The sequence below is a fragment of the Struthio camelus genome, chromosome 5 (assembly GCF_040807025.1).
Source record: "Struthio camelus isolate bStrCam1 chromosome 5, bStrCam1.hap1, whole genome shotgun sequence".
Classification (NCBI taxonomy): domain Eukaryota; kingdom Metazoa; phylum Chordata; class Aves; order Struthioniformes; family Struthionidae; genus Struthio; species Struthio camelus.
In genome coordinates, this window is record NC_090946.1 from 42,299,000 (window position 1) to 42,407,119 (window position 108,120).

A 108,120-nucleotide genomic window follows, 5' to 3' on the forward strand; every position below is an offset into this window, starting at 1 on the left:
TACAAAGAGTTATTAACAAGCCAAGATAAGGATGACAATACATAGCACTTATGCGTGGATACCTGTGAGCTTGTAGTCTAAGATTCAGAAATCAGAGGAAATAATAGCAGGTAAATGTAAGGTGGAGCAAAACAGCAGCTCTATAGCAGTCCAATCAACAGCCAAAAGGACTGCAGACAAAATAACTTTGAAAGACTTCCACTTCAATCACATTTTTTCTTTTTTCCTTTTCTTGTTGGGGAAGGAGGTTACTAGCTTTTAGATATTTCCCCACATTTACTTCTATATTTATCAGTTTGAATGTAATTTTATTCTACTTTCAGAACCCTTTCACAAACACAGAACTTGATCACAGAAGCAAAAAAAAAAAAGTAAATCAAAGCAAATATTGATTCCTCTCAAATGCTACTATCTAGATGTTCTAAACATGATTCAGTGTCATTAAACTATGATATAAAAATGATGCCAACTTTTTTCATTTCCTAGCAGAAAACTGTGCAACTGTAGATTAGCAGGTGAATAGCCACTTCCACAGATCCAGTTACTAACATGCCCAGATGTCTCAGATATAAAACGACTAATTGAGAACTGCTGGAGGTAATGCTATGTTGTGACAGTTCACACACTGTCTTTCCCTTCTACACATGAGGAAAACGCATAATTAAAAAGAGTCAGCTCTGATCTTACAACTTTTCACTGAAAGTTCAAAACCATTCTGCCTGGTGAGAGGTCTTCAGCATCATATTAACATTCTTTCAACCCTATTTTCTTTCTGAAGCACTCCTGCCTGAAACTAAGTCCTCCCACAATGTGCAGTAAGAAATAAGCATTACCAGCCTCAATAAAGGGGAAAACCAAGTAAAATTCTGTGGACAGAATTTTACAGAAAACCTGACTAAATAACGCAAAGGTCCTTGCTAAACTGTAATGAAGCCAAGGAGTAATGTCTTTCTCTCTTAGGAAAAAGCCTGAAGAATTACTGCTCTAAGCTTCAGTCAGTAAATCATTATGCAGAAGAGGTGACTACAAACTCCTTGGCCTCTCACAATGCGTTTGTAATTCAGAAGCCTTTAATGTTATGAGTAAGAAGAGAAGGACAAGCATGCTATGCAGAGTTTTGTATGCTACAGAGTATAAGGCAGTACGTACATGACTCTGGACGCCAAGCATCTTTGGGTTAGGAAACTACACTCACCACCCCCGATTAAACACCTCTGATTAAAGAGATGTTCCTGAAATGACACAGAGTAACAATATTCCTGTTGGTGTTGCTTCTGGGAAAAAAGACCCTGAACTGGACAACCAACCTTGGCTATTTGTCCCAAAACAGAAAACCTGACTTGGAAGTGGATAAACCCAGACTGTTCTGTTAGCTTCTGTAGTGGCTGAACTGATGGCTCCTGAGCCATCTCCCTTGGGGATGTTTGGTTCAATAATGAAGGGCTCCAGTAGCATCCAGACCTTGGAAGATGATGTTTGCCTACAGGAAAAAAAAAATCCTTTAACTGAACACCACTGAAGACAGCCTGGTTAAAGTGAGGAAGGAGAAAGGGGTGGCTGGCACCCCAAAAGACAGCTGAGAAGCAAATACTTCTTGAATACCTCAAGGAAAGAAAAAAGCTGGACCATCCTCCAGCCCTCTATCACCTTTCTTGCTCCAAGGGAACTCTTAGACGTTGTTGGAGTTTCCTCCACAGTTAGCGCTGGACAGCATCAAGCTGGAGGGAGCCCCAGTCTTAGACACTGACTGTAAAGTGCCCCTGATATAGGAGGACCTAGCAGTAGGTCCTAGCAGCAGGAACCCAGGACCACAGAACATCTAAAACATACAGGAAAGTGAGTATGAGTAACCCTGTTATTAAGGTGACCCAAAACACAGTAGTGGTGTCTGAGAAACTACCATTTCTGGCTCCACTCAGGTTGTCTGAAATTTAGGATGTATCATAAATTCTGATAAGGACATTCAAAAAAAAGGACCAAGCTGCAGGATCCTTGAAGAACTGTTTCCCTTTTCTAAGGAACACGTTTTCTGACCAGCCTGAAGCTGCTAAGACCAGAAAGGAACATATGCTTACTACAAAAAAGTCCAGAGGCTAATTCAAGCAGAGCATCTAACAGGATAAAATCCTGACAAAAAAGTCCCTAACTAGGAGCAACAGTCAAAAACTGAAACTGAACCACAGTACACAAGTGAGCCCACAGACTTGTCAAAGCTGATGCAATACTCAGATCTCTGCAATTACGGGACTCACTCTGACAAACACGATGACAGCCTGACAGGCAATAAGAATTCAGTGATGACACCCATTTTGACAGTTCAGTTATCTTATTTTGAGCTCAGTGGTGACTTTTCAGATAAAACAGCTGACAAGCTTTTAGAAGGTAAGGGTGAAACTGTCTACGCTCCTTGTGGGGAAATTTGTGGAGAGAAAGGACTCGTCTATAGCTATTGCCTACTTACTTTAGGCCAGGCTATGCAAAGAGGTGAGGGATCCCTGTGAGTATCATCCTGGCTGGCATCCAGCAAATTCTCAGCTGCCAGCTCCTGCTTATCTTTTCATAATGTTTCTGTAGCCTGTGACGAAAAAGAGAGCTAAAAGCAACTTCTTAGCCACCTCTAGTTCTGGAAAAGCTTATCTGTGGTTCTCTAGCAACTTGCCTACAAGGAATAATTCACACCAGATACAGAAGCCACACTTCCAACTCTTCTGGACTTTTCTTGACCTTTACTGTGTTTAAGTAGATTCTCTTCTCCCTTCCTATCTGAAAAAACAGCTCCAGAACACCTGATTTTTTTTGAACGTTAATATTTTAACGTTAATATTTTTGATAATATCTGAAGAACTGTCCAAAGGGGAGGTGGATTTACTTATAAGTTTCTCATTAGCTGGAGAGGAAGAAATGTAATACATTTCTTCTACAATACATCTACACTGTTATATGTCCATGTTAGTTTATCCACATCAGTGCTTTGGTGGACAAGACTTTTGCTTCTTGGGAATGAAATACAATTGTTTCCTGAGCTACAAACTGGTCTCCTGTACAACTTGCAGAGGTGTACTGCCTTTTACTTATGCTTTCTTCACCAAGTCCCCTTTATCTATCGGATATGTGCACACATCATTTAGTACATTCCGAGGAAATGCTTTGGGCATTTCTTCTGCTACTCTTTGGCAACTGCATTGACTTTGGAGTGCTGTTATGTTTTGTGCTATGCTATGTAAATCAGCTTTTTCTCCAAAGCCGCTGCACTTCAATGTATTCAGCAAACGAGTAGTTAGACTGTGGCAATCACATCGTCTTAACTTGTACTAACTTACCTAGCAGCTATATTTTGCATTATATGGTTATTCAACAGCTACTACGACGCTGTGAAAAGACTATTGGTATCTTATTCATTTTCTTTAGTGTGCTTCTGTCTGTGCAATTACAATATATCTTGCAATACCCCCTCACATGCTATTTTTTTCAGTAATATTTAAATTCCCTACACTGAACAAGTTCCAGAATTATTGAAGCAGAATTGCATTTCATACAGGCAACTGCAGCACACACACATGCAGCATGAGACACAACACAGTTAACTATGAGCAGAAATGGCAACGGTGCTTTAAAACAAATACATTAGTTTAATTTAATTAATAAGAATAGACGTCACTGAAGAACCAAAGTCCGCCATCCATACATCCCCGTCATCTAACATGACAAAAGTCTGAAATATTCACTATCCTTGATAAGACATGACAATTCATGACAAAAAAGCAACTGGGAAACAGAACATTTTTAAAGGTAGAATTTCATTTAATTCTGGTTATTAAAACCAAATAAAACAATTTTAATTGATACTGTATGATCACCACCTTCTGCATCTGAAGAGGGCTTCATGAATTGGCTACCAAGGGTCCCAGCGAAATGACACAATATTTTGCAGATGAAAGAAAACTAGCCACCAAGACAATAAGAGATCGCAATGAGGGAGTTAAAATTATTTTCTTATCATGCACAGCTGAATATTTGCATTTTGTGCATCACAATGAGATGTGGTTTAATAACATAAGATTAGTTCATTTAATATTGAAATTACTGATCAAAAATCAACTGCTCACTAAATTGAATCATATGACTTTAAAGTGAATACTTCAAGCTGTCTTCACTGAGAAGGCTGCTTTGTTAGAAAGAGATGGCACCCACCAAGAACACTGGAGTAGCTAATGCATTTGATATATTATTCTGGCCTGTGACGATAAACACTTAGTAAGACAGAGAAAAATGCTATTCAAGCAGAGAGGACTGTGGCTGTGACACTGGCTGGCTCTGAGCTTGTTTCTTCCGTGCCACTGCTGCGCGCAAGGCCTGAAGAATCATGTTCTCGTTATTCATGATGTTGTAATTAGTCAGCTTCAGGAGCTTGTTGAAATCTTCTGCTTTCAGTGAGACCTCCCTAGTTGAATACGGAGAGCAGAAACTGGAGATATCAACCTTGCCCTGGTCCATTTCCGCAGCGTTGCGTGACATGCCTAACGAAAGAAAGAGGCAGTAAATTTCACTGCTGAGGTGTTTGTACAGTCCCAGGGAATTATTGTACCCTGACAGACTATGCCAAGAATAGAGAGATCACAAATGGGATTGCTATGAAGATATGTGCTATATTTTGATCTCTGAAAATCGACTTCTGAGCAAGCCAAAAAAAAAAAAAAAGGTGGCATTAAAAGAGATTCCACTGAAATTAACATCTTCTACTGTCAGTCACGGCATGTCATTCTGTGAGTGTTCACAGACGCTTTAAGTCTTCCCCTGCAGATTTATGAGCAGTACCTATACTGCTCATAAACTCGTATGCAACAATGGCAAAAAGAATAAAGAGAAGTGTAGGAAGAAGGAAGCAGAACATTAGTAGCTTTGGAAATTATCATAAAAACAAAAGCAGTTTCTCATCCAGTGAAAATATTGGTCCAAAGGACGGTATTTATGAAGTCCTTAGTTAACATACTATTGCTTTGATTTCTCAGGATATACAACCAACACAATGGACAGCCCAAGTACAAAGCACAGCAGCCTTCTACAGAGCCATTCTATATTATAAAGGTAATTTGCCTGAGGTCTAATTATGTTATAAAAATATGAAATTACATTATAAAAATATGAAAAATAAACATTGTGCTACATCATAAAGTGAACTTCTGGAGATCTCAAGAAGAAATTAGTTCCTACTCCTCTACTTGAGGAATACATTTCTTCTTTCACCGAATTGTACCAAGCCTGGTAGATAAAATTATACACCAGATGAACTGATTTTGCAAATAGTTTGTGTCATCCTGTTTTGCAATGTATTTACTAGTAGGAACAAGCAACTAAAGGAAAAAATATGTGTTGGGATTAAAAAAAACACTCAGAGTAGAAAAAGTTCATTGGGTCAACAGAAGAGCTGAATACTGCTAACTTACCAGGTGCTACAAATCTTTGGAAGGTGTCATTCACCAATGGGAAATAAAGCAGTATAGGAGCTCCTGGGGTCTCTGCATCATCAAACACGTAGCACTCCTTTAGATTCTTCTTCTCATCTTCCTGCAGCACAACTTTGGGAAATGGCAATCCCTGCTTGGAAAAGTATCTACAAGCCTGTTCCAGAGGCTGGGTCATGGCCAAACGGGAGTAACATAAGAAATGAAAAAGATACAAAGATGAAGCTGCTTCTGAATTTATGCTAAGTTGCACAAAATAGTCTGTAGTGCCGAAAAGCAGACAAGAAGGTAAGCAACTGTAGCCCCAAGTAGAAGTCCAAATGTGTGTTTTTATGCAGTGATATTTGAGTTGAATACCACTTCCAAAGTCTAACAACTATAACAAAATCAGATTTCTGTAAACATAGCAAATGTATTTGATCTCTTGCTATGAACCCACTATAAAAGGAGGGAGCTTTTGTTTATTCATTTTTTGAATAAAAAGGAAGGACTTCTTCACTCAAAAGTTTGTTTCTAAACAATCAAGAAACGACATACACAAACAGAAAGACAAATGAATTTTTTTATGTTTAAAGAAAATGCATGTTGAAGTCAGCAACTGAATCACAGTCAACATTTTTGTAGCTATGTTTGTGCTTTAAAATCCTACATGAATTTTTAATAGAAGTTGCAGCTCAACCGTAACTTCACTCTGCTATTCTATAGTTCACTAGTGCAGCACAGTGGTCCAATCGTTCCACTTATGGCTATTTCAAAAATAGTTTGAGAAAAGTACAGATATTTTCCCCTCTGGGAATGTCCCTTCTTCTTCTAAGGCTTGGAAGCAGCCTTAAGCACCTTTACTAAGCTCTGCTAATAAAGTTTTACAGACACCTGCTTAAACGCTAAAGAAAGCACAGTCTTTAGTAAACAAAGACAATTTTGAGTGCTCTCACCGAGATTTGTGATCCACCAGTGTAATTTAAGTGTATAATGACATCCACTTTCCTCTCTGGTCTCATAAGTGGTGGGCAGCTGGTTTCAAAGAAGAAAGCTGCATCTACCAACTCCAGGTGCTCTGAGTTGCCTCTCAGGTCATTAGGGGAAGTGTCTAGCAAGGTGTCTAAAAAAGCAAAAGACGTGGAATTATTAGCAAATTGCAGAAAGATATCTGTCAAGTTAGAAAGCAAAAGGAAGGTGAACTTTCCTCCCATGCAGGATTTTCTTTTTGCTTGATGATATAGTGCTTTATTTTACAGCTCACCTTCGCCTTATAAGAGTATGGTTTTCCACAGTATGACACCTTGGTGTGTAAAAGGAAGGCCAAGGCCCTCTCTCTCCTATACTGCTGAGACCTAAATTTCATATAGCTATGAAAGAGGATCATTGGACCACAACTCTACAGTCACAGTCCAGTCTCTGTCTCTCTTTACCCAAAGCAATGCCTGGTCATAACTCCTCCAACACTATCGGCTTCCTCCACCACCAGCTCCTGTCACTTTTCCCCTAGCCAGGTCACAAAGGCAATCCTTCAGCCTCTCCACTCAGTTTTTTGTCTGACTTTCCAAACCTATGAACTACATTAAAACTGAGGCAGCTTTTCCGTGCATACGGAGCCCCATCTCAGTATTTTTCATCCCAATAAGGACCAAAAATTAACCAAACAACTGCATTATTGAAAGACACAAGGTGTTCTTTCACTCTCCCTCACCTCCCTTCTCAACAATTATTAATAAGTAACCATAAAACTTGTTAAATTCTCTTCAAGACTTGTAAATCTCCTCCACTAAATTGCAGTCCTTAGGTCTGGACTGCTGCAACGAGTAAGCAGAAGCACTATACCTTTCCATTTAGAGAACTGCTCATGCTGGACGTACTCGTTGTGCATCTGGAAGCCCCTCAGGAAATTGTGATATTTCGACACGGCAGGGCGATCCGTTAGAATATCCCGGAGAGCTGTGGAAAGGCCACTTGCAGGAGTGTACATGCATGTTGCCATCTCATACGGTTTCTCAGGCAAGTCTGGTTGTTCCTCTAAAAATATACGGCATAAATTACGTGCAGTTAAATTACCATCATGATTAAGAGGAGGCTAGGCACAAAAAGGAGGCCAGGTGCTAAGAGGAGAAAGGGTCGTCTTCTCTGCCAGGAGTAATCATATATTTAAAACCCTCAGCCATCACTTCTTTAAGGGCTGAATCTAAAACTTGCCGAATAGCAGCAGTAGGCAGCAAATGGCTTTTGATCCAGGGCTACAATAATTTTTGAAATAAAAAGTGAGAATAAACCAAAACGGTACTGCTGCAATGTTTGCTCCTCTTGATTAACAAATTATAATATGACAGATTAGTTTATCTCTCTTGGTCCAAGCAGACTGCGGACTATCTGCAGGTCAGGTTCACAGAATAATTTATTGCCTCTATAGATCACTTCTGGATGTTCTTCTGGACCCATAAGAATATTTTTTTCCATCTCCACATAGCAGGAAAGACAAAGCATTTGAAGGAGGAGTCTTCGTAGCTAAATGTCTGGTCACCATTGTAGTATAGTATTTAACTATGTTTAACTACATAGCATACAAACACTATATCCAAAGTCAAGTGAAAAAGGAATTAAGTGTCAAAGGTGTTATCCCATTTTTTTAAATATCTGTGTTTCCGCAATGCATTCTCTTTTCCTATGGCCTACAGTGAGTTCCAGTGAATTCCTTGACAAAATATAAACTCTGTTTATGTTAATATAAGTGCGTGTATACATATATATATATATATATATATATATGCTATATTAATACAATATAAACTTTGTTTTCTACAGCCCTGATTTGCCATATCTGACTGAAGGATCTTTTTTCTCATGAAACAAAATCATTTGTTTCATGAGACATGGGTCCACATTAAACAAATATTAGGCAAACAAAAAGCAGGAAAAATTGCTGTACTTATATATTTGAGCGGGTTAATGCTTTTGGAATTTTGTTTAGGTTAAATTTGAAACTCAAAGCCTATATTGAAAAGAAAAAGTTAAATGTGTTAGGTAGAAAAGAAATATTTTGACTTTTAAAAAACAGTTTGTTCAATTTGGTTTGGGTTTTGGCCAGCTCTGTTCAACATAGATGTGCAAATTTTTTATATAAACCTGAACATAATTTTTTTGTTACAAAAAAGATATTCCACAGATATGTCACCTAAGTGTGCTCATCATCAGATCACTCATGTTGCTTGAATTTTAACATGAAGGTGCTGTTGGTCAGGATATTTGCAGGGAATAATCTTTCTATGTAGCTTCCTTTCTCTTTTGGTGTAATAAAGCTCAATCCCGCTGACTTCCTTGGACCTCTACTAAGTCTTTCAGTTCAAACAGACTTTTGAGGGAGTTATGCACTATGCAGGGGGGAATATAAATTGGAAAAAGAAATTCTCAAACTCCCCTCTGTGCTAACAAGTAGAGGTGATGAGAGGCTTTAACAGGAGCTCTGCTTTCCGAGCCTTTAGGCACAACACTTTGGAGTCTGCTTCATGCATATCCAACCCCATCACCTTTCCATCAAGGTCTATCTGATTATGCCTAAACTTGTAATAAGAATCTCACTAATGCTGGTGTCAGATTAAACAAAGTAATTGCTATTCAGAAAAATTGACACATTTGATTTTCCTAGTGCCTCCCCTATCCCAAGACTGAGAGCATGAGACTGACAGAAAAACTCAGAAAATGAGAAGTGTGTGTGTAGTTAACAAATCACAGGGGCCTGGAGGAGGGAGGCCATAAGTCAAAGGGTACTTCAGATTTACCTATTTCAGTCACTTTGTCTTGTGTCCATCTGTGCCAGAAATCCTCTGAATTGTCAGCTGCATGCCAGGCGTCCAAGAGGTTTTTGGAGAAGATACTACTCCACATTCCTAAAAAGTGGGACAAGTGTAATAAGAAGTACTGAGGTAAACATAAGCAAGCGCTTTACCTAAGAACCGCCTTTTGCTCCTTCCCCAGCTCTTTTTTTTTAGCTTTTTTCACATTTTTCTCCAATGTTGGCATATGCCCAGACATTTATTTCAGTGGTAGAGTTGGTTCAGAATGAATCTATTTCAGAAGAAATTTCAAATTATTTTCCCTTCCAACATCTGGAACAATGTACTTTTTTTGCACAAATACTACATTGTCGTTTTCTCATTTTCATCTCCTTTTTCCTTCCATAGAGCAATAATTTCAGACGACTCTTTCTCTGATCCTCTCTTCTTTGTCTCATGTATTTCTTCTCAGTATTTTCCTCACCTTCTGCAAAGTCTTACAGATTTCCAACTTGCAAAATGTTTTGCAAGCTAAGGGAAATAGCAATGCTTTAAAGGCACTTCTGAAGGTATGCAATAACTTGCAATTTTAGTTTCATTTTATCATAGTTCAAATTAGAAAACCATTTAGCTAACTGGGGAGATTAGCGAGTCTCAGAAGACATGCTGAATTTTCGCTGACTGAGATACTGAACCATTTCTGACATGATTCTGTACTTCTGCTGTCACATGCAGAACAGCAGCTTGCTAGGGACTAATTTCCAGAGTCATTGCGTTTGTATTAAATATTTGTCATTTCCTCAGGCTAGTGAGTCACCTTGCATGAAGCAGATCCGGGATTCGGGGAGCTTCTTCATCAGGCGGCCCATGAAGAACTCGCTGCCAAAATCCTCTGCCCGAATGAAGGCGCCGTATTTCAGGAAGCCCACCTCATATGGGGTGAACTCCACCCACTCTGCCAACACATTCATAAAGTTAGCTCCAGCACCCAAGAAGACATGCTGCTAAAAACGGTAAAGTAAATAGACATTGAATAAACCTTTCAGGCTTCAACTTTTGCAGGCAAGCTGATTTAGCACATACCCTAAGCGAACCCTACCGACAAAGTCACCTCTCAGACCCAGTTGACAATTTAACCAGCTGTCACACTTTTTCCGAGTTGGCGAAAGAACAATTTAGAGGCTAGGGTAAAATTTAAATTCAGATTCCTTTTTAGCTAGGAAGTTAAAAGCCTTTGTCATGGCAAGTGAACTCCAATGCAGTTTAGCTTCCAGCAATGGAACTAACAGCTGTTAGTTGACCATGAAAAACATACGCTGAGTGAACTTAACAAAGCTTTAGTGAACTGGTTTCTTCAAGGACTTTGAGGATTGCCCTTCTGTCACAGCACCACGGATCTATGGTGTGTTTAGTCTGAAGTTACTGTCTAAACATCCAGACTTACGTATCAGATGATCTCATGAAAAAAAGGCTAACAAAATAGTAAACTATTGCTATCTATTCTATGGCACCCAGCTATTGTTTATATCTCTGCCTTATTTCCTGCCTTGGAGTGAGAGTTTAGAGCAATCCTCCTTTATTTATAGAATATGTACTCAGCTGTATCTCCTTAGACATGAACTCAGCTCTCTTCCTGGAACTGAAACATTACCTCTAAAATCTTTGGTAGCAATTTTGTCCTTGACATTGAGAGCAAGGTAGATGGGCAGTGGGTTCTGGCCCTGATTCACTGCCTGTCGTTGATCGGAAAGTCTGTGGTGGCATTTCTGGATTTGGAAAAAAAATGATTAAATGATAATCAGTTCCATAAACACATCAGCTTACCATAGCATTTGAATGTGGGCTGTCATTTATCTGAATTTCCACCTAGATTTATTTCCATATGCTTGACTAACGGAAGGCAAGAAAATCATGGAAACAGGAATAATTCTTGTTAAGATAATCAGCCTATTATTTACATGCAGTATAAGACACCCGTAATGAGATGCTTCATATGCTATCCTAGCTTGGCATTGCTAACTGTTAGTTTAAAAAAAAAAAAAAAAAAAAAGGACAGAACTTGCTAATTCTACTAATTCTGCTATTATCATGTACTACTAATTTCATCTTTTTAAAATAAGAGTTCTTCAAGGCACCACTTCTAGTCAATAATTTTTTTCAAGTCAGTATTGAAAGTTAACACTCACAGAAGAAAAATCCTCAAGCTATCCAATACTAACAGCTTATACATGAAATGGATATTTTGAGTGCACTTCAGCCAAATAAAATTCCAGCAATTTTTTTCTAGGTAGCATTGAGGCCAGAAATACAGTGTGAAATATTATATGAAATGGGATCTTTTTTATTTTTCTATTTCACCTAGAAAAAAATGTATAAACTACATACACAGGATTTTAAAATAAATTAGTTTTTTCTCCAGCTACCACAAGTCTACTAATTTATGTGGAAAGTTTTGCTTGTGTCATTTCAACAAAATTAGCAAAAACAAGAAGTCCTGAGAGATCAAATCCTAAAAAGTTGAACGATACCTTCAAAATCACAGTTTCTGTAACTAAGATCTCTAAGGAGCTGTCGATCTATACGCTAGCAGACATCTATACACTAACTAGCATCACTAATTCACAAAGCGCAGCAATTGCATAGTGGGTACATCTGCAATACATTCAAAGGTATAACTGCAGTTTGTGTAAATATAGGTGAGGTAGCTATAAATCATGTACTGCAACAGTGGAGATGTAAAAACATGAGGCTTTAAAAAATGCGTAAGAATCTCAAAAACCTTGGACAACTACTGTGTTAACTTGCGTGTTGGTTGCCTTAAAGCTAGTCTGAGCTATATTATGTATTCAGTTACACTTTTGACTCCAGAGTAGACATACTCTGTGTCTCCCAGTTACTAAATGTAAATAAGTGGGTGTTCTTCTTACATGTCACCTACTGATTTCCCACCAATCATATGGAATTTCACTGTGCAAAAAAATTTACAACGGTATTATCCTGCTGCCTCTTCTTAGGATTTTAATGTCTCCTAGCGGCCACAAAGATCAGGTCACCAACTTTCTGAGAGCAAAGATGTATAGACATTACCCCATCATTTAACATGGCTTCAATCATAAGTCCCCAGAGATCAATGAAAGATGTCTTGTGTCCTGCTTGAGTCCTTTGGCTCAGCTCTTTGTAATAGTTCCTCAGACTTCTCATGCAAAAAGCACCCATCTTGCACTTGGCTGCTTGCTTCCGAGCTTCACTAATTATTTCTCCAAGATCCTTACGTGACCAGTCAGCATCTTCATACAATTTTGTCATGGTCCTGCAGGCAGGAAATAAAATGGGAAGGGAAAAGAAAAGAAGTTGTTTTTTTTTTTTTTTTGAAATTCAGAGGATATACTTTGCAGAGCTTTGGGTACTTTTTTTTTTTTAATCTTTAGATCACTCCTTTCCTTTGTGCTCACCTTGAGCAGAGATGCAAGTCTAAAGGCAATCAATTAAAATCACTTGGACCAAAGGCATGCAGCTCCACAAGCTGTTTTTGCTATTTCTGTTCAAAAACCTAAAAGCTAATTTTGCGTGGGATTAAGGATTTTAACAGTTCCAATAAAGTGTCCTCATTTAATTAGGGATAAATTACTCTGGTCACACAGAATGTATGCACTTATTATGTGTCTTTCATGGCTGACCCTGGCATTTAAAGGCATCATACAGAAGCAGTAACTCAAGAGACTCCTTTTTCACTTGCCATGGTCTAAAATCCTAGCCAAAGCATGCGTTTTGCTTAATGCAGTAAGAATCACAAAACAGTATCAAAAAGTTGTGTGTGTGTATGTATATATATACACTCACACACACATATATCTATATGTGTGTGTGTATATACATGTAATGTATGCATATGAGTGGAGGACACAAACAAGAGTGTGAGCTTCTGGCTCCACGAAAGTGTTGAATTTCCGAGTGCACCTTCCTGCAGATAAAATCTTTACAAAATGACTACTCACCATGTTGTGCCAGATGAGCCACTGATGTATGAAACACAGTCCAGAACATGCAACTTTTGAAGACCCAAAATGCTCCCATACATGGCAGTGAGTGCTCTTATCCCACATCCTGCTGTTGTCACAGCCACTATAGGCACCTGTTCAACGCAAAAAGGGCAGAAAGCAGAGACTGAAAAGTGACATCAAGTCACATGCATGTCAAAAGAAGAAAACCATGCAGTAGAAAGATCCAGATGCCGGTAAAAGAAAGTACATAGAGTAGAGGAAAAGTAACATCGCTCTGTGAGTCATAAATAACCTAAGTTGCTTGTTATCCCTGTAGAATATAGTGAAAGATTTTGCCACTTCAGGAAGTATTTTGAAGAAAAATATGGCACATGCCAAACTCATTGGTTTGAAGTTCTTTCAAATGTTTCATCACCTGAAAGTGAAGCTGGAAACAGAGAATTTGCTCATGCAGACAGAACAGTGGCCTCTAAGGCTGAGATCACCGTGGCTGCAAACAGCATTTGGTAAAAGGAGCTGCTGACAGAGGACCTCGTTCCCCATTCAAATGGAGGGGGCTTACAGGGGGAGACCATGCCTGCTCTCATCTGCTGGCCCCAGGGAAAGGAGAGAGAAAAATCCCCTAACAGCGCCTTTCTCAGAGACCTCGTGCTCTTGCAGGTCTTCCTCCAGGTGAAGGACATTCTTCAGCGCAGCAGCAACCACCTTCTTCCGGTTTTGCAGGAAACTCTGCTCATCAGCGCACAGGTCAAACCCCAGGCGAGCATCTAGATTCCTTGGCCTGAAAAACAGACCCTGAGTCCTGAGACCAGGGCAAAAATATTCTGCATTATTACTTGCCGCAGTCAGCTCCAGCTGTGTGTGTGTGTCACAGACCGGTTCGTGGACAGTATAATGTAAAACATGAGAAAGAGCAACATCACAGACAGGCCTCTGTTAGCTGGAGTTACTGCTACCAAAACTGCAAGTGAGAATGCAGAGCAGAGCGTGAGATTGTCCCAGGGCTGTAACGATGTTTCTGCAACATACTTCTGGTATCATGGAATTAAAGATCCCAAATAAATGCAGGGTGAGATGCGTACTGGATTAATGTTTACTAAAATGAAGACATTTCAGGCAGTTTGTTTTGTTTGATCATATAACTGATCTTTCACATTTCAACAGTATCTACCATATATGCACATAACAGGATAACAACTGTCAGCAGGTGCTGCAATTGATTGAGATGACAGCTACCATGCCTTGGCTCCACCTTGTGTTGTATGGAAATGTAATTTCTGTGTGGACCAGTTCTCTCCATCTGTGGACATAATAGTGCACAGAACGTGAAATCTGCTTACTGAACTAACAGTTTGGAAACTGGGAGGAAAAGGGAACCATGACTAATTCCGCATCACAGAAGAAGAAGAACCTGGCTAACAAAAGCCTATAATCAAAAGATTAACTCATCCCAGTTTACAACTGAGCATGCACAGTCCCCTGCTGATTTCCCATGGGCTTTGTACGGGTGCAAACATCTCAATTATAAGACTAGGCCTTGTGAAAGTCTCACTTACCATTCATTTGCCTTTGCATGCAAGTCAAATGTCCTGTCCTGAAAATCACAATACAAACAGCATAAGCATCCTCAGCCTACTAGTCCCACATCTTCCTCCCCAATTCCAACCGTGGACTGAGTTTACTAGCTTAGCAACCAGCAACGCAGCTGCAGAATCTCACCCGCACTAATTTGGGTTATTACACATATAATGGGCTCCAGTGCGCTCTAAGTTGAGTAGAATTGGGCAATTCACCAAAGTCAAGTGGATTTAGGTCACCTAAACTTTTTGTTTATTTTGTTGATTGCTTAGTTTGCTTATCATTTTCTGGGAAGCGCATTGAAAGCTGGTGGTCTGAACTGTAGACATACGGATGTTTTCCATTGTATCTTCTGCTTCAGGTTCCCCCTTTGCAAATACTTAAATGTTATATTAATTAATGTTAGCTCACATACCGTATTGATGAGCAACATAGAAATGTCCTGAGGAGATTATTTAGTTTAAATTCAGAATAGGGTTTAACTGCACGCCTGGAACTACACACAGAATAAAAGGGAAAAAATGAAATATTGTATAGCTGCATTGGCAGAGAGTGTCATTCACACCCTACACTGCAGAATATGTCATGGCTGACTGGAGCTGAAGCACTGAAGTGTAAAAGTCATCGTATCGCACACAGAACTGAATGTGTTTTGGGCTGATTTTTATTGAGAAAGAGAGATTCTCACCTCTGCTACTGTTATTTTCTCTTGTATAGGAAGCGAGGTCAGAGCTAGAGTCACAGATTCACTCGTATCCCTTTCATTTTGACTTGATATAGACTGGAAAAAAAGTTTAAAAATTGTGGGGGAAGTTAATTGTTACATAAAAAGGGAGAAAAAGGTAAAAGCAGTCTCCCCTGCCTCACCTACATACATATACTTACTAATTCCCTGCAAACACACAGACTTATACCTACAGGTCTTAGAGGTCCCCACAGAAACACACAGCAAAGACGTTGCACGCACAGCAAATATCTGCATGTTAGCTCTGATCACATACCCTGCTGAGCTGTCTCCGTTGCGGCAGTGCCACATTTAATGTTGACTGATTATACTTGATATAGTGGAATCTGGCAGGAGAAGCAGGGCAAAGGCAGGAGCTCAGAGTATGGGTCTGGGTTCCTTCATAGGACCCATCCACAGTTAATGCAAATTTTCTTTCTGAAGAGATGACAGAACAAATATTGTCACACCCCCACTAACAATCTTTGCCACCTTACAGACTAATAATACTCAAAGACGCTGCATATTATTATGACCTGCTCTTCGTAGCTATAACAAAACTTTGACTAGATCCCCACCTAGTGAGTATCTGAACTCCACCTGTACTCACCGAATTCAGCAGGATTCAAGGTTATTCAGCGCAGACGGCAAGTAATTTATGCTCTGGGCTACAAAGGAGTTTCAGACTAAAATTCTTCAAAAAAAAGGTGGTTTACACGATACAAGTGTCCCTCCTTGGCTTGCACAGCAAAATAATGTACCATATCTTTTAAGTAATGATTTCATTTCGGTACCCAAATTATAGGATAAGTAAATAAATAGACTCACTTATCTGAGTCTCTGGGCTTCAGCTTTAGAGCTTTGGCATAGAAAATGCTGTGTAGTAACTGTTGCAATGAGTATAATATGCCTGCAGTACCACATACTCTGTTACTGCTGCCACCACTGCTCTATTCATTACATGACTATTTACAGCTGATAGTAATTTTTTGTTTTCCACAGCAGGCTTTTTTTTTTTCCATAGCAGGACACAGTTCTTTTTGGAATCCATAAAATATCCTCCCCTCACCATCTGTACCTTTATTTTAACATGTAATATTTTTTTCTGAAATAATTTCTAGCACTTTTAAAAATAATGTATAATGTTTTTCTGGCCCTCGCATAATAACTCCTAGGATATCTCTCTTCAGGGAATTGTAAAATAGTCCTCATATACAATGATACAAATCTGTGTTCGAAAACAAATATACTCTGTAAATCCACATACTTAACGATATAAATGTCAGCCTTCAAAAGGATTACCCCACTCAAACATTTTGGGCCCTAATCCACCAAATCATGGCAACTGAGTTGAAGCATCCATGCGCTTAAGCAGTTTGCTGGTTTGAGAACATGAGGAGATGCCAGCGTGTGATGTCTTGAAAATTGCATAGCAAACGCGCAGGTCAACAACTGCAGGCTGAACAAGTTTTGATGCACTGCTTAAAACATGCAACAAGGACTTTTGGCAATATGATGGGTCTCGTGTTTCACCTAGTGGCATGTTCTGTATTGTTATAGCTAAAGAGATTTTTTTACAGTTACATTGAGAAAAGAGGCTCAGTCTTCATCCTGCCTATTTTCTTTGTCTCTGAATCCAGAAACATCAAGAAATAACAAGGAATTTGCTCCAGTTAAGGGCTTAGAAAATTCCAATTTCATGTATAAATATTTTGGAAAGTTATAAGCACCTGACAAGATGTTATTATAGCAGAAAGTATTTTATATGGAAACCAGACATTCACCCCCCATTCTGCAATAATCATATTTTTGACCAGTTACAGTTCCCTCCTGAGTCCTTTGAATTCAGTGGGTGTTTCTCTTGCACTTAAAATAATTTTAAATCAGGGCCTTCAAAGGTAAAATGCTGAACATTTTGCTATAAAACGGCCTTCAGTCTTGCTCTATGAGTCAGTGAAATACTAACCTGGATGATCCTTCCTCAGCCTCCCACCGTTCACCTGCACTTCCAGACAGGAAACTTCACGGCACTGCAAGAGACAGCAGGGGAAAGGAGAGAAAGGCTTGCACCACCAGAAGCGCTATTTCTCAGCCAGAAATTTCCCTCTCCTCTCTCCAGGGAGAGCGCAGGAACTTTGCCCAGCCCGTTGCTGGGCGCAGCCCGGCCCAGCCACCAGCATGGGCACAAAAAACCAGAGTGTCCTTGGGCTTCCATGATAGGAATAACTGATTTTCTAGAGATGAGGAAAGAGGGGAAAGGATCTGCCTGCACCCAGTGGGGAGACCCGCCTGGAGAGGACCTGCTGAAGGAGCAGCCTGGCTGGAAGGGGTGTCCGTGGGGCAGGAAGGGTGCCTGCGGTGTAGCTCGCAGCACAGAGAAGGATCACAGGTCACCTTTCCCAAACCCAGCTCCTCCTGGCCCCGGCACCAGCAGGCAGCCTGGGGAAGCGCTGAGCGCTCAGGGCAGGTTATGCATGACTTTTCCAGCTGCAGCCTCTGCCAGCGTGAGTCACTGGAGGGACTGTGGGAGAGCCAGCACCAAGGTGGCTCACCAGTTACAGCCTGTCCCTCAGCTGGTGCCTTCGTGTCACGGTATGGAGCAATTGCCAGATACCTGCAATTCTAGCTACATCATAACCATGTCTATACAACAGGAAAAGGATTATGAAATACAAATTACCACTAAAACTCCATTAGTAGCAATGTTTTCAGGAAGGTCCGGACTAAAAGACAAAAACAAAAATAATCCGTTCACAGCTAGCACTTTCCTAATTTTTAACTCTTCTTTATTATTTCCTTAGCTTTATTTTTAAATGTCTTTGAACTGACAGCACAGGCAAACAGCATAAGACATTCTAGCTGAACACAGTCCAATTTGCCCCTCACAGGCCTGGACTCTGAACTTTAAACCTAGGCTGCTCTGTTTCTGGAGATCTGCTGAACAAAGCAGCTCCTCCCTATATCAAAAAGGATTGTTTTCTGACACACTTGAAACAAATTTACAAAGAGATGGCAGAATTACACTATTGCCGAGCATTGCTCAGATTCAGACCTAGGGGACTACAGCTTGAAAGTGGCAAATTCATCCAGCATGCCATTAATAAAAAAGGAAAAAATATTACCATTTACCTTAAAAATCAACAGCAGCACTAGGACTGATTTACGTGCCCATTCTCTCCGTTAACTGTGTGGTCAGCAGAGAAATACAGTAAAAAAAATTTTTAAATCTATTCCCACAAGTAAAACAAATTCAAAATATCATTTTCCCACATTTTTATGGTAAAGCAAATATCTGTGACCACACAGGAAGGAGCAAGAGGGGTTTCAAAACGTCTAAAAACTTCCTTCTGTGTAGGATGCCCAACATGGCCTGAAGAGTGGTAGCAACAGGAGACATTTCTACGCTTCAGTCAGTGCTGGTGCTTGTTTTTCAGTGTATCTGAATGCCCAGTATGGATATATACACACCATGCACTATCAACTGCTTTACTATTAAATGCCGTACACAAACATTCACTAAATGCCCAGGTTACCCCACTATTTCATTCAGAGTATTACAGTGTTAACTGGGGGCAGAAGTGTACATAGATGTTTTGTATCCGTAACATTTTGCTTCTGACTTATAATTTCTATCGATCACATATTTGACCTTTCTCACCTGCTTTCCATTGTGAATGCAACCTCTAGCTCCTCTTCTCCCTGGGAAAGAAAATAAATGAAGTCACTGCGCATTGATTTTCCTAGGAAGTTGTACCTTGCAGGGTGCAAGAATCTGTGTTGTTTATGGGCCTTCTATAAACTTGTATTCACCTCTTTGTACTGCATATGCAATGGATTTCATTTTCTTTAGGTTTATTCATGTTGTATCCATTATAGTAGCTAGCTGCTAGTTTAGACCTTGTAGGCCTCACGTAACGCATACTGCAGGGCTTGCTGGCAGTTGTTCTCCCCTTCTCCGGTCATAGGTTCATCTCTCACCATTTCACTAGTCATTCACTTGCCATTTCGCTTTCCCTTCCCCCTTCCACAAGCTCTCAGTGATTCCCATTAGTTTTAAGGATGAGCAAGACTAAATTCCTCTGGCATGTCCACATGACGCTTCCCCTCTCACTGCCCTTACCCACAACCTGTGCAAAAAGGCCTGGTGGCACATTAATATGATGGCATGTTTGGGCATATAAAGTCCAAGGTACACGCTCTTTGGTGTGGCAGAGCCCAAGCTTGCAGCCTCGTTGCGTGCATGGTCCTCATCTTCATCTTTTGCAGCTCCCTCCCTGAGGTTTTCAACCTATGCAGAGCTCAGTGCAGCTCTCCTTCCCCCACAGCAGAAGCTGTGTGCACCCTCACGTTATTTCATTGGCCCTGGTCTTCCTCACGGCAGTATGACACGTTCCTGCCTCTGCCACCTGCCAAGGGCATTGTCTATACCACTGCCCCCATTGCGCCCAGTTCTCCTTCTCTCCCCCACTACTTCTCCTGGCCTGTGTCTCTTTCCCTCTGATACCCCTCCTCAGAGCTTCAGACTTATCCTGATTCAGCACCATGCAGCGCCATTTCTTTCATAGCCACCACTCCTCAACCTCCTGCAGGTCCTTGCTCTATCACTTGTTCAATCATATTTTTCTCTTCAGATCTGGCTTTTTCACCACTACTGCACCGCTATTCCACCTGCTCTGTAGATCCCGTCCAGCATCAGAAAAGCTTCTCCGTTTACCCAGTTCCCTCTTTGTCTCTACCACTTCTAATCATCAGTTCAGCCCTTCATCTCTGGGAACTTTTCCCTCCCTAAGTTTCCCAGTCCTCTGAGTCTCTCCTTCTGCAGTGCCTTTCTCTCCATACCCAGCTGCCGCCTCCTTCCTAACACAAACTTTTTGCACTTGCCTCCAACACATTTCAGCTTCTAGATGATCTACCCATATATTGCCCCAGAACAAAGCTTTTCCCATTTTATCAGTAGGATATCTAAAGCATGCCCTGAAATGTTGGAAGTGACCAAACAGATCATTCCGAAATTTCACATTGCGGAGATTCAAAGAGAAATTGGTCATTTAGTTTCACTGCTTTGGAGAGAATCTTTAAAAATTAGTCCTTCCTCCTTTTTAATTTCGGAGATAGTATTTTTACTAACATACGGTGAGACTCTTCCATTTCTCTATATATGATCTCTAGAAAACCCTCCCTGTCTTGACGCTACTATTGTTTGTCAGTTCCAGTCCGTTATTTTAGTCAATTCAAGCTATTTTTTTTTGTTACCCTTCTAGGGAGAATAGTAAGGAAAATAAAGCACAGAGAAACAGTCTCTCCAAAAAAACAAATATCAAATCAAATAAGCACTCACACAAGTAAAGTAACTATTTGTATGTCTAAATATTTTTCCTTAAAACCTCAGATAAAATTGCTTCAACCATATGAAATCAAGAGCTCCTGAAAAACTCACTCAAGCAAATTGATTTTGCAGTATATGACTGCAGATCATTATTTTTATGTTAGTAGAAAATAATCCACAGCTCAGAACCACTTTCCGGTTGGAAAGGAATGTCTAAAACTGTTGAGGTAAACTCTTGACATTTTGACATCAAAAACAGCAACAAGGCTTATCTGTATCTGATATTATTGGCCAACTCTATCTATGGAAAGAGCATCCAAAATTTACTGTAGTGGTGCAAGCAATCCTGGGCATCAACCTCTGAAACTGATGGATATGCTCATGGGACTGAACAAACAGTAAGAAAGGCATGTATACCAGAGACCAAGAGGAAAGCTGAGATAACCACATTCTCACTTGACCACATCCTTTCAGCTATGTCTTTGATTTTTATCCACACCTGTGGATTCAGCTGGAAACATAGCTGAATATTTTCTCCGAGCTGGATTTTGGACACATCAAAGAAAACAGTAAGGAGATGGTCATCTTGCGTTACGTTGTCCTCATCACAGACTTTCAGCTCCAGAATGTTCTGGGAACAATCACCAAAAAAAAAAATAAAAGGTTTATAAAGGTTGTATAAGGTTTAACAAACATAAGATCCTACAGACAGCAGAGACGGTGTGAATATTTTGCAAGTGAATTCAGAAAGATCTGCAGAATGGAAGTGCCATATGTTACATTTGAGACTTAGTAAGAAAGGCTTACTCGTGGGCAGGGAAAGCAACATCTCAGTAGCCATCTGCAGCCCAATTGTCAGAAAGCACCTAGAGAGTGAACAGGGACGGGCAGCAGGAGAGCCACCATTCCTACCTTGACCTGGCTCTGAATGGTAAAGTGGAAGGTTTCATTCCATGTCGGGTTCTTGCTGTTCTGAATTGTCTTGGTGCGGAAATGCTGGACCGAAGCTGTTGGCAAGCTCAAGCTCACGTAGCAATCAGACTGGGTTACTGTTCAAGAGAAGGAAGGTGCGAAAGCAATGAACCAGTGAACCACATTCCGGTGTTGCACTGACTTAATTTTTAAGCTCTGCATGCAGGACAATGTGCAGAATGTAGTTCAGGATGCTAGATAAGGTGTTATCAAGTCAGTGATACACTCATTGTTTACAATGAATTACTCATTGTAAAAGCCAGGCAGTTTTCTCTCCTTGAGAACTACTTTCTTTTAAAGTAATGGAAAGAGTATGGAAAAATAATAAACATTCAAAATATGCAGTTACATTGCATTCCTTTTCAAAGAGATACTCAGTCAGCCTGTCTATCTGCATCAGGCTTCAAAGAGTTTAACACTGAAAAATCATCTGCACGCAAACATGCATGCGCACACACATTACAGTCCCACAGAGAACTTGTCCGCTTCCTTTAGGAACAGGGAACAGCAAACTTTAGCAACCGTGCCAGAGCCCCCTTCTTAACGTATTGGGCTTTCCACAGGTAGGCATGGAAATTCCTTAATGTTTCTACGGCTCTCTGGTTATAGGTCCTGTTTCTTCTACTTTTTGAGTATCCTTTCTTTTTTCTAGCACAACTGGCTTCCCATCCTAGTTTCAGCTAGAACTTGTTGCACTGATGGTTTCCGTGAAGTCACATTGCCATCACAGATGGCAGGTCTTCTGTCAAGGCACCTTTATGTCCATCTACTTTTTTCCTGTTCAGAAAGTTAAAGGAGGTAACACGCACACACCCACATGCACGCTGTAAAGCTCATGAACAAGATGAAAAGAAAAGATACTTCTGTGGAGAAGATGGATTATGTTTAATCCACTGTGAAGTGGATTAAAATGAGCATATGTAAGAAAGGCATCAAAATGTTGAACAGTTCAATGGTCTAACATTTACTTTGAGAAGGAGCTGTCCTGAGGGGGAGTTTTAGCCAGCAAAGCTGTATAAGTAACATTGCTTAATGTCACTATTTTCACCTCTATCTCTGTGCTTTGGTCCAAGAGAGCAATAATGACATTTGGCACACTTGATGTGCAAGTTTTGCAAGCTTGTCTGTGTTTCCCAGGACAGAGTGAGGTGATGGCTGTTTCTTTGCACGAGATTGCATTGCTTTCATTTTACTGTTTTAATCAGAGGTGCATTCAGGTCATAAAGTTCACTTGCAAATTTGAATGTGCCTAAGTGTTATGGAGGGCTGCTTTGGGATTTTCATTTTCCTTTCCCAGATTAAGAGGCCAGCTGTGAAGTTTGGCTTCCCACCTGAGCTCCACCGGAGATGAGGGATGTTCAGGACCAAGGCTTTAGGATGAAATAGTGGTTAGCAGAAAAGGGCAATGCTTAGATCATCAATGAGCACTTTCATGATGAGGTCAAAATAACCTGTCTGTGAATATTTTTTGTCGGTCATTAAGAAACAGAAGGTGAACATGAATCATAAGATTAACTAATCCATTGCACCCTACACTCAAAACTCGAGGATGATCACTGTACCAAACATAATCTGCTAGCTATGGATGAGTACCTATGGAAGTGCTAAAGACAGGAAGGAGGGTATTTTATCCGTAAATGACAATCACTCTATCAGCATTATATTTCCTGCATTTGTAAAGCCGTCTACTCGAGCGTTCCAGTCATTGCGTAACAAACACACCTTCAACTGACTGCACCTAGCCTTGTCCCACTCAGCTTTTCCTGTACATTTGAAGTCGTAAAATTTTACTGGTAAACCTGACTTTGAGAAATGTAGGATTATTGACCTGACCCTTTATTGCTCTCGGTTTGAAACTAAAGAGCTAACGAAGCCAATGTTTTTTTTTTTTTCTGACTCCCCTCAGACTTAAGTTATTTTTGTTTCTCCTGTATTTCTGAAAAAAAAAATAACTGTCTGTTGAAGGGAGTTGTGATACTTAGTATATAAAAGATACATAAACTATAAAAAATAACTAAACACATAGAAATCATTTGACTTTCCAGCAGCTCTAATAGCTTCCAAACTTGTATGTATATAGCAAAAGTCCCTAAGAACATCTTTCTTGACTATTGGAAACTCCAGATTGATATTAGCACAAATGGCTGTTAGCGCTTGTCCCCTCTAGGAGGAGGATCAGAAGATGATTGTGGAAAGACTCTCCTATCCTTTTTTTGAATAAGACTCTCCTATCCTTCTTTTGAATCTGTTTGTCAGTGATCCAAAGTTTATTTTATTCACGCTCCCCAAATACTAACATATACTTTATTTGCTCTGCTGTGGGGCTACATCTGTTGTGCAGAGCAAAGTACTGTTTCAGAAGTGCATCAATATTTTTCTGTGACTGAGCTTTGCTGTCTGTGTGATCATTGCCTGCTACTGTACTGTAGCTTACACATTTCAGAAATAACCACTTGTCAGAAAGGGAGTCAGAGCTCTGATCTCTCATTTTAGATCTCTGATTTTCTCCAGGTGACTTTTGACACAATCACTGCTCACATCTGTTTGATTTTTTCATTATGCTTTTTGTACTTCAGAGGTATCATCTGAAACCTCACTACCTCTTATTCATGAGGTTTTTCAAGGTTTTATGAGGGAGGCACTTTACAACACCCAAGAATCATTTTTACATTTCTCAGATACCTCAGTCTCACAGTTTACCCTATCAGCTCTAGGTACATGCAAACGTGAGGACTGGTACTCAGTAGCTGGTCACTCGTGCTGCACTATCACAGCAGGTATCAAGTGCCTCTTCTTGCATACGTACAAGGCTCCCATTACTAGTCAGGGACGTGTAAATCATCACTAGGCTGATATATTAGCCTAAAAAACATCCAACTACAGAAGCTGAAGAAGAGCAATTATGCTGAAATGTGATGTATAGAGAAGGACTTTACAACAGCAATCTATGTCACTCCCCTCAACCATGACATGTGAACAGCCATCCAACATGCCTGAAGTGTCAGCTGTGGTATCACCGTTGAGCAATATCCTGCCAAAAGCAGGTGTGTCAGCATGCGTTGGTGAGAGCATAGTCCCTTCATCCAGCTATTACACTAAGTTTCTAATTATCTTCCAGGATGGCAGCTGGACTGGATCTTAATTGTGTTTTACCATTAGAAAGCATTACAGCAATATGACCCATGCTAAAAAATACCATAGCTGCAGTACCACATAACATCCTAGACAACAGCAGAAACACAAGGTGTTCTGGCTTAAAGTAGAGACTTATGTGTCTTGTAGACAACTCAAATTCAACAGGGCTAAATCCACCTTTTTAATGCCTCACTACCTCCTTTTTTTTAATGCTAACAGACATGACCTAAGTATCCTTCTCCTCTTGGACAGCCTTTGGACACCTACATTGAGACTACTCCTGGTCGGTGCTGGGGAGTAGGTTTTTCATGACAGTCAAGATATCGTTTTTCTTACTGTGCTGAAAGGATCCAAACTAAGTATGTAGTCTCAAACACAGTTCTCTCAGACCATCTCCTGGACCATGTCACCTCCCACCTGGAACAGTCCCCTCATGAAATGTGGTGGTGGTGTTTTCCAGAGTGTAAACTGTTAGATAATTTAGATTATTGGAACTTATTTTTTATAAGAATGTGTGTTACATCTGTGAAAATAAACGTCTTCATTTTCAAAGCCCTTCACAGTGAGACTATCAGAGTTCATTTAGTTCTGGAAGACTCTGCCTCCAGGCAGCATATGACGCTAATCTCCATCACCTAATAGTTAAACTTCAAATAAAAACAAAATAAAACAAACAAACAAGCAAAAAAAACCTTTCAGACTTTCTCCAACCCTGCCTTCCACATTGGGTAGAGTGCCCTACTAGTATCCCTAAAGCAATATCACTGTCCTCGTTTACATCCCTCTTTAAAGCTGATTCCTGCTGAGATGTTTCTGAACAAGCCGACTTATATCTTTTTTCCGTTTTCTCCCTTGCCAGGCTTTATCAGTCCACATCCTTTTATTTTATGACTAGATTTCAAGCAGCACCTTGAACACTAGGGTTCTGATCCATGATTGCAACTGCTTAAATATCATGGTGAAGTAATAAATAACAATGAAACAATAACAACAGTGCGAGAACAAAAAACCGGACGAAGCTTGTGGGTTGCTGTAATAAGCATCATATTGGACAATAGTTCCTGACAAAATAATGTATTTCACTGACTACATTTCATTTCAACATCTCAAAGATCTTTCCATGTATTGAAGTCATACAGAGCAGAACTCCAATTTCAATGCCATAAAATATAGTTTTTAATAAATATATAAAATGTACTGTATAATGTTATAAAATACTGTATCCAAAATAATATGAACATAATCTGAAATTTAAAAAGTCCAAAACTTGGAAGTTCCCAAAATGAACCAGCCTAAGGAAAAATAGTCGTCTTTCCATAAGAATATACATTAAAAAAAAAACCCTCTTTTTTACTGAGCAAATATTGAAGAATATTTTTAACTATTTCCAGACCCATATGTTTTGAATGCATCGTTGTCATTCAAACAACTACTCTGAGTAGCAGTATAGTCTGGTGGAATACGTACCGGACTGGAAAGCAGAAACGCTTGAGTATTTGAATAACCTGTCCCTTTTCCTAAAAATTTTCTAGCATTAGCAAGGACAGCATCAAAACATAGGCAGTTCCCTTCAGAACAAAAATATTTTGCAGCAACGACAAAAAGCATTGATCTAGAGAAATGGGTGGGTAGGAAGTTTAGTGGGCTCGTTATCATTCAGATGGCTTAACTGGGCATGGTTATTCAGAAAGAAGTATCTAATGGCAGTATTTTTCATGCCTCTCTCAGCTCAGAGCACGTGTTAGTACCTTCAAATAAGTTTTAGCTGTAGCAGGAGATTTCTCTCCGGCTTATAAAGGAACTTCAAATCTCCCATTCACGCTTTAGAAGTCAGCAAGTGGGAAGGCACATATTGACTCCTCTTCTCCACACAGTCAACAAAGTATCTTGCTTCTCATTGACAAAAGTGGGAGCAAGAAACTCTTCCTCATATACATTTGGGCTCTAAAGAAGTTATAACAAAACTCAAAATAAATCACTGTAGAAAGGTCCATAAAAACCTTTTGTACAGCTACAGTCTTGCATCATTTTAACTGAAAAAAAAATTAATTTGGTTTTGCTCCTGTAGAAACGTTCTAGATTCAGGCCCTTTCTATTTGAATACATGAATAAACGTAAGACAACCAGCCGTATCCTCAAACTGGCGGTGACTGCCATTCATAGTTTTTTCTCTTGTACTTTACAGGTCACATCTTTTTGGAGTATTAATTGCTTTGAAGTTTATGGAGCTTTGGAGCATTGTGGTTTTACATAAATGTCAAGTTCTGGAGATTTTCTGAAAACAGCTAAGAATAAAAACAGCTAATAGCGTAAGTACTCAATTAAGCCTTAAAAGATGCATTTCCTAAGGCTGAATTAAGTTTCACAGTTCATGAGAAACTTCTAGCATCCAGTTCTGAGCTCACAGAAATTATTCTGTGACATTGCCAGGGATGCACAGAGTGGATATTACTGTAAGAAAGAACCATATAAAGTCCCTCAACTAACCTTCTCATTGCACCAATCCCTGAAAACAAATAGCCTTCCTTTGTTTCACGTTTTCTCAGGTAAATCGGAATGTACTTTATACTCATTCTGTGCAGAGATCTTTTGGACTAGAACTGGTGGCTGGACTTCAGAGTTACACTGGCAAAGATCTAAGAAAAATGATATCTTCTAACTATGCTACTTCATCTTCAGCATACCACAGTCATGCATCTTCTCTGTCTCTCTCTCACTCACTCTCTGCTTTTATAAATTTTCTGTAGTGTTTGTTAAATCCCAGTAGTTTCACAAGCATGTGGATGCTCTAGGAGTAAAGAAAAGATACTCACACAAGTCTGCTTTCCTGGCATTTTTCATCTGTATGATTTTTACAGTCAGCAAGTTGCATGGAGAGGGTTCCGTCTGTTGCATAACATACAAAATGCATGAGATTAACATGCAAGAAGAAAGAACAGAAGTATAATTGGTTATATTATTGGATTAAATGTTTCAATACTAATTATCTAACATATTTCTAGACTGAGGATCTTCCTTGTGCATCATCTTCTCCTTCATCCCTGAAGGTTTATAGCCAGGTATGGTCATAGGCTTAAAACATACTCTCAGTCACAGAAAAAAACTTCCAATGCTCTCCACTTTTCATTGTGAAGAAGTCTGTGGAAACCCTCAACTTGAGGTGTCTGACTGACTCTTAACAACTCAATCAGAGAAATACGTGACAGTGAGCCTTGCTGTGTTATTAAAAATAACTGGAGCTCATCTAGGTCTAGGTAAATTCAAAGGATGTCATATATATCTACCATATTTCACAACTAAGAGTAGACAATCTAGCAGGACAAGAATTAGTAACTATATTGTGATGTAATGATACAGCTCATCAGCTGCTCTATAGCCATATAACTCCACTGTCATGTCTGAGGTAGAGCAGAACTGGCTCATAGATAATGAGGACCTGAAAAATGTCTTTCTATGGCCTATCCAAAACTTCCCTAAAGCAGGGAATGAAAGCAACAAATCTGTAATTATTTCTCACAGAATAATTCAGCTCATCCAATATTCCCTTAGGCAGAGGTCACGTGGAAGTACCACTGGAAATCTTGGGAAGCCACCTAAATCTAGGAGGTTATCAAAAGACATTTAACAATCCTGCCAAGAAACTGGTTTGATTTTGTCATCCAACCTCACCCTAAACAAGGATCAGACAAACACGGTACTTAATCAAAAGTCTGGGGGCTGAGGGTGGAGCAGTATTTTCCCTAGGCAATTTTCATTCTAAGCAATAAAAAGAGTAAATCTGTATAACAATAGAACAAACATTCACAAGAGGAAGCTCTGGTATACTGCCTATAGAGCAGGGAATACCACTGCAACAAATCCATAGTTCTATATATTACGATGAGCACGTTTGGTGTCACCATTCATTCCCTCCTGCCCCCAAATCACCTCAGTTTCTAACAGAGCTCATCTTTAACAACTCACATGACACTCATTTTCTGGCTTTTCCTATTAGTTTCCCTATTAGAATTTCCCCACTGACATGAGTGATACCTTTTTATTTTCTGTCAGCAAGTTGCTTTGCTGAATCTAATTGGATGGAAGTGAAAGACAACAGCAATGTTTAACAAAATACTTTTTTTTTTTTGACGGGGAATTTTCGAAATATATTTGAACTACTGCAACATTAAAGTTCTCGTGTTCATCAGTCTGAAAATACAAAGCAGGCACAAAATCCAAGCAAAAGCCACCCCTTGCTATCAGCCCCATTGCTGAAGAAGAAATCTTCTCCGAGCTGAAGATAAAGGAATAACCAGGCTTCCCACATCATTCCTTCCACCACAAAGGCTGCAGACTGGCTGTCTACACACCTAACCTTACAGCCACTTTCCTTTCCTTTCCTTACCTGGCTCTTACTGTAAAACACCCCCATTGTGGTCTTCGCCGCATTCAAGCCAGGTGCAAAACGTGGCAGGAGGATGGGGACAGGAGCATCCACGAGGCAGCTCCTTGCTCTATAAGCTGTTGGGAGAGGCCCGGCAGGTGTGCTAGCACCTGACTCAGGGCCCGCCTCGCCCCGTGGCCAGCGCTTGCACAACACCCTCCTCCTCTTCCTCCTCGCTTGCTGGAAGGGGAGCGCTCCCCGCACACCCATGCTGGCGCCCGCACGCCCGGGCTGGCACAGTGCAGGAGGGTCTTCTTCACAGCTGTAGGTAGAGAGGCACACTGAGAAACAGAAGAGATCTTCTCTCCCCAGGTATGGGCATTTCTAAGCATCTCTGTTCCTTCTTCAGGAACACTTTTGCACACTGGAGGGCTGGTGAACTACAGCCCCTTGCGTGGCACAGACTGGCACCATGCAGAGTGCGTCTCACTGCTCGGCAGCGGGCAACCAGGCAATCTTTGGCCGAGGACATTCGAACAAACCAGTGTGCTTACAAAGGAATTTTTATATCTCTTCATAGCCTATAAGGGAGTAGATGGCTCTTGGCTTTCAGACTCTGAAACATAATTCTTCTCCCATCCTGACTTCCATGTTGCTCTCAGGCAGTAAGCTGTCTTGGCCAGGAAACAAGGTTTTTGTCTAGCAGAAAATATCAATGAAGATTTTCACATTTATTTTTGTACAGGAATGGAAATAAGACAAGCTCTTCAGCAGTTATTTTTACAGAAATAGAAGAGAAATAAATATACATTCTCTGTGCACTTGGTGGCCATGGAATCCCAGGGAGCCCTGTTACAGCTGCTTTGCTGTCTGATTCAGAGCAAGACTGGGGTCTGCACCCCAACATCCCGCATGAGTTCTCTGACTATCAAGGGACCTAGAAGTGGTAATGTATTTGCAATGTTTTTTCTCCTTGTGAAGAAGAAAACACATCTGGGACGTGAGATCAACTTCAAATGAAAGTGGTCTTTAAATATTTTTACAAATATTTCTTGTTTCAGCCAGGGAGCTTTTTCCAGGAAAAATATTGCATGAAACAATTTCCAAGCCACCTGTTCCACACTAAAGACTGTAAGACAGTTTCCACTGTAAAGGCAAAAGTTTTAAAATGTCATTCTTTTTCCACAAAAGTTTTTACTTTGTGCATCTAAAATAAGATGCTAAGTGAATGCTCTTCAAAAAAATGGATTTGGTTTTTTTTTTTGGGGGGGGGGGGAGGCATTATCTGAAATTACTGTTCATTATTCCATATGTTGCACTGGTATTTATAATGCCTCACTGTGCTGATCACTTCTAGTATCATGTGAGGTGGTCCATGCATCACTCATCTCACAAACTGAGTACTAGTCTATTCACAAGAGATAAACAAAATAAGAGAGCACTAGAAAAAGGCCATCATCCTCACTATTACAAATACTTAATTTTTGTAATTTTTTTTAATTTTTGTAATTTTTTAAAAATTTTTTGCATATGTAGTAGAAAATTGTGCTCATAAAATAGCCTAGTTTCACTTTGCAACAAAATAAGAGAATTAACAAAGGTAACTTCACAAACATGACATAATTTGAATTCATAAGATGTTTGGCACAGGAAGAAACTCTAATTTAAGAGCTGGACGCAATAAATATCATCCAGATAAACATTAAATAGATTAAGGATGGATAAGCAGTAGATCTCCAAAAGCAGCAGTCAAAGGAAGGTACCCTCAAAGGAAAATATTCCTAACGGGACTGCAAAAAGCTTAGCTGTAAATCTGTTGTGTGTTTTTTTTAATGATTTGAAAATAAAAAAATAGCTCCAGATGAACTTGTAGCTAATACAAGAATAATAATGAGGCAGATAGGACAGGATCACAGAGTAAGATAGGTTCATTCAGATCTTTTAACACAGAAATAATGGAAACATATTTATGTCTAAATACATGGCATACAGGCCAAATCCATACACTGGGAATTATCACTTGAAAAACAGTCTCAGCAGAAAAGTGGTTGAGCTTTCAATGTGAGCTTCTGACAGGAAGAGCTAATGCAGTCCGTGGTTGCATAAACGGAGATCTGAAGAGCAGGAGGATGTGATTCATCTCTTAAGGTTGATAGAAGATGGCTGTGTAAAGTTTCAGGGCCTTCTTTCAAATAATGGATATTGAAATACCAGGCAGGCTAAAGGATAGGACTGCAGAGTGATCTAAGGGTAGGGGAGAGAGACAGGTAGGTTTTGTGTTGGCCAGCAGGACACAGGGCAAACATACCCCACGGCTGACTTGGGAAAGAGCATAGCTACGTCGTATAGCAATTAGTCATGGTTAGAAGACAGGATAATTAGGTCTGATGAAAAACAGGGTTAATCAGGCTCAGACTGTGTCATGCAGTTCTCTGGCTGTTTTCTGTCCTGCTGCTACTTTTCTCCTGTAAGAGGACTGAGACAAATAGCTGCCATCCTGCTGTGTTTCATTTCCAGCAGAAAAGCCCAGAAACCATAAGAGTAAAAACAAAAATATCCCTGTGAGAGCGATCCAGTAAGGTAATTCTAGTGTTCTAGATCTGAAACACAATTACAACTGCCTCACGACAAGCAGGGCTAAGAGTTTAGATTTAAGCCTGCAATACTGTACCTTGAAACACGGTTAACACCACCATGCCCTTTCAAGCGTTTCAGTAGCATGAACACAATGAATATGCTCCCAGGTGAAAAACATGGTTCATGCCTTTTCTCCCACTACCTAAATTGCTCTGGGTGCACAATTAGCTGTTTTTTCCGAAGGACAGAAGTCTTTTTCTCCCACCTATTTCTTAGAACTTTGTTCCATATAAATAAATTGCTCACAAATCAATTATGATCAAGATCCTCCTGACCGCAACACCAATTCCACCCTGGTGACTCTGAAATGCTTAGCAACAGCATGAGCCTTTTATTATCAATAGTGAGATAATCCCCAGCATTTTCTGAGCTGCTATGAACAGTCTCTCCATGCAGCATAGCTCCACAGTGCAGGGTTGCTACTGTGAAAAAGTGAACTTCTGATGTAGTTCTTGTAGCACCATGGGAAGAGAGCCTTGGACAACTGTCTTCTCCCAGAGCATCTCTAAGATTTTTCACAATGAGGAACCTCTCAGGACAACCTGAGCAGCAAAAGACCATTTGTAGGATAGTGTTGAATAATTGTAAAGAATAGAGCTAAAAGGGAGCTCAAAAGGTCTTCTTGAGCTGTCAGATCCAATGCAAAGAGCTAGTAGCCACTTCCCATCTTCTGGAAAACAGGGAGAAATTGCAGGGCCATCTGTTCCAGAAGTGATTAAGACAGGTAAAGATGGGTGAAACGGGACAGTCAGCAGCAACTCCAGGAGAAAATGAAAGGAAGGGAACTTCGGCAGCATGACTACTGTTTAAGCTGAATATAGATCGTTCTGTGAACAGCGGAAAGGACTCCTTTGATGACATGAAACAAAGATCACTAAATTCAAGGGTATTTTTATGGATGGCGAAAACTTTACATGTTTTTACATCAATGGTGGTAACTTAAGAAAGAAATTTATCTTCAAAGCTTAGTAAAGAAGGCCAGCTGAATAAAAAAATTCACAGTAGACAGACAATCAAATCAGATAATAGCCTTCAGTGCATCAATACTTAAGGCAAGCAAGACCAACACAATGAATTAGCTATTTACCTGAGCGATGCCAGTTTAAGGGAATGCCATTCTGACAGACAGAAAAAGTATATAAATACTGTTTTGATTCACATTTTTAATGTGATACATATTTTATTAATATCTCAGACAACGCTATATTAACTTATAAGGAATATATATCAGTTGGTAAAGTAGCCAGGTAACAAAACTAAACTTTAATTTTCTGCTTTGAATTTAGGATTAAAAAAACAGTAAATTCCAATCTGTTCATTCTGAACAGCTGCTTAAGTGGCATGGAGTCCAGCAAGTCTTCATGGGATGCAATTTCTACTGTAAATAACACTGGCAAGCATCAAACACTTATCTCACTAGATAAGAGACAATCCAAGAAACATCACGTGGAGGGGTAAAGCAAGTGCACCACGGCTAGTACTTTTGCTGCTTCCTCCGTGCCACTGCCATGCGCAAAGCCCGAATAATCAAGTTTTCGTTGTTGAGGACATTGTAATCGGTCAATTTCACTAGTTTGTCAAAATTCTCTTCACTGAAGCACACCTCCCTTGTCGTAAATGGGGAGAGGATACTGGAGACATCAACGTTGCCTTCAGCCATCTCCTCTGGACTTCTTTCCACACCTGAGGGAAAAACCACAAGGAGGTTCATCTCTAAGATTTTATTGCAGCATGTGGTTCTTATCAGTCATTTAAGTAATTACAGGTAGAAAAGGGATATTTGGGAGAATGAGATGGTTTGTCAGAGGGATGTAAAAGTAGTCTAGGAGCACCATATTATTCAACTGATGGATACTCAAATGACTGTAAATGGCAACACTGCCCAGCAGCAGCAGTAATTGCTGACTGCTCCTTGGACAACATAATCTTTTGTTACCCAAGCTAGAAAAGGAGGAGCAAAAGGCACACAAGATACTAAGCAAGAGAGAAATTGAGAGCTTCTGGAGTTTTCATAGTTCAGACATACTGACACAGTGAGAGCAGTTATTTTTGTAAACGATGAGACTGATAATGCTGACATGACAAAGAAGGGCAGAGCTGACAGTGACACATTAGATGTGAAACGGAGGACACACTAAGCCAGTGACTTTTTATTAAAGTTGCTAGCCACAGATGACTCACCAGGAGCTTTGTATCTCTTAAAGGTGTCATTTACTAAGGGGAAAAAGAGCACAGTTGGAGCTTGCGAACTTTCAGCGTCTTCAAACACATAGCATTCCTTTAAGTTTTCCCTGTCTTCCTCGCTTATCTCAATCTTGGGAAATGGGATTCCTTGCCCTGAGATGTACTTTGCAATCTGATCCAGAGGCTGGATGAATAAATAAAAAAAGAACCAAAATTCAAAGACGACCCAGAGACTTGAATTTTCTAAACACCAGCAGTCAATACTAACATGGTTCGGATATTCCTCTGGGAACATCTGAAGTTTCATACGGTAATGGTCATAACACCATCAGACACTGCAGTTTTCTTAATTTCTGCATCGCTTTAGGCAAAAGAAGAAAGCACTTGGAGCTTGCAAAAGGAACCAAAAGCCACAGGACTGACTTTATAATTTCAATTAACAGGTTTTCTGTATGTTATTTTAGAAGGGAAAGGACAGTATATATACTGAAAGTATGGAGAAGGAACCAATCAGTCCAGATTACTCTGGGTTGTCTTGACTTCTTCATTATTTACCCTTTCCCAGTCTTTCTTTCCTCTGCATGGTTTGTGATTGTTTGATAATGACTCCCTATTTACAACATAACTTATTATCTATAGAAAAAAACCAAATTCATTAACAGCTCTATTTACTCTATACCTATGTTCATTTTTATATTATTCTCTTTAGATACATAGCATTAATCATAATACATTACTGATCAAGCCCTATATGAGCCAGTCCATTTCTCTAAGATTAGCATGAGATAAACAGGTCCAGAGATATACAGATTTTCCCATTTAACCTATTAAAGCATTGCCAGGACTTTCCATCATCTTTGTAGCTTCCTCAGTTCAAGGATAACCAAAATCAGTATCAGAGGTCCAGATAACACCTTAGTCAGCTATCTGAAAACTCTTAGGCCCACCACAGTGAAGACCTTGATGAGTTTAAAATGCCTATATCTCTCACTCTCTTCTAATGTCCTTCTTAGTTACTTTGAAATAAAAAGCATTTCATCATCATCTAATAACCTCAATAGACTATGCTGTTTTTCATAAGTACAGAATAGAAAAAACCATTAAGCAGGCTGTCAGGGGAGAAGGTGTTGCAGTAATATTGGCAACGCTTTCATTTTTATCTTAAAACAGACCAATGCCCTATCTAATATTTCTGTAATCACTGAATGACTTTGTAAAACTCTTCTTTATCATTCACCCTTTTGACAATTTGTCTTAGAACATCTAGTGTCAGACTCCTAGTTTAGGTAGAGGACTAGAAGGAAAGACACTTGTCATTAAGGAATGTAAGGCAGAATTTGTAACGCAGAGAGGCATGACCATTGTCAAATTCATGGTGGAAACCAGCAGACATTTGATTCTTCCCCTTTCAGTACTGGAAAGTTGTTTAAACTGACAAATTCTGGAGACCAAAAAACCATGGAAAAAAAAGATCTCAAAGATACCGTGGCTTTTCTTACCAATGTCTGTGACCCTCCACTGTAATTCAAATGCAGGATGACATCCACTTTCCTCTTAGATGTCAAGAGTGGTGGATAGCTGGTATTGATGAAAAAACCAGTATCAACCAAGGAGAGCGCATCATCTGCTGTTTCCATCAGTTTATTTGGGAAAGAGTCTAGCACTGTGTCTGAAACACAAATATTTCTTGTCATAACAAATAGAAGAGGAAATTGACTGTCTCTCTGCAGAAAGTTAAAGAGGGAAGAATAGAGAATTCTGCCCCTACATTTTCCCTGCCATCTGTTGACTCACTAGCAGCACTGACTTATAGCCATAACTGACCCACTACAGCTCTTTTGTTCCTTCCTTCCTGGACACCTCACGCAGCTTTGGCTCTAAAGGAGAGATCCCTTATGTCTCCCCAGGCTGAGGTCACCTTGGCCACTGAAATGCAGGCTACAGATGGCCAAATTCAATTTCACCCCCTTATGCCCCCCAAAAATTGAACAGGAGTCCAAATATGGCTTCTGCTGCTTCCGCCTAGGGAAGGGAGAAGTGGAGTTTCGGATATCATTTTTGTCTCTTCCTCCTTCCTGGAAATCCTAAATGAATTCCCAAACCTCCTCAAAATGTTTTGGAAAAACTTGTTGTATTACTGTGCCTTTCCACGTAGAAAATCCTTCACTCTCCAGGTACTTGCTGTGCATCTGGAAGCCCCTGAGAAAATTGGGATACTGTGCAATGGTTGGACGTCCTGTTAAGACATCTCGCAGAGCGGAAGACAGAGCACATGAAGGAGTGAGCAGACATGTGCCTACCTCATAAGGATTCATAGATAGAAAGGGTTCTTCCTCTGCAAGAAGGAAAAAAAACTTTCAAGTTTAGAACAGTTTTCTGAATGAATATTTTAAACAATGCAGTAGCTAATAAACTAAACTCTCACCCACTCTTGCCCCAAACGTAAATCAAACATAGTTACAAGCCTTTAAGGCCTATAAAATACAGAAGAGATGCATATTACACAATTAAATGACACACTACTCACAAGTGGCAAGCTTTCAGGTAATAAAACACTATCTCATATTCTAGGTTTGCCAAAAAGGTACCCACTTCTATTGTGAGGTGTGGCACAGGGGAGAGCTGAGTCCCAAAATATCTGTGAGGACTACATTGGCCCTTGATCAGGACACCTTCAGAAGACATGTGAATATCACCGAGCTGTAAACACGTAGCCAAGCTAGCAGGCCAGGCACTCCAGGCTTCCTGTACAATTAACGGCAACAGCGAGCTTTCTCCACAGACAGTTTTGCCTGCATGAGACAGCCTTCTTTCAGGAACAGACTTCCGCAAGAGCTATTTTCTCCATGGACTGTACTAGGGGCCAAGGAAGACTTCCTCCTAACCTAGGCACTTAAGACATGTTCCTAGTGCAATATTCTCTTCACCTCTCCACTGAAAATTGCTGGAGACTATTTTTCTCTACATACCCTTTAGAAAAGCACAAAGTTTTGCGGAAGAAGCAAAGTTGCTTCCAAATCAGGCAGAGACGTTTCTTAACTGATGTCTCTGCTTTGCTTTTCTCATCTCTCTCTGACCTAGAAAGCATCTCTTTAGGCATTAGACCTGTGCGTAGTTCCAAGAGAAGAAATGAAAGCAATAGATGCTGATGGTTTAAAAAAAAAAAAAAGTCTTCTTACCAATATCTTTTACTCTGTCTCTGGTCCATTTACTCCAGAAGTCCTCTGAATCAACAGCCAAATTCCACACATACATCGCATCTATGGAAAATATACTACTCCACATGCCTATAACATGAAAGAGTGCATACAAATTGATTGATGGAGTAAACTTGAAAGAATTTTAATTAATACATACCTTCAGTCTTTCCCCTTGGACACTTCCTTTCAATCTGGATAGATATCGCTGTGAGCATAGTTCCTGCATGTGTCCTCACTAATGCAGACTCACACCTGCTCAGCTTGTTTTCCCATGCCTTCCCAATGCTTTCCAACACACATCATGCGCTCACTAGCGCCAGCTGCTTCCTGGGTAGGCTAACATTCCCTCTAGATAATAGTCACCTTGCATGTAGCAGATCCGAGTCTCTGGGAGCCTCTTCACCAGCCTTCCCATAAAGAATTCACTTCCAAAATGTTCTGCACGAATAGATGCTCCATATTTCAGGAGACCAACTTCATAAGGAGTGAACTCCAGCCACTCTGCAGTGATAGCAGCAAGATCATCAAAAGGCGATTATGTTTTAACTATTGCTACAAAGAACAGCACTAGAGAACAGGGAAGAATCATAAGAAATACACTGTCTAGCTCATAATATGCTGCCAACCACCTATACCTGTATTAATATTGTTTGCAGTATTAATGAGTTGAAAGAACAGATTTTTCTTTTACATTAATGGAGGGTGGTCCCAGACTGTGAGGTCTACTGATAGAGCAATCTCTAGCAGAAAAGCTTTGGTCTGAATGAAACCATATGTGTTCCCTGCAGTTAGTCTTACCCAAAAGCATATCTTGTTCAGGTATGACTAGTGCCCTGTAGGGTAACAGTGACAAAGCACTTACTATTTACCTGGTATCATTTACTCTTGACTACTCATATTAAACAAACACTGCGAAAACTAACAGATGGTCATTTTCCTGCCACTAGACTCAAAAAGTAAAGTAATTATTCAAAATAGGACCACGTGGAATCATCATGAGAACTGGTTTTGTTAAAAGGTTTCTAATACTTTTTGTGACCAGGCTAAATTTTAAGCTTGGCATCTCTTGCACTACAAATACACTTTTGCTTATAACAATATTGAGAACTCAAGTTCTAAAGACTAAAGGTGTTTGCTTTTCTTTTTTTTTCCTTTTTTTTTTTTTTTAAAGTGTTATTCAGAATTCTTTGAAATGTGAAAAGGCTTTTCTCTGATTAAAATGAAAGTATCATTTAAGCTGATTACATACATTAAGTCTTAGTTCAGGCTTCTTAAATTATAAAGCTATGAAGAAATCTCAGTCATAACCATTACCTCTAAATGCCTGGGCACTATAGTTGGACTTGAGGTTGATGGCTACATAGATGGGCAATGGGTTCTGACCTTTATCCACTGCTTGCCGTTGATCCGAGAGTCTATGTTCATCTTTCTGGTTTTTAGAAAAGCAGTTAATGGAGTGAAGTGAAAAACAACTTGTACTTGAAATTATATAATGTGAATTATGAACTTTAGTCAAAAATATCTGTCATGGGATTTTCCAGACTTGCCACGTGTCCCATGAGCATCAGCTACCCTATAAGGGTTCTCAGGTTTCGAGACATGCAGAGAGGCTGACATGCAGAGGATGAATCTGCATTCATTGAGTAGAAAACATTATCCAGAAAGAAATGTGTGGCTGGATGAAAGGTAAGGTACTTTACTTGGCTGGAGCTCAAGGAACAGAGTTCCTCATATTTTAATATGCGCTCCAAGTATATGCAGATGCAAGAAAATATTGTATTACACATGGCAATTTAAAACTTCCTTGTATAAACATAAGCCAGAAGGAAACTATTTAAGTTATATTAAAAGTACCACTGTTTCTAACAATCTTTCTTAATCCTTGGTAACATATTCAGAGAATGGTCTTTCCTGCTACTTGACCCACCTTCATAGGCAAAGCCTATAACTAAGGCACTGTATAAATGCATATCTTCAATTATACTAGGGAAGTAAATTATTTAAGATTTTTAAGCACCTCTTCTAGTCAGAATATGTTTCAGAATATCTAATGTCTAAAGTGATTTGTTTACATTTCGACAGAACTTTTTCCTCAGGAATTTTTTTTTCTTTTTTAAGAAGCCAAAGTGCCATGGCTCCTTCAGTTCAAGGCCAACACCATTTTAAAGCAAGAGTAGTGTTTTAATAATGGATCAGAATATACAACATTTACTTGACCACTAAACTAGTTATTTGCATCAGTAGTCCTGAGTGTTATCCCAGGGTTTTTCTTCTCCTTTATAGTTCATCACTTTCTGGGGAAAAGGAGTAATATTTAGTACCTTATCATGTAGCATGGATTCAATGACAAGCCCCCACAAGTCTATGAAAGATGTGTTATGCCCTTCTTTAGTCCTCTCCATCAGGTCATTATAATAGTACTTCAGACAATCCAAAGAAAAACAGCAAATCTTCGATTTGGTTACTTGTTTGCGAGCTTCCTTGATTGCCTCCTCAAGATATTTTTGTGACCAGTTAGCATCTTCATATAAGTTTGCCATCGTCCTGAAGAAACATCAGAAGACAATAATGAAAGAGGGCTAATGTTGTGGTCTGGCCTCACAGAACTTTGTGCAACCTATTTGCTCTTTTCAGTTCACGTGGGGATTATGAACAAAAATTAAACACACCAGAAGTCCTCTCATTTCTAGAGCAAACAAAGCCTCTCGGGTTTTTTTTGGTTTTGATAATAAAAGTTTACGTGGGCTCAAACAAAAAAAAATCATATGAGAAAAAAATCCACACAAAGACACCACAAGTCATAACCAAGCCCATTTCTTGGAAGCTGGGGTGTATTCTAGGGAACAGTTTGCTCTAGTCTTGTATTTTTTCCCAGGCATCCATTACTGGCTACTGGTAGAGAGAGACAACTAGAGGGTGCTTGGGTCTTTGGCATGTCCTGGTTTGACCATTCTTGTTTGTCTCCTTGAAATCATAACAGAGACAGGTACGTTCAAATCTCCACATACATTCAGAGACTTTAGCAAATACTTAGACAAACCTGAGATTAAGGTTTGGACTGGCACATAATTCAGTGCAAAAACTGTCTTTGCTTTCAATCGGACATAGATTAGTAGTTTTGGTGATGTACCTTCTTATTGGTTTGGCTGTAAAAGCTTAGTATACTGCACTAAAGATCTGGCAACACATCTCCTATACTGTGGAGGAATGGAACTAGCTAGAATCTATAGGATTATATTTGAAATGTCTTTTAAATATTTAACAGCATCTGATGTATGCCCACCAAGAGAAAAGAGCAGCTGAAGATAAGCAACAATAGCCATAGTCTGTCTGAGACAGGTAACACAGCATCATTCTTTGGACTGTTTGCAACAGAGTTAATTCCACTAGTCCCAAATACGTCTTTTACCAGAAGAAGATGCACTCTACTACATCCAAAATGAAAGTGAGAATAACCAGAAAATGGCAGACATAAATTCTTCTTCCCATCTTTCTTCAATTTCCAGTCTAAAGACATATTCATTGCATTCAGTCTAAGGTATAATTGATAGAATATGAAAAGATTATAGGTAATTTACATGAAAACGTCAGGCACAAATTGTGTTAACATGGTGACAAAAGTAGCTGATGGACGTGATGATCAATCTCTTTGCATGTTTTGTTTCTTAGCTCTAGATGGACACAGAGAAGATCATTGGGAAAATGGAAATGCCTCTATTTAGGAAGGGCGATATAAACTGATGGTGCTGTACAAATAATCCACACTATCAAGCAAAGAGAACAAATATAAATCTTGTTCAGATCATTCTCACCACGTGGTTCCCGATAAACCACCAACGTAGGAAATGCAGTCCAATAGATTCAGTTTTTGCAGACCCAATAGGCTGCCATACATTGCTGTCAATGATCTTGTCCCTCCTCCAGTCGTCGTAATTGCCACCACTGGCACCTGTTCAACATAGCAAGGCAAAAAGCTAGTGAAAGCCATGCACATGTTAGAGACAAGCAATCTTTTTATTTTAGAAATCAGGTGAAAAGTTATAGGACCTGGTAGAAACAATAAGCAATGAAATGACTTTGTGGAAAAAGGATGTGATTGTTGCAGAAGGCTTCTATTACCACCACCTAATTGATGGGACAGTGAAGGCTTATATTTTATCCACAGAAAGGGGAGGGGGTGCTGTTTACTTAATATTTAATTGGAAATCAACCTCATTGCCCTGGAATTCTTCTCAAAGTGTATTATTAGAAGCCATCATAAAAAAATACAGGATTTATCATGCCAGAGTAGATTAGGAATCCATGATTCTGTCTCTAACAATGATTATTATTTCAGAGGAATGCACAACACCCTGTAATCAGACAAAGTGCACAATACCTTTGCCTTCCTGACTTCAGGATAGTAATTACTTTATGTCCTGAAGCACAGTCATTGATAAGGCTTTCTTTTTTTTCAAGTTTGAAGTATAATTGAAGAGACTATTCTTATCTTAATCTTTTCCAAATCTAGTACACCATTTGTTTCCTTAACATCTTGAGTTGCATGGCTGCATATATGCTGTGTGGAAAGGTATATCTATATCTAATACTTTTTAAGTATTGATTTCTAATTTCATCAAATGGTCTGCTGCTCATAAAGTCAACGAATAAAGCCATGAAGAAAATATTTTCCCCCTACCAACAAAATAAAATTTACAAAATTCTTCCTACCCTAAATTTGATAAGAAGCTAAAATCTAGGACTTTCTACAAAACAATAGGGGAAAAAGTCTAAATATCCTAATTAAAATACCTCTCTTGAATAATTTCAGAAAGTTTTTACTTTTTCTAACCTTTTTCAGTATCAGTTCAAATTCTAATTATACATTTAAACAGAGAAATAAAATGAGAGAAAAGCTATTTTTACAATTTTGAAATTAAAAAAAAGAATAAGAGATCCAGGATAAGTAGACTTTTTCAAAAAACAGTTTTGGTCTTAATACATGACCACAGACAACTATGTAAAAGCGTTCCTTCCAGCCTTTTCAAAAAACTAAATTTCAAATTCAAAGTATGAATTTTTAATATGTACTTTTAAATACAACGCACAGTACTATTCCTTATAGTTGCCTATTAAAGAGAATTCTTACTGTTGGTATGTTCTTACCTTCGTGGTCCTCAAAATCCAACTAGCCATAAGCAATCACAAAACTTGTGACTGAAATACACAGGCAGGAGTAGGGGGTCTACAGTGATAAAGCTACACTTTTAGTCAGCTGTTTCATCTGTGCGTCTCAATTATTCTATAAGATTCACTCGACAGTTTTATTCTAGTAGTCAGTCTTCCCAACACTACACCTTTCCACCGCAGAAACCACTTGAAGTGCTTTTATTGAGACGTTTGTGTGCAAACTTAACTACCTCAACTCAGAATCCCCTTACAAATGACATGACTGACTCCTTGCTTTCATTAACGAGGTAGGATACACTATTTCCCAGGCAGCATATTCCAGTTATTCCATGTGTGTCCACTATAAACTTTCTTCCTGAGACTCATATGAGGAATTTCAGGAATAAACAGAAATTGGCTAAACTGGGGCCCTGCTGAGGAAATACTGGGCCTCTGAAGGCAAGTCCTCCCTTCCCTGCTCTCCTGCATGGGCCAGCTACTGCTTCTCTTGCTCCTGTCTCGTTTCTCAGGGAGCTAGGCCTGCACCAGAACAGCAGGATTAATTAGGCTATTTATTTGTATTCATGTTTTCAGTTTGTGGACCAGGTCCCAATCACTGGAGAGGAGTTGTTGCAAGGGACTGTACAGCTTGCCTCATGGTCTTTCAGATCTTCCTCCAGCTGAAGAATCTTTTTCAGAGCAGCAGCAACGTATTTCTTCCTTTTTCGCAGGAAGTCCTGCTCTTCCCTGCACAGGCTATAACCCAAGCGCACATCTAGATCTCCTGAGCTGGAATAGACCATGGGACAAACAAACGCACATGCTATTTTACAGCTTATTTCAGGATACATAGGACAGTCGGTCAGTAAACTCCATAAGTAATCTGTAAAACAAGCTATTTCCAAGTGTGCCCACTGATCAAGGAAGAGAAGAAAAAGTAGTATTTCTATTACCAGCAAGGAGTAGCAGTAAAGATAGAGAAGTTTCCAAGGTCTTTTAGATTTCTTGTGAATATGGACACAAAGACAAGACATATAAGCCAGAGAAAGATCACCAAAAGGGGTAATCTCAGGGGTAATTTTTCAGTATCCTTTTCATTTTTCCATAACGACATCCTGGAAAATTCAAGTGATGCCACCAGGTTTTAAAATTCATGTTCTCAGTTCACTAACAATTTTAAAAAATGGAATCCCTGAGGAGCTGTGTGATCAGACTTGAACTATAGGACAAGCTCCACAGTATCACACCCTTGGTCAAACTTTGATGAAATTCTGCTAACTTCTGAGGCTTTGCAGAGGTATTTACTGTGCGGTGTTCTATTTGCATTGGTTTCTGATGCTCACTTCATTAGTCAGTTGTTTTGTTTATATTACAGCCCCAAACGTAGTAACACAGCAGTGTGTCAACATGTAAGAAGGAACGATTACACACAGAAGGGTCAAGGTTGGAAGGGACATCTGGAGATTGTCTAGTCCAACCTCTCTGCTCGGAGCAGGGTCTGCTAGAACAAGCAGCTCAGTGCCATATTCCATAAGGTTTTGAGTGCCCCCAAGGAGGTATTCTTCTGGGAAGAATTTTTAATCCACAGCCCGGATCTGGCTGGATACCCAGTATAAAGAAATTCAGGTGCTTCTTCACAGCTTCACCGATTCCTGATGCCTTTTACCTGTGTACTGAAGAGTTCTCTAGATAAGCATTTCCACGTTTCATCCTACTGACATATAAGAAAATTCACCATTTTTTCCACGTGGGGAATCATGCTGAGTTTTATCCCTTAAAAAATGTGAAGCACAGGCCAAAGATTTTGCAGAGAAAAGGTACAAAAAAACAAACAAAAGGAAATTCATGTTTGTGTGCCCTCAAAAATAAAAATATGCTTGTTACTGAGAAACTCATTCTCAAAATTGCCCAAATCTTCCAGGTCACATCACCCTCTGGTGGTTGTCAAGCCTATTCTGAATATTATTCTCATCACTATCTCACAAACACAAATGTTTCATAGGCTAATGCTGGTAACTTCTGTTTCTCCAGCAAATTTGCTGAATCATAGTTCAATTTTGAAAACAGAATAAGGTCATTTGATCGATCTTCTAAAAGTGAACAACTTTGTCTTAGTGACAGATGAAAAAAATGATGCTTAAAAGTCCCAAACAACACTTTCTCTTGCTCGCTCACTCTCTCTCTCTCTCTCTCTCTCTCTATATATATATATGTATTCTGTTAGTTTACATTTTTTCGTAGCTTTGCTATTGAGCTGATATTGAGCAAGCAGCTCTTTTTCCTATGCTCTGAATTTCACCTACACAGGCTACTCCTGGACCCTGAAAACCCATTTTTCTTCCCTTCCCTATTTCATCTGATAGCAACAATGCCATGAACCAAATGAAGTTGTCAGCTACACTAGTCAACACCCTTGTCTTCATTTTTACCTGCCAGTGGTGCTAGTGCAATTCTATTGCTATCATTGGTTTGGCAGAGGTGCAAGCGGTCAGATCTCAGTTCACATTTTGTTCAGTGAAACAGGAGAAGCGACAGAACCCAGGCTGCTCTACCCTTGCTGTGTTGACATTGCAAAGTCAAAGAAGGTTAGAGATTATCTCAGGCATTACACAGATCTCACTCTTAGCATAAAGAGGCAACAAAACTAATGTGTAAGTAGTGCCATTTTACTCACTTCTAAGGATAGTGATCATAAAACGGGCTAATTTACTCAGAAAAAAAGTCTCACAGGGTTCATAAACTCGTATTGAACTCCATGCACCTGCAACTGATTTGGACTTACCTTAGACATCTATCTGAGCACAAGATAAAGCATCCTCTCGAATTGTTTTTCTCTCTCCACTGACTGCAGAAAAAGCCTAGATAACTAGCTTACAATAATCCTGGACACTAGGACAAGAAGAGGCTATCTTACCATTTTCTTGCTGTCAAACACAAGTCAAAGGATTGATCCTAGAAATCAATAAAATAAAGTTAAATACCATCAGATTCTTAAACCTTCCTTCCAGCTCAAGCAAGGCTCATTCTGTAAGAGAGGAGGTTCTCAAATGATAATTCAAAGGGCTAAGGACATTTTTTTGGTACAATGAACCAAGTATCATTCCCCGCTCCGGAATCAAATTCTCCCTCACCTACAGAGCCTATCTGCTTAGGGAGTCAGTGAGCAAGGAGCCTGCACATTGTGCTAACTCGCAGCAGTCACACCTAGGAGGACCAGCAAGAACCTGATGAGTTATTTCATTCCAGAGAAAGAGTTACATACGAAAGCATACTTTTAATGCCAATATAGACAAGATGAGATATGAAATTAAGCTTGTGTTCCGGAATTTTTTCGAATTACTAGCCACTGTAGAATTACCCCAATATTTACGAAGAAATTTTGGTATGCATGTACTTATGTCAGTCATTTTTATTCCTTGAAACCACTTATTTGTAATGATTTTCAGATTATTGTAATGACTGTTAACATACGCTTCCTTAAAATTGAATACACCAGTGTTTTATTCCTTCAAAACATTTTCAATGAATGTTTCTATGATTTTATATGGTGATTTTGTTCATTCAATGGCTTTATTTCTAGCGGGACAAAATTAAGCATGATAACTGTTGGAAAACTATTTATTTAAAAGGGTTCACAGCACTCACCTCATGTACTGTTATTTTCTTCTGCAAAGGGAGCAAATTCAGAGGCAGAGAAAGGACTCCATTGTTCACTGTTTCATTTTTATCCATCAGCTGAAACAAAGTGGAAAGTGGTAGGGATATAGATGAACATGAAAGGTTTGTCATCTCCAGAACTTCTCCCATAAAGAGGATTAGTTCAGTTCATTGTTTAATTAATTTCTTCTGCTATTTTCTTTAAAGTTAACGATAACATACAAAAGAGGAACATACCTCTTTTGGCAGTATGATATCCAGTCTTGTCTGGTCGTTTATGACACAGTGAAATGCAATGATCCTAAGGCTGGGGTCAGAGTCCAATAAAATCTTCTGGCTTCCTTCATGGGATCCTTTCACTATGAATGTAAGTTCCTGATCTAAACAGAGATAGGGAAGAAAGAATTTTAACTGTTCCAAGCAAACACACGCAACTAATATGTAAAATCTACCTCTACTCTGCACACTTTTTGTCTAGTTTTCCTTATAATGTGGTGATTAAATAGACTTCGGGTGTCTAAAGTAGATCAAAATCTAATATAAAATATCTTGGTGGATCTGTATAAAAATAGTAATGCCTAGAAATCACATATTTTTGAAATAATGCAGAATGGTTATTTGGTAGGTGCTTTATATGAATAATAAAACCAAGATTTAGATTTAAAGGAGTGTCAGTTTAAATGAGTTTTGGATTATTCAAGTGGAACAGGAGATTGATTTATTTGATGCAAGTCTGCTCTGACACAGTCTTGTACATTTTAATGTGTCACATTTGCTACAATAGCCAAATGTTTCTAAACGAAAGTCAAGCAGACTGATGTGTGCCTTCTGTCACTACTGCTCAATAATAATCCTGTCACCAAAACTGAAACAACTGATTAACCCAAAGGCTGTGCTTCTTGCACAGAAAAGCCTTTATATTCACAGAGAGATCCTATGCTGTTTTTTCGCAACCTTAGGGGCAACTGGCATATAATTTTAGGTCGTTCATCTTTCCTGCCAAGTTACATTTCAGACCGAACCTTCCCATAACAGCACTCCATAATTGTATTTGCTTCAAAATGGTTCGTTTTCCATTCATGAATTATCTAGAAATAGTCATGATTTCTCAAGATTCACCCCATAAGCAGCTTTACAAAAGGTACTATTCATTCAAGTGAACTTTAAAAGGCTATTGAAAAGTTTCATATTTACTATGACTTCATTTTACAAGCAAAAGCCTGATTTGTCAGTGATTTGTAGTTTGTGCAGACATTTTCTTTTAAGCTCAAGAGCTTAAGTTTATAAGTTTATTATTTCTGCTCAAGCAACTCGAGGGAAAAAAAATCTTTTTCAGAATCTAATGTACAGAAACCTTGTATGTACTCAAGCCCAAATTAAGCATACAGGCTAAGATTTCTATATAGGATTGTAATTATAAGATAATTTTAAAAGATCCAAATTAATTAATTTCCATTCTGACCAAGCAAAACACAATGGTAACTAATATAATTTATTCCAAATTTTTAATTCTATTATATATAGCGTTATTTTTGCATAAATCTAAGATTCACCTGGGAAGCAAATACTTAAATAATTTAGACTTTTGACAGATAAAATCTTTCCGCAAGGTGGGGCATGGTGAAACTAGTATCATGGGACACAGCCAGGGTAACATGTACAACAGACTATTAATTTTTCAGCATCTGTTATAATGACTGAATTACAACACTAAAACAATAGGTTAATGAAGCAATAACCTCACTTGTGGCTTGCAGCTTCAGCTTCCCTGTATCCACTCTAACCTCCAAACAGGAAACTTCACGTGCCTGTAACAGGGAAAATAAACGACAGAAAAGAATAGTGTAAGTGTCACTGTGAGTGATTCATTCTGTTCTCAACCAGCCCCTCTAGTTCATCAATGAGTAACATTATTATCTATAGTTATCATCTCTTTAGGTGACATGAGGATAATACTGACATGGTATTTTTGCCAGGTTGGACAGTAAAGAGGAACCGCTCATGAGCTGCTTTAACTTGGAAGTGAGAGACAAATGAGATGATGAAGGTGAGACCTATTTAAAATAACAGGTATCTTGAGGTATGGGACTTTTTATGGGCATTGTATCACCTTCTTCATTAGTCCCTGCTAGTTCGGGGCATAACGTAAGAATAATTGGTAGGAAACTCAAACTTCTGGCAGAAAGTGGGGGCTCTGCATAGGGTAACGCTGACAACTGTATTGTTGCCTGCCTTTGACAGAAGGTGGCACTCCACAGGAGCGCTGGGAAACTGGTGATTCTTAATGCCAGTTACAGACCCTTCTTCTATGGCTGATAGAACAGGCTTTGGGACACAGCTTAAAGTTTCCACAGCTAAATATGTGAACATTTCATAGGAAAGATCATAACAAATGAACATTACCACAAGTACTCCGTTAGTAATGATGGCATCAGGATAGTCCACACTGAAAAATAAAATAGAAAATACAATATCATGGTTGGAATAACTCAGATAAATATTTAAACGTTACATATTTTTCCCCATCAATTTTGACATTTCCAACTTTAATATTTGTTCTCACTCACAAATGCTATAAGGCTGTTAGGAGGCAAAATTCTAGCAGATGGTCTGAGTGGCCCGTTTTTCCACACTTCTCTGTCACGATAGAATATGAAGCTGGGCTTTTTAGTGCTGTGGATTTCAGACTTGCTTTACTATACCGCGTAATGATTTCTCAAGTGTAACATACTGTGTTTGAGGAGAGCTGGAGACTATCTTAGGTGTTTTAAATATTTTCCATTTCCCATTTCACGGGAAGATCACAGAATCACAGAATCGTTTAGATTGGAAGGGACCTCTGGAGATCATCTAGTCCAACCTCCCTGCTCAAGCAGGGTCACCTAGAGCATATTGCCCAGGATCACATCCAGACGGGTTTTGAATATCTCCAGCGAAGGAGACTCCACCACCTCTCTGGGCAACCTGTTCCAATGCTCTGTCACCCTCACAGGGTGAGGGATCTACCACACACTACCAGATTTCAGTATAAACTCACAGGAAAATAATTTTGCAAAATTTTCTAATACAAAAATCCTCCCAAAATTCCAAACTTCATAAACAGTCCGAAGTTTAATTTCCAAATCAACATTCCCCTCTAAGATAACAAAAATTAACTGGCTAAACATAGCAAAGAACATGCAGGAAAAGGTTTCCAGTGACAAAGACGGCTAAGTAGCAGAAGCAGTTACCTAAGAATTTTGTAGGATCTTCTCTTTTTGAAAATGTATTAAAAATAAGTTCAAAGAACATCTATCAGGAAAGGGCAAAATATATTCAGTGTTCCTAATACCATTCAGGGAAATGGATTTAGTTATCATTCAAGGTTTTTTCCAGACCCAAAATTCTGCACTTATTTTTTATGGTCAAAAAGTTGTAGCATTACACATCACATGGAGTCACAGTACTCAAACACTTCATTAAAAACAGTTAAGAGGGAGCTGTTTGTCAACAGCATGGGTGGATATCAAAAGGTCTCAGTCTGCCTAGCCTGGTGAAAAGAAGGTAGAGAGACAGGCAAAGATATCTCTTCATGGAGGTAAATATCCAGGAGAGTGTGGTATTATCTGAGTTACTGGTAATGGCAAAGTATAAAGTTAGATGGGTAATGAGAAGATTCAAGGCATAACCTTCAAACAGAGTGGAAGAATACTACAGAATTTGCATCGGAGCACAAGCTCCTGGGAAAAGCAAGGATGATACAGGCATTGAACACTGATGGCTGAGGTGGTATCAGCCTTGCTGTTACTGCCCTAAGGAAGCCTGGCTGTCATCAGCTGTTGGCCACGCTCTGCACTGTGATCTGAACTCTCCTTACCCCGTGTCTCACAGCTTCCGCTGATTCAAGCACAGACCAGAAAGATTTCTTTTCTCCCCCCGGTGACATACGCACTTCTAAGAAGAGGGAAAGCATTCACCTTTCTTTGAAGCTTTGAAAATCAGCCACGGCTAGAGACACGAAGCTGAGCTCGGTGCAGAGGAGCCCTTACTCTTCAGATTGGCAGGGACCTTTGAATATTTTGCCTACTCCAATATTTTGGAGCACTGGATAAGGTCCACTTCTTAGGGTTAAGTGGAAATTTCCCTAGCAAACATCCTGATATTGCGTGGCCCACATTACATATACTAACACTCCTGTCCTCTTCTTGATGCCTATTGCAGTTTATGGTTTCTGGCCTTTTACATAGCAGGTCTCAGTCTTACTATGAGAATTTGCAGCCTACAGCAACGAAAGCCAGGAACAGAGATCCTGGGGATCTTTCCCTACTAAACATAGGTTGCACGGGTGCCTACGATTGTGGTGGACTCAGTGACCTAGAGGATCACTTCCCACCCTGTGCCTCTACAATACCTAATACAGATTGAACTCTCTTTTCTTCCTTGCTAGGTCAGTGTGCACCTTGTCTGGCTTATAACGAAACAGTCAATACTGTATAGAGGAAGTTATAGATACACAGATTCTCACATTACAGTAGAGTAGGCAAACGTGCTCTGTTCCAGAGCACTAGGGAGTCTAGATTTCTGCATACAAATCTATACATTTTAACTCTTTCACATCAGATCCAGCTCCCCCTTCTTTTAGTGGCTTTCACATAGCATAGGCTACTTTTCTGAGCTTTCTGATGACTTGATTCCTGTTCCAAGTTACACGGAGAGAAACATGGAGGATAGCGTACAATCTCTGCGGTCCAAATCAGACATAGAGACAGCTTACTCCCAGGTAATTTGTTTCTCACCTCCTGCAAGTGCCATTGTTTTATGAAAACAGAAGAGAATCACAGAAAGTCGCTGTCTCTCAACACTGAAAGAGAAATATTTTTGAAAAAAATAAAACTGTATTATCCTCAAAGAAGCTTTGGCTGTGTTCTTCCTTGACCTAAAACTTTTGCCTTAAGTACTCCTTCGGGCCATGTGATTTCCTGTCACAAATATAAACAATACACTTAGCCCCACACAGATCAAGCCTCAGCCCAGTAGGAGAGTTTCCTCAGCAGTGCCCAAACCAAACTACTAGTAGGGTCTGCTGCTCCCCCTAAACACAGGGGAAATTTTTCAAAAGAACACAGCAGAACTACAGAAAGAAAAAGATTTTTATTTTCTAAAAATGATGCTTTAGCCATATTTCAATAATTAACATTAAAATTTTATACAACTTTTTGTACATCTATTTACATTTCTGTTGTGGGCTTTGTTTTAAACAATTTCACATTTGAAAAAAGAAAAGGGAAGGGGATTTGAGATGAAAAGTTGTATGAGAATAGTCCTTCATTCTTCTGGGTAATATTTCAGATGAACCTCCTCAACCTGGGACATCTGAAAGACAGGAAGAGGCCAAAAAGATGATCAGCAGAGCCAGCAATACTCCGGCCCCCTCGAACCTCTCCAGCTCCCTTGCAAATTCAAAGTACCTTTTAGTTCATTAGAAGTCCCTTTGTGGCCCCTTAATATTAGGGCCTGCGGTTCAGTAAAAATCAGAGGGAAGAGGGATGTTGAGTGAGCGAAGCCACCTAGTCCAGCGGGATCCTGTCCCCTCAGCAGTTCGTAAAGGCTCGTTCTGTTGCTGTACACTACCAAGGGAAACACAAGGGAGAGAGCCCACATTACCTCTGAAAAAAGAAGATCACAAAATAACACAAAGAACACTAAAATATACAAATCAACAACCTGTGTACAACAGACTTACCTTTTCTGTCACTGCTGCTGCTCAAGGGCAGCAGCTCTCACGCCAGCTGGGTTCATGTTATGTGCCTATAAAACACTGGACAGGTGTTTGCAATCCCTTGGCTCAGTTGCTGGTGGAAAGGCACTTGGAGGAAGGAACGTGCCTTCCTCTCTGGGTTGTTAGGATCAAATATCGGGTTCTCAGAGCCTGCCACAGGTAGTGGCAGCAAGGATGTACATTTGTAGTTACCGCAGGCAACGGTGTAAGAGTGAGGCAAAACTAGGGAGGGTACTCATCTTGCAGTTGCGGAAAACAAACTACCAAAATGACAGTTTTCTTCCATTTTAAATCCAAGATAACTGGAATGAATGCAAGAACCAAATTTCATACAGCCCACTGGTGATTCAAAAGCAAATACTTATAACATACTTTGGTAAAAGTAACCTAAAACACAATCTTTGCCGTGAGGTCAACAGGCAAAGATACGAGTGTGACAAAACTACCACTGTAGGTGCAACCCAGGAAACTTTCTTGGCCTAGGGTTACATTTCGCATATGAAGTTATTCATCTGAAATGCTGAAAAGAAAGAACAAGCTGATAGAGTAAGTTTTCCAATTGGCAGTCAGTAAGACCTGGACTGAAGATGAGGAAGTAAAAGGCGGTAAACTGCTTTGGACAAAACGTCATGGAGATAATAATTACCTTCTCAGAGAAGCTGCCATGTTTACCTATAAAAAACATTCTGTTCTCATTGTTCCCATCACAGTATCGGACTTGTAGAAACTGTCCCACATGGTTAGCTGTGCTTCATGTTAGCACTGTGGTTGGCTCTCCCCCACTTAAAATTGTTTCTAATTTCTGTCAGCTCTTCTCCAACCCGGCAGTACCTTCAGGATAGGTTAATTTATTCAAATGGCTTATTTAAGAGTTATGGGAAGAGGAACTTAAACAGTCTTCTAATAGGTTCTCAGATCACCAAATATCTGGTGATTTCTTTCTAAAGAGATCTTTTCCTCAGCAGTTTTTCCCCAGGGCTTCATTGTGCCCCCGCTTTGGGTTTGGTTCAACAGCAGCTGAACCAATCTTAATAGGGAATCAGAGTCAGTAACATACTTCCATCTTTTCACAGTCCACATTTTTCTAATGTTCGCATTTTTTCTTAATTGAAATTCTCCATCTGGGTATCCCTGTCAATGTGAGAAGTAGCTAGCTCTTGTTCCAAAGTGGATATTATTTCCAACGCTCGTTTTTCTGGACCAGTGAGATTTCCTGTTTGGCCACTTGGGCCCTCCTCCCTTGCCAAAACCTGCTGGGCTTGTTCAGCTCAAGAGAGCTAGGGTTGGTACATAGCGTTCTGGTGACCCATCTCATCTACTTCAGTTCATGCTTTCAGACCTTTCCACAGCCCTCTAGCTTATCACAGGTAATGCACATCATGGTCTTAATTTTTGTCCTCAAACCCTTTGCTTTATTATTCCTTACGTCATGATTTCCTGTGTTGAGGGGGAAAAAAAACCCTCTTGATCTCCTACCAAAATCAGAGTCCATGAAAAGTTCTCCAGAAAACAATTTTTAATTAACTCAGCTGTGCTTGCACATTTATTCCGGACTTGGCTGATGGGCAGAACAGCACTAAGTCACACACGTATGCAAGAAATGCAAACGAGAGAGGAGGAGAAATGTTTATCCACTTTCCAACATGTAGACCATTTCCTTAGAGAAGAGTCTTCCCTTTTCTGCAACCTGTTGCAACCCTTAGAGTTACATTCCCTGGCCTGACTACCTTATGACACAGCAACGTCTTCCCTTTGTGCAGGGATTTCTATAGGCCACAAATATTACATTAGTCACTCAGGTACCATATTCTATGAATGAAAAAAAAAAAAAAAAAGGTTCACAAATGTTTTTGTTGTAGTTACTGACCAATTACTATGTTTCTGTCCTTCCTATTTGTACAGTCCCTATCATCACCTTCTGACCAGCAAAACTATTGTGCAGAATCTAAAGAAGTTGCTAAATATCTAACTTTACCAAGTGAACATGCCCCCAGTGAAATGGAACCTAGTTGCAAGGTCCAGCAGAAACATTTGACACAGAGCCACCATCTACATACCCTGAGACGGATTCCTCCCTTCATCTCTGTATACAAGCCTACCAGTGCATAACACTCAAGCCAGACAACCTGCCTAGACAGGTGCCTTCCTCAACAAGCAGGATTACTAAGAATATAATTCTAAGTACCAACTCCCTAAGCCATCCTCTAACTTGCAGAGGAAGAAAGACTGTAGACAGGCCATTTGGGACATCTACCAGAGCTCCACTCCCCACTTTGGAGGTACACTCTTAAGTTGTGAGGGGCACCATTTGTTCTGCTGATACAGAGCCTTCTGCCAGTTTTGATGCAGTAACCATCATAAATCCATTCATACTGGTGATTTTCCAGGAGTTGCAATAGGAGATTCTGGGGCTGCTTTGTTAACTTTGATGGGCTTTTTGCTTGTGAACCCTGGGAGATCTTTCTCTGTTCATAACACTGAGATATTGTCTTTCCTCCAGCAATTCCGAATTTTTTCTTCTGTTAGGAATAAATACACTATTCAAACTCTTCACCAATATACTATCATGCTAGGCCTCCTGCAGTGTCCCAAATGCCTTGAAGGGGTCTCAATAGCACAATTTCAGTCCAATAACATGGATCAAATTGCTAACAGAAATCTTCTCAAATACCTTCCTCAGAGTCATAAAGCATGTTATGGGGATGGACTAGAACACCCATGATTGTGCATCAGACTCTCTCTTCGGTTAGAGAAGATTCAGTAAGATCCCCAGATTTCTCCACAATGTTAATCAGCTGAAGCTAACAAGTCCCTCACACTTGAGCTCCACCAACAACTTTCAAGCCTACCAAGTGAAGCTGATGCTGCTCCTCCAGTTTCCCTGATTCCTCAGCCCTCAGTCCCCCCCAGTGATCTTTGCTCCTTTCTTTATGCAGACTACTTAGTTCTTCTCCCAGCTGGGACTGATACTACAGCCTACCACATCTCCCCATATGCAGCCAAGTGTGCTAAATAGATCAAATTACAGATGAGCCTTTTATAACGTTGTCAATTTGAAAAGCAGGATCCCCACCAAAAGGGGGGGAGGGGGAATCAGACATTTTAGCTTAGCATTCCTTTTCCTAAGGGTGAAAACTTCCTGAATATGTAACTCTCCTCATACTTCCTCATATTTTCACCTAATGGCAAAGACATCACCTGAGGAAGGAGGTACCCAGGAGGTAGCATTCCAATAGGGTAAAAATAACATTTTCAGATATTTAAAATCTAAAAAATGTATATTCTGGAATTCCAAATGGCAACTTACTGGACTTGAATGAAAACATCTAGATAATGCTTTCAGAGAAAGCACTATTACAGATGAACAAACTTTCCAGCTTATTTTTATACTGAATGCAATAGTTTATATAAAATTTAGAATTCTACTCACGTGTTCTGCAATGTGAACTCCACCTCCAGCTCCTCACGTGCCTGAAAAGAGGCAAGAAGAAAAAGAAAGGTATATCACTTATTTCTGTTAATAGCTTTCACCACACCAATTATATATCATTTGTAAAATATGTATTTAGGATAGCACTTGGAAAATTCTCTGAAATATAGAATAATTTGCAAAAAAGAAACCATGGTGCCATCTCAACTTACTAAACTTTCAGATACTGAAAAAGCAGTTGCCAGAATCAGTATTTTGAAACCTAAGTGCTATATGAGCACATAGTCTTGGGAAATGGCTATTCTGCTAAGTTAGCCCTTTCTCAGAATTAAATTCCCAGTACTAGAAAATCAGCAGCTTTTATATTCCTGCAGTTTAAACTGGCTGAGAATTCATAACTCAAACCAATAGCTAACAAACCATGCCAGAAATATCCTGAATGATGCCATTGGGGTAATTATTTCTAGGTGATTCCATCCTGAATTGTTAACAAGAGAGTCTGCCCCCCTCACAAAAAAAACCTAGAATGGACCACAGGGATTCTAAGTCTTTCTGACAATAGAAGCAAATACAATTTCAAGTAGATTTTTCCTATAATGAAATACTGTACAAGGATATATTTAGGTGGTAAAAAGAAGTTGTTTCGGTTCTCACTGATTTCATTGCTCACCTGCGGATTCAGCTGAAATTTCACCCGAACAGTACGTCCCACAGTGAGTTTATCTATGTCAAAGAGAACTGTGCAGAGCTCATCATCCCTGGTGATTGTGTCTTCATCACAGACTTTTAGCTCCAGCACATTCTGCAAAATGAGGTTAAGAATTTCTCAGACTTCTATTTAATTTTTCAAAGAGCTCTGTAAGGCAGAAAAATCTCAGGAACAGGCAGGTTTAGTCTGCAGTTTTAGGGAGCAAGGTAAAAAGAAACAAGTAAAATAGAAAAGAAAGGGAAAGACCTGGGAGTATTAAAGTTTACATTAAAAGAAGTGGGCTTGTCTATCGCTGAGCTCAGGTGGCCCAATTTTATTAGGGGAAGTGAGCATTTCTCTGACAAGGTGACAGGAAAATAAATTAGTTTCACCTTAGATTTGCCCTGGGACTTGGGATGATGGACTATGTCCTTGGGGGCATGAAACAAGATGGGCAGAACACCTGGAACATTCCCAAATTTGTGATGATTAGGTATGTTACATGTTTCTGTATTTGTTGTATGGCCACTGGCTCTCTCCAAGCATATAAAAAACAAACATATACATGAAGGTTTAGAAGATTTCCTTTCCACCATAACTTACCTTACCATGATTTGAACGTGATCTTTACTTTGGCTTTTACTTGTACATGTCAAGACTAGGAATAGAATAGTAAGGCCATAGTCTGCAGGGAGTTTAATTGCTTCTTGCTGCTTCAAAAAAAGTACATGTTCAAGTAACAAATAAGTGGAACAGCAAGATACCATGGAGGATGCAAGTGACCTCATTTTCTGAGGAATGTTCAGCATCTGAAGCGTTTGGAGACTAACCAAATTCTTTTTAGTCAGCGTAGATTTGCATTATCTACTCACTATCTAGAGATGGTGAAAAGCGTTTAACTTCATTACCTTGATACGGCGATCGATCTTATAGCAGAAAGCTTCATTCCAGACTGGGTTCTTGCTGTTCCTGATGGTTCTGGTCCGGACCTTTTCAGTTGAGGCAGTAGGCAGCCACAGTGTCACATAGCAATCTGATAGAGTGACTATATAAAGAAAAGGTAAACTCAGAGTGACAATATATTGAGTGAAAGGATTGTTGCAGTGTGCACAGCTAACCCTAACAAGACAGAGATAACACAGTAGGGGATTTCTTCCTAAAATATGCAGGCTAAGGAGTAAATAGTACAGTGAGGTACTCAATGGAAAACATAAAACATCCTCACATATTTGCCATGCTCATTCCCACTTCTATACTTCTGGTCAGACTTATTTTCCTTTTAAAATGTTACTTTTTATTGGAAAAAACACTGTATTCCACATGAACACCCAAAAATGCTGTACATAGCTATATATTCATGAGGGTTCAAATGAGTGGGGGAGGGAACAAGTTAATGTTGCTAAAACATGAGAGTATCTACCAGTATATGCCTTCTCTCATATGCAATCACATGACTTAGGATGGCTCCTCTGTAGCTCAGGCAACCCACCTCTCAAACTTCAACATGGTTTGGAGAGATACTAGTCTTTCAGTATTTCCTCCTCAGATTCAGTATCTTAAGCTAGTTGGAAGCCTTTAGCCAAGAGCTGGTTTAAATGAAGAATTTTTGCGAAAAGGGAAAGTGCTGCCCTGTCAAAGCCAAAAAGATTGTTCTTCCTTATCACAAAACAGAACATGCAATTTTCAACAGAAATTCTTTCACGTCTTTGACAAAATTTAGAAGTTCTATCTTTCTCAAAAAGTCTTTTGGAAAACAAAATCAGTTTCAGGACCAACGTTAAGTTACTACTCGTCCTATTCTTTCCTACTGTCCCATGCAGATTGGAAAAATCCTACTGTCACTTTTGTCTGGGAGAGCAAGCTGCAAGTGGCACCAAAGGCATCAGCTCCTTCCATATTTTGACACCTCCATATTTTGAGGGAGAATCTCCAGGGAGCGTGACTTACCTATGCATGACACAGGTTCCAATCTACAGATGGAATTTGTCTCATATGTATAATGCAAAACGCGTTCTCCCAATTTCACCTTAGTAATGCTTAACCAGTCATCTGTTTCTCACAAGAACCTTGTGAGTCAGATGTAGTCAAATAATTCAGCTCATAATTAATCCCTGCATCATACTCAAAACCTGTAACAGTATTGTTACATGGGGTTAAACACAATTTTCTTCATATATTTCCTCTTTATCTTTTATAAACTGCTACAGATCAGATTTTTCTACCAGCCATATTTTTCTCAAAACTTTACCTTTATCATGTAGTGATCATACTATCACAGTCAGTAAAACCTTGATGATAACTGTGGGAAGGAAAATGCTTTCAGAAAATGCCCGTAGCCAATACTAACCAGAAAAACAAGACCAATCAGATATTTGGCAGAGACACAAGTGTAAGCAGATGCAAATGTAACTGATTAATGGTGATTAACGCTAGAACTTCCATTTTCAAAGAACCTGTGACACATTGATGAATTAATCCTTACATTGCCACTGTGAAGTAAGCAAGTACATTGAGAAAACTTGAACGACTTGCGCAAGATCCCGTAACGCAGTCAGTATCAGGGTCCAAAAGGCAGTCTAGATTCCCAAGTAAATACGAATGTGAGAAAGTGCAAGAAGAAAGATTCATTTAAATAAACTAAACACAAACGCTTCATTAACAAGAAAATATGAAAAACATATTAAAATGGGAAACCCCAAAACTGGATTAAAAAAGCAGGAAAGCTGAACCAGAGGAATAAAACCTTAACTCAGAATTTTAAAAAGAAGCATATTGTGACCATTACAACCAGCTAAAAAAGGGATATTTTCCCTGCAGTTGAAAACACTGCTGTTTTGAGGAAATGCCATTTTAGGCTTTACCTTTTCTGAGACTTCAGAAAAAAAATTCCTGGGAAGCCAACCCCAAATTCTGAACTCGTTGCATACCGAGGGGATAAAGGTAAAGAAGCTGTTCATCTGCTCGTGAGGATGGACCACAAGGAAGTAATGTAATACAATACGGCAGACAAGCCAGTAGGCTTCAGGAAGGAAGAATTTATTATTCACTGTGGTAAGAAGCAATTGTGAGCAATTTGTTCTTGAGAAGGACAATCACAGTGAATTGAGGTATACACAGTCAACCCGCTGGAGTGCACAAATGTACACAGCACGTGCAAGTCTGCAGATGCAATTGCAGTAACTGCCTGGTCAGAGCATATATTTGCTTCATGGAAATTACCATGTAGGCACTTGAATGTCTGTTTTCTGTGAAATAAATTCAGTGCTTACGACTATAATCCCACAACTAAGCTTATGTTTCTGCATATGCAGACAGGTCTTTAATCTCTAAGAAATCCAGAACTTTACATTTTATAAGGCTATCTCACTTTGCCTAATGAATTGAATCTCATTTTCAAAATGAAATATGATAATATTATAAATAATCTAAAAGAACAAATTGGCTTATCTGTCATTTCTAGAGCAAAAAAAAAAGAATTAAGAATTATAGAGTAAACAGAGTAAATCATAGCAGGTTCTATAAAGTTGCAAAATAAGAGGTACCCAATAAATAATTATGCTAGCATTACACTGCAGAAGACACAGGCATAAGTAGAGCAGAATACCACAAGCGAGTGCAGCAGAGATTTGTTCCCTAATGGTAAGCACGCATTCAAAAATACTCTAGCTGGTGAGGACTACTTCTACAAGTTCTATTCACATTCTTCTGACCAGCAACTACCAAATTCAACTTCACATACATTTTCTGTCTACCCCTTGACCCATCATACTGGTTAAAATCTCCAAATATATAATACCTTAAATAAAATTTACAGTTGATTTCCTTAGAGATCATGATATGCTACCTGAAACACTGAGTCTACCAAAACAATTTTGAGTCACGTTCAGCATGGTTTCGGTGAAAATACTATGCACTGTTTCTTTGTTTTACATCTTTCCATTTTGTTGTTGTCTCCCGGGGACTGGAACTTTTCAAAACTCAGCATGCAACCAGTTCCTTTGCTGGGTGAGTCAGCTTCACGCCTGGCCAGTGAACAAACTGCTCTTTCCATCCATTGCAAGTCCCATTCTCTCTGAGGCTTTTCATTTTAAATCTGCTGCTACACTCTCATTCAACAAGCTGATGCTCACTAGGCTGAAAGAGAACAGGAACTGTTAAAAGGGGTTCCCCAGCCAGAGAGCAGTAGCACTCCATAGACTGCCCCACTGGGGAGATTTCTTCTATCCTGGGCCCTTTTCACTGTTAACTCTTGTTCCATGATGCAGCTGTGACATTTCACTTGCAGCCTCTATTCTGGACATCTTTCTCTCGCTTCTCCTCACTATCCCTCTCTTAAATTCTTTTTAAGGCTTTCAAAAGTCGTCTGTATATTTTTTTCTGACTTTCAAACTGTTTGGTACCCTGGGTTAAGTAAATTTCCAGATACATTGCATCTTATCATTTTCTTCTTGCATATTTAGAGAGTCTTCAGTTGTAATAGGATGCCCATGCTTGTACTTCTGTAATTTCATAAGCTTTCCTGCTACTGCTGATTTTACATTTGCATTATTAGTCTTCTATCTTCTGCCCAGGAATTCTGTAGGGAATACTCAGGTTTTCTTACTGAAAAGTACAAAAATGTTCATTATTAAATGAGCAGCCTTCTGATCAGCAGCTGGGCCTGACATCACAGGGCTGTGAAATAAGTCTCATACAGTGAGGTTTGAAATCCTGAGGAAAAACTACATCACTTTGCTTGAATTAGCCTCTTCACTGAAGCATGGCTTCAGTATCACAATAAAAATAAGTCTTGCAAACTTGCAACACCGTATCTTGGTATTTCTACACTATTTAAGACCAATAACTTTCAAATATTTTCATTGCTTTAAGGAACTAACAAGAAACATCTGACAATAGCAGAAGTACTCACGCAGGTCTGCCTTCCGGACATTCTTCACTCTTAGTATTTTTACCGTGAGTAAGTTGAAAGGAGATACTGGTCTCTGCACAACAATTCCAAAAACAAAACAAAAAAAAAAAGATGAGTATGAGTGATATAGTCTATAGTCATAGACTAGCATATACTGTAGCCCTAAATTTCTAAAAGGCATGAATAAAACAAGGTTTTTAAGGTTGAGCCAGTATCTTTCATCAAACCAGCTGGAGCAATTGGAAAAACTGGATGAATTTTTGGTACAGAAGCTCTATCAGCCTTCAATAGGAGCAGCAGGTTTCAAAACCACATACCAGTTGAGAACAGTAGCTCAGCTTCCAGTTAGATATGTACCAGCTCTTTCTACCACCAGTCCACATTCATCACAAAAAACACGCCCCCAGCACATGCATCAGTATCCCTGGGTCTCACACACCCACTGCCTGGAATATAATACCCTGCTCCTGAGACACCAAATGCCACCACAGTAACTGTGCAAGTAGAAATAAGTGACCACCACACACCAGTACAAACTCTCATAGGCAGCCTAAAAGAATGGAAACCGAGCTGGCAGCAGAGAAATATTCCTTATGAAGAATCTCTGGATCCCATCTTCAGCCCTGATGCCCAACAGAAAGCTACCATTGCTTTCCAGAGATGACCCTCGGAATTAATTCTTAATTCTACTGGATATCAGACACTTGGGGCTCATCAGTGGTATTAATTCTGTAATACCTTGTAACTTCCATGGCCCATACTAATACATCTTCATATTCCTCAGGCTATAAATTAACTCTTGGTCCTTTTTATTTTGGAGAAAACTACTTTAACACCTTTCTCTCTCTCTCCTCTCCCACAGTAACACATCCTTTCCTTTTAGAAACAATCTCACCATAGCATACATACATGTGTATGTGTATATACAATTTATCTTTTAACATTTATTTAAAATTTAGCTTTGAAATCTCCTGATTCTGTGTTAGATCTGTCTCCATCTATAGCTGTATCTAGATCTATCTTTACCTGTTGATCTACGAAAAGATATTAACTCTACTTATAAACCCTCTCATGCCTACATTCATAGACATATAATGCCCTAATAAAAAAGTGAACACACTCCATGTCCTGACACAAATACAGTTGTTTTATTACTTTATGAAGTGCCAGCCCTGTATCAGAAGCAAAAGTGAAAATAATCTACTGATGTTTGCTAATAAAATGTACCTTGCTACTGTTTCCCCTCATACATGCTACACATTTTGTAGGACCATTCATCTTTCCAGCTGTAGCAGAAGTCTTATTGAAGTGTTTGTCAACACTTGGCATGGTGTTAAGCAAATGGGACCCTTACAGGACTTTGGACACTAACATAGTGTAATGAAGCTGATCCTTATCCCTGTCAATGAAGCCCCAAGCAGAAATAATGGATAACACTGATAAGCAGAGATGGAAAATGGTAACCCCTGGCACATCCCCCTCACGCTTCCTCTTGGGTCAGCAAAGAGCTGAAGAGGCAGAGTTGAAGGCCAGCGCAGGCTGGCCACCTGAGACACCAGCAGGAGGATCAGACAGTCACTGATACTGGCACATTTGTTCTGCACTACCTCAACTTGTCCAGGCTCTACTGCAGGACACATATTTAAAGAGCACAGATTGCAAGCACCTTAAGTGTCAGCTGTGGGACATTTCGGCTATCCCAAAGAGTACATCACTCCTCCACCTGCTGTGGTGTTTGCAGCATCTCTATGGCCATGAAGGAGAACTTGGACAAACACACTCTGAAAGAAGCACCTTAGTTCTTTTGGAAGAAAGATCACACTTTCCAGTCAAAAAGAAAAAAAAGGCATTCTGTCCAGAGCTATACAGGAGTTAAACTGCCAGTACTGCTTTTGTGTGTGTGTGTTCAATAGGGCAGGGTAAAACACAAGAGCAGTCCTAGGCACAGGGATCAACAATCAATGCTTGTTTGTCCCTGCTACATCTACTGACCCTTTTGCTGCCATTAGGTTTATGCTTGGTCCCTGCTCTCCCACCCAATAAATACTCAATGTTTTTGTCCCTACCAGCACTATTTTAGCAGAAGAGATAGAACATCTCTTTACCCAGGAAAGCTGGGACTTGCATCCCTTGAAAATAGAAAAATGGACTGAGCAGAAGTATCCCCCATACCAGGGAAGTGCTATACATACTAGGATATCTTGTAAAAGGACATCATTTTAAAGGAATAACCTTGGCTCAGGTCTTTGAAGAAGGGTATAGACCTCTACTTTGTTTGTGCATTTCAAATAGATACTGGCGCCTCCTGTCAGCCCTGAGTAAGTGGCATACAAGATTGGTATTCCTGTGCTCAGCTTTCTCTACTAGCTGAACACACTTACCTGTATTTACACAGTTCCCTTTCCTGTGTATCTAACTCTCCAGCACATTAAATCAATCCCCAGTGCCTCACGCAGGGTTACAGGTTCCATTTCCGCACTAGGGACCTTCAGGTCAGGCCTTGTAGCTCCTGATTTCTCAGTATCTGAACGCTTTATTGAATCTAGCTCTCAGCGACTTGCTCAAAGTCGCACAAAGAACTGCAGTGGAGCTCATCTTAAATAGATAGTCTGCTATTAATATGTAATGACTTCGTGTCTTTCCCTTTAACCTAATGATGACCATGTCACAGGCTAAGTAAATTCTGCACCCAGAAGCCTCTGAGGTCAGTTGTTAGGGACACTTCAGCTTTCAGCTTCTGTGTTTATTTTGTCTGAGACATGATCGTTACCTCATAAACCAGAAATACAAGCCAGGCATTTTAATAGTCACTGCTGAAACTATTTAAATATATTAGATTACAAACATAGGAATTGGTCACACTATCCTACCTGCGTCAGACTGAAGTTCAATTAAGTCCTGTGCCACATTTGTGCAATCCTTACATATCTGTTCCCAGCGAGGTCAATGGGACTGTTCACCCAGGTGAGCGCTCATCCACACGAATGAGAGTTACCTAACTGGGCTCTGTAAGTGCTCTATTGCAGTAAAACTTCAGGCTTATACTGTTACAAAAGCCTTCCTATACAGACAATTCTTCGTGAGGAGAACAGAGCGAAGCACAGACGACGTTTCTAAGTCATATCAAGAGAAACATAGCAAAGTAAAATAGCATGTCCAATATAATATTTGGGGCAGAGTACTCTTTCCTTAGTTTTCTTTTCAAAAAGGAATAAAAATCTCACTCCAAATTTAAAAACCATGAAGACTAATGAAGAAAATGCTCAGTTCTGTCAGAAAGACTGACTGGACTATAGTACACAGATCACTGACTTGGTTCTGACCTCTGTCAAGTATGTGGCACCTATTAACTTCAGAGAGTTTTGGAGCCTCAAGGACAGGCAGGATTTCATTAATTTACCATGTCTCCAAACTCAGGGAAGGTCAGATGCACAAAAGCACTTTCTTTGTACTACATCTTTTGTATTTATTTCATCAGTTTTAAAATATGTTGTAGCTGGATCTTACTAAATCAGTAAAACTTCACTAGAGTTGTCCCAGAATAAACGTAAATGTAACAGCAGCGAATTTCAGTGAATTTCTTTCTGAGAGCTATATAAAATTCTGTGGCTTCAAACCGTAGTTTTCACACAATTTCTTCTTGTTTGCAGTTCCACCGCTGCAGTTCCACATTAAAATAAATTCTAATCTTAGAATAGAAACTGAGCCAAACATTTCCATGTTTAAGATGGCTTTATGTCAATACAATGATAGCCTATATTATTTTAGTACGAGTAATCTTTGAGTACCTTAAGTAATCAAGAAATAGTAAATTTTTGGCCTCTCAGGTTACTAACACTACCATTTTTCCATAAAATGTTTTACATTATCCATTTAATTTAAATAGATATTTAAATCACATGTATTGCATGAGTTGCCCTAAAACTGACTCTGCTAATAAAAACTGTGGTTTTCTTAAACTATGCAGTAACTTTTTTTAAAAAAAATCAGATATACTATGTTTATGTATTTATTGTCATAACTACCAAATTCCATGGCAAAAAAACAACAAAAAAAAAACAAACAAAAAAACCCAGGTTCTTAGTGATTTCTGCTTCTGTTAGCCCTGAAGAATCAATGCAGAAAGATATGACTCTGGTTCTTAGCATGCATTATATTTACTATATTCAGGTCAATTCTGCCACTCTAAGTTCCCTGAAGACAGAAAGTACAATTTAAGACCAGTGAACTGCAAAGGTCTTTTGCCTAGAGACCCATTAACAATGGAAAAAGCACCAAGGGAAAAAAAACAAACTTGATTTTCTAAACACAGGCTGAGTTTACAGGGGTGACAGTTACAATTTTATGATACTACCACACTTGATTAGGATTTGGGAACTATACACAGAGCCCTGAAGTATCATTTTTAAGAGGTGCTTCTGTAAAAAATTCTGCAGAGTCTTTGCTTTATCATAGCATTTCACTTCAGCTGGACAGAGAAGGCATCAAATGGCTCTCAGACACAATCAGACATTAGACACTGCCAATAACAGCAAACCTTCACGAGGCAAGGACAAATCACCGCTGTTCGGGACAGCCCGTGTCGCAGCAGTTCCCACAGTAGGGCCACGCAGAACCAAAGCCCAGAACAAACCACTCTGAGAAACCACAACGCCACTGAAGCCGGGCAGGAGCTCATCTGCCTACTACAAACCATCAGAGAACCCGCAACAACTACTGGCAGCCTTTAAAATATCTACATTTAAAATATCTGCATTTAAATGCATTTAAAATATCTGAAGACAGCCACATCCCGTTGTCACTGCCCCTGCTCCTACTCACTGGGGTATAACACCTTATCTGACATTTTCCATTAATCTCATACTCGTTCATGTGAGTGTCTGGTAATTGCCAGGGAAGTTTTCATTCATCTGAATGAAGAGTTTGTCCTCAGCTCAGTCTTTACGCCTTGTTGCTGTTTTCCACATTCAGAAAAGTTCTCATTTGGCACCCCACGCACTCCTACCAGGCTAATGAGATCAGGCTTTGCCAGAAGACAGAACTTGATGTTTATTCCACAGCTTTGCTTGTTCTGACATTGTACTTTTAAGCACAGTATTGCATAATGAATTTCAAATTATGGCAGAGTATTATAGTGAAAAGAAAAACTACAAGGAACATCAGAGCAGTAAAAACATTTGAAAGATCCGTTTAAACAGATCCTTCCTATGAAGCAATGAAGCACAAGACAGTGGGCTTTCCATCCAAAGAAATCAAAACATAAAAGGGGGGGGGGGGGGAGGGCTGGAACATGAACATGCCCAGATATAGTGCAACATTTCCTGGCAGCATCATAAGCATCAGAAACACAGGTCAGACTTGACAGAGTTCACTGGGAAGCAAGGCAATATTTCACCTCAATATTGCACCTCTGCTGAAGTGGCAGCTCAACCTTTCAGTGTTCAGTAAATATTCCAGTATATTTTTCCCCTGAGCCATTGAATTCCTAACATTTTTTCTTGTGATCTATATTCAGCACTGGACAGCAGTTAATGAAGGGCCATCTAATAACTACCTACCGCTCTCACTGCTTGCGCTGAGGTGCTGGTAAAAGTCTAGAAAAAATAACACAAGACAGAGTTAAAAAACAAAACTAAACTACAACTTTTTCAACTTCACTTTTAGGCTGACATTTAAAAATCTTAGATTCAAAGCCATACTTAGAACTATGCTAATTAACAACAGTCATTAAGTGGTTTAATAATACTTCCCCCCCAATCCCATAAGAACAATTCTTCTGTGCCACCTTCTAATTTCCTTGAAGCATTTTCTAAAGAAGCACAGTAAGTAGCATTGTTAACCCTAAGACATAACTCCGAAACGCGGACGTGCCACAAGGGTCTGTGTATAAAGCTAACCTAGGAAAACAGTCCTTGCAACCGTGGGATCTAAGGAGCAGCAGACTTGCTGTCCGTGGATTGCTCCTATACCTGAAACCACTGGTTGTCTGCTGTGATCAACTGAACTGGAATATCAGGCAATTTTAACTCCCTTGTCAGCTATGGGCTCCTTTTGCTTACCTCATTTGAACTTAAATTCGATCCCATTGCAGCCCCCGATGCATGTAAATCCAACGTTAAAAGATACCGAGTCCTACGGCTGGCAGGACCTCTTCATGCAGATTAGGGGAGGAGGAATAGGGAATTTATGACGAGGCTCAACCACCCCACCCCTTTGTTATTTCCATTCATTAAACTATCCCCTCCCTGCTTCCTGCAGCCTATTAGGGCAAGTCAATTGAGTCAGCAAAATAAAGAGCAATTTCTTTTCCACCTACTGTGATTTGGAGGGGCGGGGAGCACCAAAACCTCCTTCTGTGCACAGATTGCTTTCTAGAATATACTGTTCATATTTTACTATTAGTAAAAAGTTTTACTTTTATTCAACACTGCTAAACTCCAAGGTATACCAAAGCACCTGTGGCTAATTAATTTACAGCTCCCTGAGTATCTTTACACAACCACCCCAGCACTCCAGAGTACCGGGGAGAGATACCAACTGCCTTCCAAACAGCGAACTCAAATACCTCTAGCAGTCTCTTTGTAGCAGCGTGCACTTCAGCAAGGGCTGCTTGCCTGAGAGGCAAGGTAAATTCACTCATTGCTGTGCTACAGTTCACAGGACCCATACTGCTCTAAAGATGCATTTCAGTGCTACACTCAGTGAGCTCACCACATATCCAACGAACACTGGATATTTACAGTACAGCTAGAAAAAAAAAATCCCTGTCCAGAAAAGCTTACAGGTTGATTTTAGATGCAATGACAGGAAGGGAGGAGTTAGGCAGGAGAAAGGAAGTCGGAGTGAGGCAAGGGAGAGGGTTGTGCTCTTCTGCGTGGGCCCAGAGACCTCAGTTCACCCACGCTCAGCATCTACTTCAAAGGACTCTTACATGCACTCTCTCTCACAGCAGGCCCAACAGGCACTGTGCTTGAGAAACATCTGAGCACCGTGTCCTCCCTGGTTCCTTGTCACTCTGGTGGGCAGTGACCTACTGCCTTGAGCAGCAGTGCGTTATAGGAGCCCTCAACTAGCATATGCATGTGCAGGCTGGTAGCGTTGGCAGTGCGCAAGGCCAGATGCTGGCTCTGCTGCTTCTTCCCTCCTTGTTGCTCAATGACAGGAGGCAGCCAGTGCTTGCTCCTGCATCACCAGATGATCTAAGTAAGGCATAGTGTGTGTGGTGGTAAAGGTTTGGTATCTCACCCACCTTTCCAAATCAATCTCAGTCATACTAATGGCTAATCTTCACGTGGGTAAAGAAAGTGACCTTGCAAACTACAGATAACACCACCTAAATGCACTCTTCTGTACCACAGAGGCCAGTATTAAAGACACTATGTAAAGAGAAAGAGAGACTGTTGTCCAAGGAACATAGCTAGAATAAAATCCTCTTCTTACAAACAAGACAGTTTCTTCTCTATTGATGTCTGTGGACGCTCATGTGATGACTGCTCATAAGGCCGTGTCCAAAACATACGGCAGTACTATCTGATACTTCCATAAAAATGGATCCAAGATGAAATCGAAGCAAAATGGCTCAGACGTAAATCTGAACTTGCAGTGTTTGAAAGATTCCTTGAAAGAAAGACCAAAAGATATTTCCAATGGATATGAGTATTTCTGCCCTAAAGACAAAAACATCTCCCTTCATTTCCTGTCTTTATTAATTTCTATCTCTGTTAAATGTTAAATGTTTATGAACCAATTCCGGTGGAGCAGTCAGAGCTGAGAATCATTTACTTGCAGTTCTTGTAAAACTGGTCTTTCCAGCTTTTGAAAGACGAATACTTCCCTGGAAAAATCCCAGTATTAAAGTTTTAAGTGGGAATCTGCTTTTGTTAAAAACGTTTGTAAAACATTCTATACCAAATGAAAAGAACTATGTTATTCAGCTCATCTTTTCCTGTTCCAGCAGACATTATCCTGGAGAAAGCCCTCAGTGGAACCCTATCCTTTCCTCATGCAAACACACCCATTACTTTGTCCATGTCTTAGCTATGAAACAGAGCAGGCCATTTATACCACACAAATTATTCCATAGCCAATGCAAGACTGTCCTCGACCTTACATTCTCTTACAGTATCTCTACATCACTTTTCAGATCCATAAATGGGATACCACTCCACCATTTAGAACATTTTTTTCAGCATCAGTGCATCCTGCTTGCAGGATATTTTCCTGATGCTCAGCTTATGTTTTCCTTTTCTAAAAACCGTAACATTATTTCCATACCAAAGTATGTCCCTAATTAATAATTTTTCTCTCACTCATGATCACCATGTGTTTGTAGCTGATGTCTTATTCCCTTAACCACGGCTTATCTAAGCCACATGAGAAAACTTCAAAAGATATTGTCTTAAAAGATTTGTGAAAATCTAGAACAGATTGTCCCACTGGTGTTTCAGAGTTAGAAATATCATCTTTAGGATTATATTTCAACAAGAATACTGCTTCAGAGGTTAAGTGTCATGGCACTTTTTCTGCTTTTCTCAAAAAGAACTTCCACAATTCAATAAGACTTTGAAAGACAACTGTCAAGCATGCGGTAAGCAAATGCCACCTAAAGTCTAAAAAGCCATACTTTGAGACCATTCAATTTGTTTAGCAATCACATTTCCAGTGAAGATAATTTAAAATCAGCACTGTTCTTCACATACACGCTACTTGCACTCTTATTTTTCTCTTTGAATGCAAGAGAGAATATACATTGATGAGGGAACACCTAACAGTCTCTAAAAGTCTGAGCAATGAGGAGAGTAAAAGGAAAATATAATTTTCCTCTGCTCTCCACCTACTTTATAGTGCCTATCTACATGAACGTGGTTTTGTATCTGTGTCTTAATTAAAGCAAAGTGGAACAAATATAAATATCTTGCTGATCTGGAGCAGTCAAAATTCATCTAGATTACCCTTTTGCAAGCACTAGCTCCCCAATGTGTTATTGAGACGATTATATATCTAAGCACAATCGGCTGCAGGTAGCAATGACACGTGCATCCAGCATCCTACAATTACTCCATATACCACTTAAATATTTTGTCACCTTCTGATAATCCGGGATTTCATAAATGTGTGACTAATGGGGGATTTCATATTGTTGCAAGAGGAAAGCACACTTGTACCACCTTTGTGATGACAATAGGAGCTGGTCATTATTAAAACACCTTGAACATAAATAGAAAGGTAGTTAACTATCCAAAAACATGCTAGAGGTGTTACAAAATGATAGACAGGTTTCACATTAGAAAATAAACACCCAACAGAATTAACATATAAAGCAAATGGACAAAGATAGTGTCAGATCTATATTTAGAGATCTGCTTTTATTCACAACTGTAGTGGTGGAAATGGAAGAATAGTCAGACTATGTCCTGAGGTCTCTTTCAGTCTTTTTTTTTTTTTTTTTTTTTTTAAAAACAACTCTGCAGGCTACAAAATCTCCATGGACCTCATTCAACCAATTAAACAAGAAAGCAAATAGTCAAATTCCAGTTACACAGTGGAACCAAGCTTGATAAACTTTGCACAAAGTAATGTTTATCGTGGCTCAAAAGTGCTACCTCCTCCCCCCACTACAACACACTTCATTCCCTGAAAGATTCAACTTTGACTAGTGATTCTTTAGCCTGACACTAATTTCAGGCAACACCCCAATTAAAAAGGTAACTTTCACATCAGTATGTCTGGCATTTTAATTTCACACTGATATATACAATACCTACGTTGACACATACAATATCAATGTTGATGTATACAACACCTTCAATATACTTGTTCTTCAATATTCTACAACATCCTTGAAGTCTGGCATCGCTAATCAAACAAGATGCAAAGAAGAACATCACAAGAAACCGTTCTTAGAGAAGCGTGCATCAGGACTCTACTGAAAACTCTCCATCCATTCACTATTTCTTGTTCTGACAGGTAGGAAACAAAGTCTGTACTGTAAGTTGTACATAATTTTGCAGACACGTCCAGACTTAAGGAGAGATACGGAGGCCTTCTTTTGGCCAAAAGAAATCAGCTGCCAAGATCACTAGGATTTTCAGTGTCACGGTCTAAAAAGCGAGTGGAAAAGGCCTACAATCATAGGTGTATCTGAATGGAAGCGAGAGGAGACCTGCCCCAAATACGTGAAAACATGATTTTGGGGAGATGCTGGCTGAACAGATAACTTTGCAAAGGATATTATCTTTCAGACAAACAAATCAATTTAAAAAAAAACAGTAAAAACCACAAAAAATATTTTCAGGTAAAAAAAATTTTGTTCAGCTGAAACTAGTTTAGATTTCTTTTTAATGTAAAACTTTTTTAAATTTAAGTCACTTTAAAGTATTATACATTAACAATTCAAAATTTTTTCTTTTTTTAAGTCAAAATGTTTAGTTTTTTTAGTATTGTGTGGAGTTTTCTTTCTTCTTTAATCAAAATAATTTGTTCAAATAAACAAAATCACAAAATGTTCCGAATGATTTAAGGGAGTGGGAGACACAGGTTGGAGAAAAAAATCTGGAGGTTTTTATCATCCGTTTCTAAGTGGGAGAGACCTTCCATTTGAATCTGATTCTAAATTCTGAAGAATGAAAGGTACAAGATTGCACAGTCACTGGAGAGGTAGAATACAGGTAAGGACAGATGCAGGATCGGGGCAGGGTGTTATATTTTTTTACTAAGGCATAATCCTGATTATGACATGTATGAAGGATGACTTTTGCCTTCAAAGGACTATTGAGAAACTCGATTAAAAATGATTTCACATGCCCTTGATTGTTTTGAAGAGATAAAGAGAGAAAGATCTCACTACTCCTCACTCACAGGAAAGAACTGGGTGTTTTTCCCCATTCAAAAGTCATTAGTGAAATATTGGCCCAACATCTCTCAATATATGCAATCCTGGCTTCAGTTTTTTTGCAAGAAGAATTTCAAATCCATTCCTCCTCTCAAAAAGCAGAAGCTCATGACCATTATTTCCGACTCTTCCCTCTGCTCCAGAGACAGGAACGTCTGGTAGCATTCTGTGCTAATTAACCAGGAGTCGTTGCAGTAATTCCTTTAGCATAAACATGGCAAGATGCATAGTCTAGGATCTTTATAGAGAAAACAACAGCTATGATAACAATTTGAATTGAATCAGTTCTCGGAATACATGGAAGTCACCTCAGATCACCAGATGATTAAGGGGCTAAAACTTCATTCAAAGCCAGCCTGAGAGACTTCAGAGAGTCCCACCAGAGACTATAGTCACACCTAATTGTTTCCAGCACCCTCACATTTGGCAGAGCTTGTGTGACAGGTCACAAACCAGTGTTGTCAAAAAAGAAATTGTTGCTGACCTACCTTGGTCTTTAATAGTGCAGTTATGCCATTGCTAAATCATTTTGAAAATCCAGCCCACAGCTCACCAGGCTGCAATTCCTCCCATACAAAATAGCATCGCTAATAGGGAACTTCTTCCCTCCTTTGTTATTTTTTGCTTAGCAGCTGGTAAGCTGTTTGAACAAACTCTCTTCACCGGTACTGTTACATTGCATTTAACAGGACAAGAGAAGAGGCCTTTTCTTCCCCAGAGAAGAAATCAAATGAGAGTCCGTTGTGGAGAACACTCACAGCCACCAAGAAGGCTGAACTTATCAAGCCCAGGAAAGCATTAGCCTCACGTGCCCCACCAGGTCTTTGGAGCCGGGTCCCAACACTAGCATTTGTCTGACTTTCCTTCAAGTCAAAATATCAAGTTGCTAACCTAGACAATCTGGGTAAAGAAGATTTTCAAGTTGCTAACTTAAGAGGCCTAAATTTTTTTAAATGGACTCCCTGCTTTTTGCAGCGCATTGTAAGCCAGCCCAGTTTTCTGAAGCTACTGCTGAAGTAGTACATTGCCACACCTCGCGTGAGTAAAGCTCAAGGCCCAGTGCCAAGCATTGCAACCACCAGCAACCAGTTGGTGGAAAACACCAGGCACAGACAGCACTGCTTCTCTTATATCTTCCTGGAATTGTTTTGTTTTTTAAAAAAACAAACAAACCAACCAACACACACAATTGAAAAACAAAATAATTTAAAAGATACTTAATAAAAAATTTAAACACTTTAAAAAACCCATTTTATGAGCTAAATTTTTAAACAATAATGAACACAACTGAACTGCTAAAATGACATCTTCCTTTTCTTCTCTGCTCACAGAAGATTACTACCATCTTACTGGCAAAACAGAACATCAAATTATCCTAGCCAAGGTCAAGAAAAGGGACTGAAACAAACTGGCCTTCTAGTTCGGAGGGTAGCATTGAAAAAGAAAGATGTTCAGCAGCAAGTGAAAAAAAGAAAAGCGTTGTGGGACCGGACCATCCTGATGCTGTGAAGAAGAGTGGCAAAGGTTACTGCCAGCAATGATTTCCTCCAAAGGGGGTTTTTGTTTGTTTGTTTGTTTTGTTTTGTTTGATTCACATTGTAGCAAAGCTTGACAGGAGCTATCTGCTAGCATTTTCTCAGCCCTTCGGTTTGGATTTGTTATTTTGAACAGATGCATAGAACTGCCGTAGAGGTGACAAAGCACGATGGTTATCTCCTGCTAAATACACAGGAGTCTCCGAGACTGGATGAGAGAGACCATTACCTTCTGACAACGGCACACGAGGGGAGCAGAGGCAAGATTCTGCTTTCCCAGGACAAGGATGGCACGCTGCCACACAGATGCGTGCATTTTGTATGCCTACATCAGTGTAATGAATGAGATGGCAGCAAAGGGGAACAGAAAGGATTGATAATAATACAGATGGATAAAGCATATAGTGCACTCTAGTCACACTAGCAAAGCAATTTCAAATGGTTGCTATCTGTATTACTGCAAAAATACCATGGCATTTGGAAGAGTGGCATTTAGACTCGCAAATGTCTCATTATTATCCCAGTCATCTGCACTCTATTTTATAAAGAACAAAATTTTTTTCCACTATTCATCTTCCACTGGTCTCTTGAAGTGGCAGCCTTTCTTTCATCCTTTCTCAAAGGTCGTCAGCAAAGTTCATTGTTGCCTTTGTCCCCTCAATATCTTGCTCTTTGGCTTCAGAAGCAAGAGGTACCTCTTCCCAGATAAACTCACTAGTTGAGCTGAGTCTGTGGAGCTTAATGGAAGTAACACGTTGCAAGTCACACAAGCACGTGTGGCTGCTATTTTTAATAAGATTTTGCATGGTAGCTATTACACTGTACATGTATCAATGTATACATGATAAAAGAACTTATAATGACCATGTGAATGCATCTTCTTAAATAGACGTTTATCTCTAAGAAATATGAAACAATCTCATCAGCACACCTGCCTCTGGTTTAGATGGCAGTAGAAATAAAGCTGTAGTAGCAGCTACAGAGCGACTATCTTGATGTTGCAGAACTGAACAGAGTTAGTTTCATAAGTTTTATTGCCAAGAACGTCTGAGAGCTAACAGCAGATTAATAAATGAAAATAAGGTTATGGTCAAAGCCTAGGCTGTTAGACCATTTCTCCAAAACCAGTAAGCGTAGGATTCAAAATCTTAGCAGATTCCTTGGTTTTAAAATCTACTCAGTAGGCAATAGCCTAGAGCGTTCAGGAAAAGTGGAGCACTTTCAGATATTGTACTTATTGGATGCTGATAACCCTGGGGTAGTTCATCAAAAATTTAGACTCAGTTCAATGGCGGTCAAACAGGTAAATTCGACGAAGATGAGACTTCTGCCTAAAGGAAGGACACTGACAAAGCCAAGGTTATCATCTCTAGTTCCATTCTTTGATTATCAATCCTCCTTTTCCAGGTGCAAGAATCTTTTGGTATCTTTAGGCACCTTCTGCTATCACTAGCAGAGACACAAGGGAGGACTTTACTTGATCTTTGCTTTGGTCTCTAGAACAAAGACCACATGCCACTAAAGGTTGCACCCAAACTTGGCATGGAGTTTTGTCAGGTTTAAACCTCATCACTATATCACTATATATCAAACAGGACCCTGTAACTCCAAAACTTCCTTCCCATCCACTATTGCAGTGGAGTGAATCTTAAAAAAAAAAAAAAGAAAAAATCACAATTTGCTAATGACTTTAATACCAGAATCATCATTAACCACACCACTCAGTACTTAACAAAAGACATGATTTTCTCTATCGAATAAGCTGACATGGATGTTCATTTTGTATGGATTCATGTTCCCTGGTCATTTAAGTGTTAGTTACCAAAACATCTGTGTATCTCCTTTGGGTGATGTTGGTCAAAATATACTTTAACAGAGTCTAGATGACTGCAGTAACGAACAGCTTTTAAATTGCTTCCGTTCCACTGCAGTTCGCAAAGCCTGAAGAATTAGATGTTTATTATTCAGGATGTTGTAGTTGCACAAGTTCAGCAGCTTGTTGAAATTCTCTTCAGTATACGTAAGCAGACCAGTGCCATATGGAGCAGCACAACTGGACACATCTACTCTCCCCTGCTCCATTTCTGAGGGACTGCGCTCCACATCTGAAGTAAAAACATAGCAAAGTTCATCATAACAACATTACTGATGTTGAGAGACCTATAGCAAGCAATGCAGAATAGACAGTAACAGCCCCAAGAAGCTTAGTTCCCTCAGGAAAATAGCTAAGGATGGCTTAGTTATGATATAGACACTAAATCTGCTACACTACTAAAATCCAGTAGTTTACCAATTAGCCACAATTGCAGCTGATACAGATTGACTGGCAGAACAATTTTGTCACGGAAAATGCTTTCCATTCAAACAAAGTTTTCCACGAGAATATTCCACTTTTTCAGATTCAGGACTTTTAACTGTTCCATTAGGTAACTTGAGATGACTGTTCATATCTACCAACTGGTGAAGAATGACATCAGAAAGCTCCTGGAAGGGGAATTCTCCCTCTCAGGTGCCTGAGATTTCCAGGACTTTAAACAGATGCCACAGGACAAAAGAAAAGGATGGTGAAACTACACAAGGTCTTTTCAATAAGGCAGTGCATGGGGTTTTGTTCAGTTTTTCAGTAAGTTTTCCTGGTTCATACTAAATTGGGAACAAGAAAACGGGAAAGCAGTCATGCAAGAGTATCTGTAACTTGAAACTGAATTTACCAAGTACTTTTTCCTGGAGGAAAAAATTGTCACAACTTATTCTACTGCTGAACTGAAAAAATAACCTGGCAACTTTTGAAAAAAAAAGTCACAGAAAACAAAGCAGCTTGTACAAATCCTTAGTCTTCCTATATATTGCCTGCACTTTCTATTTCAAGATTTTTCAATTTCATTTAAACAAAGAAACAAGAAAAGACTAGCTTTGTTAACAACATACATGCAATACCTGATTATAAAAGATTGCTGAGTGCTAGTGTAAGCTAGCAGTGAATGCAACTTATTTCCTGCCTCCTATCCTTGATTATCGAAGGAAAGGAAACTGTCCCAGACTCCAGATGCATTTTATCTCTAGCTACAGTTATTCACGCTTTTAATTTCGAAGTTCTACAGTTCAATCCCAGATTAGCTGGCCAAAATGACTTCCATCACAACAGGACTTTGAATACGGTAACTTAGCCAATTGAGAAGCTTAACGATATCTCATTTTAAAGAGATGAATTTAGTGGATAAACTGGATGGGACAACCTCAAAAAAATGATTGATTAATGCTCTTAACTTACTAGGTGCCTTGTATTTTTGGAAGGTGTCACACACCAGTGGGAAATAGAGCAAGATAGGGGCCTCTGAGTTGTCCTCAAACACGTAGCACTCCTTCAGGTGCTCCCGGTCGTCCTCGCTCAGCTCTGTCCGGGGGAACGGGATTCCTTGCTCTGAGCAGTACTCTGAGAATAGGTCCAGCGGCTGGATCGTTGAAGAACAGAGTTGCAATGCAAAGACAGGTTGAAAGAAAGCTACCAAAGCCTATTACTGATATTTTATTGCATTGGGCAAATATGTGATTATTTTACATCTCCTGCAAATGTGGGTAATTATCCACTGGAATAAGCCTGCCTCCTTGATTTTAAAACTTCCTGAGTGCAGGACCGATGGCTTATTTTCGAACACTGTATATTTTTAAGTCAAGGTTACTGTCTTCTAAAACCTATACAAAATTCAGCACATTTTGGTAGATTAGTGAGCACAACAGATTTGGATCATGAAATTTTGATTAAATATAGTTTCTCACAGATCACAGGTTCTTGAGTATTTGTATTCAGAGATCAATGTATTGATGCCCTGTTGCAAACAAATTACACTAATTTCAATCAATGTTTCTTCAAACATGACAAAACACTAAACCTGACTGAGGCTTACGTAAATATCTAGAGTCAAACGTAAAAGAAAGGAAATTCCAAGTTTTCATTCAAAAAATAGCAAAATTATGTACAAACTAATTACATTTTTAAAACTTATTTAATGAAATGTTAAGGAACTTGGATACCACAGTGACAAAGCTGCACAGATATGCAGAAGAGGTAAACTTGCGTGCGTGTGTGTGGCCCTGAGTGTGTCCCAGAAAGCTATAGAAAATAGCTCTGATAATGAAAGCAAGATTTTGCTTATAGTGTTGCATAGTATCACTAAAGCGATCCCTTAATTTAACAAGAACAGACCATTTTCTGAAAAAAGTGAAATGTGATAATTCAGCTGCTGGAGTCCTAGAGATAAAAGAATCACTGCTTCAAAACATCACCAGGGTCTGTGATCCCCCGCTGTAATTCAAATGCAGAATGACATCCACTTTCCTCTCCGGCCTCAAAATGGGTGGGCAGCTGGTATTGATGAAGAAAGCTGTATCTACCAACTTGAGGTAGTCATCCATTTGATTCAGTTGGTTGGGAGCAGAATCGAGTACTGTGTCTGAAAGTCAAAGAATTTACGTCATTAATTAATCGCTGCAGGCGCAAGTCCATTTCTTTTCAAATGACCATAACAAAGTAAGCAAGTAAAGGCAGTTTGCTTTTTCTGTATTAGTCTTTTTATGCCTCCATGGCTCAGCCCTGAGATCAGTACTAGGGAGCAGTTTTGAGGCTTATCTTCATCCAAAGTGATAATTTAAGTTGCTTTTTCAGCTGGTGTAAATCTGGGTGTGGCTAGATATTTCAGCTTCAGTGGAAGCTGTGGGCTTTTTTGTGGGTTTTCCTGTGAAGAACAGAGTTGAAGTAAGCCTGCAATGGCTTCTTCAAGACAAAAACAAGACCTGAAATAAATCATCTGGGACTCAACAACTCCACAGACAGCTTCCCAGCATGAGTAATTACTTAACTGGTTATAACATCATCAGTCAAAATTCGCCTTAATACTAAATCTTAGCTGATATTTGGCCTCACCTTGTATCAGCCCTCAAATCACCTTCAAAGACGCATCTGAAAACAGGTCTCCTTACCTTTCCACATGCAGAAGCTATCATGTTCCAAGTATTCATCATGCAGTTGCAAGCCCTTGAGGAAATTATGATAATTTGAAACCACTGGCCTCCCTGTCATCAACTCTCGAAGAGTATTGGAAAGACAGCCTTTGGGAACAGATAAGTAAGTCGTCTGCTCATGAGACCTTTTGGGCAGAGCAGGTTGCTCCTCTGTGGAGAGGATGAGAAGAGAGTTTTTATTCGCAGCTGTTTAGAGCATCTCTCTGATACTAAGAATAACAAAGAGTGAATTTGAATTTCTGATTGTCTCACATCAAAGGGTATCTCTGAATACTTTAACAATTGCTAATCAAAACAAGTACTAGTTAACTAGCTCAGCTCAGTAAATCCCAAAAAGAGAACAGGCTCAAAATCATCAACAGCCAACAGACAGAGCAGGTGTATCCCAGCAGCGTATGACTCCAATGAAAAACTGAGAAGTTCCACTCTGCGCCCAGCAGACAGCCACAGCTTAACAAGCACACAGCGAAAGGCAAGCTCATGCCCGGGAAGCCCCTATCTGCTCTGGAGATGGCACCCACAAGCAGTACGTAACTGCTGTGTCAGCTGGAGTGGAGGTCGGGCAGCCGAACCACACTGCCCTGCCTGCAAGCAGGTGCTCACGTTGTCATGCAGACTGCATTTGGCAGGGGCGTTGGTCTCACAGCATCATCCTGTCGCTCCCCACCTGGCCTCTTCCTCCGTATAGGGCTCCCAGTAACCCTCTTGCCACAGACAAAACTGCCCAGGGATTTTGTATGGTGAGCAGCACAATGCAGTTTTTTGCCTGCTTTCCAGTGCAACTGTTTTTTTTCCCTCACTCTCAAAGGCTTGGCATCCCCAAACCCAGAATCAGGCACAAAACCAAATGCCTCCAAAATGGCAGGCTTCACATTTCAGAGAGGTGTGAAGGTAATGCAGATGCAAGTGAAAAGGTAATCCAAATAACCAACCTATGTCAGACTCCGTACCCCGGGTCCATCTGTGCCAGAAGTCCTCTGAATGACCCGAGAGGTAGACAGCATCCATAAAACTCTGGGAAAATATATTACTCCATGTGCCTGGAAAGTTTAAAAACCAACAACAACAACACTCTGCTTAGAACTACTGTGCATTTTTAGAGCACAGCTCTGGAGACATACTTAGTCAGTCTTACTCAGCCTCTGCAATTGTCTAAATTAGCATTGTTTTTACTCATAACTTCATATTCATCCAATTTTATCCTAAATACCCAGTTACGATATTTTATGGATTGGAATATGAATACCAAATGCCATACCATGCCACATAATGCCTGGATTATGATCAGGCCATTTTAAAAACCAGGGGTGTTTATAACACTCAGCTGCTGATTTTAAATACTTCAAAAGGTAGTTCTAACAAGCATATTCTGTTTTAGTCTAATTTAAAAAGCCCAGCAAATTAATTGCATCTGCCTTCGGAATTTGCCTCCTCTACAGTTCATTTTGCCTCTTTAGGATGGTTCATTTGAGACTTAAATTGCCTTAGATATGTTATCCAGTACTAGTGTTTCTCCTTGCAGACAAGCAGTTATTAGAAGATGACTGTGGGTAGCCAACTACCTATTTATAAAGTTGACATTTTCTGGGATAATAAATCACCTTCCAAGAAGCAGATCTGGGATTCTGGGATCTTCTTCATCAGGCGACCCACGAAGAACTCACTACCAAAATCCTCTGAACGAACAAAGGCTCCGTATTTCAGAAAACCCACCTCATACGGTGTGAACTCCACCCACTCTGCAAATAAGGCATCAAGAAGAAGGATTTATTGCAGCTACCTGAACACGAGTAAAAGGACAAGGTTATCAGAAAATCAAAAGCTTGAAGAATAAGAATTGTAGCCTCAGCATGCTGGTGACAGACCATCACATTTTGAACAAACAAGTGCCCTTCAATATATCGTGTGTCAGACTGGTGAACACAAAAGCTAAATACACCTCCTGCACTAGCACCAAGAAAATCCATTAAGGTTGTGGCTCAGGTCCAGCTTGGTACGAGGAAGGGAAAACTGAGGCTGAAAGTCCACTGATAGTTAAGGTACTACTCAAGCTGTGTTAAGTCCCCAGACTCAGCAACGACACCAGCTACTGTTCAGTCTGAGATTCTGATAATCGTTGCCTTGCGAAGCTCAAAAGACTCAGATGTACTGAGCAACACCTTCCCAAATCTTGGCTGAACACCCTGAACCGCAGGTTGTGTCTGGAAGCAGACGACCAGGTTCTGTATTTTGGCCAGATAATGCCGAGGAAATGGTCAGCGATCGGCACTGCTGCTCAGCATGTAACACTGCTGCTGCTCCTTAGATCTATCTCTGCATACTTGGAGCCGCTTACTATCATTCCCCCCTCCCCGGCCTTCTTCCCTTTCCCCCTACTCCTTGCGTCCCTTTGCCCTGCTCTTCATGGCTTTCTTAGACTACTGCTGCCTTGGCAGCAACCTGAGCAGCTGAAAGAGGTCGCGAGGAGCACGAGGAGGGGAGGAAGAAAGAGCAACAGCAGTGGTTCTCAAGGCTGCAAGCAACAGGCCTCTCTGCCCCTCGCAGGACAGCGTCTTTGCACAGGAATGTCTCTCATATTTGGACACTTATTTTTCCTCCAAGTCGGAGCCCAGATGTGAAAATAGAGAAAAAAGAAAGAAACTATTTAAAAGAAAGCTTTTAAAAGAGGCTTATGATATTTTAGAAGCTTAGATACTTAAAAGAAGCCTTTGGCAGTCACCTAGCCCTAAAAAGAAACATCTTAGATACATAAAAACATGCATAAAAATCATTACCTTTAAAATCCAGAGTGCTAAAGTCATCCTTGACATTGAGGGACAGATATACGGGCAGTGGATTCTGCCCCTGATTCAGTGCGAGTTGCTGATCAGAGAGTTTATGGGTGTTTTCCTGTTAAAAAAATGGTTGAAAAACATGAAAATGATGCACAGACCTCATAAAGCATCTAAGCACAGACTGTTATAACGAAATGTCTCCTATATGTCGGCAGATTTTGTTCCATACACTTCAATTGTTTGACCACATAAATATGTACATGTTCACCTATCTGGGACACTCCAAAACCTTGCCAAAGGTCACTGACGCTTCCAGGGTTTTGTTCTGGAGTGAGGGACAGAGGGGGAATGCAGGGAACTCATTTCTGCAGTCACTGCCACGTGCCTTAGGTAATTCAAGGAAAGGGAAAGCTACTTGGCTACCTTGGAGATGCTGCAGGTCAAAGTCAACCAAGGCTCATTTAAATATTGTTTTATTGTTTGCTAGTATGGCTATATATCGCTATGCCTGAACTTAGCTATATCAGAGCCATCTCTCCTCTATATGTTGCTAGAATGGTCATTTGATCTGAAATTAAAGAATAAAAATCCGTTTCATTAATGCCCTGACTTTTCTCATGCTCAGACATTGCCCTGAGATGCTTCCATTTAGTCTTACCACGTTAATTTTTTCTACAAAGTCCCTAAGAAAGACCCCTAAGAAATTTGAAACATCCTTAACAGAAAGTATGCTGCATGTTATTTTTTAATGCGTGTGCGTATGCATGCGTGTGCGTATGCACATTTCCAGTCAACCTAAAACTAAAGTGTTACTAAAGGAACTAAAGTGTTTACTTTAGTTCAAAATTCTGTCTTAGTATCAAATGGGCCTTTTCTCTTGAGTTATAATTCAATCTAGAACTGTAGACATGAAAAATTAGAATTTCTCTGAAATAAGGGATGTATATATATAATACCTCATTATGTAACATAGAGTCAATGAAGAGTCCCCACAGATCTGTAAAAGACACCTTGTGCCCCTCTTGCTTTCTTTCACAAATCTCCTTTTCATAGTACTTCAGATGACCCAGTGAGAAACAGCGCAGCTTGCTTTTGATCACATGTCTCCGGATATCATCAACTGGCCCTTTGAGATCCTTTTGTGACCAGTTTGCATCTTCATATAACTTTGCCATGGTCCTGATAAAAAGAAAAAACAAACTGTGGTTCAGGACAAGAGTTTATGAAAATATATAGGCTTATATGACACGTTTCATGCAAAATAGTTTTGCTTCAATTACATGAGGCTCTCCACCTCCAACTTCCACCTTCGAAGAGCAGTTCAAAGCTCCAAGCAGAATTTAGATTATACAATGATGTTTTCCTGCATGAAAACATTCAAAATCATTTTGTTTCTTCTCAGAATCAAAAAAAATGTAATGAGGAGCTACCCAAAACTTAGCACAAGTTCGTATAAAATTAACCTTTGATTGTCCTGCGTCAGGCTGCAACTTTTGTCTGAAGATGGTTACTCCAGCTGTTTCATTAAAAAAATACACATTTTTCCCCCGTTCTCTGTGCCAGGCACTGATTTCATGACAGAAACAAACATAGCCCCTAAAGAGAATGTAAAACATATGGCACATGAGAAAGGCATGCAACCAAGCCACAAAATAACTACAGCTGCGTTTGCCAACTATATATAATTGCAGGGTAATATTGATAAACCATCCAGGCTTGTCGATCTCTTCTCTCCCTCCCTGTAAATGCTTCAGTGCAATCACAGTAATACTTACAGTAGCTTTCACTCAGTTTGTCTCTAGTGGCAGGAGGAGATGAGCAAAGCCTATGGCACCGAGTGGTCCCATGAAATGGGTGGCAGGCAGAGCTCCAAAAGGGAGCTGTCCCAGGAGTCTCACCACCAAGCTGAGTAAGATCCCTCAGCCAGGCAGTGCCTTTTATTGGCTCTGTTAGCATGAACAGCAAACAAGGCCAACTTTGCTTACCACGTTGTGGCAGATAAACCACTGATGTATGAGACACAGTCCAAAACACCTAACTCTTGGAGAGCCAAAAGACTGCCAAACATAGCCGTCATGGACCTTACTCCACCTGCTGCGGTCGTGACTGCCACCACTGGCACCTGTTCAGCACACAAAGGCAAAGCTGTTCACTAACAGAGGAATAATAAGTGATCGGCACTCAGAAAAAGTAGCATTAAACCCTGATTCAGGTGGGTTTGGACTTATTTCACCCCGTTTGTGCCAGCACTTAGGCATGTGCTTGAGTTGCATTAATTTCAGTGATACTTAACATACACTGAAAGCACCATTCTGATCAGTGATGCTCGGCTAAGTCAAGATCTGCAAGCATAGCTCTTTGCTCACGAGTCTTTGAGGTGATCAGCCACATTCTGCAGTGTTTTCTTTACCAACAGGAACTTACTGAGGACAGACTGATAGATCAAAGGCTGCCTGGATCTTTTTCAATTCTTCTTTAAAATTTACATGCAGCATTTGCTAATCTCCAGGCAGATGGTCTGCCTGGAGGCACGAGGTGGTGGGGGTGCCTGTCCTCTCCCTGACATTAATGCTTTACGTTATTTAGTCTTAACCTTCCTCAGGTACGTGGCCATTCTCTCTTTGCCCCGTAGTTAGCACAGTCCTTAAAAACTGGCACAACATATTTCTTCAGTTTTAGGGATATTTTTACCTTTAATCTCAGCCTCATTGTGTTTCACCATCTCTCCTTGCTTTTGGGTTTTGGGGTTTTTTTTATTTTTTTAATTCATGTAACTCCATAACCCTTTTATCTTATTCTGTTGGATCTACCTCAGATTCACTTCCCAGCAATTCCCAGTTTATGCCCTGTGCTTTCTGACCTCCACACTCTCAGGCTTTTTCATTCCTCCCCTCACTCCTGACTCTTTTCAAGGAGGTTATTTACCCAGTTAACTTTGGAGCTTGTTCCTCCATTCTGATATAAGTTTCAGATCTTTTTGTTTAGTCAGAGATGAAAAAAATAAAGTCCTATCCTACTCAGTATCCAAGTCCATGAGAACTTGACTTAGTTGACTTAACTGCCTAGGTTTCTGAGCATCAATGATTCCTCGCCACAAGCCTTCCTGTGACGAGAGCACCCAGGAAGCACCAAGACCAGCCCTTGTATTAAGGGCGCACTGTGGTTGCTTTGCCACAGTGAGTCAGTGGTGCTTCACCTCCTTCACACTGCAGCAGCCCCAGGGGTTACCAAATTCCCACTATGCTCATGTCCTGCAGGCCAGCTGCTTTTAACCCACAAAGTGAGGGTGGAGATTGGCAGAAAAACCAAAGAGCCGTAACAGACCTCATGAGAGCTTCTCTTCCTCGCTCTGTGCCAAAAATTCTTGGTTATAGTCTGGGTACAAGTGAGAATCTGGTCTGCATACTTTAGTAAAAAAGACGTAGAAGAGATACATGGGCACACCTACAAGTACATTACACCCACTTCATTCAAAGCAGGACAGAATATTTCAAGTACCAAAGGCTATCCCACACACCTCGTTCTCCTGTAGGTCTTCATCTAGCTGAAGAACTTCTTTCAGAGCAGCAGCAACCACTTTCTTCCTTTTACAGATAAAATCCTCCTCCTCTGCACATAGACCAAACCCCAAGCGCAAATCTAAGTTCTTATATCTAGAGCATAAGACCAGAGCACAAGATAAATGTTGCCTGTAAGCCATTTCTAGAGCTATGGCTCAAGACACCAGGCAAACTCATCTCCAACAATAAACCAGTTTCCAGGAAGGCTACTTCCATACATGCAAAGATCTCACTAAGCAAATGAGAACATGTGTGTGGCTTTCACAGATCCTGTGTTTCTACCTTCCTGCAGAGATATCAGAAGTGTATCCTAAACTATTTCATGCAGTCATTAGGAAACTCAGTGAATTCTCAGCCAGTGAAAAACAAGAGATATTATAATTAAACTCAAACTGTGTCATACTGAGCCCTGAAATGTGAGCACCTCTTAACAATATCTTCCTGCGTATTTCCTGAACAGCAGAGTGGGCCTAAGCAATTACTTAAACTTCAGTACAATCCAGTTCTTTACTGAGAGCTTGTGTTGCAAATACTTAAGTCACAAAATGTGTCTTAAATGTTTGCCTTCCTATGTGTACGTGATCATGAACTTCTTGCGCATCATTAATTTCAAAACCCTTATTTCACAGGTCTACTGTTTTGGGGCAGGGGGGTGTTCAGTCAAGAGGTTCCTTTGTCTGTTCCATGATCCTCAGTTAATACTCAGTAAAAACTCTGATTTACCACCTCCACCTGTAATTACTGCTTGCAATGTAGCTAACTAATCAGTAGGGGGTAATGGTGCCCTTCAGAAAAATCACTGCTTGTGAGCCCACTGGTGAACTACTCACTGTCCAACTGTTTCATTGAAAATGACCTGCAGAGGACTGATACATGAATAATGATGCTAAAAACATGCTACAAATGCATTACACACAAATCTGTATGTATTATAGATAAAGGTTACTTACCACAGCAATTCTTAGGCATCAGCATTGGGAAGTACTGTGACTGGTTATATCCCATGATTACCTACCCCAGTCCTATGCTGAGCTGACAACCGATTCAATAACATATCAATCATCTATTAACCCTTCTCCATATTTTAGTCTTGTTAAATCAGTTATAATCTTTACTCCATCATTTTGAAATAATGAACTAGTTTAAGTTGTAGCTTCCCTTCATCTATAGAGCATACTAAGAAAGGATAGGAGATGGCCTAAAGAATCATTCAAAAGAAATAAAAGAATTTACCCATCTTCTTCCCTCACATGCACATCATAAGATTCACCCTGAAAATCAAGAGTGAAAACATCATAAATTTTAAATGGAGCTGAAAGCTTGTTACAGTTAGTTTTCACAGTATTAGCAATTACTCAGCTCTATAGTCTAGCTGGTCTGTTCTCAGGCCTTTTGCACACAGTAATTCCTACATTTTGCTTTTAAAATATATCTTAAAGAAATTAGCAATTCTTAATATACTACTCTTTCCTTGAATACTGGTTACATATTCTAGTGTCAGCAGAACTAAGCATACTCAGCTAGTACATCTTTTAATAAGAAATCAGGTGTCACATAGATATAGCTTACGTGTAATTGAAATAATTTCAAAGGCTGTCAAAGGTTACTCACTCTTGCTACTGTTACTCTCTCTCGCAAGTCCAGAGAATTCAGAGGCACAGCTAGGGGACGACTTATGCCCCTTTCCCTTTTATCTGAGCTATGCTGAATTAAAATGAAAAAAAGATTGTTATAAGATGAAAATGGTTTACAGCCCATAGGTATAAATCGACCAGACAAGGGCCAATTCATGATGCTTCCCACAAGTTACTTGGCTTATGGATAGCAATAACAGCTAAAGGCATACACCACAGAAGAAGCTCTCTTTTGGCAGCATAATCTCCAGGTTGGCTTGACTGTGCTTGATGTAGTGGAACAGGGCTGTATTGCTGCCTCTCCTGTTGCAGCAAGGACCTAAGGAAACATCTTGCCTTCCTTCATAGGATCCTTTCACTGCGAAAGTAAAATCTCTCCCTAAAAGCGAGAAGAAAGGCACACAAAAATCTTAACGGCATGCAGTGCTGAAAAATAACAATGGAAAACACCCTGAGGAAAGTTTCAGCCTTAATGCAGTCAGCATGAATTTGGACCAGGACTTCTGCTTCCCGCTGTGAACACAGATGCAGTCTGAACAAGGACCAAGACAGAGAGCATGTGCTAGACCAGTGGATGCCCTTGAGTTCCCACCATAGTCTTTCACTCCTAGTAGTTATGTCTCTTCTTTCACTTTCCGTTCTTAGTGCAGGTAGTTATACTCTGTCACACTACAGTCAAGTTTCAGTTTTCCTCACTGTATCTGCATAGTTTCCCTTAAGCCACATAGCCAGGTCACCTACAGAGGATTTTCACCAGCAGCAAGTAAGTAATTCAGGAAATCTTTCACATCCCAAGCAGCCCTGATACACACATGAGGAAACTAAAATGGATCACATATGTTCTAGACTTAGCTGCATCTTGCATAGCATAAACAAATAGTGACAAACCATTAACCTCACTTGTGAAAAGGCTCGTCATCTTTATTGCATCCACCTGTACTTCCAAATGGGAAACATCTCGAGACTGAAAGAGAGAAGCAATAAAATCATTGGTCACTGCTCACAAGGAAGTTCCGGATGCTCACAGAGAATCTAGAGCTCCTGTGGAAGGACCAGGGTTGGCCATGACTTCCTGTGAAGATGAGGTAAATTGGAGAGGCTGATTCTCAGCTTCCATAAAGCTGGAAGAACTACTGTAGTCAATGGAGCTAGGATAGCTGAGGATGACCTGTAACATTTAAATATAATTAAATGCCCAACAGTTAACAAAAGGAATTTTTCCCCCTTCTAGACAATGTTTTAACCTCCATCCTCAATCAAGTGAACTGAAGGATGCTTATGAGCTCTGTGGAACAACTGAAAGATGGGCCTGTATTTTAAGACCTCTGGGCTGAAGCTGAAACTTCTCAAGAGTAGTGATGCACAAAGGAGGAAAAAGCAGCACAGGGGCATTATACAGCCCTTCGGAGATGAGGGGGAAAGAGCATTCAGTTCCAAGATTCCTGCTTTCCCTAGTAATAAATTTGCTATGGCGCTAGACTCACTCACTTCTGAGTTTCCTTGTTTTCCTTGTTTACTACCATTTCTTCAGTGGCAGCTCACTGGCACTGTGGCAGAGCCCTGATCCAAGACTCTCCCAAACCAAGCGTACTGTAAGTATGACCAAGTTCAAAGGCACACTTGTGCCTCATCTGAAAAGGAGTAAAGGCTATGCCTAAGGGATACCTACACTTATTCTGACTATATCCCTCAGTTCTTCTGTACCATTAGAACATAAGCAAAAGAAATAAAATGATTACCACTAATACGCCATTAGTAATGATGTTTTCAGATACATCCCGACTGCAAAGCAAAAAAGAAAAGGCTTATTTAAGGGCTGGTATATGACTGATTATCTTTTTGATGTGAATGATTTGCTCTATATTTAACTTCTCTGAGTTCAGTTTTTCTAGATGCCAAGTGCCATCAGCACTTCCAGCTTTCAGCTCAGCCTTGTGCTCACTGCCACATCACAGTCCCACAGCTCCCAGAGGTGTTCCCTTCCTCCTCCTCATCTCCCCTGATCAGCATCATCTCTCCTAAGGTTGAGTTACAAAATGAACATCCACCTGCAGCTATAAACAGTAACGGTAATAGTAAATGGAACTGTTACAGCAAGTGCAATAGCAACTTTCATCCCAAGAAGGGAATTCACCAGATTCAGGATGGAAGAGGAACCAGGGGAAGAGGAAGGGACAGTGTATCTAAGGTTACGTATATGGAGCCACTTCCCTAATGCTGAGTTATCATTCTCTAAAATGTCAACTTTTCTGATGACACACTCTGGAACATTTAGTCTTTACTCACATGTTTTCCAGCAGAAATTCCACTTCCAGCTCTTCCTGATTCTGAAAATAAAATTTTTTATTTATTTATTTTTTTTTTTTTTTAAGGAAAATGAATGGATAAGCTTTTTGCCTTTGATGGAACTCTAATCATTTTTTATAACTCTCACCCACAAGATTTTGCTCTTCCCACTTCCTTTGTGGCATAATCTAAAATGAACAGAGCCTTTTCATGTAATGCCTCTCCATTGCTCTACCATTTAACAAACAGTAAGCTGTCACCCTGAGGAGCAGAGGAAAATGAGTATCATGGAATAGGGGACAAAGTCCTGTTGTTCATATATTGTAGAGGTGAGACATAGGTCAATCAGTGCAGAGGAAGGGAGGGATAAACAGGTGGACAGAGGAACACGCTTGAGAATAATGGGACCCAGGTGGCGAGTATACGTGGGTTAAAGCAGAAGAAGAATTTGTAGAGTATGGGGAGTAAACATGAAACAAGGGGTGGGAGAAGAGATTGACCCGGGAAAGGAAAATTGTCAGGGAGAAGGGAAGAGAGGATGGGAAGACTGCAATTGCAAAGGGGGGAAAGAGTGCATTAGGGCCAAATCAGGATGAAGGAGAAAGAGCAAGAACACAGAACAGGAGGAGAAGAAAGGAGTAACACATCAATAACATCCAAGATGGCAATGAATAACTCTCTGAATTACTTTACTGCAGACATTTCCTGGGTCCTTGCATGGAACATAGCCAGTTCAGGAAATACCATCCACAAAACCATGTATCATCTCCTGTATCACCCACAGGGAGGAAAACAGTATTCAGTGGAAGATATAAATCTTTTTCTGACAAGCTCCATGTGGAAAACTTTTTCATTCAAATCCAGAAGGAACTAACCTTTACAGATAAGCATCCTTTCAGTCTGGCTGTGCAGCTTATTTTAACTTTGTGAAGAGGATGAAAACTGGGCCAAATCTGATAATGTAGTAGCTAAGGAAAAGCCATCACTGCAGTAACGCTGAAAGTGAGTATTTTTGTATTTACTAGTTAATTTTAATAAGTGAGAAATCTTAGTTGACTTCTTTGAGAACTGGACCTGTGGTATATAAACAAGCAGCTGGTTGTTCTGACTGTTTGTTTTTCCCAAAGCTTCTATTTTATGAGAAAAAGAGCAACGGCCACAGTTTGCGGCACAGAACTTTGAGGGATGGATTTTAGAAGCATTCGCCTTATTCAGATGCAAGGTAGAATTTTCCTCTGGTATCAGATCCTGACAAATCTGTACTATCCAAACTTATTGATGATCTGTTCCAGCTTTATCCAAATACTAGCAGAAAATATTTAGAAGACTCTGGCTTATAACATCTGCCACGTTTTGCCTATCTTACCTGCCCATCCTTCTTATCCTGGAGTACACACACACACACACACACACACACACACAGACAAATGATTTTTCTAAAAAGTACCATGCAAATTTTTGTGGGTGAAAGATCTGCAGCAAAGCAACGGAAAGACTTGTTAAACCACGCAGTGAGCAACAGGCACAGTAGGAAGCAACCTGATATTACCCATTCCCCCTCCTCACCCCTCCTTTTGAGAAACCTTAGCAGATGAAACAAATCATTATGGGCAGAGGTGGTGACATTGCCTAAGGTTGTCCAGGATGGGCTAAGTCAATTTTGCACACACCTAGCTCAGAGCAACCTCATAGCTTGATTCATACTTCAAATGCTTTCGGTCACATGATGCTTATCTCAGGAAGGTCATAGTCAGCTGGTGCAAGAATACTGGAAACCTCAGTAAAGGAAATTATTAGCTTTCTAGAAGAGTAATTAGCAGACACTCTCTTTCCAAAGCAATGGAAATATAAAGCATAGGCAAGACCATTTTCCAGACAGCCTGATATAGTGATTTAGAAAGAAACTGAACTATGCAGTTCCTAAGAACTGTAAATTCAGAGCCTTAGCAAAATGATGAAAAAGCCCGGAAGTCACATTACTATATGCAGCCTTTAAGCAGAGGTAGTGTTCATTTTGAAGAAAGTAATCTGAGTACATATTTTGCTTTTTTAAAGGACAGACCTCTTCTGTGATTTCCACCATCTGTCCTTTCAACAACTTCACCCCCCCTCCACCAAACATTTCATAACAAGCTCTTTATCTCCTTTAATATAACCAAACACACAACATTCTTTGAATTATGTGCTGCAAATAAAACTCCAAGGTCATACTGAGTAGATTCTCATTCACCAAGCACTATCCACTCTGTGCAATGACTGACCCCCAGCTCCTCTGAAAAAGCAGCATGTAATCATGTAACAAAAGATCATAAACCAACCTGCTGAGATTTTTTTTCCCCCCCTCAGTAAAATACTATCTTTTACCAGAAGGGGAAAAAAATGGTTTTTCCTGAGAAAATATAAATGTTTACCATGCATATTGCCTCAAAGCACAGGATGGAATTTGTGGTGAAGCTGAGGACATAGCTACTACGTAGCTACTAGCTAATGAAGAGGGCAGCGCCTGGAAATGGGTGCAAGGCTGCTCACATCCCTGTTTTATCATTCTCCTAACAGAGATGAGAGCTCTGACCACCAACTTCCTCTTTTTTTTTCCTCCCTCTCTTTTTTTTTTTTTTTTTTTAAAGAAATTCTTAACGGTCATCTTGTTTTTCTCATGTGGAACAGAAACATTTTGAAATTTCATAAAAAAACAGAACAAGAAATCTGTTTTGCACCTAACTAATCACATGACTATTTCTGGCCTCTCCTAACCTCGGAGTATTTAACTTTGTGGCTTTAAAAAGATTATTTTAATGTAGTCCTAGTGTATGAGCACTGCAATGTTTAACAGAGGTACTACCTTTGGAGAAAATTCTGACCAGCAGTATTATTTTACTTATCCACCTAACTTTGCTTGTCTTTTCATTTCTTACCTCTGGATTCAATTCAAAATTCAGGTGAACTTTTTCTCCAGGCTGGATTTTAGCTACATCAAAGCAAACAGTCAAAAGTTGGTCATTTGGTGTGAAAGTATCTTCATCACAAACTGTCAGCTCCAGTATATTCTGAGAAGAGAGGCAGAAAAGGATGTAAATGCCATATTCTGGGACTAGCAAGCCCCAAAGGAAGGCCTGGAATTAGTTCATATGCAGCCCACGCTCTGTTCAATGCAGGCAGACAACAGTGCAGTTACCTAGATGACTTCAGCAGGCCTTAGTTCAGGTTAAACACTCCCCTGCGGTTCAGGCTACAAAGCCAGGTACTGATCTAGAGGAGTAAATCGTCAAAAGATTTGATAGTAAGAGCTCAAAAAAAAAAAAAAAAAGCAAAAAAAGCTGCCATCCATGCATGAGAAACAGGCATGAGGGTAATATGCACTTTATCAAGTGGAGATTACACATTCTGTTCACCAAGAACCTTTGCCTGTGTATTCAAAGCCGCTACCTTGAGAAATTTCAGCATATCACCAGAAAGTAATGGTAGAGATTAAACTCTTAGATGAATGGGAGGTAGAACACATTAGCTTAAGCCTCTTTTAATAAGACTTAAACTACTGTGATTTCCCTTGCGTTTGCCCTGAGCTTGGATTTCCCATAGTATGCCAAGAACACACAGTACTGTTAAGCCATAGGAAGCCAGCTATTGAGCCTGGATCTTGTATCACTCGCACTCTGCCTCTGACCTATTTCTGCTAACGTTACAAACATTTTAAAAGTTTCTTAGCACTGTTCTAAGGCAGAATAAAGCACTCCACTTTCCTCCACATGACCCACAATCCTTTTAAACTCACGTTCATTCAAAGCATGGGATGAGTGTTATCCAACTAGAGGTCAGTAGCAGATGTAAGGTTTCATTTCTTACAGCCTATCGGGTTTCTGAAAATGTGTCTGTTTACTGACAAAACGGTTGGTATTAAAAAAGCTGTGCCTGTGCAGTTTCTTCACAACATTGGTTTTGTCTAAAGCATTTACTCAGCTTTTTATAATTAAAAGATGACTAGTTTTTAAAATTAAAGGATGACTTGCACTTTTTTTGAAAAAATCCATAGATTTACGCAGCATTGTCATAGTTGTTGTCATTTGCCACCAAAAACACCAAAGAAATGTTAAGATAAATTTTAATGGGTATTTATTCCTTTTGTTTTCCCTTGTTTTATAGATTTGCTTGCTTGAACATAAAATAGCATGTGTGTTGGAGGCATTTGTTCAACTTGTGGAGAATATCATCTTCTAAAAGCTCATGTAGTAATAGCAATTACACACAAGAAAGCACCAGTCTGAGAAAGGAAACAACCTTCTGTGGCTAGGAAGCAGAGCCTGCCTCCATTACAGACTTTCAGATAGCCAAGGAAACTCTCAGATTTAAGCTACTGGCAAAATCCCAGCCCCTTTGATGTCAATTGTCAAACATCAGTGGGGTCAGGATCTCACCTACCATTTTGAAAGAAAATCAGCCAGTCACTATGCACAGTTGTAACATCACCACCAGCCAAGGACCTTCTAAGACACAGAAGTCTCCCCCTATTCCGGCTAACCACACTTGTACCAGGAGGTTGTATTTCGCTCATGCTCTCTTTGATATCACCTACATCTTCCCTTAACCATCCTATTCTTCATCAAGCCTTAGGCCCACGTAAAGTGTCTGTTGTGGAAAGGCATCTAATTTCTTCTTTCCTCGCTCAGTGTGTGCAAAAGAAGAAAATCACATGTACCCACTTCTGAAGACCGGTTTGTACTCCACTGAGGTTAGCTGAGCCCAAGGAGGATAGAGTAGGTCAAACTCAGGAGCATTTGACTTACCCACTCAAGATTGCTAACGAACTCAAATCTGTAATTCACTTTTTTCTTTTAATCAGCTTCGCCTGACAGAGGCGAAAACAAAGGCTTAGGGATAATGAGGCAGCTGACAGGAGGTAAATAACCCTCCGCTGCAACAGCTGTTGGCTAGCTCTACCCGCCCCTCTTCTGACAGGACCGCTGTTACCCTCAAACTTCACAGCTCGGCTTTGGGGCTCATTCACTGGCCCGCAGTAAAGTTTCTTTTGCCAAAGTGAATTGCGTGCCTTTTCCAGAGGGGTGGGGGAAATGTGGGAAAGGCAGAGTTTTCACCCTGAAAAAAGCCAGTTAAAAAAAAAAAAAAGTTTTGTACATTTGTAGTTTGTAAGAAATGGTGAGTATTTCTTACAGACCCTCCCAAAAGGTAACAGTTTGTTCACAATCACTGCAAGCAGCCTTGGAGTCCAGGGAAACACCCCGAGTCCAGTATTGGCTGGAGAATTTCAGTACTGCTCGCAGCTCAAGACGGCTGCTGTCCTAGGCTGCTTCCGAGGAGAACTCTGCTTTCCTCAGTGCTTTCCAGTTTTCTATGGCTACAAAGGGTCAGGAGTTTGGGGACAAGGAAAATGGATGGGATGGGTTGCAGATAAAGGGAGAAGCGGATGCTGTAGGGTTTTTAATCAATATATAGCAAGATTGAAAGCCACTTTCTACTACTACCACAAGCTACTTTGGTAGCTTGTAGCTGAGGATTGATAACCTGCCAGTCTCTGCTGGGTGAGGTTCTGGGAGGTCAGAGGCCCGGCAAACGCCAGGATCAACAGTTAACTGAGGACAGCACTGAACAACATCCACATGGTGGAAAGGTGGAAGCACCATGCTGGAGATCTGTGGCCCTCCCTCCCCACTGCTGATGCCCCATACTCTGTGACCATACTGTGACCGCAGCTGGTAAATTGGAAATACATAGAAATCTTTCAGGCAGGTGTTAGGATTGGCTGGTAGCAAAATATTTAGCCTACTGAGCAAAAAACAAACTTTTCAACTACCCATCAAGCTAGGATGGGGAAAAGTCAGAGGAACCCCACTACGTTAGTGCTTCCAAAGGGTCTGGTGGTCAGTGGCTAAAAATCCCGACATCAGCACAACTCTGTTAGTACACTCTTGTTAGTGTGCAGTTAGCAACCCAAGCACTGAGCGTCAAACACAGCAGATGAAGACCTCCTCCCCCCCCCCCCCCCAGAAAGATTCAACTTATTAACACAGGGGTAGATCTTACCTTAACTGCACTTTGTATAGTGAAATGGAAAGCTTCATTCCAGACAGGGTTTTTGCAGTTGCATACAGTTCTTGTCCGGGCTTCCTGAAATGAAGCTGTTGGCAGCCATAGCTTCACATAGCAATCAGTTTGACTCACTGTATTAACAAAAAGATGTGTAAGTATCACAACAGCACATTTTTATTACTCCTTTTGCCCAATTGGGGGGGAAAAAAACCTCCAGGTAGTACTAAATATTTCATTAGACCCGAAGGAAAACATTCTGGATTTGTTATTATTTAACTTTTCTTTTAAATTTAAGTTAATTTTAAACCAAAGTCAATTTTAACCTCCAAATACTACTCTTTAATGAAAGTCAAAATAATCAGTTTCAGCAGTGTGGAACTGAACCATTCTGACTCTTTTGATCTTTTACCTCTATTTTCAATAATTTGCCAAATTCCAAACAAATTAATGTGATTTCACTCTCTGAAGCTTCACTTTTCAAAAAAATGAAATATTTAGTTTTGGGAGGTTTTTTTGGTCTAATTGTGACGGTAATGGACCAGTCATCCAGAGTCAAATAGCAACAAAGAGACAAATGTAGCAGTATTAAACACAGCCACTGATTTTATCCTAATATCTTTCACCAATATGCTGTTTTCAGAAGGCAAATGCACAGTCTCTGGATAAACGAGCAATGAAGAATTACGAATTTGGAAATACGAAGCAGCCAGTGAAAGGAAGGATGACTTAATTCCCTATATGGGATTTGGTGATTTCTGTCTTAAACTGTTTTCTAAATTAGAATAATTGAGTCTAAATGATAAAAAACAGATACAGCTTCTGCAGCCTGAAAACCTGAGACACTCCTGTAAACCAAGAAACAGTTACCTAACACCATTGGGTTCCAATGACGGTGGTCTTTTTAATAACCAATGAACATGCTAGCAGTTTTGGAGTGAGAAGGGAATGAATTGTGCCGAGAATACCAGTGATACTTACACAGGTCTGCTTTACGGACGTTTCTCATCCTTATAATTTTTACAGTGAGCCAGCACAAGTGAGGCACTTCTGCCTGCAGAACAATAAGGAAAAAAAGCTTAACCATTAGCAAAGCACTAGGACATAACTAACACAACCCATCCTATAGCACAGGGAAGAGGAAGACAAATATTTAAAAAATAAGTAATCATAGGCTATTCTCATACTAATGCAGTGAATATGTTTCCATTTTAATTATCTTTAATTATGAGGTTCCAGACTTCTGTTTGCTAACCAGCTGTGTTTATAAAAGGTTAAGTTTTAATGCAGTCTTTCAGGGAGTAGTAGGAAATACCATAAAGAGAGTTTTCACAAAAAAATCATTAAATAATTGCCCCAATGAAATCCAGCTATCTTCAGACTACAGGGTCTGCTCTTTAACTTTCAGTGTGACTGAGCACAGCAGATTACAACCCAGCACTTTGCACCACGCTGATCCGGGGACCATGAGATGTACCTCCTTCCTCAAGCAGTGACTGCTGCTGCCCACATCTGCTACATCACATCACTGCAGAACAGGAAAGGTATCTTCCTTTCCATAATGCCCTAGCCAAGATATTATCACTGCTACTAGCTAATCCGGCTACATGACGTCATTCATAACATCCGCCACAATACCGAAATACAAGACCCTTTTGAAAAAAAAAAAAAAAAAAAAAAGGAGGGGCAGAGGTGGAGGGAAGATCTAAGAGTGAACTGCCCAAAGTGGGACTCCAGAGCTCGTCCGATAAGGCCCTGAGAGCTATAATTACAACATCAGGAAAAAGGCTGAAATCTGAGCCCTGTGGGAAGCCATTCTTCCATTTTACATATAGATCCATCTAGCTATAAGGTAGCTCTCGTGTTTCAGGTCAAATTTGAGATGATGTAATGAAGAAGAGGTTGTATTCCTTCATTTCAGTGTAACGTTTTAGGTAAAGATGAGTCCATTGTGCATAGATAAGGTCCATATTAATCAAAATGCAACCAAATTACCAGAAAATTCAAAACTAACATATAAGCTAAACGTTGAAGGAAGACTAGCAAGAACTGAAGAAAGTATGAGTCACAATAACTCTAAAAAAATTCAAGAAAATGGCAGGTTGCAAATACAAACTGGATTACGAAGTTGATAGGACACGAGCAGAGAAAGAAATACTATAAAATCACCTGTGTGCTAGATTATGCAATTAAAGACAAAGAGGCAAGAATAAAAATTGCAGTTACCTATGAACATACACAAAAAGTTCAGAAGCATGAATAGGTGAATTAAAATGCCCTGGTTTATTCAGGGCTTCTATATCATACACTGCTATAGATATATGTTCAAGTGGCAAATCACACGACCTCACTGATTTGCCAAGGAGAAGCACTGAGGTATAGCAGCATATTGACAACGTGTAGCACAGTGTAGGGTGCTACAAGGGAATGGCTTGGAGGCTGCACAATCCTCTCCTCTTTCTTTCCCCTACCTGACTCCCTGTTACAGCTACACACAACTCTATACTTGCTCACGGGGAAAACAAGACAATTTTGAAGAACACCACAAGTAAAATCCTGCATATGAAACCAGTAGCTCCATTAACTAAATTTTAAAGGGCAATTAAAGCTTCAAAGTATCCTGATTTCTGAGAAATTCCTCCTTTGGGACTTCCTTGTGTACCTCTCCCTTTTGACGCGTTGGTCTCTTCACAAGACCAGACTAACCATCTAAAAAGCAATAAGTCACCAGGCTGAATGTTATTTAAACTCCACTGCAAAATTCTCAACCCAGTAGTTTTCTCTCAGAAAATGTCATTTCAACAAAAGTAGCAGGTATGGAAGAAACCCGTCAATCTCAGCAGAGTTTTTTTGCAGCAATGTTTCTGAAATGGAGATGGAGAGAAACGGCAGGAAGAGATGTTCAAGAGAGTTACTGAAAACTTGACTTTTCATTCCAAATACAGAGGATTAGTTTTTCAGCCAGCTGCAGTATCATTCAAATCCAATAGTTTGGAGAAAGTTTATTCACGAAATGAATGAGGCACTAAGAAAATATGCCAACACAAAAACAACTATTGTCCCATACGGTTAAAGAGTAGCGAGTGCTCTGCTCTCACAAGTGTAGCAAACACAGGAAGTGTCCTACTTCTACACTGAATGCTGAGAACTACAACTGCATTACAGCAGGATGGCAAGAGGGGGGAAAAGTAAAATCAATAAATACAGCTAAGGATAAGATCCAGGAAACTCAGAAAAAAACATGGTAAAAAATGTTATTTTATTACAGCTATCTCATTTATTGACATTTAAACTAATTATCATTCAGAAAAGGAAGTAAGCTGTTACATATTCAGCATGTAGCATATTTAATACCTTTCAAAACCTTTCAACAGTTCCTTTTCATAAAAATTACGGTTCAGAATTATTTTAAGTGAGAGACATTGAGTAATACATTTTATCCACTGATCTGTCTCCATAAAGCAAAGGGAAAATGATTTTGAGGCTAACCCTTGGGTGTTACGAGATATGGTTAAGCTTATGTAGCGAGGTTGCTGTAAAATCAGGACTAAAATCTAGCTCTCCCAGTTCCTTGCCCGGCATCTTAAGCACAAGTTCATCATCGTCCTCAGCCTCCCAATCCCCAAGTCATAGTGAATGTTTTCCACTCTAGAGGACACATTCACAGAAGAAACAAACACTCCCCTAACTAATAGTTAAAAATAACAGCTCTCATAACTCTTGAACTTGGGGAGAAATGGGAAAGGCTGATGAAGGCTCCAGGCAGCACAGCTGTTGCTCGTGTCCTGGCAGCCCTCCCCTGGCAGCACAGGTGCTGTCCTCTAGGTAGTACCTTGTCTGTGGCGTTATGTGGTCTTCCACGATTCCTCCTTCTGACTCCAGTCTTCCTATGCAGATTTGTTTGCATGAATCGATCCTGGGGAAGCGGAACCAAGAGAGGGGCCAGTGATGAAGCCTACAAGTGAACAATTCTTGGTTTTCAGTTTTCATTTGGATTCAACACGGCAAAAATAAGGACCCTATCATTTGCCCACGACAAGACTGGACGCACCTCCCTGTCTCACCAAGGCCATCTATGCACTACTCATGCTAACAAACCTGCGTGTTACAGACCCTTCTGTCTGTAATTTAAAGAGCAACATTTCCCAAACCTTCGCTTTTGGTGAACCTCAACCAAGATAGCCACACAGATCCTCCCACCTTGCTGCTGATTTTCTCTTACCAAAGGTGAATAGGCTGACGATCCCATTGGTATCTCTGTTTTCAGAAAAGGCAAAGCTATAATGGTCCAGTCTGTAAGCCTCTCAGCTGGCAGGTGCTCCTTGAGCACACAGCTTTCCAACCAGCCAAGGCAGGTGACAGAGGGTGGTATAAATTGACTCATAGCTCCACCTCCCGCTGATTTCAAAAGCACGAATAATGTGCTTGTTCTGGGCCACGTAAAAGAATTTTATTTTCTTTTACAGCTGCAGTGATTTAGGGGAAAGCAGGAGACAGATCAAACATTTTTATCTTAGGCTCACCCCAAAGGAGTAAGGAGAACTATTCTGGTAGGAGCAGATCCTGGTGAGAACATAAGAAAGGATCACATTATCACAAGCTTACTGGCATTACAGGGTACTTGATTCAACAACCAAGAACGCCTCTTCCAGCTGTATGAATGCTTATGTCTCCATGTGTGAGTGAGAGAGACAAAGAGCAGCAATACATCAGCAACAGCTTCTGAAACAAGTCACAAAACAGAAGTTGCTCTTTTAGCAGCTACTTCTATGTTTAAAGATACAACCCATTGAAATAGCTATTCATCACTGTTAGGTTTGAGTAACCCCATATAGCAGTCAAAGCAATAGCTATAACCCTCATGTTCAGATAGCTATAACCCTCATGTGAACTGGAGAGGGGCTAAAATTACAGCTGCAACTACAGCTGTCTGCTGTGACTATGGCCCCTGTAGCCCTCAAAATTCATACCTGTGTTCTGGCAGCCCCACGTGAATTGATTTGACAGACAGTGATAAAACTCCAGCGGCTTTCACTGTAACTTCTCTGCAAATTACACCCACAAAACAGAGGCCAACTCTCATGTATAATTGCAAACAGTTAAATAAAACACTTCACACCTTCTCACTTATTTCTATTGTTACATAAGGGATATTATGGGGAAAGCAGAATGAGTTTTAAAACAAACAATTTTGCATGAAACTCTTTCCAAATAAAAACATTCATTTAAAATTGCCAAGACTGACTTCTTTCTTATTTTAGAATAGTTTCACGTTACTTTTTCAGTAATAGCACCCAATACACAGTAACAAAACAGAAGTACCTTGTATTATCACTAACATACTAAAATATAACAAAAACAGCTATTATTATTTTTAAATCACTAAAACTAGCCATTTAATAGTGATAAATTGCAGTTGAAATAAAGTTTTTTTAATTTTTGTTTTTTTTAAGAATTTCAAAGTTTTTTTCCTAAGTGAAATAGAAAACCCTTGCTGAAGCTGATACAAATATTCTGTCTTTCAACCATTTCTAGTGAAAGCATGTGACTTATTCCAACTCTCTTGCAGAGGACAGCTGTCTTAGACAATGTTTCAAACAATTACTCTAAGTTTCTTTTTCATAGACTCAGGCATTAAAGATAGAAGAGTTTCTGCCTTCAGTTGTACTACTATGCAAAAAAGCACGATGAAGTCCCAGCTCCAGGATTTCTGTATGGTTGTTGGGTTATTTTTTGTATTTTGTGGAGCAGTCTTTCACCCGGATAGGTATCTAGGATAGGTTTTGTTGTCATTATATGATAACGCTTTCAAAGTAACATGCACTGATTTGAAACTTGGTTCAGTAAGGAAAGAAACAAATTCACACTCACATTGCCTATTCGGGTCTCATCCACAAATTAGTTACTTTATTTTTCTCTGGTTATTTCATAAGCAGTTCAGCACAATTGGAGGTGAATTGACACAAGTAACAATGACAACAGTGCACAACCTACTGTGTTATTGCTTAGGAGACAGCTCCAGAGGACTGAATTACTCGGGAGCTCCTTGCTCTCAGACACTGCTACAGTCATCCCATTCACTGCAGAGGGAATGCCGGGCTACAGCACCCAGGACCGGACTATTGCCCCAGCTCAAACACACACAGCTGAGGTCAGAAGATAGCACCTATTCATTACTAATTCACAGGAGACTGGGTGGTCTCACACTAGAGGTGTGAAATGAGTATCTTTAAAACTAGTCAAATGTGACTGCAAACACTGCTAACAGACTCAGGACAATAGAACTTATCAGGCTTCTCAGACAAAAGGAGAAACAGTCCCAAGACACACTTTCAGTGCATGTTCTTTTATCGACACTCGCTTTTATCATTTAGTTGATTACGGCTGTAGGCTTCTCATGTAAAGACAGGGGAGGATGGAAAGAAGAACGGAGTCTGAGTTTATAATTGCAGCTAAGTCATCCTCATTAGTTAAGGAAAAGAAAAAGGCTAAAACCTTCTCTGGAAATACGTACAAGATTCAAACTGCTCTTTAGAAGTGCCTAGTTCTCTCCAGTGACTACGATTATTATCCTACACTGTGACACTTCAGTTAGCTGTCTACAATTATAAGCTAGCTACACGCACACCCCCATCCCATTTTATTTTGGAAAGTATCTGGACACAGTAAGGCAAAGAGGGCAGCCAGTATAGTATCTGTGACACAGCAGTAGTATCTAAAGTATTAACGAAAGCCCTCTAATGATGATCTAGCTAATCAAATACTTTATTTGGACACCTATTTATGCATGGGGGTAAGACTGGTTGGGATCTTCTGTCAGCTGACCTTGCAAGCAGGACTATTAATCTAGCGGCAGTATTCAAGCAGGCCTAACACTTGAACTCCATCACAGATATAAAGGAAGCGTTATAGCTTCTGAAGTAGATGGAATTAGGGCCTGGGACAAATACACGGTTACAGATAAATCCCAGAGAAAATTAAATCTAGAGAAAAAAACCTAGCCTGGGGTCTACGGATTTCTTGTTCTCACTTGATTCACAAATAAATCAAGGAAAAGAAAAGGGATGCACTGATGCAACTGTAACAAATACAGGTGTCTGCTAAAACTGAGAAAGACAGGAATGTGGCCTGATTACAAAGAGCAGCTGTTCCCAAGCATCAGCATGGCAGCCTCTGAGTTGTGTCATATTCAGTCAGTGGGGTGAAAGAGAACCAGCTCATCTGAAGTAATTTAACTTTTAGTTTTATCCCAGTGTAACAGGTGTCATAAAAGGAGGACTTAAGGAAATATTTTAGATAAACTCAGGTGGTTCTGTGATTCTCCTTTGCAAAAAAAAAAAAAGAGCAGAAACCATGGAGAATTTCCAAAATGCAACTTACCATATGAAATGGAGTTTGTTCCGCAATTCCACTAAACCACAGTTATGTTCATAATTTCCTGTGGGACTGCAATGGCATATAACATTTTGCCCTATGTAATTTATAGAGCAGTGCATCAGATTAATGATCTGATCCAATTTTGAAAATGTTTGTTTTATTTATATGTTAAAGGATCATGAAATCATACTTCAGCCCCACTTCAAGCAAAATATTCTTAATGAAGTCAGTGTGACATCACAGATTCATTATTTCGCATTTCTCCTCTCCTTGATTGCCAAACAATTAAGCTGTACAAAACTGGGGAAGAATGCAAACAGTGTTTGTCATACGGAGGAGCATCTGGATTAGATGCTCTCTGTAAGCAGAAATGTCAGACCTCCAAACAGAAAGCAGAATCTTGGAAAAAGTACTGAGATAAAAAAAAAAATCAGGCCCAAATATGGCTGCTGTCTTCTCCTCTCAAAGGGTGCCACCTAAGGGCTAATTGTGGGGAAAGAAAGAACACACAACACGAAGAAAAGAAGTAGAAAGCATTTACATGGGTCTCAGAAATCCCACTGAAGTTGTTAAATCATGAACCACGTAGTTTCATGATCACTGGGCAGAAAGGACCCCTGTTTCCTATAGCCCCAACCCAGAATTAATTGGCTGAAGTATCTTGACAGTGGATTCATCAGTATTTCAGAACACTACAAAGACATACTGCAGTGTTTTCCATTGGGGGTTGCTAAAAAAAATCTCATTCCTCTATCCAACTATTTCCACAGGACCTCTATGAATTTATGTCTGTGATAAGTCAACTTTGGCTGAGATCAGCTGTATGTTTAAAAAATATTATAGAAGAATACACATGCACACAGAATATGATCTCACAAGACTTGCTTCCTTCGGGAAAAAATCAAGGGGAAAAAAAATGGTAAAGAACCTCTCAGGAATTTCTTTAGAATTTGTCTCATGATATTTCTCTACTTGTGCAGCTTGGGTTACAATCACCAGACTTGATGATGCTTCATGATTGATATTACCTTTCCACATAAAAAGTCCACTGTGTTGCAAATGGTCTTTGTGCAGCTGGTGACCCTTCAGGAAGTTCTGGGTGTGGTGGTGGAGTGGATAGTTGGCTAACATATCCCTAACCATCCTTGAAAGCGTTCCTGTGGGATTTATCCAGGATGTACCCAGGCAGGAAGAGCCATTAGACAGAACATAGTCTCTCTTTACAGCAGGAAAGACAATTCTGTCAAGAACTGCCACAGGTGTATGCAAATGTTTCAAATACATATGGAAGTAATTATTAAAAATTAGAAGGATAAGCCAAAGGGCAAAATCAAGCCATTCCACAATTTAGAAAGGCAGCAGATACAACACACAATTAAGTTTTACATCTTTCTGGATGCTTTTCAGCACTCTGCAAGAGCCAAGAATTCTGACAACTTGGAGTATCTCAGGCTATCAGATCTCTAAAAGCTTTTCCATTATCACTGCTAATGCATTAGTATTTCTTTCTCCATTAGAAATTTTGATGGACAAATAACAAAGGAGCAGCGACAAAGAAAATACATATCTTACTACCATTCTTTATTTTGCCTTGAATAGGTTGCTGCCAAAATTCATGAGAACTGTTGACGGCATTCAAGATACTGAGCAGATTCACAGCAAAGATGTTACCCTATAAGCCTCAAAGACCAACCACCCTGAGAAAACATTAGCAACCTTTCAAACTGATCCTACATGTATCCCCAAGTGAAATGGGGTCTGGTCTCTCACGATCACCCTGTTTGTGAATTTTGAGTTGGCCTTTAAGTTGAAGTCAAATGCATAAAGAAAGAGGCAATAATTGGATGTTAAGGTTAAAGCCAGAGAGTAGGTGCATAGTCACTGACATGAATACATGCATTAAACACAAATACTCCTATGTCACTCTGAACAGAGCAGGAGCCATAACCACTTTTGACTTCCTAGACTGCCTATGCATATCGCACATGGCCTTGCATAAAATGTCTCAGCAGGAGCAGAACTGCCTGCATATGACACCCATTATCTCAGACAGACATACGTGGGTTGGAGTCTGAGAAATGAATTCAGTGACTGAGGTTCATCACCTATGAGTCAGTAGGGGCCAGCAGCAAGCTCAGAAATGCCTCGAATATGAAGGAGAGGAGCTCCTGTTACTCTGTAATAAATCAAAAGCAGCACTAAATGACCTTGGAGGAAGCCACCAAAGAAAGAGGATCCAGTTACAAACCAGAGAAGAGCATTAGGCAACAAAGCAATATTGCAAAAGTTACCACAGTCTTATTTCATTCTGCACTGCCTACTCCATAAACAAACCCAGAGTCTTCGTCACGGCTCCACTGAAACCAGTTCTACACCATACTAAGGTGAACGTTGTCACTCAAAGGGAGATGCACGAGCTCATACTGTGCGCACTTGGAAATGTACATACTTCATCAGTGGTCTGGATGTAAATACAGTATCCAGCATGAATAAAAACCTCGCACAACAAAGCATGGTAAAATAGTGCCTAATGCAGACAGGTCAATCATATGGATAACTTGGACCAGGCAATTTTTAAAAATTTCTGTCAGTGCACATAGGTGTAAAGCTCAGGAAGAGAGATTTAAAAGCAAGAAATACTCAGCTACAGCGTGGGTCTCAAATCACAGAAAGCAGCAGCTCCGAAAAATATCTGTAAGTAGTAACAAGCAACTCAACACAAGCTCCCAGTTTGACACTGTGGCATCACACCATTGTGCAGACTCCAGTAATGGAACCACAGCAAAGGCCAAGGTGAAACTTACAGATAAAACAAGCTTAAACTTGCTGTGTTTCACAATTAAGTAATTAATGCAGATGTCCAGGCATCGTTTCCTAGAACACCTCATTACAAAACACAGGTGAACTTCTGCAGATAATGCATTCACAAAGCACTTGCAAAACACAGTTTCATCTACTGTGAAGCTGCTCCCCTGCCCAGCTGCCCATTCGCAGCTCTACTTTTCAGCTTCCCAGATTTACTAACAGCAACAAAGTTCTCTGCAGAGCCAGGAAAGCATCATAACAGCAGGGGACAGGCACTGTAACCAGCTGTCGTGTGGTGGAACGCAGAAGGAATATCATCCCCACTGCACATTTGAAACATGGATGTACGTCTGTTGTGACCGTATTAAGCCTGACAGTGACAAAGCAATGCCTTGCTAGTATAACTGTTGCATTAGAGTTTAGGTTCACCCCCTTGCAATGGAGACTTTTTTGACACTGGCAATGGAAAAGAAAGTACCATGAAGGTGCAGAATCTGTCAGTGAGACTTGTTAACATCACAGTAATTATAAAGAAGCCTATTTTAATTTCACTTGTCATCAAACAGAATGAAAAGTTTGTGGTGGACAGGTTTGTCAGGGTTAGTAACCGTAACAAGCTTCTTATAAAGACTTTTTTCCCAGTGGCGCTGTGTAAATATATTTTTGATTTAAAGCTGAAAGTTGCATGTTGAATTTAATTACTTACTCAATAGAGATACTGTACTTTTTTTTTTTTTTTTTTTTTTAAGAGAAAAGGATTTGAATTCTCATTCATAATTTTTTCAGCAACTTTCGTGCTCCTCCAAGTTATCAAACCTAGTTAAGTCAAGCTTTGTAGCTCTACGTGTGTGCTCTTTACAGCAAACTCAGGATGATGTTTACATCAGCACCGTTGGATGAAAGTGTCTGATGCAACCACGTGGCATGAATCAGTCACAGTGGAATTCTCACTGCAATTTCTTGTCTGTAGGATGCTATAACAGCTCTTAGTAGATCTAAGCTGACTTAATAAAACTGTGATGGGCAGCAACCCAACAACCAGTTGAAAAAATAAAGCACTTCCATTGGCTACAGGTTTACTTTCACTTCCTGCCTCCTATGAAGCAATTTCAGGGGCATCAACAAAGAATGCAGTGCAACTCTTTCTGACATCTTCCTTACTAAGTGACTGATGCTGAAAAATATAGCATTACAGCTGCAAGCAAAGAACACCTTATAGTATAAGCTGAACTGATCATCCTATACTTTCACATATAGCATCCATCAGCAGCTTTGTAATTGTTTTATAGGTACAACTTCTGTAGAAATAAGTAAACAGAAAGAGCAAATTTGTTTCTCCTGCCCTCCCCAAGACACAGTCAACTGTAGCGAAGATCACTTCAGCTGTTTGACTCACGCAGTAACTTCATACCACAGCTAAATCTGCAGTATAAACAGGTATATCTGAGTACAGCAATAGCTCCATTTTTCCAAGCCTAGCAAAAAATTTCTGAAAATTAATACTTTAGTAGCTGCAAAGTTTTAAAGTTTCCTCACATTTATCTGATAGCAGAATCAAGAGAGATTTCTGAATGCCAAGAAGCACCATCTGCAGATGGGCATTAAATTCCAGTTTGTCTTGTGCTGGATCTCTTTACGAGATCCTTGCACACTAAACTTCAAGTGAACTTCCTCTGCAAATACAAGCCAGAAGAGAACATGGGTCAAAACCAAAAGAGAGGAAAAATAGCACCATCGACCTGTAACTGATATATCTACACGCTGCAGCTCTTGCCTGGCACGCAGTCTAGCAGGGCTAAAATGTGACATGCTCATAAAGCATTAAGAGCCAGGACATAAGAATTGCTTGTGAATGGAAACAAAGAATCGTCCTGCAGTCCAATCTGAAAAAAAAATGAAAATTTTAAAGCAAGATATCTAGCTTTACCCCATGCGTACTTTTTAAAAATGGTATTTCATAGGAATAGTTACAGTATTTTCAAAACAGTGTTGAAATCAGAAACTGGAAACTCAAGGTATCACTCCTGGAATCTGTCAGAAGAATGGCACATCATGAATGGGAAGGAGGGAGGGAAAGAGATGTAGGTAATTTCTTCATCATCTATGTATTTCCTGTGATTTCCCCAAAGGGAGAATCATTAGTGGTTAATACAGTAAAGTAGCAAAGAAAGGAGCTTATGTACACACACTTTATTGTCACCATAAGCGCTATTGGGAATTGTCCTCTACGTAGTTGAGAGGAAAAAAAAAAAAAAAGAAAAAGAAACAAAAAATCCTTTCTCTCCTAACAGAATGCGATTACATAATGACATCAATCTACAGAATTTAAATAATTCACATTCTTCCCCTCAGTCACACAAACTTCTAAACAGGAAACTCTACAAGACTGTCCAAATCGGTTAATTTAAAAAATAAAAAATAAAAATAAAAAATAAAAAAATCAGATCAAAAGCTAAGGACATACTGTTATTCATTTGGAGAGAATTTTTCCTTGGGGAAAAAGCTTTGGGCTTGGAGAATTTGAATGATGACCCTACTGCATTCCTTAAAACTTAGGACTATTTCTAACATACTTAAGTCAACAGGTATCTCATTTTACTCCCTAGTGTCTTTTGTTCTAAGTTTCACTCCCGTTGCTGTTGGGACCATGTGCTGCTCCATGGGCTCATTACAGCTGTATCATGAGACGATAAGTTACATAACCAAAGTGATGCATGTTTTAAAAAAAAAAAAAAAAAGAAAAAGAAATAAACTGGACGGATTAAGGCATTTAATATTAGTGCCAGTGAAAACATCTTCCCTAAGACCAAGACTGGATTGTGATGCCTGAAAAACTGAAGCATGTCATTTCACACAGAAGCAACCTCTTCAGACTCGTTTTGTCTAGATTCACCTTCCCCTGCATCTTTCAGAGAAAGAGAAAATAGGGAAGACATCAATCCATAAAGCTAATCTTACCACAAGGAACACCATTTGTGATGAGGGTTTCAGGATGGTCCAAACTGCAGAAAGAAAAAACTAATATTTTTCAGAAATAGCTGAGGGTAAATAAGAATGGTACGTGTGATTATATTACTTTTTAAATGGTGTGAGAATTGTCCTCCGTGGAGCAAAGCTTTAATTAGATCGAGTTTTATGGGAATCTAAGCACTGATGAAATATAATAAATAAAGCCAGGCAGCACTGCCATTTGCAGAGATCTCGTTAATGAAGTGAAGCCCTTGATTACCTAACACTTCGTCAGGTCTTACATTTTCTTTTACG

At 39.8% G+C, this 108,120-nt stretch overlaps 3 protein-coding genes across 3 annotated transcripts; all 3 read right to left on the reverse strand.

The window, feature by feature from the left end:
• Positions 1 to 3,586: 3,586 nt before the first annotated feature.
• On the reverse strand, positions 3,587 to 29,431 carry LOC104150431 (cytosolic phospholipase A2 epsilon-like). Its single transcript, XM_009684685.2, has 20 exons — positions 29,347 to 29,431; positions 27,776 to 27,848; positions 21,768 to 21,904; positions 21,355 to 21,486; positions 19,188 to 19,228; positions 18,210 to 18,252; positions 17,496 to 17,559; positions 15,807 to 15,967; positions 15,494 to 15,586; positions 14,784 to 14,821; positions 13,873 to 14,029; positions 13,222 to 13,358; positions 12,314 to 12,536; positions 10,878 to 10,992; positions 10,044 to 10,181; positions 9,233 to 9,340; positions 7,284 to 7,475; positions 6,398 to 6,564; positions 5,445 to 5,631; positions 3,587 to 4,517 (listed from the first exon to the last, which is right to left on the reverse strand). The coding sequence occupies exons 1-20, from the start codon at positions 29,371 to 29,373 to the stop codon at positions 4,273 to 4,275; spliced, it is 2,478 nt and encodes an 825-aa protein (XP_009682980.2). The 5' UTR covers positions 29,374 to 29,431; the 3' UTR covers positions 3,587 to 4,272.
• A 3,695-nt stretch (positions 29,432 to 33,126) lies between these two features.
• Positions 33,127 to 67,063, reverse strand: LOC104150404 (cytosolic phospholipase A2 epsilon). The gene is made up of 21 exons (XM_068945981.1): positions 66,996 to 67,063; positions 66,495 to 66,530; positions 60,937 to 61,009; positions 56,936 to 57,072; positions 56,010 to 56,141; positions 55,340 to 55,380; positions 48,555 to 48,597; positions 47,896 to 47,959; positions 46,389 to 46,531; positions 46,140 to 46,229; positions 45,409 to 45,446; positions 43,148 to 43,283; positions 41,159 to 41,295; positions 39,668 to 39,890; positions 38,661 to 38,775; positions 37,710 to 37,847; positions 37,326 to 37,433; positions 36,290 to 36,481; positions 35,646 to 35,815; positions 34,144 to 34,330; positions 33,127 to 33,645 (listed from the first exon to the last, which is right to left on the reverse strand). Exons 1-21 carry the CDS (start codon positions 67,020 to 67,022, stop codon positions 33,437 to 33,439), a joined length of 2,439 nt encoding a protein of 812 aa, XP_068802082.1. The 5' UTR covers positions 67,023 to 67,063; the 3' UTR covers positions 33,127 to 33,436.
• An 8,088-nt stretch (positions 67,064 to 75,151) lies between these two features.
• LOC104150432 (cytosolic phospholipase A2 epsilon-like) lies at positions 75,152 to 99,319 on the reverse strand. Its single transcript, XM_068945979.1, has 21 exons — positions 99,280 to 99,319; positions 98,507 to 98,590; positions 95,656 to 95,728; positions 94,672 to 94,808; positions 91,551 to 91,682; positions 88,636 to 88,676; positions 88,089 to 88,131; positions 87,250 to 87,313; positions 86,562 to 86,728; positions 86,327 to 86,419; positions 85,949 to 85,986; positions 84,673 to 84,808; positions 83,141 to 83,277; positions 82,112 to 82,334; positions 81,156 to 81,270; positions 79,983 to 80,120; positions 79,314 to 79,421; positions 78,340 to 78,531; positions 77,647 to 77,813; positions 76,634 to 76,814; positions 75,152 to 75,467 (listed from the first exon to the last, which is right to left on the reverse strand). The coding sequence occupies exons 1-21, from the start codon at positions 99,283 to 99,285 to the stop codon at positions 75,232 to 75,234; spliced, it is 2,511 nt and encodes an 836-aa protein (XP_068802080.1). The 5' UTR covers positions 99,286 to 99,319; the 3' UTR covers positions 75,152 to 75,231.
• Positions 99,320 to 108,120: the final 8,801 nt, after the last annotated feature.

Coding starts and splice junctions, on each gene's coding strand:
- LOC104150431 (XM_009684685.2), bottom strand. CDS start 29,373: ATGGGGGTGTTTTACAGTAAGAGCCAG. Junction 21,905..27,775: donor TGCCAGGAAAGCAGACTTGT/GTGAGTATCTTT, acceptor TCTCTTGAACAG/TAACCCAGTCTGATTGCTAC. Junction 14,030..14,783: donor CATGCAAAGGCAAATGAATG/GTAAGTGAGACT, acceptor CCCTGGTCTCAG/GACTCAGGGTCTGTTTTTCA.
- LOC104150404 (XM_068945981.1), bottom strand. CDS start 67,022: ATGGGATCGAATTTAAGTTCAAATGAG. Junction 47,960..48,554: donor TTACTAACGGAGTACTTGTG/GTAATGTTCATT, acceptor TCCCTGTTACAG/GCACGTGAAGTTTCCTGTTT. Junction 37,434..37,709: donor TCGGATCTGCTACATGCAAG/GTGACTATTATC, acceptor TTCATGTTATAG/GCATGTGGAGTAGTATATTT.
- LOC104150432 (XM_068945979.1), bottom strand. Junction 83,278..84,672: donor AAGACCTACAGGAGAACGAG/GTGTGTGGGATA, acceptor TGTGCTGAACAG/GTGCCAGTGGTGGCAGTCAC. Junction 76,815..77,646: donor GCGGGGGATCACAGACCCTG/GTGATGTTTTGA, acceptor TCAACGATCCAG/CCGCTGGACCTATTCTCAGA.